Source organism: Bemisia tabaci, chromosome 10 (assembly GCF_918797505.1).
Source record: "Bemisia tabaci chromosome 10, PGI_BMITA_v3".
NCBI classification, from domain to species: Eukaryota; Metazoa; Arthropoda; class Insecta; order Hemiptera; family Aleyrodidae; genus Bemisia; species Bemisia tabaci.
The window spans coordinates 3,373,141-3,515,298 of record NC_092802.1 but is presented as its reverse complement, the minus strand read 5'-3'; the positions used below and the strand labels follow the sequence as shown (position 1 = coordinate 3,515,298).

Here is a 142,158-nt window from a genome sequence, read left to right as displayed (position 1 = left end):
CAGATAGGGGCCTCCCACATTTAGAATAGATTTCTCTGTTATACCTTTATTTAATGCTTCTGGTATCAAAGAGCCAAGGACGATAATCGTCTATAATTTATTTTTTTAACGGTAGTGTACTTTTTTCAAAATTGATAGTTGAAATTTTGGTAAAGCGAGTTCTTTCACTCAATTTTGCTTATCTTCTTCGAGGAACTTACAAATGCTCCTGCATAGAAAACAGCTGAGCGCTTCGCTAATACAAACGTATTAGAGCTTCCCTGCTTGTTTTTTATTCTTCTTTTTCTTCATAATTTACTTGACCTTCTCTGGGGTTTTTCAGCAACAATTCACTTAAAGACGGGCCTCCGAGTAATGGTGACAGTCCACCGCCTCCGTACAGTGAAAGTCCTGTCCTGTCTGATCTCAACAAAAACAACAGCAAGTCTAACTCCCAGCTGCCCAGGTACGATGAAGTTACCACCCAGTCTTGTGGATTTTTCATCTAAGATTTCTTAAAACTTAAGTCTCTCCTCTTCCGCCTTGCTGTGTCCTGTGTTTGACGTACTGAGTAGAATTATTCTGTGTGTTTGTAGTTTTTGCTTTCTGCAAATGATGTTCTAGACCTTTCTCGTGGCTTTGTATCCATTTTGTGTTACTCATTTTTCATTTTTAACCGTCCATATGGAAAGGAACCTCAATTCAAGGAAGTGAAATTTGCAGTAGAGTGACGTTTGTCTGAGTTGGATCAGAAATCTTGATTTTGAGATTTCCACAAAGAGATCTAGCTAGTGTCCTAACACAGAAAGTTGCAAGTGACTTTGTGTGTTTTTGTCCTTAAAAAAAAGGTGAAGTTGCATTATGAGTGTAGTCCAGTGATTTTCTGCCTTGCACATCGGAACATTGCAAATTAGAATTTTAAATGTGTAGTTTTTTTCTGAAACGGTTTTTTTTTAATTGCAAATTTCAAAGTATTACTATTTATTTTAGTATGGTTCTGCATTTTCCTCACTAAAATGTCTGTAGAACATTCTTCTATACTGAAGTATCAATATCTTTATTTTTAGTCTCTTTGGACTCAGGTTCCTTTTCCCATCGGCGGTCAACTTTTTGTGGCTAAACTTTGTAAAACCAAATGACACTTAGAATTGGCTTTTCCAATACTACTGTTCATTTTTGTCAAGAATTGATTACAATGAAGAGCATGCCGAGTTAGTAAGCCTAGCGTGATTCACACTTTAAAGTTACGCTCATGCAGTTAATTTCTAGTTTCATTTTTCTTCTATTCGTTCAATAGATAGAGATCACGCCAATAAATATCATGTGTGTAACTGTCTAACGTGCTTTTTTGCAACTATTTTTTTTTCTTGCATGTTTGAGTGTTGAACATAATAGAAAAAGATTTACTTTTGCATTCATAAAAAAGAAAATAAATAAATAAATAAATAAATAAAAATAAAAGAGAAGAAAGAGACAAGGAAGAAGAAGGAAGATTTTGTGCAATAATTTTAATGTAATACCTATAAGATAGGTATGAATGTATTCCAATATTTCAGAAGAGATGTTATGATTCTCTCATGTTTGGCACTCTATTTCTTAGGTCAATAGCACTTCCAGGGTTCAGTTTTGTTTTTTTTGTATGTACACACAGTGGAAATCTTTGCTGTGCGTTTTAAAAATGATACAAAGAAGAATTCCGTTGAATCCCTGACTTCCTTCTTTGTCTCAAAAGACACAAAAAGTTGGGTGTTTTTCAGAAGAAGTATTATTACATCACTCATACTCAAGATAATATTTATTATTGTTAAAATGTTTTTCTTCAGAGTGGATTTGACTAAAGCACACCAACTGTTTCATGCTTCTATTTTTAATGAATTATTTTAGCTTTAAGATTCCAATTTTTGGCATGCAGTGTAAAGAGTATACAAAATAAATTTTTCGTGCCAAAAACTCTTTTCAAATCTCGGCTTTCTATGTTTTAGTGACTTACCCAATTAAACTGTCATATGATGAATAGTGGTTTTTTTTATATTGCCTCAGAATAAGATACAAGTCTCTCTGTGTCTTCGCGTACGTAAGATTTTCAAAGATAATGTTAAAAAAGAAAAAAGAGAAGAAAAAAGAACTATGTTTCAAAAACAGTAATCAGGCTGTTAGATAGAAAATAAAGTGAAAAAAATAATTTTCAGCTTATCTTGTCTCCAGAAAAACTTAATTGCTCTCTGATAATCAAATTTTGAAGTTTTACACATCTTGGAGTCCAATCATTTATGCGACACCATTCTTTAATGAATAGGTTTATGAAGGTAAAAATAATGGATGAATCTGGATAGTAATTAATGAGTCTTGCACACCAATTCAGTAACACTAGCATATTATGAAAACGATCTGAATCAAAGGGCGGTAACAAGAGTTCCATTCAGCGGTTCCAATCCTTCTTTGCTCTTGACCACGAAACATGAAGAAGTTGACTGAAGCCTTATTTCTGGGATTTTTGTCATCATTAGGTCAAAAAAGGCTGAAAAAACTCTCATCATTGTCTGTCATTTGAGACGTTTTTTTAGTAGATTAGTCAGAAAGGTGCTTTAGTTCTCATTATTTCTTTGAACCATGTCTTCTAAAATTCCAACCAATTTATTTTAATTATAATTGAAATATCTCATGAAGAAATGAGAGGCCACTGTTGCAGTTAGTTTTTTCTAATTAGTCTGCCTAAAGTCTGCAGGTTTAGGGAATGTTTATTTTAATCACTAAAAAGGAAATGGCTATTCTCATTTTTCTTTGAAGTTTCTCCTGGAATACAAGAAACTGGTCCTAGATTCTCCAGGGCTCTTGTGCATTTTATTTAAAAATTATGTTGAAAATATGTGACTAATTTCCAAAGGGCAATTTCCAGTCTATTTAAAATTGATGTTACTGAAATGCATCAGTGCTGGTTGATTATCTTCTTAAGCATGAACTAAAACTTTAAAATGCATGAATTTACTCGCTGTTTTCTTAAGGATTGGAGATAATTTCCATAGTTTCCTAAAAGAATGGCTGTGAACTTTTTTTCATCGTTCTTATTTTTTGCATTTTATTCCTTCGTCTTTTCTTATAAAATTCTTTATCTCAATATGTATTACTTTTCACCAACTCTTCATTAAGTTTCCATTATTCTGTGCACTTGTATCACTCAGACTCGCATGGCAATCACAAATTTTTCCTTTGAAATTGCATTGTCTCCTTACAACATGCATATTATGTCTTAGAGGGCATGAAGCATGAATTATTTAAGATATCATTGCTAGTCATAAAAAAAATTGTCGAGTCAGCCAAATTGAAGTTTTTTTCCTGAAATGTGAGGTCCACCTTATCTGATCTGAAAAGTTGGTCCACTTATCTGAGAGTGATGCACTTTTAAGTCTAGTATTTGCCTCATTGGCTGGCTCATCAAGTATTACTGATCCAAAATTGTTTAAAAAAAACATTGAAAGGGTGGTTTGGAATGATCTCAGAAAAACACCTTATTTCACAGCTACAGCATTGCTATCTGCACATTATTCGAAAAGAATTTTCTGCTTGAAACTGACACGACCAGCTCATCACTAACTTCACCGACATACAACTAACTGCATAGGATAGTTTTTCTCCTGCAGGAAAGAGCACCTAAAATCAGAATACACAGATTCTTTTGAAAGACTTTGACTTGATACATATTTGAACTTTATGTACCGTTTTAAATTATACTTGAACCAGTAACTGCTAGGCACTTCAACACTGTAAAAATGTACATACTTTAAAAGAAGGCAAAGACTTTTGACTTTCAAACAACATCTGGTGGCGCAGGAATATTTTAAACTTCACTACTGATACCTAAAGATTTCCACTCAGTTAGGTGGTTATGTCAATGCACTTGGCGGTTTTCCTGCTTACGCACTGCAGCACAGCTATTCGTATTTGGATGGGTCAGTGAATGAGTCGATGTAACAATCGTTATGTAAATGTCAGGCATTAAAAATTGAAAATTTACAGGTGTTCCCAACCTTTCCCCATAATTTAGTAAATTTAGTACGCACCGGCAGTACACCTACAATATTTAGACTTTTTTCGTTTATTGTAAAGTGGAATTCAAATAACCAATCAATTGAAAATTTTTCACTCCATAGATATGTACCTCATTACTCTGAATAACCATATTTCTGTTTGTTTCTTTGAGCATCAGTTTTAAGATGAAAAGTGTTGGTTGTAAATCTTGAAATTCTGTAGATTTTACTCAACTAAAACTGCGGTAAATTTTCACGCAGCAGAATAATGTCCCAGGCTCATCAAATTTACATGATGTCTAATGCGTGACTGAATGAAATATCTTACACGAGGGAAACTGTACAAAATTACTCTACTTTTTGTAGTTTTGTGTTACTGTAGAGTATTTTTGAAGAGATATTCTTTACTTTTCATCCTAAACACAACCCTCAAATCATCTTCTAATTCTACAAACTCATTTTTTATCATCGAAATACATGCCTCTTGCTCACTGATCTAATCCTCAGCACCACTGGTATTGACAAAATTCTTCGGAGGATAAAATCATCACCAAAATTCTCTCTGTAAATCTAGTTAACACCCATTTAAGGAACCTACAGCACTGTGTAAATCCCTTACTCACTCTCTAATCTTGAAATTCATCAAAAATTCTTGAAAATTTTCCCAGGATATTCACTTTTTCCCATTTTGGTGATAGTTTCAGGATTGGGTTCTTTTGTTATTTTTAGGGAAATTCTAAACACTATCATATCTTTTTGTGATGTCCTCAGGAATTTAATTCTTAATCGACGGGTGTTTTCGGTTTTAGCAGGAGCTTTTTAAGTTTTCCAATTATGCCCACATCCCATGTTCGTATATCAACAGGTTGATTGCTATCCTTATACTTAGACACATGTAAATCGTCTGTAGCCAAATTGAAAATTGCAAATATGCATAGGTGTGACATTCTCGTAATCGTCAAGAGAGGAGTGGATGTTTGATATTCTGGAAATATTTTTCAGCTCCTTTGATAGAATTAAATTTCTTCCTCGAAGTGTTAGGTGTTATTTTCTTCATCAAACAGAGTTATATTCCACAAAACGTCAGTATCTTTCACATCAGATTTTTGGATGAATACATTTTTTATGTAGCAAAAATTACCTATCTTTCGTGAGTCACCTTTTCTAATCATCCATCAAGATTCATGCGCTGACTTTTTAATTTCAAACAAATCTCAATGAAACCATTTGATTAGGCATCGCTTTATCAAGTCCTCCAGTTTTTTTCAAAATAATTCTAGACAGTCTGAAAATAAATTATTGTATCAAAGTCCATTGCCAACCACCCAGAAACGACCATCCATACTTATATGTGTTTTGACTGTGAATTGACCCGGTACAGCTGACTAAACCCAACATTATCGCTCCAGTGAGATATGAGCTCAATCCATCGATCGTGTAAGTAAAATTTTTTCCATACGCTCTTTAAAGACTTCACCAACTCTGCAGTTTACGACCACGTCAGTTTCTTTTGCCATTATCGTGAAATAATTATTGATTTTTTATTTTGTGATCAAGACTATCAGATTAAAATATGCCATATGCGTCCATTTTGATAGCGAATAATTTCTGAGAGCCTTGCAAACCTCCAAGAATGATGAGAAGTCCCTATTAGATTAGATTAATCTTCATTTATAAATGATCTTTTTTTCGGGGAAAAAATCCTCATTGTGAATGTAGTGCTTAAAAAAGTGCATGCTCTCTCGTATCCTTTGGAATTTCCTCGCTGAAAAGACTGTTCATGTCAGAAAAAATTCCTCACCTTGTTTCGAATTTTACTTTTCATGTTGGCTCATGTTTCAAGTAAAAATCCTCTGTAGTTGTGTTTGGTTTTTATATATTTTTATTAGACATCAGTATAGAAGCATGGCTTGTGAAAGCATGAATTGTGTGTCTTTTTCTGTGGTAAGAATAGAATCTAAGTTTTTTTATGTGTTAAAAAAAATTTATCAGCGGTAAGAAAAAAAATCTCTAACAGGCTCATTAGTTTTCAAGGCAGTCCAGTACCAAATCCCAACAAGCTGCAAAATCCACGGCAGATCTACAGATGCTTAAACAATTTGTCTGTTCAGAATAATTGAATCAGTGAGAACGAAAACACACAAACTAGAAAAAATGAAAAGAATCAAGACATACACAAAACTGCACAGTGGGTGAAGAAGTTAGTCTAAGAAAAAGATTTTTGGTTTCGAAGGACAAGTACTGAAGGACTCTCTAAAGGTCCAAGCTAGAACAGATGTGCTAGCTTTGATGACCTTTGTGAAAATTGACTGTCTTCAATGAAAATTAAGCATTTCCGAGTTACAGAGTTGGGGTGTCTTCGTTCTCACTGATTCAATTCTAATAAGCGCAGCACAATTTTGATTTAAGTACATACATCCCTTCGAAAGTTGCCCTCTGCAAATACTACGGAGTAACAATTTATTTACAACATGATCTTTAGCGTTCTGAGCCAGGAGATTTTATTCGATTAAATTAAAACTTTTTAAGTATGGGAACCAAAAACACATGAGCAGTGCACTAATTTTCGGAATTTTTTTCAAATGTGTTGTTTCCAAAACTGTGGTGTCATATCTACGTTTAATCGTTTTCAAGAAAAGTTTGAATAGAAATCGCATTGTTTATTTTAGAAAAAAAACTCAGATTTGAACACAAGTATTATTGAAGAGCCTATAATAACAAATTTTTAATCTCTTGATTTAAAAACTGCGATGAACCGGTATTGTATTTGCAGCTCAGGTAATAAATGAATAGCATACTTTACCAAACATATGTTTTCATTTCTGTGATTTTAACTGAACTAATAGAACCTTTTTATTTTCAACAGGATACCAGCAAGGAGCCAGCCATCGCGGCCACCGTGCTCTGCATTGTATGGAAACCCAGGGACTCTCTTGGGCCGAACCCCATTTTTGCATGGCAGTCAAAACAGTGTTGATCTCCTTGACCATTCAGCGTGGTAAGCTCCTCTTATGCTATGACCTTGAAATTTTATTTTCAAGTCCAGAGTGACAGATGCTCTTGTTAAATTTTGTTCTGATGATCCATCAAATGAGAAACAAGGGGAAATTACGGAAACAAGGCTAATAACTGAAGTGGATTACATATATATTAAATTAATAGATTCAATTAGTTCAAAATATCATAAAAAAGGATTTAGAAGTAAACTAGAATGAAATTATTCGATTAAATACAAAATGAACTATGTAAAAATTGCCTGTCATTTAATTTTATAAGAATATCAGTGTTAATAATATTAAGTTGTATAGTATTTAATGCAATAACTATTATAATAATAAGGTGATCTTCCCATTCGAACTACGCATTTATTGATAGTCGTCAAAATTACTAAAAGAAGAGCTAATCTTACTACGATTCATCAAATGGAACTTTACCATTTTAAGCAAATTAAGTAAATTTGGTGTCAATTTGTAGATGATGAATTGTTCTTTCCAATGCAACTAAAATCAGCTCTCTAGCTGTCTTAGTTCAAAAGTTACAGCGCCTGTCTCAGTTTTCTTTGGATAGCCTACGTACTATCACCACTTTTACTGTATTCCCAAGGAGTAAGAGAACCTTAGCTTTTTCAGGAACCTACAAATGCTCAATCTATTCTAAAAATTAAATTTTGTTTTCTTAATACGATGGTAGGAGGAGGAAAGGAGTAAAAAAATTCAGGCTCAAATTCGTCTGAGAAAAACAGGAAATAAAAGCTTTTTAGTTCATTTAGTAAGAGCAGAAGTATATGTTACCAGTCGATTTATATTGGTAATTATAAAGATAATAGCTTGCAGTGAAAGTTCTTTGTTTTAAATACAGGCTGTGCTATTTGCTTTATTGAGAACATAAATTAATATTTGACTCCCAGGATAACGCCCCAAATTCAATCTGAACACTCTCCCGTAATTTTTTTATTATTTTCAGTGTTATTTAAAATACCTTACCTTTTTTTTGTATCAGGAACTCGACCCCAAAACGATCGGACCATTCACCTCAAAGTTCTCCTTACAATTCAATTGGCTTGCCTCTGCCGTAAGTTCCCCAAGTTATCTGATATTTATGAAAAAGTCGAAAGTGCTAATACATGCAGCAAAGTGTTTCATTAAAATAGGGGAGAAAATTTCTATCTTTATTTATTTAAAATCATTCCAAAATTTTATCTAAATCACTTTATAAAGTAGCACATTCTCTATGTTTGAAGAGGTGTACTTCAGCTTAATGCTCTATAGATGTTGATAAAATTTGCACTGTTACAATGGGCTGCTAGGCAAAGTATGAATGAAAGTAGGGGTGTCCCATAATTTTGCGGTAAGCTATCAAAAAACTTCCATCAATGAGTAGTAATTATGAAAAAACTTGTGAATAGGTATCTATTGAGAGTTTTTGGAGCCAGCAAAAATGAGCTGTTTTCCTGCGCATTAGTTTTACAGATCAATCAACAGACAGTCTTAAATTTATTAGGCACCAATGCTTCAACTCAGAACTCGTCTGTTCCCGATAAAGCCGCCTGTTTCGAGCAAGAGCGGCCTCATTAAACAAGCAGTACTGATACTTTAGTGACAAAGGATTTATTTGAACACCCCTAAATTAAAGCATCATGTTACATGATCAATCTTCAAAATTTTACGCAGGAAACAATTCTTGCAGCGGAAAGTTCAAGAATCAACTCTTTAGTGTGATATTAAATAACGTAATTTGTATTTTTCCCCTTTGTTATTACTAATGTCTTTTTTTAAGATTTGATTTCCAAACTTTTGATTGTGTAGATCACTTTCTATGAACTTATCAAAGAGAAAACATGGAATGGAGTGCTGTATTTCATACTTTGTTTGGTGCCCTATTTTTATTTATGCTTGTCTAAAATATTTGTCGCTCATCAACTTATCGAGATGTAGAGGAACTTAAGACATTCTCCAGAGATTTTTTTAATAGTGTTTTTAGTACTACTCAAAATTTTTCAAATTTCTAATTTGTTCTTTCATCCATCCAAAATTGTTTAGTTCATTTAAGTTTTAACTTCTCTAATGTAACATTGTTCACTTATAAAACTTTGCCCTCTTTTCCAGGAACCAACAGAAGATTTGGTCAAGTCCTGAAGTACGAGGCACCGTTGGACTGCCCTGGCCATCCATCATGGAAGGCTTTTACCAACCTGGTGCCAAGTCTATGTCGAACGGCTATTACCCAAGCAACTTGTACAATAACCAACAGCTCGGTGAACCTATGAGCGCAAATCAAAACATTCTGGAACATGGCCTTCGCAATGTCCAACGACCCAGCGATACCTCCATGCAGCGGTCCTCCTCCATAAACTCAGGCCTCAACAAACAAAAAGAAGGCCTCCCCAGTTCGCTTTCGAACCATTCGGGCCGATTCACACGCGGCTGTGCTGTGGAAACGGGTGTGTTGGGCAGTCATACAATCACACCCAATGGCAGTATCGCGTGGCCCAACTCTAACAATAGCATGCGGGGCAAACTTCGAGAAAAGCCAGAGCTGCGCGAAAGGCAGGAGCCAAGAAATGTTAATCGAAGTCCTGCGTTAGCTCAGAGACTCAATAGCTCAGGGAACGTAAACCACCCTCCTCCTGTGCCAAGTCCTGAAAGTAAACAGTATGTTACCAACTCTTTCTCCGCTGATCTGCTCAATTGGAACTATCCAAGCCCAAACCAACCCACTGCCAAGATGTTCGGAGCGGAAAGTGATTCGACAAATGCTAACAGTTGGAACTATCCAAACCTCTCAAACCACACAAACTCAGGTTCAAATTGGAATTTGATTTTCACCTTGCTATTTTTTTTTCATTATTTTGCCGAGAAAATTTTGTTTCTCGGAGATTCATGAAGAATTTTTATTTTCTGCGTTCTCAATAGTTATCTTGAACTCCAGAATCTGAAATAATCTCGTCGTGCCTAATTTGAAGCCTGTGGTTTTTATGCAAAAAATCCCCTATTTCATCGGGAACTGCAATGCCATAATTTTTGTTTAGTTAGAGATCAAAATCTTATTTCAGTATTGGATCCAAATAAGTGAAATTAGTGCCAATGCCATATCATACTGTCAACAGTATTATTTTCGACTATCCAGAAAAATATCGCCTCTAAAAAAACTCCTTGGATAGTATCATCCAACAGCATTTTTGAGTGACATTATTTTGTAAAAATGTATTTATAGTAGAAATTTGGCTTTCACACAGACCCCATTGTCTTTTGTTCATCACTTAATCAGCGGACTAATTATTGAAATTGATAGACAAAGAAGACATAGGGAGTATGGGGCGATCCCATTTGTCAAAACGGGTATTTCTCATAGACTAAGGGAGAAAATGATGGACTAACTATAGGTGCTCTTTTGAGTTGCTGTTAGTTAGTCTATTACCTACCTCCTTTGTCCATTCCAACCACCTGCTTCCACCAGTAGGATCGGTTCATTTGCCCTATGTCTTCTCTGTCCATAGCTTTGATAATCAATTTCAACATTCAGCCCGCAGAAAGATTTATTCCAAGAGTTCCTCTTCATGTCATATGTTTTACAACATAATTTACGGCTAAGTTTTCTGGAAATGGAACCAAAAATGAAGTCAAATTAGAACTAATCATTATAAAATTAATCCAAGTATCTGATGTCGTATATTTATTTCACTTTAATCTGTATTTTCCAGGTCCTGAAAGAAAGGAATTTTCAAAACCAGACTTCGTGAACGCCAATGGTTGGGCACCAAAACCGGATGCTGTGAATGGCTGGAGCTACGCTTTAGATAACCAGTGGAGCGAAGCAGATTCAAACCTAAATACAAAGCTCACCAATGGATCACTTGAAGATCTCCTCTCTCGATCCAGTCCGAATGGATCGTTGAAGAGGTGGGATCAGCGCAGTCCAAGCATGAGCATGAAAGGCAAAAACATCTCGCCGAACAGCTCACTACCGATGCATCCTAACGGGTGGCAACGCAATAGTAACAAGGCTGGTGATCGTGGACCGCTGTACCTGTCAGCGCAAGCTTATGAAAACGAGAATGAAAATGTGAGTGGGATATTTTCAGATTAATTCTATTTTATTTCAGGTTCTTGTTAGTGCAAATTTAAACATTTCTCATGTATTAAGTGACAAAAATAGTATGTTAAAAGAGTAGCCTACTAAAACACATTTCAGCACAAGTAGATGTTTTAAATGCTTTACCAGCCAATTGCACCGAAATTTATTTCCTCTCATTTGCTTCATGCATGAGCTTTAGAGTGCCCGTAACATCTGCAATTAACTAGAACAATATGCCAGATTTCTGTGTAGAAATGAAGAGACAGGTCAAAGTTTTGCTACCATTCTCATGAGTTAAATGGTTTTAAGATTTTTAAGTAAATTCTAAAATTTGGATAGAGACAGTTGCAGAAGTTAGCCAGTCACCATTGAACAATTTCATGGGAACAGATTCAAAAATTCCTATGTTCTTTTGAGTTAAAACACGTAATAGTCAACTTATATTCGGAAAAAAATTGTAGTTCAGGATGCTGAATAGCTTCTGCAGTTCTTAAATTTAAAAGAGGCATAGCCAAAGAAAAATCTATTTTCCAGTGGCGAGACGTGAATGATCGATTATCTATATTTCCTCATTTGAAGCTAAGGTAAAGAATCAATTAGTAAGGTGTTCGCTGCGACACTCTGTCTATCGATCCTTGTCCATAGGTTTAAATGGCAGATCAATCGATATATTGCAAAGCACGCCATGCCACTGCTATTTTCATGACCACTCCGTGTGGAGACACACAGATTCTTGAAGAGGAACAATGCCTCATGAGAAAAGTCTTTACACACATTTTTACACTGATACTGTGATCCAGTATGTAGACGGGTAGGTACTTTCGACATATAACCAATTTAAGTTGACTTTTAAGCCTGTGACCAAATTTTCCAAAATTTTCATCCTAAATGTCTCATTCTTAGTTTTGGCTTTTTGTCAATTTCATTTTTTCCCTGCCGATAATTATTTTTAAAGGACCTTTTTCTTTGCCTTATTTACAATTGTTTTACAATATTTTAGTTCATATTTCACTTCACTCCAGTTTTTCTTTTAGCTTTTCATACACGCTGCATTCTTTTCACTGTTTTTTTTATTTTTTTACCCTCTAATAATTTTGCTTTTTTATTATTTTTTAACACAGAATAACGAAGAATCTTGGTGCTAACATACGCTTAACACTCCTGTACAAAGACAGATTGTTTTTAGCATACGTTTAGCTAACAGATTTAGAGGAGGTTGAGTTTTTAACCGTAACATTTTTAATCTGTTATGCTTTTTAAGCACGCATACACACACAGTGAGTTCTCATCTTAGTATTTTGCCATTACAACGTCATCTTTCATGCATGGTCAAAATTGCTGGAAAAATCACTAGGTATTCTATAACACAATTCTCTTAGGAATTCTAATGAACCAATTTTATAATGCACCTAATCAGAAGGGTCGGCACTATCAGCGAATTCATATTATATTTTCCATAAAAAAATTGGAAATTCTATTCTTAAATTTTTTATGAAATTACTGTCCAATTGACTGAGTTGATGTCACAAAGGACCCTGCATAAAAAGTCAAGGATTTTGGTGTCGGCTAAGTTTACAATTTATCATCAACAGAGAGAGGTTCATTGGTGAGGATATTCCAGTTGTCGATTCATGACAAACGAAATCTTAATCTAGCTTCTACTTTTTTTATTTTTCATTATTACTTCCCCTTGTCTATTTAATTTTCATTTCCAGTTTTTTCTTTTTTTCTTTCAGTTTTTTGCCTCATAATTTTTATGCAAGTTGCTTTAACCCATCTCTTCCTGTTTTTCCAGGGGAACAATGAATCTAAGACGTCGTTGCAGAATTCTGAGGTCAACAATAATGGCCGGATCATAGATGAAATGAGCACTGAATTATAAATTGTTTCAAGGAATACTGGACCTCTTTTGTTTTAATCTCCATGAAATAACTCTAATTAGTTAAAAGAATTGTAATCATGTACATAGACTGTGCCGAGAAAACTGGTAGTTGGCCTAGTTTCAGAATTATGATTTTATATTTTTTCAGTTTAGAAGATATGAAATGAGGAAATTTAATTTTTACATTTCTGTCGAATTGCTGCCTCTCTGTAAATTTTTGACTAAACAGACGGAAAAAGGTCATTTTTTATAGTTAATTGTACGGACTACAACCCTCTTCAAACCATATCTCTAAAGCTAGCTTAGTTTCTTAAATCAAGCCAAATGCCAGTTGTTTTGGGACAGAATGTGTATGATTCCTGGACCATTTTGTAAATTACATGTGAAGGAAGGAAATGCAGTTAATTTTTGTAAGAAATTAGCAGCAAACTTTTCCAATTTTTTCATTTCCTTAACAAGATCTGTATATCTAGTCTAGTGTGATTACTTATCTGTAGAATTCCTCTTTTACCTCTACTGGTGGACAGTATAAGGAAAAATGCAAAATTAAGAGACAAAAACTAGATCTATTTCAATGGGCAAAGTGCGAAACCATGTACCTTTATTGCGGTGTCTCAAAATGTCCACTCCTACTTTTTTTTCTTTTCTTTCTTGAAGAGAAACGAGCCTATTTTATAGCTTAAAATTTCTAAAGTATCTTCTGCTAACACCCAAAAAACATCAGGGAAGTTTTCAAGAAATTACGTTGTCAAGTTTTCCAAAGAGAAATAAACTATGACAGGAAGTCTCCAACGTCGTAAACAGAGATACGCTGTTTCGCCTTTTTGTCATTGATATAGAAAATATCAGAAGCTTTCTCTTCAAGTCCCCTAAGTGGAAGTTTAAATAATTATTTAATTCACCAGAAATCAGGAAAATATCAGGATTTTTAATTGCTGAAATTCAGGGAAGTTTTATACTTAGTGTCTTAATAAAAAGTCGGATCTAATCAACTTTTTTAATGCTGCTGTGTTTTCCCTTCTTTGTATATTTATGAAGTAATGGGAAGAATGAGGAAATTCTCTTGCTATCTTCTTCTTTGAGCTTTGATCGCACTATTTATAAAATTTTCAACTCAGGACCTTATGAAGGATTTTTATTTATGAGTGGACACGCACCAACTCTCGAAAAAAGGTTTTCAAGTTTTACTACAATGGCTTTGTCTCAGACTGAAATTTCTGGTTGATGTATAAGTTCAAAAATATTGATGAATATTCTTCTGGTTGATACGGAATTTTGTTAAAATATATTTTCCTTCTTTTTTCCAAATACTCGTATCTGCCTGAAGATCCAAAATCAAATCACCCTCCAAAATCTTTCACTTGTACTGTGGAAGTCCTTGATTAAAAAAATATGTAATTCGTCGTAATTGTGCAAAAAATTAGCATTTTTCAGGTGCTTCCTCTATAAAAGGAGTCATCCTACGCCAATATGTAAAACCACACAAAAAAAGGAGTAAGAGCAGTTTTGGTGCAAAATTTTCAGGTTTTTGTAACTTGGATATGTTTCTAACTTCTATGTGATTTTTTTTTCATCAAATTTTTTCTGCTATTTTTGTACGATATTTGTATTCTCATTAAAGTCCCAATCACCTGACATAGCCTGAGAAAATGTTTCATGTCAAGATAATCCTCGTATTTTGTACTACTAAGTGTCTGATCTGTGTTCTTTGTAGTCGCATAGTGTTAGCCCCTACATTTTTGTACTTTTATATGTTCCCTTGTCTAAATTTAACCAAAAATGTTTGATTCCTGAGGATGGCAATTTCGAATTCTTCATCTCCAGAAGTACAACAGAGCAGCAGTTTCATCCAATAACTTTTCGTCCCTTTAATTTTTGCTTTCTTTAAATTGCTTATTTTTACCTGTAATAATTCTGTTGCAGCAGAGCGAATGAAGGGTTCTCTCTCACAAATACATGGTTATGCTAATGATAACCAAATTCTTTTTTAAATAGGTGTCGATTCATTTATTAATAAGGGACAGAAATTCTTCTTCAGAGTCAAATAAAAATTTGCTGTTAGTTGAGAAACAAGGAGATCACTGCCAAATGTTCCCGATAAACTTAATGCCATCTCGCAAAACGGTCACTTTGTACTTTTTCTCTGTGTCGGATATTGACGAGCCTTTGGTCCAGAAAAATCTTCCTCCACACCTGCTCAAAATTTTTACTGCCAAAACTTGATTACTCACAAAATATGTATTCATTTACAGAACATTTTTGTGTGAAGTTCTCTCTTATTATAGCTTTACTTTTACATCGACTGGTGAGCTTTGAGGACCAAAAACTATGAATACTGCTAGAAGATATCACTTCTCAGAATTAGTATTACAACTAATGTAAGTCACTTTTTTTGTTTTGGTTCAAATGTCTGTAACTCTTTCCTATGAGTCTCCATTTTGGATTTCACATCCAGCCTCCTCCTAAATGGTTTTTTCCCTTGCGTGTAAATATATGTGCTAAAAAATATAACTCATATTGAATCTGCACTTTTTACGTACCTAAGTATTTATTTTTCAATCTTTTCTACATTTCTTAATTTGTACTATAAGCGCTGCTTTCATCTTTAGTTTGTTACCATTCTACCGTTTGTCCAATGACTAATAATGACATTTGTACAAACTACTCATAATATTTTTCTCATTTTGTAAAGGAAGCAGAATTCGGTAGGAATTATCTTTTGTTATTTATATCATTTCACTTTGTTTATTCCTAAATTCATAGTATCTATCTTCTCACCTCAGTATGTAACTTAATATTTTACAAAATTTTCACTATAAAATAAACATTTTGTGTTCTTGACCTCATAAGTTTTTCTCATTCTACATCATAAAAATCCTTCATCACCGCATATAAGAAGCACACATTTTTCCTTTTATACATTTTTAAGGTGTTATTCTGAGGTAGAAATTTTAAATTAAGGAGCCATGGGCGAAAATTTTGTCCATTTTGCCATATCGTGCATTTTAAAGGCATAAGTAGCCTATGAAACATATTTCAAAGGTGAAAGTGCAGAAGTGCCTAGCTCGGAAAACATGATTTTCCAGGAGAGTAAAAAAACTGTCTGAATTCCTCTTTATTGTCAGTAGCAGGGTAATAATTCTTGAGGATAGCAAGATAAGATGCTTTTTCAGACTCCATCAGAATTTTGGATAATTTCTTGAACTGTCAGAAAATACAGCAGAAATGCCGAGATTCGCGTTTTCTACGAGCACTAAGTTGCCAGGTGGGCGACCCCTGACTTTGGCTCCTTAGTTGCAAGATGGGCGGCCCCCGGCTTTGGTTTCTTAGGTAGCAGGGGGGCGGTAGGGTGGAGCGTTTTGGGGAAATGTTGTCCGATCGAGTTCGGACATATGACATTCGATGCTCCTTCTGAATACGAATCGAAATGGTTATGTTGAATTTTGCCGAAAAATTCCATCTTCTGCAAGTAAATTGGACCTAAAGGGCGTAAGTTAAAAATGTGATTTTTTGAAAGATTTAAAAAAACATTCCTGCTTGGAATTGACGAGTTGTGTTTCTATGGGCAAAAATTTCGTCCGTTTTGGCGTATCTTCAACTTTAGAGGCAGTAACAGCATATTTGTGGCGCGCGCTGTTGCGCTACGCCCGTTACGGAACGGCGTGGTGTCGCTGAAAGCCGCTGTGGGTATCTTCAGCGGTCACTTATGAACCAGTTTCATGCGTATTTTACATTTTATGCATCTCAACTGTTTTTTCTTAGGTATTTTAAAATCTCGGCAGCATACTGAAGTATTAGATTAAAACTTAATCCAAACGTAAATCCAAATAATACTAAAATAAACAATGATATTTACAGATCTTTGCTAGAATTAAAATATTCTACCCAGAACCCACTACGAGGAGGTGCCTGTATCGGGTTCCACCCTCCGCCCTTTTCTTCAATGCTATTAAACAAAGTTAATTAAAAGTTTCCTAAATGTTTTTCTCTGATTTTTATAGTTAAAAACTAATATTATTCTTCTGTGGCCCTTTGCATATCTTCAATTACGGTCGAAAACCCTCAAAAATTTTTGAATTTATCTGTATTTAGTGTTATGAACGTTTCATTCAAAACCCTATGCCGCCGTTTACAAGATCGCAACTCACTCAAAAGCGGTCGTGAATTTAAATAGTTTCGCACGGATAAAATGAGTTTTCTTTGATTAACTGTGAATAATCATAATTGAAGTAAAAGTACTTTGTCCACTGGTCCATTAGGAAAGCGTAAAGCATGGATTAATGGAGCATCGATGACCAACTAAATCTTATCTGATAAGGAAATTTAAGTGTGAAACCCTTTTTTTCATCTTTGAATGATCCAAATCCACCTACAAGTTTAAAACACTAAGTGCAAAAATGCGAATCTACTGATGAAGGGTCGATTCTTAGTACCAAAAACGCGAATCTCGGCATTTCTGCCGTATCTTCTAACAGTTCGAGAAATTATTGAAACTGCTGATGGAGTTTGAAAAAACATCTTATTATTGCCATCCTCAAGAATTATTAATGAGAAGGGTAGAAGATTAATCCCTTCTGCCGACAATAATATAAAGAGGAATGCAGACAGTTTTTTTCTCTATGGGTGCCAGCTACCACACTCGCGAGTTCGTGAATTGCCATCAATAATCTGTGTTAGGTTCGGTTAAGCAATACTAAACTAACTCCTTGGCAAAGCGGAGAGTATTGCTAGATTTGAAGGCGTAAAGAAATCTTTACTATATCGATGTTATCGTAATTACAATTTGACGAATTGCACGTACGGAGCTTGCAAATTCCCGGCGATTGCTGACTCCCTGCGACTTATACACTGATAAATATTTCAGAGATAACAAGGCGCATATACAGGCAGTTTTTAAAAAAATTGAGATAGTTTTAATTTCAAGTAAAACTAGTTTTGATGCAAATTCTGTGAAAAATTCGCTCCCAAATTCCAATTTTTAAGCATCAAAATGTCAGTTTGAACTTTTATTCCGCCATAAGGATCCATGTATAATTTCGAAACTTCAAACACGTATTTCTCGAAATAGCAGAAACTGCACTTGTGCGCCATGTGCGCCTTCTCCTCCAAGCCTATCAATTATCTCGTGACGTTGACTCCTTTGGTTCTGAGCTCGCTTGGAATTGACCCGCTGAGTTCGATTTTCGAGTCGGAAAAGCTCCGCGAGTCCCTCGCTTCGAGCTATCCGCTGAAAACGCTCCAGAGAAACAGGCAAAAAGTGGTCAGAAAAGCTCCTTTTTGACCAGCTTTTGACTGTTTCTCGACTTAGGAAGCCTCGCCGAGTGTCGGGACCGTGCGGAATCGATTCTTCGCCTTCAACTACGTAGGATGCGTGAAATCTCGAAATTTTTTTCTCAGTCCCAAATCGAGGAAAATCGACTAGGATTACTTGGACTAAATTTTTAGCGTCAAAATAGATAGTTCGCCGATCGGGTCGAAACAAAGTAAGCTCGCTTGGAATTGACCCGCTGTGTGGGATTTTCCAGTCGGAAAAGCTCCGCGAGTCCCTCGCTTCGAGCTATCTGCGGAAGACGATCCAGAGAAAAACTCAAAAAGTAGCCAGAAACACTCGTTTTTGACTAGTTTGCCTGAAGTCAACGGACGCCTTCAAATGGCCGGGTATGCAAAATGACTGCCGTGACGCACGAATAGTGGTATCAGAATTTTACATTAAGTTTACGGATTAATTTGAAGGCGCTCTTCTGTATCCATTATGAGTGGCCTTGTACAATGATGTTGACCAAGAAGTTCATAATTTTGGGTGTTTAAATCGAGTTGCATATTGGGAAAATGCCGAGGAATATTATTTTGAAATAATATTAAGATTGTTTTTGGTATCTACGTCCTTTTTAAATGAAGAGAGCGCAGGCGGCTGACCGGCGCTAGCCGCTGAAAACGCTCCAGAGAAAGAGTCAAAAAGTGGTCAGAAAAGCTCGTTTTTGACCAGTTTTTTTACTGTTTCTCGGCTCAGGAAGCCTTACCGAGAGTCGGGACCGTGCGGAATCGATTCTACGCTTCCAGCAACGTAGGATGCGACTGAAATCTCGAATATTTTTCTCCGTCCCAAATCGAGAAAAATCGACACGGATAACATGGACTAAATTTTTCGGGTCAAAATGGAAATTTCGCCGATAGGGTCGGAACCAAGTAAGCTCGCTTGGAATTGACCCTTGACCGATTTCTGTATCGAATGTGAGGTTTTTTTCCAAACACTATCCGGCTTTCATTTCTCTTAATTTTGCCGATTTTTGGGTTTAGAATGATTCTTTAGACACATACGCAGGGGCTATCGTCCTTTTTTTACCGAAAATTCAATTAAATCTGCTGAGATTTTTTATCTAAAAGATAAAAAAAAAACGACAAAAATGTATCCAAAAATGGTTTGCAGGTGGCGAGTCTATGGTACGTGTACACGTAAAATTGCGAAAAATCAAAATCTTGACTGATCCTTTTTTCGAATAGGTACGCGATTTGAGATTTTCATAGTAAACGCAACTTTTCCACTGATTTTGATCCGATTTTTTTATTTATTTGTACATTGAATCGGTGTTGATCGGTTAACGTTCTCATTTTTCGTTCGATTCAAGTCGATCATACATACCCTCTCGTTACACGCACACTTCCTTTCATACCCTTTTTTTTTAACCGAAAAATTCGTCTTCAGCTGCGTCTGCGGCAATTGTTGTTACGAATATGTTGTGCGTGCTGGTTTCAGATCATTACTCGACTCTCTGAAGGTGTTTTATGTGCGAGAGCAATTCGCTTTCAGCTGCGTCTGCAGCAATTGTTGTTACGAATATGTTGTGCGTGCTGGTTTCAGGTCATTACATACTCGACTCTCTGAAGGCGTTTTATGTGGGCAAGTGGCGTACCCTGTTGGAGAACTGGCGAATTGCGTTCCCACACAAAACGCCTTCAAAGAGTCGAGTATGTAATTACCTGAAACCAGTACGCACCGCATAGTCGTAACAACAATTGCCGTAGACGCAGCAGAAGGCGACTTTTTCGGTTAAAAAAAAGAGTATGAAAGGAAGTGTGCGTGTAACGAGAGGGCATGTATTCGATCGACTTGATTCGAACAAAAAATAAAAACGTTAACCGATCAACACCGATTCAATGTACAAATAAATAAAAAATCGGATCAAAATCAGTGGAAAAGTTGCGTTTACTATGAAAATCTCAAATCGCGTACCTATTCGAAAAAAGGATCAGTCAAGATTTTGATTTTTCGCAATTTTACGTGTACACGTACCGTAGACTCGCCCCCTGCAAACCGTTTTTGGATAAATTTTGGTCGGTTTTTTTTTTTTTTTTTATCTTTCAGATGAAAAATCTCGGCAGATTTTGAATTTTCAGCAAAAAAAAGGACGATAGCCCCTGCGCATGAGTCTAAAGAATCATTCTAAACCCAAAAATCGGCAAAATTCAGAGGAATGATAGCAGAATAGTGTTTGGAAAAAAACCTCACATTCGATACAGAAATCGAAGAATGCGAGGGTTTTTTTTCCAAAACTATCCTGCTTTCATTTCTCTGAGTTTTGCCGATTTTTGGGTTTCGAATGATTCTTTAGGCTCATGCGCAGGGGCTATCGTCCATTTTCTTGCTGAAAATTCAAAATCAGCCGAGATTTTTTACCTAAAAGATGCGATATATCGCATGCCAGTTCGACCGCACTTCTTTTGAGCTTGACGAATCACCTTAAAAATTACTATACTCCAACTCTCAGGAAATGAGAGATTTTGTCGCCTTTTCTCGTTTTTCTTTTTTTTTCTGAATCCGTTTTTCTTTTTTCTTTTTTTTTGGATACCTTTATTTGAAAAATTTCAACATTTGCCGCCTCCTAAAGTTGCCGCCATGGGCCGCGGTCCATGTGGCCACCCCCTAATAAATCCGGCCTTGTGCCTCCGTGTTTTTGAAAACAAGTATATTTCGCGGGCGGATGCAGACTAGTTCGTTTTATCTCCACACAACGCTTTCGACGCTACTATCGCTGTATGACTATGAAGCCCTAATGCCAAGAGTACGCATGAAATCTTCGAGTATTATTATTTTTAGCTATCAATTACTTTAACTTTGTCATCATCAAATAATTTGTAATATGTCTCTCTCTCGATCTTCCATCATCAAGTAAAGTTTAAAACATTTTCTGAATCTAATCGAGCCATTTATAAATTTCATTTAATAAGTTATACAAAATTACGATTTATTGCTAAACCATGCAACAATGCATCAGAAGGGAGTGGATGTATCTGACAGTTGTGTTGTGTCGCTGTGTTTATATTTTAAAAAGTTTATAATTTGATTCTTTTACCCTCTCAATACTTGATTTCTGCCTCGATTTTCTCTTTCACAGTAAGTTTTTTCAATAATCTACTAGTTTCACCAAATTTGGTAAGCAATCAGGCTGAAAACTAGTCGTCTAAGAGAGCGACAATCGTTCCTCTCCTTCTGTCTCCACTACATGGAAAATATTTATTAGCCCAATTTATCCCCCAGAGCGGCATGATGCTCCTACTTTAAAGCATACATAGACATCTTTAAAGTTTAAATGTTACGCCTGTGCCTAGTTGTATGTAGGATGTATACCCTCCACTATCAGCATTCTCGCAACAACATTCTGGGTGTAGTCCCAGTAGGTTATCACTTAGTTGCATTCTCAAATATATTAAAATCCTTAGCTGATCAGTATAAGTTCATCGCTCTGCATTATCCTCATCTTCTCTATTACTCTTATAATTTTTCCAAGAACCAAGCAAAAACTCCGTCTTGGAATAAATTATGTACGCCACATTTGTTCCTAACCTCAAACAGCGTTGTCGTTTGTTGTCGATCATTGGTTATGCCTGGAGATTTTCCCTAGCTCTGTTTTGCTGCTAGAGAACCACTTTCGAAGGATGGATCTTATAGTATCATGAATCTTCAGCTGTAGTTCCGAAAAATCCACCACATCGCGCTGCTAAAATCAGACTCCTAAATCAGTGATTATTGAAATATCACAATAGATATTTTAAATTCGAAGACTCCTAAGTTCTAGTAGCATACGTCTGAAATCCGTAGAAACAAATGCGAGCTTTGAAAGTTTTACAATCGAAGCTATTATTTGATCCCAGTTTCTCTTATGGGATATCTGTAAGTATGAGAGAGACAGCTGGGAAGTTCACAGGTGGGAAAGAGATATCTGCAACTGCTGAGAGCGATCAATCGCGATTGGTTGCATCAAGGTCATCATGCTTAACCCTACTTTTTTCTGGGATCAAGTTTCAGAGCCTCTGAAATTATTTTTCACGTCGTTTTTAGTGTCAATAGGGAGAAGAATGTTATGGCTAGAACTTATGACTCTTCGATTTAAACAGAAATTCCTGTAACTTTCATAAGAGCTCAAGGACTCACGTGGAGCTGCACGGACTCTAATAGCGTGGACCTAAAAATCAAGACACAGCGGCGGCCCTCCCTGCTCGGAAAAATTTCTTACCACGCACTGCTGTAGATTTACCTTAATGAACTGGATAACAGGGATCTAACAAAGTTTTGTATATCCTTTTAGTCTTGCCATACTTACCAATTGTACTCTTGAATTCCACAGGGCTTTGCAGTGTAAATAACGTTTCCTTTGTAAAATTGTTCAATGCTATCCAATGTACTTGGTGTTGATGAATTTGCTCTGCTCATTTTCTCAGGCGATAAGTGCAGTATAACCAATTAGACGTCAGAATGTATACTCCAAGGAAAACGCCCAGTATGGGGACACCCTCCATATACTCGCATGTTACCTCCCGATCGTCCGCTAATTTAAGAGCCTCTCGTTCTATCAAATCTTTGAAAGTTCCCTGGTATCGCCAACCTATTTTGAAGGACGCTTATTTTCTGGACATTCAGCGGGGATCCATGCTCATGGCAGGATTTTCAGTTGTAAGTTGTCTCCTCATTTCAAATATTCAATGTCTTATGAATACGCAGATCATTCCATTGCAACTTCACTCAGCTTCTCCTTTTTGAATGCTGAATTTTTCACAGGAATACTTAGCTTTTCGGTGGACTGTACATTTAGTCAAGAAAGAACAATTTAGACTTGACTAATGTTATTGCCCCAAAATTCAGTATCATTCATTGCCATCAGACGTATTTATGTTAAGAGGACCAATGTAAAAATGTGTTTTATTGAAAGGAACTGTGTGCATTGTTGTTCCTCTTGATTTGATTCATTTTCATATGGTCCCTCTCAGTAAAAGTTTGTTTAATTGAGATTAGGATTTTTATCACCAAATGGCGGAAGGAAGGTGTGAATTAAAACACTACAACTTTTATTCTCTTCCAAACTTCATGAAGAAAACACACAATACACCAAGAAGTGTGGAAATCAATTTACAACAAGATATAAGTGTTCACAAGTAGCATTAACTGAATAGCAAATATACAAATATGTCATTTGTTTAGTCTAATTTTATCTAGTTAAGAAGCTGCTTTTAATTACCTTGTTATACTTTCACTTAATGTGATTTGATCTTTCAAATATTTTTATTCTCTCTTCCCAGTTCTGCTCTTTTTTCACTCTGGCCACAGCAATTTTTGATATCTACAGTTTATACCTAGCAACTCCTGGTTCAACACACTATGGCTACTACCTTCTGAGTTATGAATTCGTCTACGTTGGTAGTGCATGGGGTAAGTGCATTTTTAATGTTTTTTCCTAATTTCTAATATCTGTAACTGCAGAGAGGTTCTTTAGAACAAAATTATATTAATAGCCGAAGTCAAAAAATGCATACCTGGGATGCAATGCTTCAAAATCTCTGACTCCGTTTTATTTTTTTTCGAGAGAGAAAAAACCAAAATATTCTCTTTTAATTTCCTGTGAATTAGTTTGAATGAGTGAAGAAAATTTTAAGAAAAACTGTTGGTTATATTTTTTAAAAAAACTAAACTTGAGTGGAAATTTGCAATGTTGCAACTGTAGGTACGCACTTTTTCCTTCAACAATCTATACGAACAAAAAAGTAGGTTTGAGGATATTGCCCTTGAAAGTTTGAAAGTATGAAACTGTGGTACCTACCAATCAATATATCTATATTTTAACACTTAAATTTGGGTGAAAAAACTAGAATTCATTAGTGCAAAAATTTCAAAAATGCTGACTGTATTTCGCAACCTAGTGCATTTGCTTCATGGCACATTGTTTTATAGTGAGCATTCTTTTTTATGTCATAATGTCCGATTTTTCAGTAAAATGTGCAATCTGTTCTACTTCTTTAAAGTTCTGAGGGGAAAGTCTTTATATTTTTTTAGTATTAAGTTTCATATCTTTGTTTCTGCGGACCTAAATTATATTTAATTTTTGTTTACAGTTCGTAAGCTTCTCATTCTCTTCGCATTGTTCTCCTTCCTCTTTGGATGTGTTGCCTTCGTAACCAGTATTGTACTCATCATAGCGTTAAGGAAGGTAACAAATCTTCTTGATTTTGGTTTTTTTCCAACTCTATGAATCTTACATTGCTGAATGTCAAAAATTGTCAAACAACGGTCGCCTTGGGCTGGTACATGGTAGGGATGGAGAGGGGAGGGGCTTTAACTGTAAGCGCAAGGATTACCGCTTGTGTGGTATTTGAAGCAGTAAAAAAATAAAAAAAAATTGAAGTTCACTAAACTTGCATTTAAATTTAAAATTTAATCTGTTTACCAGATACTTTATTTTCTAAAATTTTAAATTAATTTAAAAGTTGCAATTTGATGCTATTGTTAAACTACTAATAAACGACTAGACGCATGAAAGTCTGTCAAACTGTCATTTGCCAATGCAAATGAAAAGTCATTTAAGCATGTTATTTGTTCCATGTTGAATATTTATCTGTTTTGAAATCTCAAATTACCTCGCGCCCAGATTTATTTCTGAAGAAGAATTTTCATTAATCTTGTCTATAAATCATAAATTTACTGCTCTTTCTTCCCTATTAGAAATAGTAAATTGAAGATGATTCTTTAAATCTAACCAAGCTTGGGCTTATTATTTTTCATTCTAGATAAATACAAACTCCTAATGTAAACTGGTTTTGAGTATTTTGCTGAATATATATCTGCATAGTAAAAATGACAACATTTCATTAAGCATGGACAATGGAATTTTCCACCTACAGACTTTGATTTCACATTCCATTGCTCTGCTGATGTATGTGTTTAATGAAACTTCGAGATGTGCCCCAGTGTCCGTACAATTCCTTGTTTCAGGATGTATGCAAAAATTTATCGGTGAAACTATGTGTGAAAATAAATATTTTGATTGTAATGTTCTGGAATTTCTGATATTTCAAGACATTTTTATTCAAAATTTTTGGAAAATATTCTTGAAGGGGCAAATTACTTGACTTTTTATCGATAACACAGAACTTCGTGTATACAATGATAAATTATCCTTCGGAAAAGTCAAGCATCGTAGAAAATCCCTTTACGTCTAAAGACCAAGGTTCCTTTTGCTGTGGATGGTTACCATTGAAGATCAAATGGATAGGTAGCTCAAAACTATCGAAAAAATTGAATTAATACAAATTTATTTGATTTTACTCGGTTTCTTAATGATGATTTTATTGTTTACAGGAATATGAGAAGAAAATGATCCCATGGCTCTATGTTTACGCTGCTTTCACTGTGTTTCGACTCGTGGCTTGGCTGTTCTTTTCAATCGTGAATGACCTGATCTTCACCTACAATATTATGATTTCCTTGATCTGGTTTTTGTTTACGGTCATCAACTGCTACGGCTGGCTTCTTGTGTATTCGCTCTTCCTGGAGCTATCAGATCTCACCAAGCTGGAGGATCTGGCGCATCTTAGGGTAAGTTGGATTGCTATCACTCTCTCATCATTCTTGAGCGTGTCAATTCGGAGAATATTTCAATGGCGTCTTTTGTAGAACTTCTGATTCATAACCAAGCTTGGTACACTTACTCTTCAGGATATAGTGATTCAACTAAGCTGTACCCTGTAAAAGGGCTTTTGTAGTATCATATTAACATACCATTCAGCGAGAATTAGGTAAGGTTTAAATCTCTCGGTCAGGAACTTTGAATTTTCTAGTATGACAAATTTTGAAATTGACGTGTATCTCATTTAGTGGAGGAATCAATAAATGCACTTTGAAACTTACACTATGATTAAGCACTGTTGCTAAACGCAAAACAGATTTACCACAAATTTCATAAAAAATGTCACAGCTCCTCTCGGCTGTAGGGCATAACTGGTGTCCATGTCTAAAATCAAGACAGACACAATTTGCACAATCATTTTATTCGGAACACACCCGATACTATTAGAATATTATTCAAATCATAATGTAACCTCGACTCTTCAAAATACCAAGGAAATTTACCTTGAGTCGAACAAAAATATCTTTTTTATTGACTAAAAAATTCCAACTGTCAAGTACGTTTTTCTCATTGGTGAATGGTATGTCAAAAGAGTTTTGGCTCTTGGCAAGAAGAGCCTTTTCATGAAGCCTCATTAAGTTTGAGGATGATAGAAGTATCCGAAAATGTGACTTGAAGAATTTTGTAAACTTTCTAATGAAGGACCACACTTTCATAAATTATTTATTTGTTTTAGATGGGCACAATGCAGTCACTCACAGCATCTACCGCACACTCGCTGGCTGGTTCTCGACCGACCACTCCTCATTCAACCGTCTCTACGCAGCCTGTTCAATAAGCTGTTTTGCTCTGAACATGATTAATGCGCAACAGATCAGGACCAGTTTTGAGTCATTTTGTTTAAAAGTCCTTTGGAGTATTCTTAATTATTGTCAAACCCCATAAGTGTTCCCTGCCTGGGTATTTTATAATCATTTATCCAATATTTTATTTTAATACGCTGATAAGGCAGAGCCTTGCCGCACTTACATTTTTTCTATCAGATCAAGACTGCGAGAGGCTTTCTTAGAAACAAAGTTGGTATTGAAAAGATACAAAGTAAATTTTAAGAGTTATGTATTTGGGATTAAGACCCTTTTTCTGATGAATCTGAAACTCATTGAGATGGGATACAGAAAATTAAGAAATAATTAGTAGTTGACATCAGTGAGTCAATTACGATAAATTTACCGCTTTTTGATCAAGTGGTCTTCAGTATTAATTCCCTATTTTCGAGTTTTACTATCAATAAGTCGTCAGTCCAAGTCCAGGAAACGACCTGCTTATGAGTCAAAGCTCGCGAAACAAATGGAATGTCCATGATCTGATTTAAGTTTTTTTGTTAAACACTGAATTTTTATTTTTAAACACTAAGACATGGTTCAATCTTCTAAATCTCATTTATTGTTTATTTTTGATATGATTATAATCTATACAATGCTTTTCACCTTCTCTCTTACATTTTTACTCAGAGAGTGCAAACAGGAACAAGGAAGCTTTAATCTTTTAAAGTGTTTAGCAAAAAAAATGTTTAATTGTCCATGTCCTCATCATTTAATGTCTCAGCCAACTCCAGACTTATTTCCGTGAATCAAACTTACAGCCATACCTTACTGCTCTGACAAGTAAATACAAGGTGACCTAAAAGTTCCACATAGGCACCACTTCTCTAACTTTTGTTCTAAATTAAAATGGAGACTTGAAATTTTGTGAGTGATCCTAGGTAAAAAAAACTACGTTTAGAACTCCCCAAAATTTTAGGGGGACCTTCATGTAAAAGGGCGAAAATTCAAAGATTTACAAGGATTTTGCAGGACTTTTGGATCACCTTTAGTTAGGACGTCATGTCTCATGAGTAAAAGTTTTGCTATTTCTTTTGCTGATCACTTAATTTTTTTGCAAAGGTGTGAACTCCTTTTGTCACAGTTATCAGTAGGGAAAGCCAGTTATCGATTCATGATTTCAAAATTGCAATTCAATTTGTTCTTTGAAAAACATTCTTGTCTAATTAATCTTCTCAGAATTTTGCAGTTGTGTCTCAACTATTGGTTGCTAACTGGTATTCAAGGTACACTCTACTACAGATATGGACAAATGGGGTGCTGAAGTGGCAGCGCTGAAAATGTAGGCTATCAAGTGACGTCGCTAGTCGTACCGTCTTTGCTGCGCAGCTCAAAATGAGGTTCTGGCAGATCTGGTAGCTTCAATAAGCTATCAGATGAATTTAAAAATTGATGAAACTCAAAATAACAAAAAACTTAACTAAGAACACAAAAAATAACATGAAGTTGACGAGACCCACTCTCAGAACAGAAAGTAAATAAGTTTTCAATATGGCATCGCAGTTGTATCATTGTATGCTGTCAAATCTACGCGTTTCAACGGCTTTCTAAAATTTCATTTGTCTATATCTGTTGTAGAGTGTGCCTTGACTGGCATTGGTTATATAAATAAAGTTAATAAAGTAATATTTGAATTACATTTTGCGTGTGCTTAAAACATATAAGAAAAGAGTAAAAATAATTACACCATAACATGTATTCGCACACCATAGCACCCTGTTGTGTAATACTTTTTACCCTTTTCTTTTACACAAAAGTAACTTCAAGAATGAAATCCAAATGAGTAAATTTAGTGTGACTATATTTTTTTAAGGCTTACCCTCTGATAGCTTCAGTTTGGGTCTTCTGAAGCATTCTTATTTATTTGTAACTATATCACCATTTGTTGATCTTATAATTGACTTTTGTATATTTTATCTCGATGTTATACATTTAATTAGTTTTAAGGAACCTTGGTTCTCTCCGTCCATTTGAAACAACATGACTGTGTTAACAGACATTACCATGTGTCAGCTTTCAATTCTCTCCTTTTCTGTATATCTATGGTGAAACTGTAGAAATACACATTTCGGTTTGCAGAGTAGCAGACTACCTGTCATTTTTTATCTTTCACATGAAAAACTACTAGACGTCTTTTCTTGAGAATTTTAGTGATTTTTATTATCTGTGTGAAGAATATTTGTTGATAATTTCAGGCTTTGATGGTGGTTCTGTTTTCTTTTAAGAAATGAAATACGAGCGAAGATTTTGAAAAGCTACAACTAAGATATGCATTTTCGCAGTTTCGCTGTTGATGTTTGAGAATCTTTTTAACCACTCTTTTTTTCAGTTCAACTATTTAACTTTTCACTGCTGTTGGCAGAATTCTAAATCCTTCACTTTTCAGTTTTGCTGACGCTAAGGAACCATAATTGGACCACGTTAGACAGAAAGGAACCAAGCCACAAAAGCTATTGCCAAATTTAATTGGGCAATTTAATTTTCTATGTGAAAACGGTTGTACAGGTTTTCGTGCAAATTTCAGTGAATTTTCTCTATGTTACGAAGCAAATTTTTTAAAATTTTCAAAGGTATCCGCACAAACGCTCTCTCATAAAAAATTAAATTGACCTGTTAAATTTGACAATAGCAGATATGGCTTGGTTCCTTTCTGTTAAACGAGGTCCAATTTAGAGTACTGCAGATGTGTACTTGATTTTGTTTTGAGATTGAGGGGTTTCAAAGTTTTTTGCTTCGCCATCGGGTAAATATTTACCCACTGACTTGTCAGAATTATACAAGAACTTTCATTACATATATGAATGGATTCCAGTCCTTTCAACATCTCAGTTTTAGAAATTCTCAATTATTTTTGGTACTTTCAGAACTTTCCAATCAAGAATTCTGCCTTGAAATTGTCTGGAAGTTTTCAACAGTGTTTAGATTAACTCTGGGAACCAGATCTAAAAATTCTCAAACATCAAGAAAAATTTTGACTTTTAACTAACTTATTGTGTAGCCAAAAAGGATTTTCAAGAAAAGTGTGCAATTTTGTGGTTGATGCTGGAAAGCAGCTTTGATATTTCAAGAATAATCTTTCTTTTTGTGATAATTGGGCCTTTGTAGCTCCTCCTGAAAATGGTTCCGTCCTCGTATTTTTGTATTATTAGGAGACTCTTTTTGACGGCTTATATATGTTGACATATCCATGCTTTTTAATATTATAGAGATACGTATTGCAAAAGATTCCGTATAAAAAGGTACCCCTACTCAAATGCCGTTGTACAATTGAATCGGTTCTGGTAGAGGGGCGCAAGTCCAAAATTTTCAATTTTTCAAAAATTATTTCAATACTTCCAAAAACTTTAGTCCTCCTACTTTCTGAGAAAGTTTGTTTTTGGCTTCTCCTGGAAAGGGTTTTGTGGACTTACGCCCCTCTGCCAGAATTCGATTTAATCATGTTTCACCCATCTGTTTACTTTACTGGAAACCAATTTATGTTAGAATTTAGTTGACTCAAGTTATTTATTTCTTTGTAAAATTATTTAACTTTGTATATATTAGAAGTATCCACCTTGTTTAGAGCACGCAGAAACGTACATGGTTACAGAATTTCTAGTTGCCCTTTAATTCGAGAGGAATTTGCCTTTACTGTATTCACAGAATTGTGCCTCAAAGATTTATTTGTAGCCTATCTTTTTTATTTTTTTACTTGTTCTCATTGTTCGATTTACTCTTTTAATTTGTTAATTTGTCACATTTTGAGATTAGACCAATGAAAGTGCACAAAGATAAAATGAATTTTCAATCGTGCACTCCAGATCACAAGCCTCTTCGTTAAATTATGAGCTTTATTTTCAAAAGCTAACACTAATTGTTCGATTTCTTGTACCTTCTTTCTTCAGCCATTCCAATTTCTGTCTCTTTTACTATTGCAAGAAGAAAAATAAATGGGATTTAAAATCACTGGTTTGTTTGCAAATATTCATTCGAATTGCATAATGCCCCATTCTTTGGTACCTACAACAAGACGTTCGGAGATCAACTTTTGAACGAGATATTAACAATCGATGATCAAAGTGTAAAGCCTTGTATCTCCTTTTGCGATGTTGCAGACTTCCTGCCATATTTTTTCGTATGGAAACTACTCAACGTAATTTATTTTAAACTATCTTAATTTTTCTTCTCCTTCAGCAGAACACTCTATATATAGGTCATGCTATAAACTTGGCCTCATCCTCATTTAAGAAAATTGAAAAAAAATAAGTTAATAGGAAGCAGGAAGGTCTTAATTACATATGGATCAGCGAGACCACAGTGTTTTCAAAGTTGTGCAACTTCTTCTTTTCTTTTAAAAATACTCAACATATCGTCACCTTCCAGGCAAAGTATCACAAGCGCCATGCGGCGTTTAAAAATTTTGCGCCGCCATTTTATTTTTTTACATAGAAATTATTGGTTGAATCTGTTCGAAAATTTCACTGAATTTAATGGGCAGCACAAAAAAAATTCAGTGCAATTTTCGAACAGATTCAACCAATAATTTCTATGTAAAAAAATAAAATGGCGGCGAAAATTTTTAAACGTCGCATGGCGCTTGTGATACTTTGCCTGGAAGGTGACGATATATACAGTATTAAATCTTACACAGTTATTTTCCTGTAGAATGCCAATTTTTTGGTGGGAAACAGAAAAAATTGCAGTTCTGGGAAATTTCGTCGATGCTTATGGAGAAGCAACATTTTTACAACACTTTTATCATGCTGGTTCATTTTTGTTAAATCTAGGGTAACTTCAATACCACCTACTCACCGCCGTGCTAAGGAAGAACGCCGTATGAAAATTCGAGAGTTGCCAAATTTCCCTAGATAAAACATGTATTTTTGACAACATTCATGCATATTTTTCTTTGAAATTTTCAGATAATATAGATTAAATTACGTACAAAATTATCCAAAAATTTTGGAAATAAATATTCACAATTTTCCCAGTGTATTCGGTTTTTATCGAAGGAAACTTGGCAACGTCTGAAGGCTTATACGGCGTTTTTCCTTAGCAAGCCAGCGTAGCTGAGAAACAGAGCGGGTACTCGCATTCCCGTCTTACGCGGAGAAGCGATCGACCAATCAAAAAATGGATTATCCCTCCTGCCTTTTCTTCTTTTATGAATCTGAGAAAGAGAACACCCTCTGTCTCTGCAACTCACGTGCTTTTTCATACCGTTATGGCAAGAGAATCACGAGTTGAAAAGTTAAACTTCAAGGAGGCACGGACGACTAAGTTTCGACGGCTATGAATGATTTTTCAATTTTAATCCTACATGCTGCATGGTGGTACCTGTTGCAATGCGGGTTGCTAATCGTCGCACCGAAATTTCCTAGGGCGCGAACTAGGTCGCGCCTCTGTATATGTTGGTCGATGCTACATCACAACAAACTGATAAGACTGTCAACAAACAAACATGCGTCAGTTATGTTTTGTACATGCGGTTCTCTTAATTTTTCTCACAATCCTGTACTTTTCACGTGCTAAGAATGTTCTAATGATAGTTGTGGACGACCTCCGTCCTGCGTTGGGTAGCTACCTTGATGAAGATGCCTACACCCCTAACATTGATAGTTTTAGTCACGATAGCTTGATTTTTCAGCATGCGTATGCCCAGGTATATTATAGCCATTCCTCTCCACATATATGATCAATAAGTAAGTCTTAACTCTCATTACATCTTGAAATAGATATAGCTGTTTTGATTTGGTGAGTTCACCTCTTTTCCAAAATTTATTCACTGCATAAAATGTTCCACAACAAGCTTGGTCATAACTTGTCGGAAACTAGCAATATATCCCCCAACCATTTGATAACGATTCATGAGGTGGCTTACATACCTACCTATGGACGTATTTATATCAAACGGAACTAAGCGCCATAGGGAGAGCAAGGAAGAGGGGGGCTTGGATTGGTGGTTATTGTGGAACGTGATGCTAGTCTTTCCTACACTCGCAATGCTTTTCCATGGCCCTTAGTTCCGCTTGACAGAACGCGCTTTTGGGATTCTGAAATCCTTAAAAAGAACTCAATTTGGCACTTGGTTCTGTTTAACGGATGTAGTCAACATTTACCTACAATTAGTTAAAGCAGTTACAATTGGACAGCGTCAAACCCAAAGGAACCAAGCCATATCAGTTATTACCAATTTTAACTGGGCAATTTAAGTTTTTACATGAAAACGATTTTTTGGATTTTCAAGCAAGTTCCAGTGTATTTACTCCATAGTGCAAAGCAATAATCTCAAAATTTCCAAAGAAATCTGCACAAACGTTCTCTCGTCAACAGTCAAATTGCCCAGTTAAATTTAGCGATCCGCTGATGTGGCTTGGTTCCTCTGTGTTAAACGCTGCCCAATTGTGATCTCATCCAGAGTGTCTTTCAGTGAATCCCAACGTATTTATTCTCAGGGATTTTGAAGGCGCCAGGCCTTACTGCCTCCCATCAGGACTCTGAAATAGTGGCCACAGTCCGGGTTCTGCCTTATTATTTCCTTACAAACTGAATCAAGAACTTTTACCGAAAACAAACATGATATATGCTTGACATGGTCACTCTTCTGTTAATTTTATTGTTCCACCTCCCACCGTATTTGTTCCACTGAAGTTGACTTCAAGCTGCAATTTGTGGTCTTTGTAATGTTGGTAGGATGTGTCCTGTAGCTTTCTGCAACGTAAAGCTACACCAAATTTCACTGAAGGTGAATTGTTTTTTTAAAAAAGTCCAAGTTTTCTTGATGGCTTTATCTAGTAATGTTTTGTTTGATTCCCTTTGTATTGCAAGATCAGACTTCTGCCCTATATATGTGCCACCGAGTACTTAACCGCCACCCTAAGGAAGAGCGCTGTTTGGACAGTCGCACATTGCCAAATTTTTCCCCTTAAAATATATATTTTTAAGAAAAATTATGTACTTATATTTCTTCCTGAAATTTTCAGTTATCTTAGATCTCACTGAGAGGAAGAATCCCTGAAGAATTGGACGGAAAATATTTGCAAGGTTTCCTAAGTATTTGTGTTTTATAAACGGAACTTTGGCTAAGTACAAAGATTTATGCGGCATCCTTCCTTATCATGACAGTCAACATCTCCTTGAGCGCCCTCTTATGACTTACAATTTGCTTTCTATGTTTCAGCAAGCTCTATGTGCGCCAAGTCGAAATTCTTTTTTAACAAGCAGGCGACCGGATACTTTACATTTGTACGATTTTTACAATTATTGGAGATCCTCTGTTTTCAATTTTACAACACTCCCTCAGTATTTCAAGGAAAATAACTATTGCACTGCCTCTATCGGAAAAATATTTCACCCAGGTGTGACGCCAAGGATCCAAGTACATTGCTAAGTCGGTATGCATGATTTGAAAAGGTTTTTTGTCTTCAGCTAGTCTTCAATCTTTCACTTCCTCGCAAAGCAATTATTCTTATTGTCAGAATCATAATGTAATTTTGTCATATTGAATGATCAGCATCTGGTTGAACATAAAAGACTATTATTTTCTACTTTTTTAACCTTACTTTTTGCTTTATAACTGCTCAATAACTATTTCAGAAACTTTTGTAATCAAGAGATAATCCTAACAACCAGTAATAAATGAGCATTTTTTTTTTTTTTTTTTCGGTCACTGACGCAACATTTTGACTCTTGAAAGTGCCATGAAGGGTTGATTATTCGGAGCAAAAAGTGTAAAAAAATCCTTTAGTAAACCCATGCAAGAAGGATCCCCTTTTTCTCCTCAGAGTTTCACACAAAAAGGTGAACCACAGAAAGAGCTGAACTGAATAATAGAGCGTCACAGACATTACAAATTTTCGATGTGCATTTTTGAGAAACTATTTTGAAATCCAATTTTCTCATTAAATCGTGAGCCTAATGAAATTGTACGTGGGTTATCCAATGGGTACATGGGTTTAACCCTCATTCATGTTAAGTGAACTATCTTTATTACAATTTTGAAAGTTATTTCTGTTTTTCTGTTGGCTCAGGCATTACATCATCCGTCTCTTCAATAATATTGTCTCCACGAAAGTAATGTTCTTACTCAAAAATAATAATTTTCAAATATCCTCCTTGGTATTGTCTGTCATTCCTGATACGCACTAAGAAAAGGAATAACTTATTTTACCGTGAAAATAGATTTTTGACAAAGATATGTCTTTTTCATCCTAAATTCCATCTCTGAAAAAATTCTCCAAATATGCGTTGCATGTTGGTGAATAGGATACACATTGTGTCAGTAGTTATGTTTTAATCAGAACAATGCGATTTCTGTTCCGTGCTTTTTTCGTAATCTGGTTATGATTTTTCATAGTCCGGTGACTTTTCATGACAAAACAGAATTTACTGAAATCAGAGCTTTTCAGTAGAAGCTAGTACAAAATTTACAATGAAAGGTCGTGATGAATATTGACAAGAGTGTCAATCTATTCCTCTGGAATTTACAAACTTCATTTGTACTGGTAAAAGCCCTCTATGGCACAGTAGCATATTGATGACGAAATTACCAAATCACATATTTCGGTTTAAGATGTTGTGAATCTCCTGTCTTTCACATATTTTAAGAAGGCCTGATCATTGTTTTTTTCACAAAAGTTCATTTGATTTCTTGTTATTCTTCTCAGAATATTCTCTGAAAATTTGGTACAAAAATGTTGACCAATATTCATCAGAAGAAGTGAATGTGAGCTGAAATTCTTGAACAGCAAAATCAAGATCCGTAGTTTGGTAGTTTCAATATTCCGTTATACTTTCTGTAACCAGAGTAATTGCCTCTTTTATCCTGTAGTTTTTTTCTTTTTTTTTCGTTTTTGCAGAATTTAGTAGGTATCAGCTGCAATCAGAGACAAGAGACCCTCCACTAGTATCTTGGCCATTGTGGAAGCTTTTACTTTCGGGACTTCAGCATTCTACTGTTGACTTACCTACATGGTTGATGTTCAACAACGTGTTGGCAGTTTTGTTTTATAAACAAGCCGAAAATGGCCGACGTTTGGGAAACTTGTTTGGCTCATGACGTCGTCCGAAACTCATCATCGACCATGTAGGTGAGTCAAAAGCCGAAACTAGGGTGATGACTGTTGCTCCCTAGTAATAATTGTCCATAAGGAATTGTCGAAACCCCGAAAGTAAAAGCTTCCACCTATCGCCAAGAGGCCAGTGGAGGGTCTCTTGTCTCTGGCTGCAATCAATCCTCTGGCCTTTTCAAAATGGAATAATTTACGAGGGTTTATCTTTGGTTTTAGGTGTTTCCAGCAACTTTAGTGACGACCAGCCATACAGTTGGACTGACTCTCCCTATCATGCACCAACTGAAAAATACAAAAATGCCAAAGTGTGTCATTCACAGTCTGGTAAAAAACTCGGGAAGAATTTGGTATGTCCCGTGAGAGTTTCGAAGCAACCTGGTGGTACTTTGCCAGATTTGGAATTATTGAATGAGGCCAAGAACTTCTTGCATAGTCATGACAAATCCAAGAAGTTTTTCTTGGCTGTCGGATTCCATAAACCACATATTCCATTGAAATATCCACATGAATATTTGCGTAAGAAAATATTTGCTTGTAATTTTAAACTTCAACCTCCAACCAAATTTGGTTTGGAATTTCAAATTCTTTTATTTCTGCACAATTCAATTCAGTTTTTTGTGAATGCTTAAATTAATGATGCCACTTTTTGGCTTTTGACTTGACTGAGTTTCTTTATCCTACAGTCAACTTAGCAGAAAACTTTAGCATGTGACCTGCTCAGCAAAAAATGGTCGCAAAAAAGTTGTCTCAACGTTACTGCCAAAATTTAAGTTGCAGCGACGCTTTTGCAAACATATTTCAGTGTTATTTTTGGCAGTTCCGAAGTGGGAACACCTTTTTTGAGTATGGCTAAGAGCATAATGTGATCTACCGTGAAAAATTTTATTGGTAAGTAAGTATTGAAAACCTCCATAACTCAGAAATTGGATATTTCTTTGAATCATGTCATTTTCTCCATTTATTTTTTAGGTTTTCATCCCTTTGACAATGTGTCAGTCCCCGCCCTGAGACAGAAGCCAATCGATTTACCATCAGTAGCATGGAACCCATGGACAGATGTTCGAGACAGAGATGATATCAAAGCCTTAAATGTTTCATTCCCTTACGGACGAATGAAAGGTACATTAAGTGAAATTAGTATTTCTCAAGTATAAGTGTAACTTGCATAGTAATGAATTGAGTCTCCTGGTTAACTTGCGGTGCGAAGGAAGAATGCTGAATGAGCCTTCAAATGCCGTCACATTTTCTTTGATAAAGTATTAATATTCAGGGAATGTATTGAATATTTTCTTCCAATTTTTTAGAGAATCTTATTCACAATTAAATCTAAAATATCTAAAAATCTGAAGGAAAAATTTTCGTAACTTTCCTCTTGAATGAGTTGGTATTGTAATTTGACAATACTTGAATGTTGATGTGGAAGTTTGTCTATTTTTGGTGGCTCACTAACGAAGCAGAAACACTCGTAAGTATAAAAAGACCCTTATTTGAGAGAATTCTTGACATGCATAGAAAATGTTCCTTGTCTAGGTGCAAAACATGTTCAGTTCTTACAATAATTGTACTTATCGTAAAGCCAGAAAATTAAAAGCAACTGAAATCTTATTACTTTTGATAGTTTCTACAGTTAAGTGGAAAATTCATTGCATAAGTATAATATCAATGCCCAAATGTTAAAAAATACGTAACCTGATTTCAATGCTGTAAAATCTCTGATTATGTGTTATTTTCTTCAAGAACTAATCAAAATGTTTTTCATGTAATTAGTTTTAGAATGAGTGAAGGGAATTCATAGAAAATTTAAATGGAAATTATTGGTTGGTTTTCTTTTAAAAATTTGAAAAGGGGAGGAGAGATTTACAAAGTAGAAATCAGGGACACACATTTTCTCACTTCAGCCATTGATATTCTGGACTTTATCAAAACTGGATTAGATTTTAAATCGTCAAACAAAAACATTTCAATGTTTTTTTTTCTAAAAGCATCAATTCATTCTCATACTTTTCAGCCAACGTCTTGAACGCTACCTAACAATAACTCATTGAAATGAAAAACAGAGCGTAATTAAAACAAAACCAAGTCAACAAAGTGTGCCTTTTACACTATATTTTTCTATTTCAAGATTTTTTATTATAATAGTTAGTTCAACAGTTTTTGGCAGGCTTAGGGGTTTTAACAATTGTGTTATTTGGGAAATAATAGGTTATTCTTCTATAATTAATATCTGCTGAATTCTTTATAGATTAAGAATTAAGAAAAAAGAAACCGATAAAAAAAAATTAAGAGCGCCATGAAATTTAAAAACTAACCTGCTTCAAGGCGTCTCCGGCCCTTCCTTAAATCCAAACTCTAATCGATGGTTCTCACATCTTAAGTAGAGCAACTGAATTCACGGTGCCTATTATTCAAGTTTATCTTGTTAGTTTTAATTTATCATCATTCAATTTGTTCTTTAGTTCCAACCATAGCTCGTCTCAAATAACTTGTTCTGTTTCGCTATATGCGTCAAATAGGGAATTCCGTATCCCAGGCAGTGTAAAAAAGGACAAATTATCTGAAATGCGCCCTAAAAATCGAATGTTGTTTCAACCTCATTATGAGAAGTTGCCTAGCCACAAATGAACAGGCTATTAAGTTTGAATCATGTTTTATGATTCTTTCATTCATTTTTTTTATTTCTCATTTCTCTCTAATTTGTTATATAATTTCTCTATTTCTATTTCTTCTTTATAATATTCTATTTCTCTCCAGATAAATGGGTACGCCTTATACGGCAGAGTTATTTCGCCGCTGTATCATACATAGATGACCTGATTGGACACTTACTGAGCTCTTTGTCTGCAAGTGGTCTTGAGAAAGACACAATTGTTCTTCTAACTAGTGATCATGGTGAGTAACCTTAACATGAGTACTCGGGGGAAAAGAGAATTGATTCAAAATTAGCCTTAGCATTTGATCGTATTCAACATAAACATTTTTTCTTATGGAACATTGCACAAACTCCTGTAAGAGGAAAAATTTCAATTAAATTCTGTCTTGAAAGAAAGAGATCTGAAACTATGACTACATAATTTACTGACTTTTAACCAAGGATAGGTATCTTTGAATTTTTGAAAACACTTTGTAAGGAACTTTTCAGACTTGTAATTATTTCATAACCCGCTCTACCTACACCCATATTTACCCTTTTCCATGTTAGAAATTTCCTTTAAAATTGTAGGAATGTAATTACTTCTAGTGTCAATTTTACAATGCGTTATAAATTGGGAAATTTGTTTTAGGTGTATCAATTGTGCAAAATTTTCTCTTTTTAGTTGCAAGAAAATTAGGTATAAAGAGTCATAATTAATTTATTGAAAAAAAAAATGTGCAGTCATTTTCGCGGACCCAACAACAAATGAATAATGCACAGAAACCGGGGGGGGGGGGGGGGGGTGATTGTTAAAATTGGTAGACAAAGCTATATACAAAGAAGACAAAAGTGATATGGAGGGATCCTATTGGTGGAAGTAGGTGGTTGCAATGGACAAAGGAGGTATGTAATAGACTAACTAAAGGCAACCCACAAAAGAACCTACAGTCGTTTCATCATTTTCTTCCTTAGTCTATAAGAACCCCCCATTTCAACCAGTGGGATCCCTCCATACTCCATATGTCTTCATTGTCTACAGCTTTGTCTAACATTTAGCCAAACAGCCCCAATAACAATCAGCCTGCAGATTGGAACAGCAAAGAGGAATTCAGCTATTTTTGGACTGTTTTATTGAAGTTATTTTTGCATTATTTTTTAACCAAGTCGAAATCAGCTGCATTACTCCTGCTTTGTTACATTTCTATGCTCATCAAAACGAGTTTTGTTCGAAAAAAAAAAAATCTGCGCTTTCTGTGATTTCAATAATTTTTCTTGGCTCAAATCTTAATCACTTTTTTTCTGCCTGTATTCCTTAGTTGTAGTTAAAAGAGTAAGATTTTTAGATTAACTTGGAAGTATCTTTCACAGGTTGGTCATTGGGCGAGCATGGAGAATGGTCAAAGTACAGCAACTTTGAGAGGGCTGTCCGTGTACCGTTCATCCTAAAGATCCCCGGGAAGACAGATGGAAGCGATCCCTACACGAATTCCTTCTCATATGTAGATGAACTCATTGAACTGGTCGATATTTTCCCAACCCTTGTTGATTTAGTTGGCCTGAAACCTCTGCCCCTGTGCCCAGTAGATTCTAGGACGGTTGAACTTTGCTCAGAGGGAATTAGCTTGGTGCCCCTGATAAACCAGTACACTTCACATCAAAGGACAAAGATCCCATGGAAAACAGGTGTGTTCAGTCAATACCCGCGTCCAGGCCTGTACCCCTCAATGAAACCTAACAGCGACAAACCTCACAACAACCAGATCAAAATAATGGGATACTCTTTAAGGACAGAAGTCTTCCGATACACAGAGTGGCTTCAGTTCAATCCAATAACTTTCAAGGCCAACTGGAGTGCAGTCGAAGCAGTGGAACTTTACCATCATGGTATTGATCCAGAGGAAAATATGAATTTATCAGTTCGACCAGGATTTGAAAAAATCTGTGCTGAGCTGAGGAAACAGCTTAGAGCAGGGTGGACAGGTAATTTACCGTCTCATATCTCCCTTTGAAAGTTGGTTAAATTTTTCCCCGTTTTGTTTTGTGTGTGCATTGTGCACCATCACTAACTTTTTAATCATCCAACTGTGAAAACTTGAAATACAATTATATTGTTGATGTTCAGCATGCGAATTAATTTAACATCAGATGTTAGTCATACCTGTGTCAAAAATTGTTGATCAAAAAATAAAAAAAATTAGAAAATGACCTCAAGACACTCTAGCACGTGGTTTGAATGGTTATGTAAAGTGCCTGCTTGATTTTGACACTTTTTCAAAGGCCTTGAAAGGCCAAGTTTAACCATCAACATCTTTCACTTCAATCATTTAAAATTGTTCAGTCGCTGTATTCTTGGAGGCTCAATCAGTAAATTGTTTTTGATTCTATATTAAAAAACCCAGAGTGTTAAAGTTGCAACGTCAAGTTTATAAATATATTTTTGACCAAGCATGGGGAAAGTGAAAGTCACTGCTTTGAGGAGTTAATTTTTTGTCTTTTGCCAAAGGAGCTCCCAAAAATCGACTTTTTTGACACAATATTTTTGAGTTTATTAGACATTGATTTTTACTAGGAACGGACAATTGATAAATTGACCTGAGTGATGTTGGCCTTTCATTCCAAGTCATCTTTTCGCATACCTGGTCACATGTTTATTTTATACTCATTGTCAGTAAGGATATTTTTCAAAGCTCTCAAAACTGAAACATGTGGACACAAGAGGGAAATTTAATGGTAAACATTTGATCTTTCTTTTTTATAAAAAAAAAAGAAGGAAAAAACTGAAATAAAGTCTCGTTCACATTCAACTTGTTCTTGATTATTTATTGTCTGTGGCTGAAAGATTATTCATCGATAATGTTCCTTGTAAATTTGTGTTTAACATTTTCCATTTTTGTTTTATGCATCATCATCACTAAAAAAGTTATAATTCTTTTCACACATGAAACAAACAGAACTATTTTATGTTTTTAACGACCAATATCCCTGAAACTACTTTCGTATTCTTCATGTGAAAGTGCAGACAAACACCCTCAAAGCAAAACCTGCTACTTCCTCATGTGAAAGGAGGATAGTATCCATCTAAAAAAGGGCTAAAATGGTAGAGGAGGGGCTTCTGGAAATTTACTTGTTTTGAGGCAGATACCTGAATGGAAGAGTGCAAACTCAGAAAAATGATCACTGAAAGCACGGAAAAAAGTCGTTCCGCTTCATTAAGTGTGATGGTAAAGAGAGAAAAGAACGTATCAATCCAAGTTCTTTCCATGGCGCCTTGGACCGGCAAAACTGGCACTAGCTGGAACCCTTTTTCTCCTAAAGGTTCAGTGAGGGTCGATCTGAGTCTAGTTTCAATGTGAAGCTACCTAAGTATCTGGAGGGTTCTAAATGACTCCTGATAAAAATAGAAGTAGAGGGTTTTGTTCAAAAGAAAAGGGCTTTCATTACTTGAACATAAGTCGGAATGGGTCAGTTGTACTAGTCGCAGAATCGTGTTTTGATGCTTGATTTTTGTAGATTAGCCGAAAATAATAAGATCTGTCCAAACAGCAGCTTCCTTTGTTCAATATTAACCGAGATGTCGCACTTTGAAAAAATCAGTTTATGACGTCATCCACCGCGGTGGTGCATACCATGGTTTCTTCCACCTTGGTTTTGTCCGTGTTTCACATCAAGGAGCCAGGGCCAATCCGTGTACTTACCACTGTTTAATGAAACTAAGGTGGAGGAAACCATGGCACCAGTACCGCGGTGGATGACATCATAAACCAAACTCCTCAAAGTGCGATGTCTCGTTTAATATTAAGTGTAGAGAAAGTTGATGTTCGGAAGGATCTTTATTTCTGGTCCAATCTACAAGAATCAATCATCAAAACACGATTCTCAGATCAGCGCAACTGACCCATTCAAAGTTCTTTTGAACAAAATAAATGAAGGATCAAGTAGAAAAAATCAAAATATTCCATGCTAAACAATATTTATTACAAAATCGGTTGACTATAAAACTAATGGCATAAAAAACATAAAATGTTACAGTATACAACAATTTGGATGAAACAACTATTCTGAGAAAATTTGAAATTACAAATAAATGCGTGCAAGAATTCGTGCAAAAATGTTTTTCACTTTTATAAGGTTCCAGCTACTAAATTCGAAAATGCCTTTTCACAACCTTAAAGGTAAATTTTAAATTTTTGGGAGTCGACAGCCAAGCTCCAAGTTTTAGTTCAACAGCATGAGAGTGGGAAATCTCCGTTTTAAATGAATGGCCGATCGGTTTAATGGCAGGGTAACTTGCACTTATATCTACAACAAATTACAATTAACAACATTCAATTTTGAAAAAAATTGATCGCAATAAATTTAATTTGTACTAAAACTAAGTTTAACTTATATACATCAGTTCAACGAATAAACAACTACATATTCAAAAAGGAGTACTTCATGCTGATAATGAAGTTTATGATAAAATTCGGACAAACTTTGAGTATTGTTTTAAAGTAAAATGTATTATAAGGACTAATGTAAGCGTAAGATTTTTAACACAGCATATATTCCAATTGGAACCATCAGCCTTAAAAAAAAGTGTGTTGTATCAGATATTCAATTGGGTAGTACTTTTTACGTACTTGAAATTTTGATTACCAAAAAATGTAATGCTTCACGCTCTGACAAGTCTAATGAACAACTCAGAAATATAAAATTTTAAGAGATTAAGTTGGTTTGAAAGACATTGGTACAACTAGTTACAGCTAAGGAGGGAGTACAGCGACACACCTCTTTGAAAGACTCACTAAAATTTACATCACATTAATAATTAATAATTAACGAGGAAAATTTGTTTACAGCTGCCTACTGTTTTCTTCCTTTTTTTTTACTCTTTTTCATTGGTAAATTCAAAGATGCTGTGAGTAACATCCATTATCCTTAACTAAAATTTTAAGTTCTTGGAATATTATATCGATTTTAAAACAAAAGGCATATTTCGTTGCTTCCTCAATTTCTGTTGAGAAAGCGATGGAAAAGGATGTGAGAAGAAGTGAGAACAAGGGTAAATATTGAAGACAACCTTAACAGAGAGCTTATAATTTTGATATATGCTTTTTCATTCTCTCATGCAACTCTCTTCGTAATACTCTTTCCCAAAATCAGAAGGCCTCATACAGTTCCTTTTCCATGATGACAATGATTTGCACTCAGTCTTGAATTACAAAGGAATTAAATACAAAAATACAGTGAAAGCTTGTACACCGTAGAAAGTTTTGACTTAAACCTTGATCGACATTCCCACGATTTCGTCTGAAACGTATTTTTTCACTTGGTTTTTGAAGAAGCATCAACAAAAACTCCATCTTCTGAGAGATTTAGTCGTAACAAACTTTCATTGTACATCTATTTATGGCTTTGTTCTACTGTTGTTTACTTTAAATTTTACAGCAAGTATCCGAAAGACTAGCATTTCATAAAAAACTTTCTTTTAATATTATTTGCCCAATACTATTGAATGACAGTCAAAGCTCATAAAATGCAACAAGAATTGTTGTTCTTCATTAATTTATTATTTTTCAAAGTTGCTTCTCCGCTGTTCTTATCTTTGAATGCAAATATTGCGACCATCGATCTGCTTTTGGCCAAATTACACAGAAGAATAGATAATCTAGATGGAACACTTTTTGCAACAACATAAATGACACATGGATTGCAAAGAAAAATGGTAAATAATATCATGAACACAATTAATTAATTGTAAAATTTAGTAAGAGATCATTTTTATGAAAGCTTTTTCAGAATGAATGTTCTCCCAAAATTAAATTATGATTTAAGTTTAGTGATTAAAAACACTTTGATCAGGTAGAAAATGAGTAAAAAGAAAATATGAAAGCTTCCTCAGGGCCCAGGCTTTCAAGCTTCCGAAGAGGCAGAATCGAATGAGGTTGTAAAATTTTCACTAAAATTTTCATCCATCGCATTGGTGTTGAACGACAGCTGTTTCTTGCCAACATTTTTTTCTAATACTAATACTTTTGACATGCATCATACAGCAAACTTTTCCAATTCCATGCTTTGGAAAATTTAATAATTTGAGAAAAATCATAACACTTGCACAAAAAGTTTACAAAAATGTCCGGAGTCAAAGGTTCTAAAATTGACACATACTACTTGGTCCTGTAAAAAGTAGTCTGGGAACAGAATAGATCAATTATTAAATCAGAACACAAATTTCTGGGTCCAAAAATATACACTGAATAATGTAGTGTATTAAAAATACATTCAGAAAATAATAAATAAAGAGCTTGCAAAATATTATATAAACGAGGAAAGAGAAAATAATTTGCATTTTGAGAACCCTAAGGCGTGTACAATAAAAAGGAATGAACTGTAAGTGCCCTCTTTTGATAGTGAGTAATCGAAATTGCCGCAACTGGCAGTTAACTGATGTTGGGACTTGGCGAAAAATTAAAGGCAGGACAGAAAAAGCAGAGTGAAAAAACTTCTGCACACATAGTAAACTATTAAATATGTTAGCTCTCTATATTATCCACATTCAAAATTCGTGCCGAGTTCTAACATCAGAGTTCCGCTTCTTTCAGAGGAGGTTCACTTCTTCCCATATGTAACCCTGTTCAAAACCTCTGCTTGAAGTAACAAATGAAAGCAAAGAATTTTGTGAGAGGATACATTTTTCAGACACAGCACTTGAAGCACACAAGTCTGTGAGGGGGATGCAATTGTATGGATATCTTTTGACAAATTGATAGACATAAGCCGCTTCCCGTCATTAACCTGCGCAACCTTAAGGGCCATACCTTTCTCGTTGTCATAGTAAAGTAAAAATATGATTCAAAAGGAGTACTATACATTCCATAAAATCCTTAAAATTATATCGATTCTACTCAGTATGCATACAACAGTGTATTCCACAAACTTTGATAAATTTCATAGCCATTACTGGAGCCATTTACCAAAAAAAATATAGTGTTTTCAGAGCAGTTTGATAATTACTAAGTCTGCAGAGTACTATCATTAATTTTAAAGCCTACAAATATTTTTTCCATTATGATAACGGATGGCGTTACATAGAAGTTGACTTGAAAGGTATTGATTCTATAATAAAAAATTTAACAAAACATGCAGGGAAAAAAAAGGATTTTGCTGCAACAGTTTTTGACAGATGCCACACTTTCCATGCATATGACTATCTATATCTCAAAGGAACTTGAATATCAGCAAATAAAATGTTGTTGTTATCAAAGAACTCCAAGATTTCTGGGCCAATGACAAGAACACACTCTAACATACTTAGGACATCAGCCTCAGCTCTGTGGCCTACAGGTGTCGAGCCTCTTAACTTCTTGTACACGTCTTCAAGCCTATACGAAGCGGGTTCTGTAAATGGGAACAGGTCCTTTCGCACTTTGACAGGTGTAAGGATTGCAGGCTCGCCACTAGCGTTTCCTTGACTCTCTGAGTCGGTTTCATCCAGGTCCAGGAAAATAATCTCAGGAGACTTCTTTTCTTCTTCCCGAGGTCTTTTTGGTGTTTCTCGCACGGGTTTACTCCACGAGAGTTGGGAACAATTCTCCCGCAAATCTGATGGTGCTGCAATTTGCGAGAGAAATTCCTGTGCTTCTGCTTCTGCAACAATAGCATCAAGGTCCATCTGTGCAAGAGCTTCATCCTCACTGTCATGTCCCCAATCAAGAAGAGTTGTTTCTGGAACTTTAGAAGTTCCTGCAGCATTGGACTCTACTGCTGCATTTGTCACTGTTACACCATTTGGTACTCTGGCTTCTTGTCTTTCTTTGATGGCAGCTCCATTTTGATCAGATAAATTGTCACATCCAACCGTTGATTTTTGAGTACTAGTTTTGAGGGGACTTGCGTCTGTCAAAGGGACTCCGTTTTGGCTGAGAGTCTCGACGACTGAGAGTTCAGCTTTCATCTTCCAATCTTTAAACACTTTCCTAAATCCAGGGAGAGTGTCGGAGCACCTAAGATGCTCGGGCATATCCTGCAAAAATAAAATTGAAATTACTACAGAGAAAGTGAAATTAGTGAAAGTGAACCTTGATATTATTAAGTTACAATAGGTATAATAAAAAGGCTAGAAGTAATGATTCCAATCTCCTTTCAGAAAATGCCTTTGGAGGGTCAGGAATAGCTGTGCTACGATTACACTCTTATGCTGTTCTGGGCAAAATACAGGTGATTAGAAATTCTACACCTCCGACCCCCTTGTGAAGTTGAAAACAGTTGCACTTGGCGATTTAAGATTTTGGGTAAATTCTTCAATCAATAAGGGATACTTTTTACCATATTCAAAATTTTTGAAGCCCCTAAGGGGCAGGCCTGAAACTAGTTTTATTGCAAGGCAACCCTCCTTCAGTGATAAAGTGTTTGAAAGGTGATCAAATTTGGTGAAGTTTTGTAAAAACGTTCAAATCGATAGCTTAATTTTTGAGTGAGTTATGACTGTTAAAGATTTTAAATATGTAAATTTAGCAAATTTAATAATTCGTTGATGCCATTTTAACACTTGCATTGAGAGAAATGGTGGGTTCAAGATAACCAGTAGGATGATTGATTCCGTAAAAAATTACAACTTCCATGTGAAACAAATTTTTAGGGGGAACAATCGCTAGATTTCTATGATTATCATTTCGATTGAAAATGCTTTCAACTCTTGATGCTTGGCAAAAATTTCATCCAAAAAAACCATTGACTCCTGTTAGATGATTTCTCATCCTTGGTACTCTGACTGCTGCTGACTGACTTCTGACAGACTTTATACCTACATCTCTGAAGTAGAGATGACATGAGTTTAATGGGGACAAATAAAGTCTGAATCGAGGAAAAGAGGTTGGAAATTATTTTATTCCTTAATAAGACTCAATGTTATGTGCAAAGCTCATTAATTACTTCCATGTTCCAAATATTTTTTCTCAACTTTGAATTTAAATTAGGAGAAAATTTTTCGACTAGTTGCATTCAAAACTACTCCTAACCAATTTTTTTTCAATTGCGGCTTGGTGCATTTCCGTTAAACTCAATCCAAATGGATCGCATTATGTAGAAAGGAACCAAGCCACACCAGCTATTGCCAAATTTAACTGGGCAATTTAATTTTTTACATGGAAACGGTTGTGCGGATTTTTGTGCAAAGTTCAGTGAATTTTCTATATATTGCAAAGCAAATTCCTTAAAATTTTCAAAGGAATCTGCACAAACGTTCTTTTATAAAAAATTAAAATGCCCCGTTAATTTTGGCAATAGGTGTTGTGGCTTGGTTCCTTTCGGCTAAATGCTGTCCAAATAACAGTGGGCCGATAATTGAAATTTGGTGCTTGTCGATTGGAGAAGATGAGAATAGGGTGAAATAAAGCAATGAGATTGGTCCGTTGCAAAGGAAGATGATACCTTCCTCTTTGTTGTGCATTAATTGGTCCTAAAAACCGAACAGGTGTCGGCCACTTATCTAGCCCAATAAAGGAAGGGGAAACATCACTGTCTGATGTAACCAACCAAAGGCTTTAGGTAACTTCCCTTAGTTTTTTTTGTGTCCAAACTACATAATCAGGATTTCAACAGACAGTTTTCTTGAGTGCAAAAAAAGCTCTGAAGAGAAACTATAGAGTTCCAAACGTTTACAGTTTTCTTTTATTTCCACTGATACAACCGTCAGTATAAAAAAATTGAACCAACGAGCATCGCATTTTATCCCTTCAAATTATGTATCTAGATATGAGTCCAGCCAATATCAAGTTTTAACTGGAAAAATTCATCTACAAACCTGTTACATTATATTTATTTACTCTAGAATGTGGTGCTTTAAATGAATCAGGAAATACTTTGACCTACAGAACAAAAAATAAAGATCTCTTCATGAAGAGGTTCCAAGAGGTTAATCTCAAAATCACTGTACCTTGTTGACTTTCAGCAGGGCATTCTTTAAGACAGGGAAGTCAAATTTATGCCCATTATGAGCAACCAAGCAAACAGGCTTCGGCAACAAATCAATGAATGTCTGAATCATCGTTCCAGTTTGCTCATTGAAGACAGGGTATTCTTGTAACAGCTCATTTGAAAGTCCTGAAAATAAACCCAACATTTAGATTTGATTTTAATAGAATTCCTGACAAAATGAGGAATTAGAAAAACACTTACAAAGCGGAAATTTACAAGAACTAGAAGGACAGTTCAATTAGAAGTGATAGGAAGTGAGTTGTTCAAACCTCAAACTGCCTGTGCTAATCCCTCAATTTGTGCGTGACTTGGAAATACCCATGTGCGTCTGAGTACTGATAAAAGCCCAAAATAGCTTTGCCACTCAAAACATATAATTCCCAGATTTCATCTCTCTTATTTTGAGGGTTACAAGGGTGAACTAAAACATCCAGATGACAGACTTACAAATGTTCTTTTATTATCATTTTCAACCACCATGAATTTTAGCCGGTAAATCTTTTGAGCGCTGGGTAAAAAATCGTGAGTTGCCGAAAAATTTTAAGTTTACAAAGTGCATTGCATTCTGCAAAGAACGGTCAGAAGTTGAAGTTCATTTCTTAACCTCCATAGAGCGCCTCTTCCATGACTGAATGCATACCTTAGCGACCAAGCTACAGCATGGATTTTAAATTGCAACCTCATCTATCTCATCAGGACTACCTTATGGTCAACTCCCAAAAGGTTAACTTAACGAATCATTTGCAGCCTTGGCGATAAACAATTTATCAATGGCTGAACTTTAACACTGTACATCTCCTTTTCCACAGGGGTGCAGAGTGTTCCCGAACTGGCGATCTGCATTTCCAGGTGAACGGTGTACACTCCGGCAGTAGCAGCACTGATTTTCAGTCAGATTTACTTCAATTGTGCTTATTTTCCGTCAAATTTACTTCGAATGCGCTAAGTAATAGTGCGTAGGGAAAATTTGCATTTTGCTGGTGAAAGCGTAAAGTAATGAACTTTCTGCACTCCTGCTTTTCCAACATTCCATAGAGGAGTCATCAGATAAGTTGACATTTGTTTAAATTCGATTTGCAGACACAAACGAATTTACGCCTCCGCACAAAGGATCGTTTACTACGATCCACCTTAAAAACATTTGTCTCATGATCGTAACGTAAAAAACTACTTATCAGTTATTAATTGCAACATTTATGTGGTTGTGATTTCTGTGTGGCTAAAAATTAAAATGTCACAAGGTTTGAAAGTATTAAAGCACCTATCCAAGCTTGTGTTCTCCCTTATACGAGAGTTTGATGTTTTCATGTGGATAGCAGTAACGTGAAAACACCTGAAAATCGAAAGTAAACAAATGTCAACTTATTTGATGACACCTCTAACCTCTAGTCGTACTTTCCTTGTAATTCAGAAATTAATTAGCGTTGTTTCATAACAATTTCTGTGACTTTTTCCTCTACTTGCGGGACAAATTAAGTAAGAGAATTTAACGCAATCAGATAGCGACTTTCCAAACATTGAATTAAAAAGAGGTGGAAGTTTTGAGACACTCCAATTAAACTTTACACTGAGTTTCCAAGTTTAGCCGTATGCATCTGAAGATGACCATCCTGACTAACAGTTGATAACGCTACCATGGTACCATAGCCCGTTTTGGATGACTTGTCCTTTTCCGCTGTATGCACTGCAGCGCGTACAATGAGAAAGGACAAGTTATCTGAAACAAACTCTATCAACCCTACACAGATAATAAGCAAGCGATACATAGGATTCCTTAGGTGGAACTGGGGAATGAAAAGATTGGACAAATATCGCAGCAGAAGATGGCACAATTCAACAAATATATAGGTTTGTGCAATTGATGGGTCGACTGATGATTGCTGCATTCAGGTTGATGCGACTTTTGTTGGATCTTTTCTTTCCCCAGTTCTAAACAGGAGAATGAGCTAAATGAGAGTCAGTGTGAAATCACCCTACATAGAAGTAGTATAGATAAAGGAACAGGCAAACTGCCTATTTACTTGACTCCGGAGTCAACCAGCAGCCTGATTATTAAAGCTACATCCTCAGGACAAGACTAGACATTAATCAATTGACAAATCGTCGCTCCCCTGACATAAGGGCGTATCTCTATGTCTGAGTGAGTCCTTGAAAGCATTGAGTTGTATGGAGAGCAGGGCTCATGTAGAAATTGAGATACGCCCTCACGTTAGAGGGACAACGAAATAAGCAAACTCAAACGAAAGCTTGAATATACTTGTCTTTTAGTTACCTGTTATATCTGCAGCTGTTGGATGAATTGACGCTTCTGGAGCCATACAGATTGAGAGCTTGTTTAACACTCGTGGAGCAGAAAATTCTTGCTTTAGGTGGGCATCAGCGATGTGCTCTCGTAGAACAGCAATCATGCAGATTTCCGTAATTCTGGGTCTGTAGAGATCATGCGTCTCAAGATCGATGAAGACAAAGCATTTGGACTCCTTGCCATTCATCATGATGGTTAGGAAACGACGAGCTACACAAATAAGACAACTTTAGAAGTAGGTAAGGTAAAACGCTTGGGAGTAAAAGAGACTCGACAGTGAGCTAGAGATGTTTGAGGTTTGAGCTTGGGGTGTACAGAAACTTACGTCGCTGGGGGATTCCGATGGTGACACTTTTGAGAATTTGTCGACTCGGGATTGCACAGCGGAATATCATGAAGACCAAAGTGATTACTGATTAATGACCCGATCACCCGAAATGGCCCGAAGTACGGAAATTTCGAGTCTTTTCGAAGAACTGATTCAACTTATTGACAATGTTTACAAACGCAACGCTGTCACGCTCTTTTGTTTGGATTGTGAGGTTGCCAGTTTAAATATTTAGCAACTCAAAATAACTACAAAAAAAAGAAAAGAAAATGTACATCTGACAACCTCATATATAGGCAATAGGCAAGAGAAGTTCTTACATCAAAGGGCACTGTTGCCAAATAAAATTATATTGTTTTACAAGTTTGTTTTTAATAAAAATTTGATACACTTATAGCAATGAGACAACATCGCATTAATGATGCTAGATGCACTTTTAGGTTAGAAAGTTGAGAGTGGTTTTGAGGTTATCGAAAAAACATATTTAGAAACGTTAGGAAAGTTTCTGTCCTGTATCAAATAACTTACAATGAGTACCGCTATCTAACTGTGTTTTAATCAAATTCCTCCATCTAACTTTTAAAAGCGCCATCCAAAAGTTCGCTCCTCACCGTTTAGCTGAATTGAATTACTATAACAGTTCACATTTAGGATTTAGGGTATGTACGAGAAACTATTTATTTACCTTTAGTTTTAAGCAATTTTGAAAGCGTGTCCTTCATGAACTCAGCTAAATGTGCTCTCTGACGTCTCATTAGCATCATTCTTATAAGTATACCGTTCTCATGCAATAACTTTTCATCTTCCAGACCCTAGACATGGCTGGCGATGAAGTCGCATTGTCAGCTGAAATAGGCATTGGCCCAGCCACCTATCAGATTTGAACTTTCCACAATAATAATACTGGTTTTTCAAGAACTAACTCATTTCTTACCCCTCTAGTACCCAGAAGTAAATTTTTTGTATTGCTTCCATTTTTCAGAGAAATTTTCATCAGTTCTCTCTATTTTGCATATCGGCGGCGGAAGCCCGCAATCACATATCTTGTTTGCAGTGTCTGAAAATCTCTGCCTCTGTGTTATTTTTTAAAGGGGAACAAATTGAAATCATTCCTTGATGTTTTTGCAGGATTTTCTTTGCACAGCGAAGTTTTAAGGCAGTTTTACGGAATTGCCGTTAAGTAGTTTTCCGTTTAAAAAATAAGGTATGACAGTAAGTCTGCGACATCGCAAACCGAGTTATGTGATTGCGGTCTTACGCCGTCGATATGTATCATCTAATGGCCCTGCACACAAAACCTAGAGTTTTGGCACTTTCAAAATTTCATCAAGTAAGTATTTCTGTTATAAACAACCTGTCAGCATGAAGAGCCTCAAAACCGAAGTTATATGTGCAGATTGTAGGAGAAAAAGAGGCTGACAAGTGAATTTATTTGTCAGTATTTTTTAACACACTTTCCGAAAGAAATGTTGGTTCCTGGGGGCTGATCATTGAAATTGATAGACAAAGCGATAGATAAAGAAGACATGAGGAGCAGGAGGGATCCTATTGGTGGAAGCAGGTGGTTCCAATGAACAAGGGAGGTTGGTAATAGCCCAACTAACGGCAACCCATGAGAGATCCTGTAGTTAGTCCATCATTTTCCCCCTTGGTCTGTAACAACTACCCATATCAGCCAATTGGGTCGCTCCATGTTCCCTATGTCTTCTATGTCTATCAATTTGTCTATCAATTTCAAAAATCAGCCTGCTGAGTGGCTCTTCTTTCCTCACTTGCTGTTCTCCAACTGGGATGTCCAGATGGATGTGCCAACTGCTGAAGAACTAAAAGCCTCGCACATCTCACTCAATGGCAATGCCGTGTCTCTATAAGATGGTTGGTGCAATAGTGCCATTAAATTCATCTGTAAACTCTGCTTTTCTTGGAATTGGCCTGTCGGATGTTTGATCGAAAAGCTCATTCTGCTCGGGAAGTAAAGAAGAGCATTTTATTAATTAATTATTTAATTTACTCGACATCGAGCCCTTCACCTTAAAGTGCATGGACTTACAGTCTGACGACTTACCTTCCTAAAAATTGCAAGAAAAGTGCACTTTAAAAACTAAACGAAAAAGAGAGCAAATCTGATTAGGAAACTGTTGCACAATTGAGACGATTTCATTGCTGGAAACTTAAATTGAATATTTAAAATCATGAATGTCTCTAAAAAAATTGTTTTGATTAGTTCTCTAATTAAATAATAAAATAATATAGGAAGTCTTCATTGTTGCAAACTAGACAGGTGGTGTCCGAGTCAAGCCATCGTTATCCACCTCGTTTTGTAAAGGTTCACATTTGGTTTCACCTCCTGTTCTTCTTTCGTCTCACCATAGATTTAGCCCAATGTATCCTAGGATGAATATTAAAATTCGGCTTTATTTTCCTGTTTCAGTAATCGTACTCCTTTGCCTGAGAATCAAATAGGTGTTTCACTTTCTTTTGTATCTAAAAAGATTTTCCTCTCCTCCAACATGGCTGAATGCTCAACGATTCAAATTAAGAAAGAGATCAAAACAGAACCGATCGATGAAGATGACGACGCATTTGTTGTCTGCGACAGCAATGACTCGGATCAAAAGCCCAACGGTGACCTACAGCCCACTGTGCGTGTGGATGTGAAATGTGAGATGAACAATGATCTCGACACAATCATTAAAATGAGTGAAAGTCTGCGGGGAAAACTTCAAGGAAAACTTCAAGGAATCACCTCAGCAAAGATTAAACCAGTAGAGCCAGAACCTGCTCCAATTGCAGAAGTGAAAACTGAAGTCACTGATAATTGCATTGTTGTCATTAACAAGAACCCAGAAATAGATGATCTTCTGGAAAATGAAGAGGGAATTTATTTTGAGTGTGACATTTGTCTCATGAGATTCCAGTCACAATTCACTTTGAACACCCATAAACAGGTACCTATTATTTTTGCAGTTAATCAACTTGCCAAACAATGGCACATAGGTATTGCGTCAGATGAGTTTTTAGTCGTTTAATTTTGCCAAACTGATTGTGATAGACGCACAAGTTGTATAGACAGTAGGTTGGAAATGTAGCCAACGTGCGTTAAAATCCAGAAAACTGGCAGTCTCAATACAGAGGGAAAAAGGTCATTCTAGCACAATTTTCCCTCAAAGAGATACGCTATTCGGTGCAACACAACCATTTGCCTTCCTGTATGGTCTTAACTAGTGTTGCACCAAACAGCATATCTTATTGGGGTAAAATTGTGCTCGAATGAGCTTTTCCCCTCTACATTGAGGTTTCCAGTTTTCTGGATTTTAACGCGCGGTGGTTCCATTTGGTGCTTTTTATTGTTGGTTTACTTTTGACTGTTATGCACAGTAGACCAATTTTCGCGTCTGCTCTCGTGGGCATCGTTGCCTGCGGTCAATCCTTGATAGCCAGTGGAAGACTGCAACGCAGTCGCTCGCAAACCGAAAGTGAACAACTGCCAATTTATCTGATGCGAGTTCTACCAAAGGTGCAGAAAGTTCTTGGCCTTCCATTTTTCTGCTGGCCCTACCATTTTAAAATTCCCTCAGTTATCTGTTCAATTTTTTTCTATTTGCTTTTTCATATTTTATAAAATTAAAACAATGCTGGAAACAAGGGTTTTAGGTGCAAACTTACTTTGATGATTCTCAAAATTGTAGAACTTTTTCTTTTGTAACTGTACCTCATTCGGTGGCAAACCGTTTCAATTCCTTGTAATGATCCGTCTCCAAAGTTATACTTTCGCATTTTAATCAAGGTTGGCAAAAATGGTTTCCTTATTCAGGGCTGGCCATGACTACAACCCTGAATAAATGGGATGTTCTAGAAGACTAATCAAATTGTAGTAATCCCTCAGCTTCAAATAAATTTGGCACAATCAAATAATAATTGAAAATTGATCAAAATACTTAGATTTTCCACTTGTTAAAATTTCATATTTCTCTCACTGATGCCTCTTCACATGATGCAGTAACTGATAGCCAGGGGTGCACATTTTACTATGCTTCCACAATTTCGCGCGATAAGCTTTTCCTCTTCCACAAAAAATTTCCACAATTTCGTGACTCCTTCCACAAAAAGTGATTACCTTTTTTTTGTTTCGGTGAAAAATATGAGATTCAAAGTGAAGAGCGAGAAAAGAAATGAAAAGAAAGAAAGAAAGAAAAAAAATTTCCACAAAATTTGGGACGCTTCCACATTTTCACGCGATACTTTATCGCGTGATCGCGCTTCCGAAAATCGGGAAGGCCTTCCACAATTTCACGCGATAATTTATCGCGTGATCTAGTATATTGTGCACCCCTGCTGATAGCTATGATGAGTAATTCGCTTTAATTTCTTCTATTTCATGACTTTTCCCTTTCTCTTCTTTTTTTAGGTGCGTCACAATTCCGGAGAATTCAGATGCGATCTGTGCGGTGTTGTCTGTGAAACGAGTCGCAAGTATATTGACCATCGGCTCTTACACTTCGCTCCATCAAACAAAATGAAAGGAACTTGTCAAGAGCTACATCCAAACGGATCCATGATGAGGTGGCTCATCTCGTATAATCAGGAGCTTGATCAGTTCGAATGTGATACTTGCTTTCTGAAATTTGAGGGCATCGATAGTCTTGCCTCGCACAAACTCACGCACTTGCCTGACTTGAGCTTTTCGTGCAGACAGTGCAAGCAGAAATTCAGAACAAGACAATTCCGGGATCACCATGTTGATAACAAGCACAGGCACGCGAGGTTCACGTGTAAAGTTTGCCATCAAGTTTTGTCAAACAAGCATAATCTTGCTCGGCATATGATTTACCACTCATCAAAGCGGTACTACCAGTGTGCAACATGCTGCGAGTTGTTTAAGAGAAAATGCGAAATTGAAGACCATGTTCAGGCAACCGGTCATTAGTAACTGTTTCAAGATAGTCTCTGCACAAATATCTATAGTTCGGTAAGAATTCTGACAGTAATGATTTAATAATAGTGAAAGGGGAACCAGTGTTGTCACAGTCGGAGAAAACTGGGAAATGTCAGGGGAAACCTGAAAACGCCGAGAAAATTGACGAAAGTGTTCGGGTTAAATTCTTAAGTCATCTTTATTTACTTTCTATAATAGGATTGACATTTCTAACAACAAATTTTGCCTGAAAATTATTTCAAATTTTGTCTTTTAAATCATCCGGCATTTTTTCGGTTGTCTGGGAATTTCATTTTCGAAATTCTGTGGCAGCCCTGGGGAAGTTTCTTCCTACTATCATTAGTTTTAATCATTGATAAAAGAACGTCCCTGAGTATCTTCAATGACTTTTGTAGAAATTTCTGTATAAAATTTGTATTTTTAAATAGATGCCTCCTAGTGCATATTACAAGACTGAATCTTGTAGTCCCCTCTCAGCTCTACATCAATTGAAGAATTTAATGCATAGAGGATTGGCAGTATGTGGTGGTGAATGTGAATTTTGCTATTTTATGTGCGTTTGCCGCGGTATGCCGTGCGGGTTATGTGCTGCAGGGTGTCCAGCATGCAGGAAAACAGAGAAAATCAGAGAGACCGAAAAAAATCAAAGAATGAAAATATTTTGCTAAACATCTGAGACAATATCATAAAGTATGTATTTTCCAGTTGAACGGCTCACAATACTGAAAAATAAACACTTAAGTTTTAGCCTGTGAAACAAATTTGTGCCCAAACATAGAAAATCTACCTAAAACTTGCTGAGTACTAAGTGTCTAAGTATTTTCCAGGAAAATCTGACCAGCCTAACTGAGCCCCTGTATCGCTGGTGACATATTTTGAAGCAGCCACCACATTTCTATGTTCATAGGAGCGAAGTTTCAGATTTTAAATGATAAAGGTATCAGTTTTTTAATTAGTGGACTCGAGAGTTTTTTTTTTTTTTTTTTTTGAAAAGAGTATCTTTAAAGAGTAATTTTTTTTAATTTTATCCGAGAAGTTGATGAATCATTTATGCATTGTTACGCGAAAGGCTCTTTTCAATTTTCAATGTTTGCACTGCATTTGATTTATGATGATTTCCTTGTTACAAATCCTTCAACAACATGGATTTTTCTTTCACGCTGCCCTACGCTAGGCTTTGCAAGCAGCCTATCCTGTGGATTGTTCATGATGCTTGCGTTCTGTGGTAGTCATTGTAGGACGTTTGGCAGAGCATCAAATATAATGCAATACTTCCATCCTATTCCATCAAAATTCTATTGTTGAGAAAATGTCAATTAAGGAAAGTGATTTTTGAAAATCACGAAATTTACAACAGACCAGCAAAAGGCTCTGTTTCTAATGAGAAAACTTGCTGGGATGACATTCTAGGGTGTAAATCATTTGAAAAAATCAAACTGATGAATCATGAATGTAAAATCGTTCCTTAACGTTTGTAGTCACACAGATTAGGACATTTTGAAAGTCATCAGTATCATTAATTGAAAAAAGCTGCACCCTAATGAAGTCTTCATAAGGCTCAAGTCTGTGTTTGAAATTGCCCCATAGCCGTACGATGTTTTTCTCATGGCATAATGTCCCTTTGTTTTGCGATAAAAGCATGTGTATTGAGGCCTTTTCAGCTCATCATAATTCTTGACCGTGCAATAAGCCCTACATTTTCCCCTCTACAGTAAGTTAAATATTACCAAATATATAAGCGTTTTCTATACTAGGACTATTTTTCTATTCAAAATACTATGATTGATTTCCAAATCATGTAGACCAAATCATCCCTCCAAATTACTTTGAGAAATCATTATTTTTAGTTAGTGTATCTGTTTGCATAAGTATCATGTATTGTTTGTCTAAGTTTGTTATTCATTTTATATCCCTTTAATTGCATTTTCAAAACTTTATTTGACGTTGTAAGTTGTTGTTTTATTGACCATGAAAGTTTGTTTATCATGTTGTCAACCCAAAAGATTTGATGAAATCTCTTTGGTTTTAAAAGTTTATACAGGCCGTCAAGTCATTCAATAGTTTTCATTCTAAATTTTTTATCGTATGATTTAATCTGACCCTGCTGCATCTAGAACTTGTATTATGATAAAATATGCGAAAATGAATAATTTTGAACACCTCCTATTATTCCTAAACTCATTTTCTAAAGTTGAAAATCGAAGTACAAAACATTCATCACATGTTCTTTGAATAACAGGAAGGAAAATTAGTTAAAATCATTTCATATTGTTTTATTGCTGTCAAAATTAGGAAAATTTTCTGTTATATGTTCAACCGTACCAACACGAAAATACCTTAACTAAGCAATAAATTAAGTACAAAATAAGTTATAAGTTGGTCACACTCCTCACATGACTCTTGACAAGAAAGCGGTCTATCATAGAATCATCAGTATATCGTAAACATTGATGCTAAGTTTGTTCAGGGTTTGGCTCAAACCTGGCCCAGCGCAGAGCTGTGGCTTCAAGTTAATAGTTGGTTGGGACCCCAAAAAGTCTAATTCTGTTCATTAATGCAAGGCTCATATTTTTTTTTTTTTTTTTTAAATAAATTATTGCTCAGGAAAATACGGAGAATTCGCTCTGCAGAGTTCATTAATTCATATCTGTAAATTACCTCTGACTTGCAATAATTTCTTGTGACAAGAAAATAAAATTTGTGGTGCTTTTAATGCCTTAAAATATATTTTATTTAAAGTTACATCCGCAATTTAAGAATCAATTTATCATCGGTTATTCTGTTTTTATAATCAAAGTGAAGATAATTTTTCAACTTGAGATTTTTATGGAAAAAGAAGGTGCAGTATGAGTTGCGTATTGTTGTACATGGCAAAGGGATCAGTCTCATTTAGTGGGGATGAGTTGTATCCCCAAACTTTCAAGAGAAACTGTCAATTTTGTTTGCTTTCTGCTTTTTCAAGTGCACTTACCTGAATAATATGAAAAACTGATACATGTTTTTTATTGTTAATATTGTAAATGTAGATTTATTTTCAGAATAAAATGACTATCATTTTCAAAATAGTTTAAGAAGTTTTTTTTGTTTTTGATGTGCTTGATGACACCACTTTCAGATTTTTAAAGGGAATTTAAAATCAATGAAAGAAATTTTGGGGATGTCAGCCCTTGACAAACTCTGGCAAGACCTAGAAATTTCAAATCCTGACAACTCATTTTTTAATTCCTTTGAAGAAACATTTGGCATGAAAGAACACCATTGCATTCGTTTTAATTTAAATACTCTTAGTTTTCCTATGGAAATAACATACGTTAACTGCTCAAAAGACAAATTTTAAATTAACAAGAATCTGAGCCCAAGAGAAATTTTCAATGCAGTTGCATTTTCAACAGTAAAGCTTTTAGAAGTCTAGCTTCGTAGGTCACAGTGTTTTTGCCGTTGTGGAAGTTTGAATTCCCGACAATGATTGGGGTTGACGTCAGCACCTCACGACCGTACACTGTAAAAAAATAACCACATCTTTGAGTGTTCTGCAATCCAAATTAGCAACAAATACATGAAAAAATAATACCTGGATATAAAATGTAAATGTATCATCTCATTGAGAGATCAATTCTTCAATAAGCTTGTTTTGAGAAAAAATTTGATCCTTCATCAATATATATATATTTATGCAAAAAAAAAAAAGAAAAAACAAATTAATGATATTGAATTTAATCATTATGTTTATAATGATTGAATAAATTGAGTCTCATAGCATTCCATTTATATCAATATCAAGAAGCTGCAGAATTGCATATCTCGGTGTGCAACATTGCAGACTGCCTGTGATATTTCATTTTCTGAGAAGAAAAATACTAAACATCATTTTTTGGAAACCTCAGTGATATTTTCTTCTATGTAAAGAATATTCTATGAAAATTTCAAGCCATGACGTTGGTTCAGTCTCCTCTTAAAAGTAGGAGTGAGAATTTCAAAACACCGCAATCGAAATAAGTATTTTTGCAATTTTACCATCAACTTGTTCCGTTTTTTGGGGCATTACTCTTTTCATTGAATAAAAGAGGTCAACATTTTGCAGGCAAGAAAAATGTTAAGCGCCCGTATTTTTGTACCAATTTGAGACATCATTCCTCTTTTAAAAAATTGCCGACCATAATTTTTCATCTGTGTATTTTTGTGAAGGTCATGAGTTTACAACACATTTTAACCGACAAAACATTGGAAACAAAAGCAAGAAGAGTCATTCTCTAAGAACTGCATGTCTCATTCTTTAGTCTTTATCTAATTTTACACAAATCAATTGCCAAAGTGCAAAACCACATATCTCCATAGCAATGTTTCAAAATTCCCACTCGAGTTTTATTTTTTTGAAGAAATACAAGTCAACCCCATGGCTTGAAATTAATAAAGAATATTCTATTGACAGAGAAGAAAAATCAAGGGAGTTTTCAAAAATTATTGTGACTCAAAGAAAAAATAAAGTATGGTAGAAGGTCTGCAGCGTAACAAGCAAACATACGTGGTTTCACACTTGCACCATCAAAATAATTATATTGTGCCAATTTTGGGCGATTTCACGAATATATAATATTAGATTGTGTCTTAAAGTCGTCCATTTCGGAGCCTCTTAAACTGTTATGACCAATTGGACTGCATTTTGCAATTTGGAACTATAAATTCTGGCCCAGTTTAAAGAAAACGTATGTGCCCCTATGTATGTATGTGTAGTTTCCCTATGTAAATAAGTGTTTTTTCACATGAGCCAGAATTTATAGTTCCAAATTGCAAAATGCAGTCCAATTTAATGTCATGAGATGTTAAATGCTTATGTCATCTGTTAAGCGAACCTCCTGATAAATTATTGAAAATTATTTGCAGAATTTTCCTGAAAGAGAAAAAACACTGAGGAATAAAGAGTACACTTACATTCGCATTGCTCTAGAAACATGAGGCATTCTTGATAGAAAGCATCACGCGTTACGATCATATTTTTTGCTAGATTTTCGATCAATGAGAGCATGCACCTTTTTGCGTAAAACCTGAAAGCGTGGAATGAATTTATTTAGCAAATAGTGAAAACATGAATCCTGAGATTTACATTACCCTCTCAGATCCATGATGATTATTTGTCATTAGGTACTTCGATTACAAAAGGAAATTAATTTTCTGAAATTAATGACATTGCTTCCCAGAAGAAGTGACGTAACTCCATTCCAAGGTTACAAAATTAATTGAAACAAATCAATGTTTTTTCAAGAAAGTAACTTTGCAATTTCTGACTAAAATTGTGCTGATATTTTTCATGTGGGGAAAATTAGTGAAGGTTTCAGCTAGAGCCGTACAACGGTGTCTCAGAAAAATACAATACTTGATTCAGAATGTTACAACGTTGAAATACAGTTAGATGCTTTTGTCTGGGAATCAATACTATGACAAATGAAGGCATTATGAAAAACTTCAAGTTTGATATGAATAAAATTTTGCAAGTTCTTCGATCATTGAAAGGAAAGGTTCTATTTCCATTAAATATCTCTCTGCCACTCACTTCAGGAAGCTAAGAAATTAGTCCTAAAAAATCATGTAAGAGGCAATAAATCACGTATTTTACTTCAAAAAGTAATTTACTTCTTCACATACGGTATTTAAGCAAGACAAGGGAAAATTTGGATCAGAGACTCAATATTTTTTCAGAAATAAAAGTTCTGCTTCGAAACATCAAGGCTCCATCTTGACTGCGTTCGAATGATTTTCCTCTCAAAAGAAATATTTTCAAAACATTACAGAATCAATACTTACCAAGTATCTGTTCCAAGTTTTTTATTATACGGCTCTAAACTTTTGATGAGTCTTGAGATTCCAAATTCATAGTTTCCCTTTGCACAATACAATGTCCTAAAAAACAAAAAAATTGAGGATTCATTATAAAAGACCTGAATTCTGAATTGTTCGATAGTTTCTCATATTGTTGATCCTTCTAAATCACATGATTTAGTTGGTGCTTAAAAAGCTAAAAATCCATTCATCATAATAATTTAAGCATCTTCATTGAAAATGCGGGTTTTTTGTACAAATCTAGGGTGTCCACAGACTTAATAGAAAAAAGTTTCCTTATATCGTTAGGTTTTCCCTAGGCAAAATTATCAAAATTCTCTAATTTAACACATCGACAATTAGTACATGTGGGAATGAAAATGGAGATTTTACATTGTTTTGTTCTCTGCCTCGAAAAATTTGCTGCCTGCTGTCAAAGCACCAGTAATACTCACCTAAATTTGGCTCTGGACTTCATATTCTATGTTATGTTATACATGAAGCTTATCGACTAGCCAACCTAATTGATTACATGTTGAAAACTGTACTCACATTTTTTAAAAGAAAGAGTTAAGGATGTCACAATGAAAATTCAGAAACACACAGGCAAGCGCTTTCAACACAGCATGTCGATACTTTTCACCTGCTTCTTTGTTTTTACACAAAAACTAACCGAAATGTCTCTGAAATTTTCTGTAAATATTTTTACATTGTGAAAAAATTCACAGAAAACACCACAAAAACTGTTACTTATTTGTATGTCGTAAAAATTAAGAGAGAAGATTCCCAATGCCATGATTGAAAATGACACATTTTTCAACCTTAGCCATCGAGACATAGTTACCATGCGCCGATAGACAATACTATGATAAAAACTGAAAACTCAGAGAATCATTGAACTTATAATAAAGCGTCTCTTACCCAATCACTAAATTAACGATGCAGAGGTGATAAACTTTTTTCTTGGGTTCTTCATACGCTAATCTTTCCTCTTCTTTCTCTATTTTCCTCATCAGTTCCTCCGCCTCTTCATTTTGTGCTGTCATAATGTACGACACACACAGATTTGCGAGAACAACAGCACTTACTTTCAAAATCTGAAAAAGCAACCATAATCCGTTGAAAAGATACACTAACACAATTTGTTGGACAGAGCCTGTTTCCACTCCTTCAGTTAGGAATCAAACAGATGAGAATGCATGTCCTTTTCATTTTTCTTTCTTATGAAGCAAAACAGAATAATTTTATTTGCAGTGTAGTAACTACCGAGATCATAAAATCCATCATTGCATCAGATATCAGAAAGGAATGCTTACATTGGAGTAATACTTCTTGACCAGTGGCTCATAGAATCCAGTTGCCTCTTTGAATTTGTTGTCCTGCATGAAAAGAACATGCCCTACGTGTAACCGCCATGTGTCATTTTCTTTGCAAAATTCCACTGATTTGTGAAAAATTTTCTCCACCTGGTTGTAGTTCTCTTTGTCCCAAAAGATTTTTGCTTGAGCCATCATTACCGGAATGTACCTGCAATGAAGTTTAAAGTAATAACAGTAATTTTAACTTCGTATGAACCATAGCCGTACAGATTTTAAATTAACAACTTGTCTCCCTCACAAACAAGAGCATATTACTTTACCCTTCGATTCTTGGGAGACTTGAATTCCTCATCACAACCCTGGGCATAATGGGTCTGTCACACACAAGAGATACAGCCAACTGAATTCACTTTCAGAAGGTAAATTTGCTTGAAAATTACGATGAGCGCATCAAAAAAGTCTAATATCTACGGAAAAACGACCCAAGTCCTGTCGGGCAATTTTCTGTCTCTCTGGCACACTTAAGCGTGCCGCCTGGCTGTTTTCTGTCTCTCTCGCACATGCAAGCAACCCGCCAGGCGATTTTCTGTCTCTCTCGCACACTTAAGCGTGCCGCCTGGCTGTTTTCTGTCTCTCTCGCACACTTAAGGGTGCTGCCTGGCTACTTTCTGTCTCTCTCGCATACATAAGCGAGCCGTCTGGCTATTTTCTGTCTCTCTCACACACTTAAGCGTGCCACCTGGCTATTTTCTGTCTCTCTCGCACACTTAAGCGTGCCGCCTGGCTGTTTTCTGTCTCTCTCGCACATGCAAGCAACCCGCCAGGCAATTTTCTGTCTCTCTCCCACACTTAAGCGTGCCGCCTGGCTGTTTTCTGTCTCTCTCGCACACTTAAGGGTGCCGCCTGGCTACTTTCTGTCTCTCTCGCATACATAAGCAAGCCGCCTGGCTATCTTCTGTCTCTTTCGCGCACTTAAGCGTGTTGCATGGCTATTTTCTGTCTCTCTCGCACACTAATGTTGTTTTTTTTCATAAACTCCAGTGTGAGCAGGTCCATGTGCAGGCGCGCATTATCCTGATGCAACATTTAGGAGTCTTAAATATATATGGCCTTTTTTTGGCAATGTGCTGCTGTACCATTGTCGAAACGGAGCAGTAGTACTCTTTGTTCACTGTTTGACTTTCAGATACAAAATGTTTGATTCCTCATATAACTAAAAATCCTGGAGGGGGTCTCTTGGCAAGTCATTTTCAAAACCCCATTTCTCAGTCACTATTTAACCTAAAGAGCTAATATTGGTCTCGTTGTTCAAGTAATTAAGCTGACTTTAAGCACACATAAACTGTAGATCAATAGTTACTTGTGTTTGCTTAAAAACTGAATGTGCAAAACTTTTTCAACGCTCTATGTAAGTTATAAGAACCACTTTTTTACTTGTTCAAATTTGTCCCATTCAAAGCAGTGGATAATTAGGCAGTATTTATTAAAATACAATAATTTTAAAATGAAAAATCATTTAAACCAATGCAATTTTGTCAATTTAAAAATAATTGAAAGCAGTAAAACTTACTGCTTAAGGACTTACTTGAGCAGTGTAACTTACTTGTCCAGTAAATCATCATATTCTACTAAAAGTTTTTTCAATGTCCCATTATCCTGACCCATCTTCGCTTCTTGAACCTGCTTTGATAGCTTCCGCATTTGTTCTGCTAGTTTCGACGCCATTTCATCAAACCTCCTGTAGGCCTCCTCAGGCGCAGTTTGCTGAGTGATCAAGGCATCAATGAACTTATACAGATACTGTAACAATTTTAAAACGTTGCAACAATAAAACGGTGAGGAAATATATGAAGAAGAACATATGCGTAAACATAAGATGAAGATATTTTAATTTATTCTTTAATCATTATATTGAAGCAAGTTCCTTTGAGTGTAGAATTACTTAATTTTCTTCTGAATTATGAAAGTTTTTTCAAACATCATGCGACATAAAATTCTGTAGAAAGCAAAGACGCAAAAAAATTCAAAACTACACAAGTAATACGGTAAATAGTGACATCTTTTGTTAGTTTGTAAAGCCTAGTTTTAGGCTTATTTCGTCCGCTTTTATGCTGAGAAGTGATGGCATATGTTAGCATTGCGATTTTGCAAAATCTTTTGAAACTACTCACGTTTTAAACAAAACATTATCTCTTGGCTTGCTTTTCGTTTAGTATTGCTCATTAACAAAGCGAAAAAGTATCAGAAATTTTCAAGGAAATTGATGATCACAGTTCACTCGAGATGGAATAAAATAGTTGAGGAATTTTTGCAGAGGTGCAAACAACACTTGACTGGCCAACCGGCCGGTCGCAAGAGAAATTTGAAGACAACTAGAGAGAGGGACAAAATATGAAGGCAGAGGGCATTCAGGTTTTCAGGATTTTTATTTTTTAAATTTTAGTGTTCTTCCTTCATATCGACGGTGTAAGTCGGCAATCACATAACTCTTTTGCGGTGTCTGAAAATCTCCGCCGCCGCTATGTTATTTTTTTAAAGGAGAACAAATTGACATCATTCCTTGAAGTTTATGCAGAATTTCCTTCGAACAGAGAAGTAAATCACGGCAGTTTTAAAGAATTGCCATTGAGTAGTTTTCCGTTTAAAAAACAAAGTATGACAGGAAATCTGCGATGTTGCAATCCGAGTTATGTGATTGCCGACTTACATCGTCGATATGGATGCACCACTTTTTGAAAGAAACCATTCAATGTATTGGTTTTGAAGAGGACATTGCTAAACCCGTTACTTTTTGCAATGTAAATTTTATGACGCGCTGAATCATAAATAGTCCTAAGAGAATAGTGAAGGACGCAATCTTGCGCGGACAGCAATGTGACAGATACCTCAAAAAGTGTAGAGGCAAAGAACTTTTTGAACCCCTGGCTTTTTGAGACACTGTAGTTCTGATATACCACCCTCTGTGGCAGTGAATGAAATCTAAGATTCCTTAAGGAGTTAGTGCTGTTGCGGATGGTTAAATACACAAATTTTGAAATGCTCACCGGGGAAAGATGCGTGGCAGTTAAATGACTATTCTCAGCAAGAACGTCTGCAGCTAAATTATGGCAGTCAAATTTGCAATAAAGCAGGAGGATGTTTGGAAGAGTTTCTGGGGGAAGAGGATTTTGGTGAAGGAGGAACTGGAGTTTCTCATAACCCTCGTTTGGTCGTTCGTCGATGTTCACCAGGGCTTGGTTGTGCAAAGTTACTGCGTCTAGTTCTTCCTCAAAGCGAGGCGGCATGTCAGTAATTGCCTCTTTTGCGCTGTCAACTAAAACCATGCAAGAACACTATATTAACTGATAAAATATAACTAGCCTAAGATAGAAGATTTTCACTCCGTAGATGGGTTCCAAAAACGTTGATACAACATTAAGTTTGTCATACAGACAAATTAACACTTCGACAATGTTCTCGTAACTACTTGCATACAGGTAATGATTACTAGCTTACAGCAGTGCATTTTTAGAGAATGAGAGAAGGAACTGAAGTTCTCCTCTTACAGTCCTGAAAAATACCTGGCTGAATACTTCTAAGTCCCAGCTTCAGTTTTGTGAATATTAGTAAAGACAAAAGAACGGAACTACAATCTTCTGAATTAAGATTCAAATGAAATTAGATCAACTACCTTTTATCCTGGATGAAATGGACCATTTATGGAGGACAGTGACTTGTCACCAACTTGACAAAAATTGCTGATGGGGATGTTTTGCATACATGTACAAAGATCCTTTTTTCCCAGAAATCAAAAATCAAAATAGAGGAATCGGAAAGGAGAATAAAAACCTACTTGAAAATAAGTGAGAAAAAAAATGAAAAATTATATGGTTTCTTTCTATCAGTGAAAATCATATGGCTGCCACCTTTTTCGTTTGGAGGCTTTCCAGTGTTGTCGAGTTTAGACTTTGTCCGGAGGTGGCTACCGCCACCCATGATCTCTGATAAAACACAATATGGAATTTAGAGTTTACTCAAAATAATATTCAAATGTAAAATTAAGATTTCTTTGAAGAGTAAAAAGACTTAATGGTAACTTACAATTTTTCAGATGATATTCAATGGCTGCTTTGAGATTGAATGCTTCTATCAGAGCAGTTTCATGAAGAGTGGTGGTGTTTCCAACGCTGCGCATTTGAATTCCCTCTGTGATCATTCCAACACTGAGTTCTGGATGTTCTCGAATTCCGCGTTCTATGATATCCGCTAGTAGAGAGAAGTAAAAACACACTTCCTCATTACTTGGGTCATATTAGCAGCAAATGTCAAAGACATTTACTGTAGGCACAGGTGCTTCATTGCAAAAAAAAAAAAAAAACAAAATTCAGTCAATTTAGTGCTATAATTCCATTTAGGCACGGAGGTCATTGAAATAAAAACTTAAGAATCTACAATTGTGCCTAGAATAATACCATGCATAGAATAAAAGGATGTCTGTTTGTGTCTTTTACTTTCCTGTCAAAATTTGGTACAACAGCGATAAATAAATCACAAAAATACATGCAACTTAGATTAAGTACAGATGAATTTTACTGCTGATAAAATAATTTATAAATAAGGGCCTTATATTAAATATGGTGAATTTAACTTTGAAAGTGGAACAGGTCTGGAATAAAAATAGTCGATTTGGGAGGTTTTTTCTTGAGGTTTTACTATTATCACCTTAGACCTTGTCCCTTCAAAAAGAAACCTCAGAATTCTTTTTCAGAAGAGAAACTAAACAAAGAAAGCGAGTTTGCCATCAAAATTCTTTGCTTTGATGCTTCAATTTTAAACTTTAAGGTCTCATACTGCAGCCAAACAAAAGAAATAGATTAAAAAATGAATCTGCAACTTCTCCTGAAAAAAAAATTCTCCAAAAGAGAATTGTGCATGAGTTTTAGTGAATGTGTCTTACTTTCATCGATTTTTATGGTTTAAACGTTAGTGAAACTTCAATCAAAACGAATTCAATTCACTGGAGGGTGCATCTGAAGTTCACAAATTTGAACTTCTTGAATTGTAACATCATTAAGAACATAAACGGTGCACATGATAATTATGTATAAAGTACCGATATGCTTCAAGGCTAGGGTAAATTCCTTTAGCCTGTAATAACAGAGAGCTAAATTGTATGAGAGATGATGACTATAGCCAGCAACCGCCATTCCAGCGGAAAATTTTTGTAATGCTTCTTCATAGAGTCCTTCCTGCAATCAACAGAAGTTGTTCACGTTACTCGCAGCATTCAGAGCACCAAACAAACATTATCAACATGTTATATCGGGCATCTGTTGGTTGTCAGAAACTAATAAAAACTGCCAGGAAGCTGACATCGACAAACTAATGCCGAACTGGAGGCGAGCAAGTGACTGGGTGCAAAATTTGGAGGAAGAATTAATGGTCCCTGCTTTGAGACATTCTCAATCACTCACTAAAGTTCACGCAAGGTCATCCAGCAGAATAGGAAATAATTAGTGCTCATGCGCTAATAAACAAACTGTATGTCTACGTATCGATGACAAAAGTGCGAAACCACAAATCGATGACAAAAAAGCGAAACCACAAATCGCTGTTTGTGACGTTGCAGGCTTCCTATCATACTTTACTGTTTCTTGGGAAAATGAATCAACATAATTTTTTAAGCACTTCCTGGATTTTTCTTCTCTAATAGCAGAATATTCTGTATAACTTTTAAGCTATAAAGATGGCTTGTTTCTCTTCAAAAAAAAAGAAGAAGAAGAAGAAGAAGAAGTAGGAGCGGAGATTTGGAAACACCACAATGGTGATACATTTTTTTGCATATTTTTTTTGCAGATGTGCATTTACTGTTACCTTTCAGAATGGAAATGTAAACAATTATAGCTATGAATAACAGAATAATAATGTCTCAACAGGATAAAGACATATAATTTTGAGGAGAGAAACAAATGTTGCGCGCACAAAGGATTTTAGGAGTAGAAAAAGAAGAAGATATAGGTGCAGAGCACCATGTTCATTTTTACAAAGTTAATTAAAATTAAAATCAAAGATGGAGATACATGGTATTGCACTTTTGCCATCAATATATCAAAATCTACTTTGAAGGTGGAGAGTTAGCTTAGGAAAGCTCAGTTTTTACATCTTCAATAATTATCTACATTCGTCCTTAGGTTGCAAGTTTTTAAAACTCCAGGCTCCTATTATCCCCTTCCAAAATTGCATTGATGCTACAATTTGAAATATTGACTTGTGACACTTCCTGATTAAAGTCGTCATTTCTGTTTTTTTACCTTGTAAAGCAAACAGCCGTAATTGATGACAGTATCTGGATCTTCAGGGTCGCAACTTTCCAAAAGGGCTCTGGCCGCTGGAAGGTCCTCCTCGCTATATTTGATAGCAGCTCTTAGTTTGTTTACCTATGAAAAAGTCAACATAAAAGTATAAGATTCGACCATTTTTTTCCTGATAGCATTAAGAAATAAACACCTGGATTCACTTGAGGTGAGCTAGAAGAATCATCTACCTACTCTGGAATTTCACCAAATTGTGGTTGTAAATTTGATTGGCAGATTGTTGTTCAAGTTCCTACAGATATGGTGGTAACATAACAGCAAAGAGCTACTAGAATCAAAATTACTACTCTGACAATTTCTGAGGAAAAAAATAATAATTAATTATTATATCCTTGATGTATTCTTATCCCTCCTCTTCTCTGCATGATAACCTCCAGGAAAATATTCCTCCACGCGCAAGGGTCCCTTTCCTAATAGCACACCTTGTAAATAACTCAGAGATTTTTTATGAGAATGAAAACAGTAAATAAAAAAGCTTGTAAAGATGAGTCGTACATATGGTCAGAGTTCAAGAATTGTACATAGACAATTTGTGATCAAAGAAGTAAAGAGAAGTAATTTGTATTTCTTATGTATTTTTCTTGTAAAAAAAATACTTCTGTTTATGGTCTGTTTAACAAATTTGTGTTCAATATTTTGTATTGTAAATTTGATGTCTTTGATGCGTCTGTCTTTAAGCTATAAAAACCTATTTTATCATGATGAAGAGAGAGTTGAAATGAAGAACAAAAGTGACCTTATTGGAATAAGAGCTATCATCTATTGCGTGTGTCATCTTCAGGGCTTCATGAAAGAGGTTAGCTTGGTACAAGGACTGTGCATAGTATAGCTTGTAGTCCACTTCTTCCGGGTGCAAAAGCATCAGTTGTTCGTAGCAATTGGCAGCACTTACGAAGTCTTGTGAGTAGAAATATGAGTGTCCAAGTAACGAAAGAGCGGCACGAGACTGTTGAATAATCATTCCAGCAAATTGAGCGACAAGGCGAAAATGAGTGAACAAATTTTCAAATTTCAGACGGAGATTAGGGTTAAAACTAAGAATGTGGAACAAAGCTGAACATTTGAACAGTCAAGTGATTGGGTTGTAATATTTCTGAGCCACTCCATGAAGAGTCCTTTCAGAATAGTTTATCCACTATTTGAAGGGGAAAGAAAATTCAATATCACGATTCCTATATCGACAGTGGAACTTCCAGGACTCTAAAGACTCCAAGGACCTTAATGGTCCCAAATGGGAGTTAGCTTAGACAATTTAGAAAAAGGTAATTGTAGAAATCTCTGAACTTCCTTTACGCAAGATTGTTATGCTGATACTTACATTTTGGTTTGATTCTAAGATCATGGTCAAAAATGGAATAACTTCACTGTACTGCTGATTTTTGACCTGGGAAAAAGGAAGACATCAATTACTATCACCATTTTGAGAGGGTGAGCACTAGAAATTTTCTGTTCAGAAAATGGTAAATAAAAAAATTTAGTAACTGATAGACCCAAAATGAACCCGAGATTCAGCACCAACAATGAGAACAATATTGAATGAATGAATGAATAATTTTCATTTTCATATAGAAGTACAACAAACAAATTTTTACAAAGGAAAACACTACCAGGAGCAAAAAGAACTTATGGAGCAGGTTTAACAGCCACAACTTACAAACAGAACATTAGAAATAGAACGATTGAACAAACAAACATCAAAACTTTCCCTAAACTGGGGTAGGTGATTCCACCTGGAACTGAGAAAAAGATAATTTAACATACATATGTAAAAATCTCGGCAGATTTTGAATTTGTAGCGAAAAAAGGATGATAGCCCCTGCGTATAAGCCTAAAGAATCATTCTAAACCAAAATATGGGCAGAAGTTAGAGAAATGAAAGGAGATAGCGTTAGGAAAAATACTTCGCGCTTAATACAGCTATCGGTTTCTTTATTGGATGCGAGGTGTAATTCCTAGCACTATTCTGATTTCACTTCTCTAAATTTTGCCAATTTTTAGGTCTAAAATGATTTTTTAGGCTCATACACAGGGGTTATCATCCATCATTTGGCTACAAATTCCAAATCTGCCAAGATTTTTGACCTAACCGGTGCGATATATCGCATGCCAGTTCAACGACGTCACTTGAGCTTGACGAAAAACAAGGGACAAGCAGTAGAGCTCATCGAAATTAGGCGCATTAAAGATTGAAGATTTCAACGGACGGATAAGTTTTAGGTAATTTAAGCAACATTTTGATAGCTAGCTTTTGCATTTATATAAAACGATTTAGCGAATTTACAGTTGCTCCACATTAAATGGCAATGCAGTGGGATAGTTTAGACTGGAAAAGGGACAAGCAAATTATTCGGAGTGCATCCACAGGCAAAAATCTTCAAATAAATATGAAAGGAATCCATCTGAATCTGCCCATGCGCTGTGAATTGAAATGCCTCAATAGAATAGCCACGAATGTGCATCACCTTCATCCCCTCTCCGTATCTTCGCAATAGACCACTAGACAAGGTACGAATTTCAGCATTCTGATACATGTTTCCTGACTAAAATTTCACGGAGAACACGATACGCACAACGAAAATTACCGAAATTAACTCCTTACGAAGATATTTGATGATTCTTGATGCGTGAATTGAAACCACCCGCTCATGAAAACTCAATGCTATACGTGATTCACATCACGTGCTAAACGTTATCATCAACGTCTCAGCAATATATATATCTGGCAACCTCAGTCCTGACGCTTTGGCTCAGCTATAGCGAATTGCTTATAGTTTGAACAACACATGGTGGGAAATGAACATTGCTCGATTGAGAAGCTTGCTGAAACCGTTGTAGTGCGCGATTTGACTCACGTAGAGCTTTGAGTTTCTTGTGAGCGGGCAGTTCAAATTCCTTCTAACTAATGTGAAATAAAAACGTTAATATCTTCGCTAAGAGTTGGTTTCAATAACTTTTGTTGCGCGAATCGTACTCTACGTGAAATTTTGGTTCAGAAACATGTATTAGAATGCAAAAATTCGTACCCTGTCTAGTGGTCCATTAATATGATTTCATAAGTAATGTTCAGATTGCTGGATCATTTGTATTCCACCTCCATCCAAACCATTTTTTTATGTTAAAAGGGTTGTAAAGTGTGAGTTACTTACCAGAGTGTATATTGTCTTTGTGAAGTCTCCCTCTTTCGTATGATTTGCTCCGAAAGACATAATTAACTTTGATACATTGAGTGTAAGCCTTGACTAAAAGAAGGAGCACTTCGTACAGCATTTGCTAGATGAGGAACACATTATTTACTGACAAAGATTGGTGATAAGAAAAAGCTAACGAGAGAGATCAAAGTGAAATTGAGCTGAAATAAATTGAGCTTTACATCCAAGATACTTGATTTTTTCAACTTTACATCATCATGATCACCCTTCTAAATTTTTTGTGATAGCAAACCAACAAAAAAACACGATGACAGTCAGTAAACGAACAAAACATAATAAACACGCGGTTGTCATGCAGCTCCAGTGATGTGTAAATTTCAAATCATTTTATACTAATTTTTTTCCCCCTCTTCTCACTTCGGAACTTTTTCCATGCGTTTTTCTCGTGTAGGAGGTATGAAAAAATTTAAATTAAGATATAAAATGAGAAGTATATAATACTGAATATATTAGAGACGAATGATTATGTCAGAAAATCAAGTTTCCTGGACTTGGTTAGGGATCCTTTTTGTGCTGGCTGATCTCTTATCAGTGGACAGCCTGAGAACGAGAAAACGAAAAGAAAAACACAACCTAACCTAAATTTTCCATTATTCTCAAACTCAATCTTAGAGAAAAAAATCTATTTCTCATTCTCATCTCATATCTGTCTCTTACCAATCAGCCATCAGCCAATCAGTCGAGATCAGAATTCAGAAGCGGTCCATTATCAGTCTGCGGTTCAGTTTTAATAACAAATTTTTACAGTGATAAATCTGGTGAAGCAATGATAACGCTCAAAGTCAAGACCGTGGTGCCATCAGGTGAAAACTGTGTCTCATACCTTGTTCATCCAGGTAATCGAAGGAACTTGGCAATTTTCCCCCTCCACAGTCGAGCCACTGCTTAATTTCTTTTGATACAGTACCACGACTCCGTCGATTGATATGGCATCCAGACTTTTACTTCAGATCCAGCATTCACTCGCCCCAAGATATTGTTTCCATGGCCTGCCTAGCAAAACCGCAAATTCCATTAGCGGATACTTTTCACCAATCCTAACTTCTTGTCCTCTGCAGAAATTCTTGCCACGGATGTGTTTCTCAACTAATTTCGAAGCTCAGCCTGAAACCCCTATCAAAACGTCCCTTGAGTCTGTTGAACTCGAGAATACTTTTGCTGTCAAAGTATTACAAAATGGTTGTTTCGGCATCAAGCATGCAATGGATGCTTTTCCTAAGCTGCGGGACAATACCACTATGTTGAACCCTTCTGAAGTACAAAAAATGGATTGGTCAGACAGTATACCAAAACTTCTGGAGCAGTTCCAGTATATTAGTGAGCAACGGAAACCACAAGAGTACTGCCTACTTTCTCATGAGCTTTTTACGCCTATGACAGAAGCTCTAATAAAACGGTTCCCAAACATGGCAGATGAAGAAATTCTCCAAATATTGAGGAATTTAACTATGTGGCCCCGTGATCATACAAGCAGTGGAAATTATTCTCATCTGACCAAAGCCCTCGATCAGGAATGCGTGATGCGAGTCCGTTCATGGAAGACTTCGCAAATCTTATTAGCAGCTCTTCACTGGTATTTGATTGGCAGAGCAAAATCAAGCGACTGTGTTTATCTAGGCCTGAAAAAAGTTGGCAGAAAAACTCATAGGTTAGTTTCATTTTTTTAAATTCTAACAAGCTTTCACATTTCACAAAACGTTACCTCTGTAGAGAATTTTCGACATATGTCTACTTTACATTATCCACGGCCGCATTTCGAAACCTTGTCTCTCTGTTCGCAATGTTGTAAACTTGCTATCATACCTTAATTTTTGGAGGGAAACCAGCACTTGTAATTTCTCTGAAGAACTCTCTTGTTTTATCTTCTCTGTCAGCAGAATGGTTTGTTTAAATTTCTAGCCATAAAGTTTGCTTGTTTTTCTTGGAAAAAGTAAAATAAGAGCGGAAATTTTGGAACATTGGAATGGAGATACGTGGGTTTGTACTTCAGCCATAGAATTTTAATTGACTCTGAGAATAGAGCCCTCAGTCCATGGGAGCATAATTTTCAGCAAAGCAATTTTCGTCCTCTTTGATCAAAAAATTAGATCCAATTTTTCAATGAATAATTTTCTCTCTTTCTTGAAGAATAACATACAGATAATATAGTTCATTTTTTGGCCAAGGTAGGGTCTTACCTAATCACATTTCAATACGACAATTTCATCCCCTGAACATGACAGATTAAAATTTTCAATAGCTTTTTGCAGAAATTACATATTTTGAACCGGAAGCTTCAAATTAGCTTTTCCATGAAACCTGTATTGAAGGAAATTGGGGGGGGGGGGGGGATTGTGGAGTCAGTTGGCCTATTGGAGGTCTGGTTTTCTTGCATTACCGCTCTTTAAAAAAAAAAAATAATAATAATACCAGCGTAAGAGTCTGCATGGCCAGAGGCCAAGGCGGTTCCTCCAGCACCCTAGCCGCTCCTTCTATCTGGCCCTAGTAGTCCCGAGAGTGAACAGTTCTGAAGAAAAGTTCATTCAGCAAAAAAGTCTAATTTTGTCCCAAAAAATCGATTCTTGAAATTCTTATACTTAATCATGAAACAATCTAGTACTGAAAATATCTGCACCTTTTCTTTCATCTTAAAATTTTTTACCATTCATTCACACTCTCCTCTAGTTGACAAGTTGAATCCTTTCTTTTCTCCAGGTTAACGAAATCGCAGTTTGTTCAATTAATGTTTTTCTTGAATGCCTCTCGCTGCCATCATCCAAGTGTGAACATGATGGAAGCAGAATGGAAGATGTACAAAGAAATTGATCAATTTACCATTCATGAACTCGGCATCATTTGCCTGGGATTCTTCAAAAGCCAAACAACTATCAAAGAGCCCAAGCTGGTGGAGGCCATAATCGATCGACTTGCTGAGAATATAGATATTGTTCATGATTTTACTGTGACTGCTATCCTGAAAGTGAGTATATTATACAAATCATGTGATTGACCATCGGCTCAGTTGTGTCACATCAGTGTAAGGAATGTCACTCTTGAACAAATGCAACTTTTAGACTCAAGCTCACTAGCTGACCTCCGAATCAGCTTTCACATGTACTAGAGACAAGGTGTCAATGCAAATTTAAGCACTCTAAAACATGGCTCCTAATCAAAATTTCTTGTGCTTAGAATGACTCAATCCGCGCAACGGAATTACCATAAGTAACTCCTAATTAACATCATTAACAATATATAAAGTTTTTACCATTAAAAGTCTCTCATCCTTGTCTATTGTTTCATTCTCTTAGCTTTCAGTATACTATGATGTCATGCTAAACAACATTCTACCTTCACTGGGGCTACATCTGTCAAATGCGCTCAGCGAGGAAGCTGTGATCAGTAGCACCACTGGTTGAAAATATTGTTGAAATAAGTAGCTACAGCCTTGATTTTTGCAATGTCCCTGCTCCTTTCAAACTATTCTATCAAAAACCATCTTGCCTCATAAAAACTTGTAGTTGTCCTGTAAAAATTCAGCTTGCAGGCCAAATGGACCCCAAAATTTTGGACATGAAGTTTCAATATGAAACGCTGATCCCACTCACTACAATCAGGGTAACTGCAGGAAGAAAAATCAAGCAATGTCAGGAAAAACGACAATAGAGTCACAGAAAATTGATGAAACAACCAGTCTTTGTTTTTCAAAATGTTTTTTTGACATCTCGAGCAACAAGTAATGGATGATTGGGTTATGAAGGGGCAAGTTTTGTGTCTTTTTATCCATCACCTGTAGACCCTCAAATGTCAAGGAATTTAACAATTTGTCAGGGAAATTCATTTTCTGAATTCTGTGGCAACCAATGGTCAAATCTTGCCGTCTTTTGTGTATTTTTCTGGTCGGACTAGTAAAATTTTTGGAAAATAAATTGGTTGTGAATGTGTGATCTGTTCCTTTTCATAAACAATTATTTTAATGATGAAGGAAAAAAGTAACATAGCTAAACGTTCTTAATATTAATTTTTTTCAGTGCATACGCCACTCATTACCATTTACACACCATGATTATTTGGTTGAAAATCTTATCCCTGTCTTGGCCGAACGATTCGACAAATACCCATTTGTTGTATGTGTACATATTGCCAGCCTCTTGAACAAAAATCATATTCAGAATGATAAAATTCTGAAAACTCTGGCTCAGAAACTTAAAGAGAATATGAAAACAGCTAGAATCAAGGTAAGAAGACACACTCATTAAAGTAATTTGAGGTACATGACTATCGTAGTTTGGAATCATGCATAGTCTCCGGACTGAAAATTCAGAATTAGCTCACAGTAAAAACTCTTGTCTCTCAAATTTTCCTCCCTTCAATGCTTTTTAAAAAAGTTTGCAACCCTTTTTTTGAACTTACCATCAAAGGCCAAAGAGGGAACTCTCCTATCCCCATTCGCGACGTTGTAGCATGAGCCTTCCCCTCATACTCCATTATTTTATTGAAAAACTAGTAAACGTAATTTCTTGAAAACTTCCCTGATTTTTCTCTTCCTTTTACAGAATATTTTTTTTTCAAGCTATGAAGTTGGCTTTTTTCTCTTCTAAAAAATAAAATAGGAGCAGAAATTTTAAAACATTGCAATGGAGGTATTTGATTTTGCATTTTGGCTGTCAATATGCAATTATCATGGGGAAGAGGCCTTACCGAAAGGTGTTGAACTTTTCAGTAGAGCTACATTAATTCTATCTGGTTGGGTAGGTGGAAAAATCGGATTTTAAAATGGACTGCATTTTGTAATTTGAAACTATAAATTCTGTCCCGGTTTAAAAACAACGTATGTGCCATTAGTTTCCCTATGCAGATAAGTGTTTTTCCAGATGAGCCAGAATTTATAGTTCCAAATTGCAAAATGCAGTCCAAATTTAGATAAGTCTGTCTAGTGTCCTGGAGAATTAGTTGAGAGCACTGGAGTTGATTTTTGTACAAATTCAGCGTGTGAAGCTGCATTACAATTAGGAACTACAATTCCTAGCCCATCCGTAAAAACACCCATATGCATAGGGAAGCTAATGATACATACATCATTTTTAATCTGAGTTAGATATAGCAGTCCCAAATTGCAAAACACAATCCAATTCAGCAAGCTTTTGAACTGAATGTGTGACAGATTAAAATTTAAAACAGCGTTTTCCTAAAAGTATATTTTTCGAATTGCGAACTTCAAACTGCCATGCTTCTAGTTTGGTTTAACAGTATTGAGCGATTTTGTCCTAAAATTTTCTTAAAACTTTCTTCTACACTCTGGCATCAATAGCTCCATTTCGAGTTCCTGCGGAATGAGGTCTATTCTCAGGCAGACCGTCACAAATCTCCTCGCCACAAGTAATACGAATGCTACTTTCCAAAAGCCAACTTCTTTTTGAAAAACATATATCATTCAAAGGTCGGTTGGTCTTAATCAGCGTAGGTGTTCTATCATTCATGGGAACCCACGACAAGTTCCAACGGTTTAGAAACTCCATGATCACATGGCTGCCCCGTCGATAGATGGGAAGGCAATGAAAATTGGGCAGGCCAGCTCTCAAAGAAGTTCAAATGGCGGTGAAATTTTTGTGTCCCTTGTAGAATTGCGGTGAAATTGACATGTTTTTAATTTTTTTAGACAAAAAAGGTTACAACTTTGAACATTTGGAAAAGGATTTTTTAAAATGAGCTGGTCAGTTAGAGAAATGGGAAGGTGAAGTTTCTGCACCTGTGAAACGTTCCCCAGATGTATTCAAATTGTAAGAAATCAATTATCCTATTAACAAGCTTTCCACAATTTTAAATATTATTTTTAGGTATTATTTTATTTTTTTTAGCCTCTGGCAGCTTCAATTACATTTGATCTCGTCCATCTTATAAGAATTTGATCCCATATTAAGCTCAAAAAATAGAAAAATAAAAGTCCTAGTTGTTTGATTCGATATTTAATCTATTTTGTTTCCATCTAGGAGTTGACAGCTGTTGCTGGATGTCTTTCTGGACTGAACTACAAATGTGAAGAAATTCCAAACATATATGAGTTAACTGTCAATGAATTCCAGAGCCCTGATCGGCAGGATGAAATCATGGAGCACCCAAGGCAACTTAGTATTTTTCTCAACAAAATGCAGGCTGAAGAACTGTATCCAGAAGACCTTCTGTCCAAAGCTTTTTCCCACGAATTCCTTGTCCATTGTTTTGGTAAGCCTCAGAAAATTTCTTTAAGTATTTGGCAATATGCGCCTAAGAGTCAAAATGAGACCGGCTCAAAAATTGAAATCCTCATTATTATAATTATTTTAGTATTAAAATGATCGTTTTTGTGAATTATATTTCCTTCATACTTGCCTCTTTATGTTTTTTTCTTAATACATTTTTGGGTCCATCAGTCGTTCCAAAATTAACTTCAATTTTGTTCTTAAAAATATAGCCATACATCTATCCAGCCAAAATAAAAACCTTGAAACGTTTTTAGAGAGCTAAAAGATGACGAAAGCTGGTCCTTGAAACTGTAAATATGTTAAGCTTTCCACAGCGAAGCTTTCAAAATCTAACCCACTGCACCATTCAAAGTTTGGAAAAAAAAACCATGGATATCAGACAATATTTTCAACAAATTTTGCAGTGAAAAATGTTTGATTTATACTTTGGCCAAAAAAATGGGAACAGAACACATTCATAAGCTAATAAAAGACCAGGGACAAGCCTCTCCCGTATTTCAAATGTTTGCCCATCTATCCCTTATATTCAGCGAACACTGCCTGGCCATCAAGTACGAGTATATCTAACTCACATATCGATTATATTGATATATCTTTGATATATCGATCAATTTTGATAGATCGGGGACTAATGAAGTTTTCATATTTTATCAATACTTGACTGAAAAATAGTTTGTCTTGTAACCAATGATCTGCATTTAAGATAGTTTGTGAAACGGTCATAATTGTCCCTTTCATTTCTTGAATACCTTGTTTTTGTTTTTGTTTTGTTTTACAGGTAAGAGATTCAATAGGTTTAGTGTGCCCGTTCATTACTTACAGTTAAGCGAAGGGGTGAAACTAGAGGCTCCCTCTTATCAAGGGCCGCTACTATCCCCTGAGTTGGAGGAAAGCATGAAAGATGTAAGTTGTCCCTGCTTTAATTTTCTACGTGGACTGCACTTCGTAATGTAGATTTCCATAAAAGCACCTATCTCCACTTGAAAACCAATTGTACATAGATTGTCTCTGAAATAAGTCAGAAATATCAGTTCCACATTGCACAATGTATTCCTCCTAATCTACCTAGACATCTGTCCATAGAACGCTTCTATCCTATCATTAGAGATTGTTACTCTCTCACTCATTGACTGTCAAATTGCAGAATGGATCAATAGACAAGGTACAAAGTGCACTCTGATGTATGTTTCCCAACCAAAAGCTCACATAGAAAATGATTTGCGTAATGAAAAGTACTGAAATTAAAGCCTAAGATATTTTGTATTTCTTGGTTCATGAATCTAAACCTTTTTGCTCATGGAAAATCAACAGTCCACGAGAGTCAAACCACGCACTAAACGTTACTATAATAGTCTCTGCAGTAGGAAAGTATGACAATCTCAGTCTGAGCGTTTCGGCTCAGCTGTCACACACTGTTAACACTCAGGACAAAACAAGGCAGGGAAAGGACATTGGCCCATTGAGAAGCCTTCCAAAACGGTGGCAGTTTGCAATTTGATTTTAGTTGACTACTTATTGTTTTTTTTTGTGTGTGGGAAATTCAAACCTGTTATCAATGTAAACTAGCGAGGTTGATACCTTGATTAAGACTGGAATTGCTGAAATTAGGAAACTCAAACTTTCCCTACTTGATTTATTTTGTTAGAACAACGTTTTAGAGGGGTTGTTTAGCCTTGTTTTATTATTTTTTTTAGTTTGTATCTTAGTCAGAAGTTGATTATAGTGATTTCCGTTCCGGGTTTTGTGCTCTACGTACAATTTTGGTCGGATCAATCCACGTCAACTCAACACTCAAATATTGATTTTGACACCCACCATCTCAGATCATCATCAATTTTTTTTTTACATGATCTATGCACCAAAATAAGAAACTGATTTGAATAGTTTGCCTCTAAGGTCATTCTTCAATTTTTAACAAAATATCCTAGTTTTCACCGATTCTCAACCTGCGATTTTAGCACCAATTTGGTAAATTAAGCTGTAAAACCCACATCGTTGCATATATGATGTTAAAAACCAATTTTTAAGTGTAGATTTTAAAATAAAATGTTTCAGAACCATTAAATCTAGATTGTAAAGATGGTTAGCCGAAATATACGGTTAACCGAAAATACCACTTTCGTCTAGCAAAAGGACAGGTGGTACTGCATCAATTTTCAATATCTTCATCTCAAATAGACCGTTAGAACCTGTACTGAAAGCTTGTAAAATAAAATTTGCGGGCTCTTAGTTTTCTTGGGGTGAAGCCCCTGAATTAGAAAATATTTAATCAAAATTGAGATTTTTAATGATCGTTAAAAATCTCTTCATCGTCAGATACATAATCATAAACTTTTGAACACCAACTTTCGATCCATGTGTTTATTAAAACTCATTTTAAATCCCCTCTATAAAAAAGTTTGCTCCCTGTTTGCTGTGAAGGTTCAATGAGTTATAAACAAAAATCCTATTCTGAACCTTGCAACTATAGTAAAATAAAACTACCTCTTTCCAGTTAAGAAAGCCTTCACTTCTTCCTTGAAAATTGTATTCACCATTCTAAGGGTGGATCCTCCCCAATATCTGTGATTTTAATAATTATTTGTCTCGTGTGAAATATGCTCAGTCTAATTGTAAGTCACCACATATTGTATTGTTTCTTCTCTTCTTCTTGCAGAAAGCAGCTTGGTACGTTCCAAATGAAAATAGTAGAATCAAAGCAGATAAGTTAATCTATAGTATGTACTGTCAACTGAGTGACCTTCTCGGAGGGCAAGAGTATGCAAAAATAATGTCGATCCTGCCTTCGTTCATGAAACCTGGTATGCAGTATTCTAATCTCTTCTCTGAATGCCTGGATTTTTTTAGTCACTGTCCTCCCTGCACGTGTCAATGAGTCAAAATTTTGGCTGCTTCATATCAACGGTGAAACTCCCAAACGACGTATCTCCGTTTGCGATATTGCAGACTTCCTGTCATACTTTGTATTTTAAATGGAGAGTTACTCAATTGATCTGTTCTCCCGCAGAAAAATCAAACAGGACTAGAGATTTTTAAACACCGCAAACAAGAAACGTGATTTGGGAGTTTCACAGTCAATTTAGGAATGTATATTTACATTTTAATTTAATGAACTTAATGAACATGCCATTTTTAAAGCGAACTATGATTGCTACATCAAGTTCAGAAACTTCACGGGGCACGGTTCGTTTCAGAGGGAGGTAAGTAAAATAGTGTTGCCCACTCAAAATTCCTTCGGGATCTTGAAGTAGGATGCATACACAGTCATTTAAGCCTAAAATGAAAATATTCTGTCGAGCTCTTCGAAAATAAAATCGATTTTTGTGTTTTTGGCGCTAAAATGGCCTTCAAAAACGATCAATGATTCAATTCCGATGGGTTGTGCATATGCAAAATGGTACATGTATGATGAAATCTACGTATTTTTGGACCAGGAATCGATTGAGCAGGGTCCCGAATCGGTCCGAAGCCTCATTGACCGAAAAATGGGCCTTTTTTTGGATTTTAGGGATGTTTTGGGCCCATTTTTTCCCAATTTTGTCGTGAGAAAACCTGTGCCGTCATGGGTATTGATTATTAGGTAATTTCGGGCGAGAAATCGAATGCGCTTCGTCCCGAGTCACTCGGGGGCTTCCTAATCAAAGAAAACGCAGTAGGCCCAGGTGGAGCTCCGGAAGAGCTTTGAAAATATTTTTTGTCTTTTATGTTCAAACTGGATGCTGAAATTGGCCTTTCTTTGACTTTAAAATGAGACTCCTGAATAAGTAACAAGAAACTTTTCTATAATTTGATGACCTTTGGCCTCCTTCAGCCAGTCCACTGTGTAAGCTCCTGCATGAAAGCACGATGCATATCTCAGATCTGATCATGCGCTGTGAAGAATGATATCAGTGCGCACGCATGCTGATCTGCACTGATCGACGGGTTCATGCGTGTACTCGGAATCAGTTTCAGTCACAACAAGTCCAGTGTCCTACACATTTCGGGAATTATAATTTTATAGTTCAGCTGGATTCTTGTTGATTTTTTTTACACTGAAGTGTTTTAAATCAGTGAAATATGGGACTGAATAGACCTAGAATCCACGAGGAAAACAGACGCATCTTGTGCCTCTTATGTTTAGGGATAGGAAAAGTGCAGAACATTGTGGAGAACTTGGAGAGAAAAATCAAGAACTTAGTGCCACAGTCTGACCCAAACAATGAATTTTTACCACGTGTTCTGTGTGACAAGTGCAGAAGAAGCATTTACAGAGGAGCTGCGCTGAAGGAACAACCGGACTTTTCAGCATTTGTGCCGCAAAAACAAACCCGGTCCCAGGAAAGTGGCTTTTCTTGTAACTGTCATCTATGTAAACTGGCGAGGAGTGCAGTGAACGCTAATCCATCCAAAAGTGGTCAAGTTCTACCCCCTAGACTTAGAATTTTTGGAAGTTCGAAAGTAGTGGTGATGAATCGTGAATCGAAAAAACCGAGGTTCCAAAAACGCTGCAGTAAGTGTTTCAATAAGATACAACCAGGTATTCAACATAAGTGTAATAAAAACTCTCTTATCAGCAATATTTCCTCACTCGTTGAAGGTTCTTGTTCTTCCAAAAACATTGAACAACTTTCATCAGTCCTTATTAAGAAAGTAATTGATTCAAAATCTGCAAATAATGGTGAAAATGTTGATTCAATTTTATCGCTTTCCCAAATTAAAGGAAAGCCACTTAAAGTTTCCGTCAATAATAAGACCCCCAAAACGTCAAATAACTGTTTATTTTCTGCGAAATATTTCCATAACGTGCAAACATCGTTCAATCTTAGTGCAAGAACCACTCTCGGTATTGCCAACACTATGAGAGTGGCCTCAAAAAACAAACTTATAGTTGAGCCTAATTTAAAGAAAAAGATTGAGCAACTCTCTCACAATGTAGACGAATTTTTTACAGTTGAGCAAATTGAGGTTTCGAATGTGAAATCCAACGTCGAAAGTAAATATGATGAAACATTTGTATTTTGCAATGATGTTGGAGCTTTCATTGAATTTGTAAAGAAATCACGTAATATGCCTGATGTCCATTTAAAAATAGGTGTCGATGGCGGACAGGAATTTTTGAAAATTTGTCTCTCAGTTCAGTCTTCTGTGCCTGAATTAACAGAAACAGATGCATTAGGTAGAAAAAGTCGACAAAAATTTAAAGAAGGCGTCCTATCGAGAAAATTTGTAAATTCTGGCGTGAAAAAACTTTTTATAATAGGGTTAGTACAACGCACCCAAGAAAATTATGCTAATGTGTCAATATTTTGGTCAAAACTGTGTCTTAATAATTTTGATTCGACCATTGCATGTGATCTTAAGTTGACCAATATTATCGTCGGATTAATGTCACATTCAAGTTGCCACCCCTGTACATGGTGTGATGTACCAAAAAATGCACTGCAGGAAGTAGGTTCATACAGATCAATTGGTAGCTGTATGCAAAATTATTCTGAATGGATTAAGTCAGGAGCTCAAAAAAAGAGAGCTCAAAATTTTAAAAATTGTATAAATCCCCCTGTATTTCACAACGATGACGAAAAACTTATCATCGATATAATCCCGCCACCTGAACTCCACCTTTTATTGGGCGTCGTGAACACTTTGTTCGAGCACATGACTCGAGAAAATGAAGAGGATGCACTAAAATGGGCATCTCTTTGTCATGTGAAGCGGCAAAAGACGCATGGATCCGAAGAATTTAATGGGAATGCATGTCGAATTTTACTTGAGCATACTGATTTTTTACGGAGTTCACTCACCTGCTTAAAATATGTAGAGGTGCTCAAAAATTTTAGAGATGTTGTGAAAGGGTGTTTCACAAATGATTTACAGGAGAATTATCTCGCAAAAATCGAAAAATTTAAAAGGAGCTATTTAGATTTGGAGATTCCTGTCACTCCGAAAGTACATGCCGTATTTCATCATGTTCCTTATTTTTGCAAAAAATATGGACACGGTTTAGGTTCATACAGCGAGCAAGCTGTCGAGGCCGTCCACCATGACTTCCAGCCAACCTGGCTCAGCTTTAAGGTTTTAAAGGAAAGTCCTATGCATGATACCCAATTATTGCGTGCAGTTTGTAAATATAATGCTTCGCATGTCTAAATTTTTAAGCACAGTCATGATTCTTATTCAACCAATGTTTGGATGTCCATTATTTTGTTGTCCATATATATGTCTTGTGTGTGGACAGCGACTTTTTGCGAACGCTTCAAATCTGCTTCAACTTTTTTCGCCGCAATTTTCCATTCCGCCTTTTGATTTTCATTTTCTGACTTGAATTAAATGTAGATTTGAGTTCTTACTTTCATTTTCATTTACTTTTTACTATCACTACAAACTTGACCGATTGATATTGCTTCACTTTTAATCATTTTCATTAAATTTGAATTTCTGATTGATTACTCTTTGGATCTTCATTGTGTGTTGATCTTTTTGCTACTCCTATTTTCCCAGAATTTTGGCATGGATCCTTTGTACTACTTCTCTAACAACTTGTCTGTACGAGCTTGTTAACCGAACTGTAAATAAAAGCATGAGCAAAGCTGCTGATTGTACCATAACCAATGATCTTATTCTTATTTTTTTGTTTTGTGTATGAGGAATATTTCTTTTTCATGATACTTGGACAAATTTTCCAAATACATATTTCTCTGATCATGAGATCTAGTTCAATTTCTAGTGCTGCAACGTAACAAATCAATATCAATCACGAAATATCCAAAGGAATACATCCACCAGCGGTATCAGCGGTATTCCTATCAATAATTTTTATTTCGACCGAGAAAATATGCCGTACACATCAATTTCTCTTTTTCAAAGACCTTCTGACGAGAAATCGTATGCGCTTTATGAAGAGACGGTATAGATTTGGACTCGAAAAATGAACTCCTCTTGTGGATTTATGATATTTATATATGCAGAATAACTATTTTCCCTCCTTTTTCGGTCAAACAAATAATCTTAACCCAACCAAGCCGAGAAAAAATTTTCGGCCTAAGAAGCCCCGGAGTGACTCGGGACCAAGCGCATTCGATTTCTCGCCCGAAATTACCTAATTATCAATACCCATGACAGCACAGGTTTTCTCACGACAAAATTGGGAAAAAATGGGCCCAAAACATCCCTAAAATCCAAAAAAAGGCCCATTTTTCGGTCAATGAAGCTTCGGACCGATTCGGGACCCTGCTCAATCGATTCCTGGTCCAAAAATACGTAGATTTCATCATACATGTACCATTTTGCATATGCACATCCCATCGGAATTGAATCATTGATCGTTTTTGAAGGCCATTTTAGCGCCAAAAACACAAAAATCGATTTTATTTTCGAAGAGCTCGACAGAATATTTTCATTTTAGGCTTAAATGACTGTGTATGCATCCTACTTCAAGATCCCGAAGAAATTTTGAGTGGGCAACACTATTTTATTTACCTCCCTCTGAAACGAACCGTGGGGGGTTATCTCATTTATGTAAACAAAAACCGCAGAAAATTTCAGAAGCATTGTTTTTACATGTTAAAATGAAATAGTTGCAACCCTTATGTCTCGCTTGTCATGAGGTTTGAATCTTACAGATTAGTGAAAATTGAAAAGATGTGGGTTTTAGCTACGGGGAAAACTAAAGGAATTCAACTCAATAACCCAAGGAATTCAACTTAGAGTGAAGACCCAGGGAATTGGATGCTAACTCTGTAATTTCTGTTTTTTCAAAATCCTTGAATTTCGTCCATTTGCACATAATCACTTCAATGTAGAACAGTATTCTACAGTAGTGAAGTTGGACAAGATTTGTAAAAGCTAAAATTAACGTTTTTAAGTTTACCAGAGTCTCGGCAGAGTGGCTAGGTTACACCTCTGCGACAGATGCATTTTAGCAGAGTTATTTTCTGCCAACACTGCAGGAAAAACACAGGGAATTTCAAAATTGAGAACAAGTGGAAACCCTGAAAGATACATCTAATTTGATTCTAAATTTTGTGAGAACTGCTTCGAAACTCTTGTCGATTTAAGCTTTTGGTATAGGATTTTACTGACGACAAATCACTGTTTCACAGACATAATCTACTGTCTGGAGGAAGAGACAGGAAGGCCTTTACCAATACCCGAAGAACTTAGGCCTGATGCATATTTGAAAACCACTTTACCATCAGCTGGAGGAAAGTGGCATTGTATCTACGGCACTGGAGAGTTCGGGCATTGTTATAAAACTGGAGAACCTGTTGGTTACATGAGGTTGCGCGAAAGGCTCCTCACCAAATTGGGCATCGAACCTCACTTTGTAAGTCTCTGTTTCTACTAGATTTTCAAATTTTTGAGGGTCTCTGAGAGGTCATCACTTCTGTGAATGCTTGAAATAAATGTGCCTAATTATCTTATCGATCATATTTCCAATTTGAAAATACATATGTAACACCCTCTGCAAAAAAGTCGAAGTTCGGAGGTAGACATTTTTTAGGGGAGTAATTTCTGTCCAGTCGAGTCAAAATATGTATTTGAACTTAAGTTATCAACAAAAGTATTTCTGATTGGTCAGGCGTTTTTCTGCGAAAGGAAATTATTTTCCCACCTTGGTGTACCCTTTTAAAACTCAAATATCCTGATCTTTAACTCAATTATTTCATTTTTTTACAGTGCTTTCTTCCATTTATCAAAATGCTTCCTCTCTCTGAAGAAGAACGGTTGGATGTTATCAAGCAAATCATAAATTATAGCAAATATGAGCAGATTTGGAGGACAAATAGATAGTTTTTACAAATTCTACCACCTGTTCCTTGTCTTTTCACCACCAAAAGTATTTGTGGTAAACATATTTAATTTTCCTTGTTTTTGTACAGTTTTTAATTAAATGATTACCCAACAAATCGTTCTTGCTTCACTAAGCACAGAAAAAACTCTTCTCTTTCCAGTTTCCTGATACTGAAAATGTCAAGAAAAACTAACTCGGGACATTAGGAACTAACAGTTTTTTTTATTGATAAAAATAAATAATTAATTAAATAGAGACTTAAATTTAGGAGACAGGGAAATATTTTAAAAGCTACATGATTCAGTTCAATTTTTCTTTTAAAAACTAATTTCGTCAAAAAATAAATTTTCATGCCATCGCAATCCAACAATTTCACAGCGCAACTGGCTTATATTCTGGAGAGTTGTTGCAAGATGTTAGACGGCAGGAGAGCCTCTAATTTGTCGAGTATAAAGTGGAAGGGGAGGGAAGCCCAACCGAGCATCTGAAAACAAAAATACGAGTTTGTAGCGCATATGATACACTTAGAATCAGAACCATAAGGTTAGTTTTTCAATCATTTCACAGAGTCACACAGTTGAATTGGTTATTCTAAAAAGCTCAAGCACCAGAAACGAAAACAAGAGAAACGCAGTAAAACTGTTGTAATCCACTAGTTCCGAAACTTGGACTTTAATTCAAGGGAAAGCATTTTAAAATCTGATTGTACCTATTTCAGAAACCGACCTATAATCTGAGCTAAGAAAGAAGAAAATAAAAAATAAATTACCCCTCGAGCCTCTCCTAAAATGGACGAATTTCTATCAAACAGGTTTATGTGCAGGTGAGAAATATGGGGTGTGCTCTAGAAAGCTGCATAAAAAACAATGTAAAAACTGGTCATGATTCCCCTCGAAGAATTGGAAAAGCTGGATTTTAAATTCAGCAAAGAGAACTATGTGGCAACTGAATGCAGGATTCATGAGCCGCAGGCATGGGGCGAGATTGTTGTGGACAGGGCTCATGAGTTAAAGCGCCCCGACAACAAACTCCCCCTCGCGCCACAGCTCGATCATTGCCGCTAACGTCACTGGCGCTTTATTATTCTCATTCACTCTTACGGACAGAGAACTAACGAGCACACCCCATATTTCTCACCTGCACTTAAATCTGTTTGATAGAAATACATCCAAAGAAACCAAAAACATTTCAACATTTTCTTCCAATTTGAAGGCAAGTTTCTAGTATGAAAGCACTTTTCCTGCTCATCACCTCGCTACAAGATGCGAAAACAACTTGCTTTCCAATTCTCTTGGTGCTAAATAATTTTGAAAATGAATACATACGTATCGAGCCTGACTGTATTTCACTTTGCAAGATTTTCCTCACAATTTTTTTTTATTTAAGGAATACTAATGAGCGTGCCTTACAATTTTCAATGTTTACTTTTCATGATCAAAGAGATACTCTTAGGAAATTCAGAAGCAAAATAGTGCTTGGTTTTCTTTTACAAACATAAGAACCACTTGTGGAAATTTTGCTGTGTGGAACACAACAAAGCCCGTTTCTTTTTTATTACATTACAGCTGTCCAAAAGGTAGGTACTTACAGTTTTGGCAACGATTCCCATGTACATAGGGTACTGGTGCGTGAGTAAGGCAAGAAGTGCAGTAAAGGAGCAGAGACCTGCTGTGAATAGAATGAAGAATGGCAGCTCTTTTTTCGGGTAGACACTTACATCATGAAACGCTGTAAAATAGAGAAAATAAAAATTTACTATGGTTGAATTGCCTGATCGAATAGGATAAGAAATTTTGCCATGAAAGGAGTATGATTGAATCCATTTACCTGCATTTGTTCATTTACTTCCTGGTCACAATTATTATGACAAGAGGTTATGAATCCCAATTATGCTTATAAGGTCACAAAAGATTGTGGATACACTTGCACCTTTTGAAATCATGAAAATAGCTCGTTTTTTATCAAATGTTTACATTTGTTTGAACATTTAATTTAAATTAGTAGAAAAGTTCCAATGGTTTGATAACAGTATAACACAGGTGCAGATCGTGCGGCGGCGTTGGTATGCACTGGATTCACAATGTTCAATACCAAGAGTCGTCACTTCATACGATATTATGAGCTTCAGGTCAATGAGAAACGGTCTCTGAGTAACTAAAATTTTGAGCCTTTGTTAATGTTGACGCCAAATAAGTTTACACACCTTTAGAGTGCGGCAGAAGATTTCGTGCCGTCAGTTTAGCATTGAAGGAAAACGCAAGAATCAAGATGGTGGATCTTCAGTTGTAGTCTTAAAGTGCATACAATTTTTTGAAGAGGGCTCTATCCAGTTGCGCTTTTTTGAGATCGGAAATGAACTTCTTGCTCAAATTTACAATGCGAGTTGTGTCTTACAAACTTTCTAAGCAATTTCAGCACTATGCAACAGCCTAGAGGTGTGGATTTTTGTCTAAAAATCAATAAAAGCTGAATCGATATACGGGTAACAGTCGATTTTTTTGGCCTCCATTAGAGATGTCAAATTTCATTTTGATGATCCATGTACTTCCATTTTCCATGAAATTTCAACAACTTTTCAAGGGTAAAAATTCAGCACAAAACTGAAAAGATACTTCTGTGGGATAGACTTTAGCCTATGAGAGAAGCTTTGTCAATAAAAAAAAAAATCGGAAATATCGCAAAATTTCATCGACTTACGGAAACAAAATCGCAGATAGATCAAACCGATTCAATTGAATCGATTTTTCTGGTCAAAAAATCGATTTTGTGACCGATTTTTCTGCTCAAAAGATCAATTAAAACTCAGCATCCCTGCAGCAGCCTCATTATTGATTGAGTAATTTATAGTTTGCTTCAAATAAAGTTTACAGATCATACCTAAAAGGAAGATCAGTCATTGAAGGAGTTAGCACAAATAGGTATTACATACCTGGCAATAGTTCTTTGTCTGCACACTCAGTGCAAGTTGGATAAGGGTAGAAAAGGTGCCCTCTCTCAAGCGGATAAGGGAGCATTCTGAAAGTGCCTTCCCACGTGCAATGAAGAAGGTTCAAAGCGCCTTCCACTTGTTTCCAATGAGAAAGGTGAAAGAAAGAGTATGCGATGGCTTCCGAGTCACCACGTTTTAAAATATGCTCCGGTGGTAGAATCAAAGGCTTCATTTCTAATAAGTACTGCCACAAAAGAGAACCAATGAGTCCAAAAAGGCTAAGAAGAACTTCTAAGAATCAACATTAAATCTTTTTAAATGGGTCTCAGAGATAGTTTCATTTTGTCTTTATCGAAATTTATTCTGAGCATTCTTTGAATAAAGAGTCTGGAGGTCCTCTCATGTGGACAAACACTGTCCTCTTCTTATACTGTCATGCTACAGAACGCCACACAAGCCTTCAAGCATTGCAAAATTTCCTTCCATTGCGTAAAAATTTTCGAGGAAACTTTTGGATATTTTTCTCTCAACTTTTCAGAGAATTTCATTCACAATTCGATTGAAAGTAGGTATCAGAAAATTTAAAGGAAAATATCTGTACTCACAACTTTTCTCAAAAATTTGTGTTTTATTGGGAGAAATCTGGCAACTCCTAGGGCTCGTACAATGATATTCCATAGCGCTGCAGAATAAGTCAGTTGCTCGAGTCACAAAATTGTGTTTTGACAATTTCAGATTATAAGATATGCCAAAACACCAAGTTTCAACGTCGAATATTAACAGAGATATAGCCTTCTGTAAACCAGTTTAAGTTTTTTTGGGCTAAGTACAGAAAATTTAATTGCAACCCCCCCCACCATTGGCTGAAAAATCCCCCCCCCCCCAAAAAAAAAAAAACCGAATAATGTAATAGGTAAATAAAAGTCTCAAAGGTGACCTAATCATACAATACATGTAAAAGCCATGTTGTTGTCTTCTCGGTGAAGCTATCATACGCTAATTCTAATAAGTTATATATGAATATATAAAAATTAAAAAATCAATAATTTGCCGCCTCCCAAAATTTGCTGCCCAGTGCAGATGCACTTGATTTAAAGCCAGCTCTGCTCAGAGGCGATATCTCCATTAATATTAAATGTAGAAACTATGCACTTGGACGGATCTTATTATTGTTTGCTCATCTGGAGGCTCAAACCATCAAAACAATTGTGACTAGCACAACTGAACGATTCTTTTGTAAGAGTTAGCAATTTTTATCTTTCTGAAGTCCACAGGGTATTCTAAGCACCGGAAGATTCCATTTGCGTTTTTCATTATTTGCCAGTCATTATACGTCTCTACCTTATAGATCAACCTGTAAAATCAGAGCTGTCAAAAAATGAAAAAACTCACTTTGGGTATATGAGGATTAAATTCCACAGCTCTATGAATTGCTTCTACTGCGACAACTTCTGCTGGAGTGAGACCTCTTTTACACGCTATGTCAGGAGAAAATCTGGAAATAAATTAATAATATCAATGATGAGGGTGCTCAAGCAAATTTTTGTCCGTAAGCTATCAATATAACTAGTTCCAAAATACTGATACACTCTGATAAGGCACTCTTGTTGGAAACGATTGGCATTATAAAAACTGCTAGAGCCCCAAGTCAAAGCATTGTTACCCTGTGTATCTGTGCGCTGGGTTACTTGACCTGAAAATTGACATATTTGGTAGAGACTCATTTCTGCCAATTCGGAAAACTTCCAACAGCTATTAGTAAAGGTTTCTTGTCTTACAAATATGCTGGGTTTTTTCTTTGCATTTCAGAGGCAATCAATCTTGCAGGAAAATGGAGTGGATCTTTCAATAAGAACACTTTTTTATATCAGGAACACTACCTATAAATTCTCAATGGACCACTAGGCAAAGTATAAAGTTAAGCATTCTGATACATGTTTCTAAATCAAAATTTAACCTAGGACACGATTCGTGCAACGAAAATGACATAGCATGCACTATAGCATATTGTTCACACTTTGAACAATAAAGAGTGGGAAATGAACGATGTTTGATTGAGAAGCCTGCCAAAACCGCTGTAGTGCAAAATTTGATTCACGGGCAGTGTTGTGTTTCTTGTGACTGGGCAATCCAAATTTCCCATTGCCGATGTAAAATTAAAACGTTAATATTTTAGTTAGGAGTTTAAATCAGTGATTTTTGATGCAAGAATCGTGTGCTACGTGAAATTCTAGTGAAGAAACATGTATCAAAATGCTTTAATTTGTACCTTGTCTAGTGGTCCATTCATGAGACTTCCAATTCATGGGATATTAACTTAATTTTCTGCAGCAAGGGAAGTCTACCTGGTCAAATCTACCTGGAAATCGTATTTTCTCTTGAGACCTGCAACTATCTCAAAAACAACGTGACGATTTCTTGGGGATGAGAGCCTAATTGTCCTAATGTTAGGTCATGTGAGAGAATTTTTTCGTGGAAACTTGATTGACTGAGAGGAAAACTTACTTGTCAGCAACAGCCCTAGATTTAAGTAGCGCAGCTGTATAACATATTGCAGCAGATTTTGGAAGACTAATGTCATCATATTTGGCTAGAACAGCTTGGACATCTGCATAGGCTTGCATTTCCAGCTGCGTTTCTATGAGATTCTCATGAATGTTCAGAACACTCATTATCGGAGGAATTTCTTTAGTTAACTGGAAAAATAGAAAATTGAGGATTTCATTAATTAAAATTGCACAGAAATCATTTCAAACAGTTGCTCAGGGTTGGGGAGAATAGATTTGATTTGATACATGAAATGCAAAAAAAAAAAAGCTGAAATCATGATGTCTAAAATTCTTGACTTTGCTCATTCCCTGATTTTTTTCCTGATTTTCAAAAGCACATTCCTTGATGAGAAATTTTGATTTTTTTCCACTTCCCCAGGATATTCTTGGGGAAAACTATATATAATCCCCCAGAATTCTAGATACGAATATAAATTTTCTTCATCTTTCAGCCAATTCCTTGGCGAACATTAGAATATTTAATTCCAAACGCGTTTTTGATGTTTATATTATGTGGCCAATGGAAGCGCCTCTATCACTCTGAACGTTTGAAGATTGACGAGGTCAACAATGGCAGATCAGGTGCAATAACATAAACCTTAAAATGGTGTCAAAGCGGTAGAAGAACGAGATCCCCAGATTCTGGAACAGATTCCCTTATTTTTCTGTCATTTTCCCTTAAATTTTTCAATCCCTGCTGAATCCCAGTCAGACACAATGCTATAAGTCAGGAGAAACCCAGGGGTGCAGAATTTTTCAAGCTTCCACATTTTCACGCGCCCGCCAGCCGGCTTTCCACATCTTTCTTATCAGTTTTCCACACCAATCTAAAAAGAGATGACGTTTTTCTTCAATTTTAGACTTTTGGCCCCTCAAAATGTTCCCTCCTTCCACATTTTTTGGGGCTTTTCCACATTTTCACTCGCCCAGCCAGGCGCTTGATCAGGCAGTTTCTGCACCCCTGCAGAAACCATTTGTAAGGAAAATTTGTAATAGTTTGCAAAATTGTTTGCTTATTTTAATTGGATTTTCTTGCGTCTCTATCTCTATCTCCCCCAATCCCCCTCTCTAAGGAAACCTACTTAATTGCCTGCAACTAAGAAAAACTACCCCTACATGCAGGCAATTTCAAAGAAACATGATACAAACTGTACAGATTGGATTGGGAGATTTGTTAAGGAAATAGTTTCAGACTTTTTAAAAGTGCCTATTGTGAGTTTTGGGCAATGAGTCACTAAACCTTGTTTACTTTATTTAATATTTTAAAAGTACGAGGTGAGTAGAAAATGTGGTGATTTTTCCACTTTTTTATGGAGCCGAAAACGCAGAGAAAACCACTCTTGAAAAATCCAAAAAGTGCAAGACATTTCAAACGCACCCGATAGGCGGGACACTAACGGTGGTGATGTACTATGGTAGTCAAATCGCAATCTTCTCTCATTTTTCACTGATGTGTGTTAAAATAAAACGTATTTCAATGTGGAATTATTGCTTGTTTACAACAGGTAACATAAATGAGATTTGATTCTTGAATTCTAAAGACATACTAAAGACTCTAGTATTGTTCTTCCGTACGAGGAGTATATAGACATTTGATGGAAGTTGTAGAAACCCATGCTAGCTTCTGATTAGTGCGAGATGACATCATTCCGTTCGGTGCAAAACCGGTGCGTTTTAAATTTGCAGATAAGTTGAGTGATTTGAACTATGTATTTCTCAGTTATTGAGTTACTTTTTTGCGTTTTCAATGTGTGCATCGGGTTCTACGCGTCATTTACCTTCAGAAAAATGTATTCGCAAGTCGAAATTTGTTCACAGTTAAGTGACCCATTGTACCTGTAGAAAGTCTACCTACTTAGTTGCATCTCTTGCGTACAGGAGATCCATATGGTCACAGGGTAGAAAGAATTTTTCAAGGATCTCAATCTTCATTGAGATCAACATGATTCTAAAAGAAATCAATCAAATCGTACATCAAGGTTGGAGATGAAGAGGAAATTACTTACATCTCTAAACATCTTGGCAGCGTCTTTTAGCCGGCCAAGTTTCCTTGCACACATAGCTAATCTTCGTTTAATGTAAATAAGGACATTTGTATCCCTTCCTGCATTAAAACAAAATGAAACAAGCCTTTAATGAATGGTGCAAAACAAGTGATTTGAAAACAGTAAGATAGAAATGTGGTAATAATTTAATCTATCATAGTGGGAGCTTTACATTGCACTTTCCAAGAGAGAAAATCCAAATTTATGAAGAGAGAATATTTATATATTCTTCATTTGAGCACTTCTTAGGATTATTTTTTAGAGGAGAGCTGCCATCTTGAACCTTTCAACATGTTCACTATTAATGCGTTTTGGCAGAATCGTTACTGTTAGGCTAAAAAAACGTGCAAAGGGCTCAGGAATTAAAATGTTTCAAATGTTAGTTTGCGCCAATGGCTGAGAGACTAATGCTCTTCATCGGTTTTGTACACAACCAGTAGTGTGTGTTAGTACTCTAAAATTTAGGGCCCATAGAAAAAGTCTCTGTCATACAGCAGCAAGATTAAAGACGCTATTCACTATGACCGGCTTGGCAGTGAATGTTACAAATTTTTCAACGGAAAAACAATTTCCTTTTCGCTGATATGTAAAACTGCTGATTCCGGACTTACTTTTTCAATACTGATATTCAGAAATTTTAAATGCTAGACGTCGGTAATAACAAAAAAATCACATTTCATCTTCAAAAAATGAAAATTATCTGGATGCTCTTTATGAAACTTACGGTAAGTAGACTCAGACCCACTGCCTTGATGTTGGGCTAACTGAGATTTCTTGTAATTGATCTCAGCACACTTGAGAGCTTTCTTCAAAATGCTTTCAACCTCTAGTATAGTTGTTGCCTCTTCTTCTGCTAGCAAGATGTAAGCTGGTGCGCAATCAGGGTTTTTCTCCAGAGCCTCATGAGCAGCTTTGACCCGCGCTGCAGGATTCCTTTCTCTCCAAGCAGTTTGCATGACTGAGAAATTAAGATGAAATAATCGATCATTTTATACATGATATAAGCGAGACATGAGAAGACCTACATCCTATTCTTCTTGACTTTGGAATCTTTGAATTTATGAAAATGTGAGAAATAAAACCTACCTAGATTGTAGTTTAAAAGGTACCTTTCTCTGAGACTCACCAATACTTAATGGGCTGTTGCATGCAAGAGATACAGCCAACTAAATACACTCTCGATCGGGAAATTCCCTTGAAAATCACGTTGGACATATCAATAAAGTCTGTAATCCACTCCTTAGCTCGCAATCTGCATAGTATGTAACACGTTTTTTCAAATTCACCGCAGGCAGTTTTTCTTGGTGGCTGGTCGTTTGGTTTGCCCAAAGAGAGATCTAACCTGAATGAACAAACAATCTCGCAAACTGTTATAAACTCACCTTGCGTAAGATTTCAATCGATTCTAAGCTTTTGTTTTTGCAAAATAAAAAAAAGAAAAGGGAAATAAACGCTTGAAAACTTACGGAAGAAAAAGTTAGTGAGATCGTTTGTTTAATCAGGTTAGTTTTACCTATTCCTCTCAAACCTGAGCCGCAGTGACTGAGAATAACTGCCCGCAGACACAGGCAACTTGAAAGAGTGTGTTACAAACTGTGCAGATTGCGCACCAGGGAGTAGATACCAGACTTTTTTGGCGTGCTCAACGTGATTTTTATGCAATTTCAAAAGTTAAGAGAAAATTAATTCCGCTGTATTTCTCGCGCGCAACAAACTTATTTAGTCCAAATTTTTTTTCAAGACTTTATAATGGCGACGCTGGCATTATTATTCTTTTAGTACCGGCCGATGGGAACAATTCTTGAAATGGCTATTGTACAGTTTTAGGAAAAAATATGGACTAAATTGAATACTGGCAAGTCACAGAGAAAGATACCTTTCAATCTACTTAAAAGTTGGCGACTAGAGTTAGATAATAGTATCATCACAATCTAGATTACTTGTGAACGTTATTTCACTAATTTAATTCGGAAAGTTTACGGATGTATGTACAACACAGTAAAAAAAGATGCAAAAATGAAGAGAGAACAATAATAACTCAGGCACCTTAATGGCAGCTGTAGCCCTGAGTTTTGGACTCGGGTTGGGGAGAACTGCTCAGCATGGCACCAAGAAAGGTAAATAAGGCATGGAAATTGACGGATGGAGTTTCAAAAAACAACTTTTCTAAAATTACGTTGTTTAATTTGATTATTTAGTCTGATAACACGACCACCCCTACCTGCTGTGTTGTTTCACTGAATTGTAATGAAATGAAAAAACCTTATCATTTTATGCCTGACTCTGCAAAAATCTTGAACAGCACCCTGGTTCCAACACATTGGCTGTCAAGCCTGTCAGTTAAGTAATTTGTGTGCTGTACAGATATGATATGCCTTACATAATATTTTACTGGTGCTCTTATTTTCAGAACTATTGAAACTTTTTTGGTTAAAAACAATAGAAGCACCCGCCCCAACTAAGGAAATAAAAACTGTTTTGGAAAAAAATTATGATGGAGATAATTTACTTACTTTCATACTCAGCTTTGCCGGCATCGGCCTCACAGGTGAAAAAAGTTTGATGATCCTGGGCAGATAGATTCATATCGTAATATGTGAGTGGTTCTTTGTTTGTTGCCCACAGAAACCTCTGATATTCCGCTCCTCGGAACAGATTCAATGGATTCCGCCATACTTTACACTCTAAGAAGAAAAATGATATTCACATTTCGTTCATGCTCACTGACTTTTTGGGGAGAAAAATTTCATGGAAGCAAGTGTTTGAATGAAAAATTCCCTTTAAAGCCATTCATTTGCAAATGAAAATTATGCAACGATAAGCACTTGATTGTCAAAAGTAGGGGACGCACAAATAATTCACTTATTAATAATCAGTCGTAAGTGATCATAAAAAATTCGATTTTTATAAATAGAATCAACTATCAAAACCACGGTATGCACCATGCAGTTCAAAACTCAAAATTCGATTTTTCGACCCTACTGAAAACTAGAAATGATGAAATTTTAACTCCTCCCCCCCCCCCTTGCAGGATGACAATACTTCCTCTACCCTAGGGGAGCAAGAAAGTAAAAAATCTACCTCAATGCATTAATGTCCCTACATCTATGGACAGTTACTAATCCTTTATTTATTTATTTATTTGTACATGGAGCCCCTTCTTTGAAGGGTAAAAATACACCTCAATATAAATACATTTCACCTATTTACACATAACAATTTGCACATCCATAATCTGCTTTCATTGGTTCAAATTCGGCCCAGCTTCATTATTTTGACAATTATTTCGACTTGTAAACATTAGAATCAATTCATTGATAGAACCATAAACAGACTGAGGACCTAAGTAAGACTTTGAAATGTATAACGGACCTGGCACTGGTTGTGGTTGCGGAGGAGAGTTAGATGTCCCCGAGTTCCCAATAGCTTCCCCGCCGCCGATCCATGGACTAATGTGATTCAGGGAAACTTGCTCAATGAACGATGCCCCATATTTCCGGAAGTACCACCATTCAAAAATCTAAAAGAAAATTTCGTTGACAACAACAATGAGAATGACCAAGACTAAAAGAGTACAATTGAAACTTCAGTGCACAGAAAGAATGAAATTGCTGATTGAACAATTTTGTAGTTAAAAAAAGTGTCTGACATGTTTCAACGTAGATTTTACAATAAAAAAATGCTAATGTAACCACCCTCGAGGTTAAATTAGCTTTCCACATTGTAAAATGTACATTTGAAACATGTCGGACATATTTTTAAACAATTGAATTGTTAAATCAGCAATCCTTTTTTTTCCATGTGAAATAAAATTGAACAACACTTCATGGTTAGGTACTTAAAGTCTAATAGTGAGGATAGAGCATTCACATAACTAGGTACTTCAATATTTCTCCTGTTTTTGTTCTTTGTTTATCTATTCTAGTCTTTTTTTAAGTGCAAATTCCACATATTCCTAAGAAGCTGTCACACAAACTTTTAAGAAAAAAACTTGGGACACTAGTCTTTCCTACTGATCATTTTTTTCTATGAAACAATTTTGAACAATTCTGACCTTTATTCTTTTCTTTGGCATTTATTACAATTTCCATAACACCCAATCATTCTTCCTCTGTAGTTTCAAAATGAAAATTTCTTAAACAAGTAGCTTGACTTACCAAAATCAATCCTGAGATTAAGGAGGAAGTTCCAGTTAGAGCGACATAAAATTTTGGTGTCAGCGTGCTCAAGAAAATAGTTGCTGGAAAATAAAGAAAACTTAAATCAGCAACAGACAATTTTTTCTGCAAGAAAGTTTGATTACAAAAGATTAAACACACCTGTTGGGGAATCAAATTTTGGTAAATATGAAGTAGAAATCGATACATAGCTTTGATCCAACTGTCAAGAATTTTGACAGTGACAAAAAAAAAATATTAAATTTTGAAAAAGATGATTAATGAAACCATTCATACAAAAAGAAGAAACAAAGAATTTTTTTGTACTGGTGGTTTCAACAAAATAATTGGAAGAACACAGAAAAAAACTCACTTCCATTTTGGCCACAAACTCATTTTTCAGAGAAATCTACAGCGAATCCCCTGCTGATATTTTCACAGGTGCTCACACAATCCTCCTTCACAGAAAACAAACGTATGTCAAATCAAACCATCATAATCCCTCTCCCTAAAAAAAAAAAAAAAAAAAAAAAAAAACTAGATGAACAAAATATAAAAATACTGAACATTTCAGCTTTGCCAAAGTCCCGATTTTGCGAAAAATCTTGGAAAAATCTACGAATTCTTATCGCAAAGATCCTCAAAAAACCTCACCACAACCCTCTCCCTTTTCCTTTCTGGAGGGGGTTGAGGCAGAAAGGAGAGGGGGGGATGAAAACACAATCTTAAATTGCTACAAAATTCCCCTCATTGAAGCCTGAACTTTCCAGAAGATCCTCCAGCAGATCCGCTCCTTCACCCCCAAACTGGAAGACCCCTCGAGATAACATCCCCGAGGGTGGTTACCCGCGGTCACACTATAAAATACCTACTGAAATACATCCTCTCCTCCGGCGAGGGCCCGGGAACAGCGAACGCTGATAACAGAAACGACTCGGCCGACGAAAAGCCCGATGAAAGTTGCGTGGCTACTTACCATCCCACATACTGCCGTGCCTGCCGCCGTTTCGCGGGGATCCTGGGGACCGCGCGCCCTCTACCGGCGCGTGCCGCAACCCGCCGCACTTCCGCGTCCGCGGATATTGATCCGACGCCTCTCAACAGCGACCCTCCATGCTTCGTCGCACTTCGCAAGACCCTCGCTCCCGGCTGAATGGAGAAAAAAAAACACGGGAATTACTATCGAGGAGTGACAGATCTTGAAACCCGGATGGAGGACATATGATAACAATGAAAAAATAATTTATAAAAATGTGTGCGTGGATGAGATGGGGAGGGGGCGATTTGAGGGGAAGAGGATTACGGACGGAGGACGAAGGGGGAGGGGGTGATCGTGGCGCTGATGCTGCCGTGCTGAGGAAGAACGCCGTATGAACATTCGAGAGTTGCCAAATTACCTTCGATAAAATGTTTATTTTTGAAGAAAGCTATGTATATTTTTCCTTGGAATTTCCAGGAAATTTAGGTGAAATTGCGAACAAAATGATCTGAAAAATTGCAGGAAAAACGTTGACAAATTTCCCTGAAAATTCGTGATTTATTGAAGGAAATTTGGCAACGCCTAAAGGCTCATACGGCGTTTTTCCTTAGCACGGCAGGATGATGAAGAGGGGGCGGATTCAGCATAGAGAAAAAAAAAGGAGGTGTTTGCGTCTTGAGGGTTGATTACCCCGTGACGTGGGTCGGTACGAATACCCCGGCAATATCTGGAAGTCGAAGTATGAAAAATGGACCATAACGTCAGTTTTTTTTGCTGAAATCAACTAATGATATAATTTCAAACACTGGATACAGAATGACATGTATCCATAAACTACACAATTTCCAAGAAAATCGATGAGAAAAATCGTACGTGCCGACGAGCGTCATCAAAAAAAAAAATCCAAGATGCCCGAAATGCAAACACCTCCTTTTTACCTCTATGCGTCATGCGAAGTTTCAAAATTTCCGCCGCCATCTTATTTTTTCACAGAAAGGTTGAAGAAAATTTCGTGAAATTTTCGGACAGCTTCGTCGAACAATATCTCTGTAAAAAAAAAAAAGCGGGGGAAATTTTGAAACGTCGCATGACACTTGTGATACTTTGGCCGATAGGTGACGAATTGGGACTTTTCAAGGTCTCCCCACCCTAGCGGCTGGGAAAAAAACTTTTTGGAAATTTTTTTGTGATTTCGTCAATGAGTCTTTCAAAACATAATTTTGAAACTATTTTAAAGCGTTTTTGAAAACAGTGTTTCAAACATTTTAAAGTAAGACAAATAGTGACTGTAGAAAAACACTTTTTAGTAATTCTTGAAATTAAAGCCAACGAGTTTTTAAAAAATATAAAAAACAATCAATTAAAAAGTTATTTTAGAGTTTTTGAACAATTTTTTTTTAGCATTTCAAGTTTAAAAAAATGACTGTCGAAAAACAGTTTTTAGAAATTCTTAAAATTTAAGTATGTCAATTATTTTTAAAAATAAAGATAGAAAAAAAGTTATAACTATTTTTAAGAGTTTTGGAACAATTTTTTTAAACATCATAATAGTCAAAAAAACTGCAGTGGATCTTAGTGGAAGTTTTTTTTTCTACTCGTCTTGGAACTAGTTAAAAGTTAAAAAACTACTCACAATCAATTGAACTTTCAGGGTTTTTAAACATTTTTTTCACTGTTGATTCATCTTTCCAAAATTTGACTTTGAAAGATACCAACGGAGCCTTTCCTATTTGTAAATTATGAGTTTTTGTTAAAAACACTTTTCTTTCTGAAAATTACAAGCATTTTGAAAGTTTAATTTAACAGTCACAGTCGTTGCCTCTAGGGACACCACTGTCCCAACACTACATTTAATATGAGGTCATGCAACGTTGTCAAAGTTTTCCCCTTACATTTTGCAAGTCTCCAAAAAATTCCCTGGATGACTTTCTCTGGAAATTTTACTGCTCTCTCCTCGGACTGGCAGTAAAAGTTTAATTTTCAAACACATATCGCAAAACAGGGTTCTTAAACAGATACAACATTTTTTTAAGTGTTTTTAAAAAATGCAGTGGGTAAGTAACAAAGCCCCCCCCCCCCCGTTTGATGAGGTGAATTATATTTATCATGAAAAGAAAACCAAAAAAGAGAGACGAGATAAAGTAAAAAAGGGAAAAATTAGAGGAAGAAAAAAATCCGATAACTTTTTTTATAATCTTAAAACTGCTGAACTGTTTTGGAACTTTTCCTTATTTTCTCATAATTCAAAGCTGACACAAAGGCTTTCGCTTTTGCCCTGATTTATAATAATGCCTGAATTTTTACTTTCCTCTTGGAAATGGAATTTCCAGGCTGATTAATTTTGGATAGTACGAGCATCGATTAGGTGTAAGGAAAAATCAGCCTTAAAAATCAGTGCAATTTGATTTAGATTTTTCTATACTAAGTTGATTAGACCGAATCAAATTGAAAGCTATGAGATCAAATTATTTAACACTCTTACGCGTTATGAGGAGAAAAAAATAATAGCAGCCGTCAGTTGACTTTAATAACCGGGTAAGGTGGAAAGGGAGTCATTGATAACGACAAAGAGGGTCTGAGAAAAAAAGCAATTATCACGTTCTCTTTTGGCTTTGATTCTAATTCAAATAAGTGCTCTTGATTAAATTCATTATTCATGTTCATGATAGAGTAATCAATAATAAGAAACTTCGTTACACGCTCCTCCTTGAAACTAGGACAGCCTATCAAAAAGATGATGGACAAAAATGATTTTGGTCTTCCGGCAGGAATAACTCCTGCCAATTAAAGAGATTGATTCATAAATTACACTGCAATACTGTAAAGCCCAGCTCATCCTATACGATGACCAACTGCTCTTCCTTCACAAGTATTGTTTACAGAATTGAGATATACCTGATCCATTAAAATGTCTTGAGCATTTTTTAAAAATACTGTAAAATGGACGTAGGTATGCATGGATGGCTGGATGCACTCGTTCACGATGAGAGTTAATTTAGTTCCCGGTTAGGGAATGCGACTTCGGAAGAAACCCAGTCACCAAGCGGCAATAAGTCCTGAACTCTGCAACTCTGCTATTTGAACTATAAAGTGCCTATGTACCCAGGTTTCTGCAGATTACTCTACAGAGCACAAAATCGCTTAAATTAGGATGTGACTAATGAAGTTACTCTGTAACATAACTTGGCAGACAAATTTTTTTGTACTTACTGTCGATAAGAATAGGGCAGACAACCTGATTGGTGGATAGGTACAAATTTTGCGGTGTATAACTTGCGCGTCTTACTAAGTTAAGATGATATAACTGAAAAATCTGGTGAGTGTGAATGCTTCCGACTGCTTCGCTGACAAGGGGAGCTTCCCAAGTGTAACCGGAATTTCGAGTTGAAATTTCGCATGAAGATACTAGAGATGATTTTAGGGATGTCGTATTTTTTCGTTTTTTCGAATGGGGTCGGAAAGCCCTCAAAAAAAGGGCTAAAGATGCGAAAAAAACGCGTCCGCTAGCGGCAAAAGGTACCTAAACGTAGGTGACAGAGGCTCTGCATCGTTATCAGTGCCGCATGGCCAAACGGTAGCGCGCTCGCCTCGCAGGCGGGAGGCCCTCGGATCGGATCCTGATAACTATACGTAATTTTATTTTACTTAATGCTTGTTTATCTTTCACTTACTTTATTTTGCACCATTCGCTCCGCAAACCGACTTACGAGGTAGAACACGTAGTGACTGAAGATTTTTTACATATGCTGATATAAACTCGAAGTTTCTCTTGGATTGAAACGTTATATCGACGGTGAAATTACCAAACCACGTATCTCGGTTTGCGACGTCGCAGACTTCCTGTGATACTTTATTTTTTAAATGAAAAACTATACTTAACGTCTAGTCTTGAAAATTTCTGTGATTTTTCCTCTTTGTGCGGAGAAAATTCTGTGAGAATTTCAAGGAATGATATTGATTTGGTCGACTTCAAAAAAATAAAATGCGAGCGTAGATTTTTAAACACCGCAAACGAGATACGTGGTTTGGTAGTTTCACCGTCGATATGTAATTGAATTAACAAAACACTCTAAAACTCACCAAATTTCGTTGCCAAGCTGAATTTCCGGAGTATCAGTCAGATACAGATACAGATTCGACTGATACTCCGGAAATTCAGCTTGGCAACGAAATTTGGTGAGTTTTAGAGTGTTTTGTTAATTCAATTACATATAACGTTTCAATCCAAGAGAAACTTCGAGTTTATATCAGCATATCGACGGTGAAACTACCAAACCACGTATCTCGTTTGCGGTGATTAAAAATCTACGCTCACATTTTATTTTTTTGAAGTAGACCAAATCAATATCATTCCTTGAAATTTTCACGGAATTTTCTCCGCACAAAGAGGAAAAATCACAGAAATTTTCAAGACTGGATGTTAAGTAGTTTTTCATTTAAAAAATAAAGTATGACAGGAAGTCTGCGACGTCGCAAACCGAGATACGTGGTTTGGTAGTTTCACCGTCGATATGTAAAAAATCTTCAGCCACTACGTGTTCTACCTCGTAAGTCGGTTTGCGGAGCGAATGGTGCAAAATAAAGTAAGTGAAAGATAAACAAGCATTAAGTAAAATAAAATTACGAGCTGATATCAGGATCCGATCCTAGGATCTCCCGCCTGCGAGGCGAGCGCGCTACCGTTTGGCCATGCGGTACTGATAAGGATTGGAAGCCTCTATCACCTACATTTACTTGTGCCGCTAGCGGACGCGTTTTTTCCGCATCTTTAGCCCTTTTATTGAGGGCTTTCCCGACCCCATTCGAAAAAACGAAAAAATATGGCATCCCTAAAATCATCTCTAGTATCTTTATGCGAAATTTCAACTCGAAATTCCGGTTACACTTGGGAAGCTCCCCTTGTGAGATGAAAAAGTGACTTACGACTTGCTGTAGGAACCTTGGGTGAAATGATGCAAAATGTTTGAGAGATGAAAAAGCACTTACTGAAATGAAAGTCTACACAATTAGTTGATTGCAACAGTATCACGCGGTAATTTTAGCCGAAATTAGGACTGGATCAGGACTTAAGTTATGATTGAGCGAACGTTTAAAACTTTAAAAAGACTGATTGGTAAACTTTTGGTCAAATTGTAAACAAAAGAAGTCGGCAGACCAGCGGCAGACCACAGACGGATCGCTAGCGCAGCGTAGTTGCAAGATTGAGAACTTTCCAAGTCATCGATGCCATCGGTTACAAAATTTTGGTGAGCGTCATTTTTGACGAGCTGTTTGTTTTTAAGGCCTTTGACTGTGAAAACGATTTTAGTTTTATTTCCGTTTTTTCTTTATTTTATCAATTTCCAAAGCCCTACCAGTGTTCTTTGTCAGAATATACTTTTCTGTCCATCTTTTTGGTGTATTTATGCAAACGCAGCTTTGCCTTTTAAGTCTCTCAATATTCCTAGAAGCTACCTCCCCTGCAATGCAATGATTTCACCCCACAGCATATCCCTCTCAAATCTTAGGTACATAATGTCTTAGTCTTCATATCCTACGACTTTCGAAACTTCTCGCCAATGTCAGCTAAACCTCGGGCTTGTTCTTACTGCCAGGAGGAAGTCCAAGGACTGAGAGTGCGATGCACTGTCTGCCCGGATTTCAAGCTGTGTCTGCAGGTAATTTTCCATAACTACTTCTTTTTACGATAGTCCTCGCATCTTTAATTTTCATTGCTCCGAAATTTATGGTTTTTCACTAACTTTGCACTCCAAAACTGATCTGCCAGTCCTAACCTCAATACCAACTGTTCGGAGGGCTTTTTTTTTTTATCGCGGAACAGCAGCCTGATTGTTGAAATTTTGTTTGTCGGGTAAACATAGATGACATAGGTCAAAAGGCGGAGCATGATTGTTCGGCTATGTCTTATCGCTGCTTTGTCGGGTGGAACTTAAGACAAGCTAAAGGCGCCTCTTAAGTTTCCGACAATATGTCGTCCATTCCTTTTACAAAGGCACGATAAAGCAGCGATAAGACATTGCCGAACATTCACTCTCTGCCAAGGGTGTTCAAACGAATTCTTGCTGGAATGCAATTGGTATCTTCTTAAACCGTTATCGGTGGCGGTACTGACAGTGGCAATGATATTGTTAACAGCCGGCTTTATCTGAGTTCTTAGAGCTCACACTGGATGCATTGTTGCCCCGTGTGTCGGATTGTCAGATTGCCTGGCGCAGCGGCGTGTAAAATAGATGTACATATAGCAACAGCTTATTTTTGTCAGCACCGAAAACTCAGATCGCTATCGGTATGAGCGCTCATATCGTAACTTATCTGCAACGGAATTGTTTTGGTAGCTTACCGACAACTGATAGAACAGCCCTACGCTCCACCTTTTAATCTATGTCCACCCAACAAGCACAAAATCCCAACAATCAGGCTGCAGGGTAGATCACAGTGGAATGCACTGGAACTGAATCTCGAGCGATCTGGACCGACCCATGATGTTCCAAGTGATGAAATATTCACTTTTGGTGGTTGTTTTGATTTGTTATTATTATTTGTTAGTGACATGCTCGTAGGACGGAAAGTTCATGAATTTTGTTAGGATCACAGTGAAGTGTGATCCATCCACTGGAATGCTTGGAAAGCAGCTGAAGAACAGAATAACAAAATTCAGATGTTCATCATGATCCTTTGCATTCAGGATAGAAAAAAGAGCCCTGTGATATCATCAGTGTTCGAAACTCATCTTTGAGTTTCAGGAGCCATGTGGCTCATTAAACTTGATTTTTAGGGGCCAAATTGACTTTTTGCCTCAATATCACGGCGCATTCAGTGAAAATTTAGACGCATGATGTTCTAGTTACAGAACGAGTAGCTGTAATTTGGGAGAAATGTCAAAAAATTACCAAACAGAAAAATTTGGATTTTTTTCTTGTGGGAGGGGGGGCCGATTTTTACGGGCCACGTTGGCGCAGAGCCTTCATTTTTTAGACGCCATGACCGATTTCTTAGGCGCATTTGGCGCATGTGAGTTTCAAAAACTGGGTATCGCTGATCTGCCCACAACCACTGGTAGTGGCTCTATCAGTCACGGTGCTAGCATCTGGTCAATCCTTTTAAAAGTAGTTAAGTGCTGGGTTTCACTACGGAAAATTATTTTGTTTTGTTTTTTGGAGAGCTTGTGCACTCTAGATAGCCTCTCCACTTGGCTTTAGTCATATTAGACAAACAGCCACCGCTTAGTAAAGGGGTAGGTACTTTAGCATGAGATTTGATTATTGATGAAGTTGGATTCTAGTCCTTGGTTGAGTTCTAACTCTGTTCTTGATAGGATAGTTTTGGAATCAACGATCATTGAGGATCCAGGTTTCTCATGAGGTTCTAGATATTTTTTGGTTGTTTTATATTTGGGCAATGAAGAAAGATGTGGTTGATTGTTCCTATCTGCCCGCAAGGGCATTTATCGTTGTCTTTGAATCTTATGGGGTGAAGATCCCAAGATCAATTCTCAGCCTTGATATTATATTTGGACAAAATCCTTAAACAAATGAACTTCAAATTAAAAGGCACAGTAATAAACGGCTATTAAACTCATGCTGGAAATGTTTGTCGAATTTTGTCGGGTAATAATGTATTGAAATATCCCAATGTTGGATGGAGTGGTCTTTGCTCTCCATGTGACTGCTGAAATCTTGTAGTTTTACCCAATCTACCATTATGTCCTCAAAAAAAAAAAAAAAAAAAAAAATGACTTCTAGATCTGTTTCAATAAAATAAATTTACTTATTTTTAGGTAGTTGAAGTAAATGGATTTTGTCAAAGAAGATAATGAAATTGTGACATGCTTTCTTTTACAACCCGAAAGTAATTTTATAAACAGGTTAGAGCTCTGTTTGCGGTTTTTTTACAGAAACTATGGAATTTGTGATAGCCAATCAGAGACAGTTGGTTCCCACCAATAAATCCACCAGAGCTATCAACCAAATTCTTGGTCATCCAGGTGGCTTTTTGTTCAATCATTTGTCCTAAATTAGGTGTCGTCATTTATGGAATCTCTGAAAAAATTCATCAATGAAGCTCTTGTCAAGTGACGGTTAAAGCAATTTAATTAAATGTTCATGTCTTTTTTAACATCTGCTTTCTTTGTCACTATGTTCTAGTGTTTCTCTGCAGGAGCTGAAATTGGACAGCACAAGAATGATGAGCCGTATCAATTTGTCGTAAGTTACACCTCAGATTTCCCTGTGAAATGCATGTTCCTCTCTAGATTTATCTTTCTTTTTAAAATCCTAAAAAGTAATTATAGGTTCTAACCATTGTAAGTCTCAGGTAAAGAAATTCATCACTTCATAAAATGTTGCAGAAAGTTTAGAAACTCGTAATTTTTCACCACTACAATGAACGCATCAGAAGAAGTGAAAAAGCTCCAAAAACAAGTCATTAACAATAGGAACTACATTTCAAAAAAAGCCTATAACCTCAAAGGATAAAATGTCAGAGAACGCAATGAATGATGTCAGAAACAACTGCCAATAAATCATGTAATGTCACCAAATCTGTTTCTGCGGTATTATTCTGTTTGAAAGATAGTGTAATTTTCAAACTTTGTAAAATTTTTCCTCAGCTAAAGTTTGATTCAAAGAAAACCAGTAAAATACTTGTGCCCTAATTTTTTAGGTACATTCCCAAAATAAATGAGGACTAAATCGTACAACTGCATTGAGTCTAACCATCAATTTCTCATGTGTTCTATTCAGGATGCTGGAATGCCATGTTTGTTCGGTAGAAATAAATGGACCCCGCAAGAAGAAATCCATTTACTGGATGCAACCGAATACTATGGTTTCGGAAACTGGGAGGACATAGCTAATCACATTGAGACAAGGACACCAGAGGGTAAGAGTGAAAAGCTCCGAATAATGTTTTACTTTTATAACCCTGAATGGCAAAGAAACCTTGTTCTAAATATTCTGAAAAGAGGACTCTCAGATATTTTTGGTGGGCTCTGATGACTTAGTCAGGTAGAGGAAACAGCGTTCCCTTACAATGTGTGAAGATGAGAGATTCTGAATCATTCATCTTCACCTTAAGACTGTTTTCAAATTGTGAACTTTAAAAACAGTGGTCTCATCCTGGTAATTACCGGGCAGTAGTGTGCAAATCATAGAAATCAGTCTTTTAAATCCCTAAGTACAAAGGCTGTCCCACAATGACCTGGACTGGTGCTGTAACTCAAAAACTAATCAACAAGTTGAGCTGATCTTGGGCTCATTCGATGAACCGTGGGTTTATCGGTTACAAAGTTCTGACAAACCATGCCCTTAGAATAAAAAAAAGCAATTAGTATTTGTTCCCAAGTTGTTTTCGTTGGGGGAAGGTCACCGGAAAAGTTTGACGAGTAAAATGAAAAGAAACAAGTTTAAAAAAACGGTAGGGTATCCTCTTACAACCTGTTTTTAAAGTGTCATAACTTGGTCAATTTTCATCTAAATATAGTGATCTTTAGCGCCATCGGTTTTTTTTACTTTATATTTTGAATGAGCTCAAGATCAGCTCTATCCGTTGATTAGTTTTTGAGTTACAGCATCATGTCCAGGTCACTGTGGGACAGCCTTTGTACAAAACAGACAATAATGAAAATTTGGAGAGTCTAAGAGTTTTTAGTGATGGTACCTAGTTTCCGAGGTTGTTTTAATTTTTTTAATGAAATAAAATTGTTGAACATTTTGAATAAAATTGCTGATCATTTTGAATAAAATTGTTGAAAATTTGAAGTAAAATTGTTGAAAACTAGGAATAAAATTGTTGAACATTTTTAATAAAATTGACGAATTTTTACAAAATTTAGAAGCCAAAGAGGAGTATGTGCATAGATATCTTGATGCAACTCTGGGTAAAATGTGCTGGGCTCCGGCATTGCGCAGGCGACCACGTTACCGCGATCCCATCAAGGAAGAAAAGGGTGCTCTGTCTCATGCCTCCATTTCTAAAATGCCCCTCCTAGATGTTTCGTCTCAAGAGGCTGCACAACTAGGTTATATGGTGCTTCGTGATGACTTTGAAAAGGTTTGTTTTCCAACTATCATGTGCATTTCCTTAGGAGTATTTTTCAGAGCAAAAGTTACAATAAGTTGCAGCTTTTGGTCAGCCTAAGGTTAATTTTTCCTGATACGAAGCTATTTTATTTAAGAACCGTTCTTCATTTCAAGTAGATAAACAGGCAGTATGAATTTTCAACAGATAAATGCAAATTACTCTTTTGAAAAGTCTTGCAGAAATTTTAGTCCCTCGAAATACGAAGTAACGCATTTGCATGTGCATAATGCTGTCATTTGCTACAACCAAATGAGCTTTATTCAGCTCAAACTGCTTGGATCATCAGATTAAATGATATCAACTCAACATGATTTTTCCATTACCTTAATTGTTTCTCATGTACCTAAAATTGAAGGAAACAAAATCAGAAGACATTCCATTCTGATTGATTCATCAGTAATATTTTTCAACATTGCAATATCGTAATAAAATCACGAGGAGACAACTGTGTAGCATGAATCCTAAAATTTGTTTTAATATTTTAAACTGCTGTTCTCCAATACTAAGTACTTTTGTACCCTCAAAAGAGCCCAAATAAGGTTTTTTCTTGAGTTTCAGCCTCTTTTAAAAGATATGCAGTCCTAATTTTTACAATTCGCTGAAGGCGTTCCTGTGTAAAACGCAATTATGTCTGCCTGAACAGCCACGACTTCTTATCCAAGAGTTTTAACGGCTGCATCAAATGAATATTTTTCCTTCTTTGTATTATGTAGGCTAAAACATTTTCCCCTTAAATTTTCAGGAGTTCGACAATGAAGCAGAGTACTTGATCTCAAACCTCTCCATCAACCACGACAAAGATGACTGCCTTGATATAGGTAAGAACTCTCTTCCGCCTCCCAGCTCTTAAACTTGTTTATTTTTCATCCAATTTAATGGAGAATTGCTTTCTCAATTCAGTCTACAGTGTCTGAAAATTTCAGTGAAAAATATTCAAAATTTTCTAAAAAATGAACGTCTCATAAAAGAAAATTTTGCCACATCTGAATGTTTGTATATCGTTTTACCACAGCAGGCCATGTACAGATGGCATAGTTCATACAAGAAGAGTGGCGATATATGGCCAGATCGAAGTTTAAAGGTTGGTGCCCATAAACCACATTCAAACAAGATCAACACCGCACACCTGTAGAATTACCAATGAAGAATGTAAATCCACGAACAAATTTTATCTTGAAAATTTTTCACTAACCTTTCTCCCCTCGAAATTCAAAGAGAAAAGGAAAAATTCCACCATCATAAATAACTTTTTCCAGACTGCATGTATCCAAAAAGTTGTCATCGAAAGTTTTGTATACAAATTTTCCTGCGTCCAAGCTTCCTGTTTTTAAATTAATTTCGTTCTTTACTCTTGTTTTCTTGCAGCTTTAAAATTGACACAGGTCGACATGTACACTCAAAGACTCCGAGAACGAGCCAGGCGGAAAAGAATAGCCAAGGATTATATGCTAGTTTCTCAGTTTTTCAGTTTGATGAAAGATAGACCGAATGTCAAGAAAAAACCAAGAGAGACTCGGTAAGAATAATTGTCTGTCCCTTTCGAACGTCTTTATTGAACCATAACCATCCAACAGTAGAAAGCCATCCTTTCCAAGTTAAAAGCATCAGCCCCTGAAATTAAATAGGTTTTATGAGCAAAAATAAAAAAGTCATCCTCATTCTGTGTGGTGAATTTAAGAAATTTGAAGGTTTTTAAATGTAGTGGTTTAACTGTGCAATTTAAATTTTTATTTGTCAACAGGAAAAATCCCTCGTTGATTGTTTTGCCAAAATCTGGACACCCAAATGGGTCAGTTGCGCTGGTCACAGAATCGTGTTTTGATGCTTGATTCTTGTAGATTGGCGAAAAATAATAAGATCTGTCCAAACCGCAACTTTCTTCTTTCAATATTAACCGAGATATCACCCTTTGAAAAGTCAGGTTTTTGACGTTATCCTCTGCAGCAGTGACCCCTTGGTTTCTTCCTCTTTTGTTCAATCAGTGATGCAGTGGGTGCAACTGGAAACTTCAACGACGTTGAACGTAAACAAACTCATGAAACAGACGGATTCGCACTATATGCATCTTCTTTTCAGGAGATAATGCACTCGCTGCAAAGAGATTAGGCGGTTAGTCAGTTCACCTCATTTTGTTTGGGTTTAAGGTCGTTGAAGTTTTACGTTGCACCTTCTGCATCACTGATCGAACAAAAGAGGAAGAAACCAAGGGTGTCACTGCCGCGGTGGATGATGTCAAAAACCTGACATTTTAAAGGGCGATATCTCGGTTAATATTGAACGTAGAAAGTTGCAGTTTGGACTGATCTTATTATTTTCAGCTAATCTACAAGAATCAAGTATCAAAACATAATTCTGTGACCAGTGCAACTGACCCATTGCTTAAAGTTGAAATTTCAATGCTCCTGACGTAAATAATTCTGAATGTATTTCTTGCAGTGTCCTCGAAGAACGTACCAAAGTGTTATGCCAGTTTCAAACAGCTGAAGAACACGATCAATTATTAGTTAACCTGCAACGGGAGAAGAACCTCCGAAGAAGATTAGCCGAACTTCTAATTTGTCGGCGAAATGGCATCACCAAATTTGAAGACTGTGAAAGCTTCTACAATTATCGTCAACAGCATATTGGGAGCACTAGTCCTGTAAGTTTCACTTTCTTTTATTCATCATTGCTCAAAAACAGCGCATCAGGTTTATTCTTGCTGAAGGAACGGTACACCAAAGTGACATCTTGAGCAAATACAACTTAACAGCAGTTGAACCATGTTTTTGAGAAGGATGGAAGTTTGGAAACTAAGCCTCAGCTGCCATCGTTAATTTCCAGCTTTCCTCATGAGTATCAAGGCTTTTGCCTGTTTTGTACGTCAAAATACTCAATTAGTTTCAGCATTCATCATGTGAAAAAGGGGCAAGTCCAAACACCTATGAGCCATGCTAGACATTATCAATGATGGAAGACAAGGCTAATAGATAATGCTCATGAATTTAATACTTCTCATGATTCTTAGCTAATTTCATGAAATATTGAAAATGTACAACTTGCCACCTGAATTTCAACCTCCAGTCATCAGGGACCCAGAAACAACAGAGACAGCTCAAACAAGAACCTGTGCTGGCTATGATTTTCCAGGAAAATCTTCAAATATTTTCCCTTCAATTTTTCAGATTTTTTTTTATTGGCGATCAGATCTAAATTATCTGAAAATTTCAAGATAGTTGCAACTGACCTCAAAAATAAACACATGGAAGGAAGTTGCTTTTGGGGTCATACTTGACTTACATTTGCGTGGTTTTTGCCTAAGTGGTTGAAGTCAAGAAAAACAGTCAGAGCTGAAGTCGCTCTGTGATTTTTTTACTTAGCTCCCATTCATGGAAGTTTGTCTTCACCAGTCCAACAGGCTGATCGTTGAAATTGATAGACTAAGCTGTAGACAAAGAAGACAAAAGGGATATGGAGGGATACTATTGGTCGAAGCGAGTAGTTGCAATGGACAAATGAGGTAGTAATGGACTAACTAATAGCCACCCCAAGAGACCTTAAAGTTAGTCCATAATTTTCTCCCTTAGTCTATAATAACCAACCATTTCAACCAATAGGATCGCTCCACACTTCTTATGTCTTCTTTGTCTATCACTTTATTTATCAATTTCAACAATCAGCAAGCAGCAGGCTGATTATTTAAATTGATGACCAAAGCAATAGGCGAGGAACATAAAGTGAAAATGCAGCGATCCTTAATTGAAATGGGTGATTGTTACAGCTTAAGAGGGAAAATGATGTACTAATTGAAGGGTCTCTCATTTTTTACCGTTGATTGCTCTGTTACCCACCCCCTTTGTTCATTGCAACCACCAATAGGATTCCTTTATTTTCTCTTTGTCTACTTTTTCTATTGCTTCGACTGTCAGTTTCGATAGTAAGCCTGCTGAGTTCTTGCCACTAGCGCATTGACCTCATAATTCTTTACTATTTCTAATGACGAAAAAAGAAAATAAAAAAATCTACCACTTTTCTTTTTGTAGTGTATCACTTGTTTATTTGTCCTAGGGCAGCAGCTCATCAGTACCTCATCCCTCTCTTTCATCTCAAAAAAGAAAGTAAGTATTGTTTAATAATTAATGATGCACTTTAATTCTGTTTAACAGCTAATCGAAATCTTGAACTTCATTTTGTTGAGGTATTTTCAGTCTTTATTTCTATGTCCTTGAAGTATTTTCTATTCTACTGTAGTATTTTCTACTCCACGTCTAAGAAACATCCCTCCGGAGGAATGATTCCTTTAAAAAAATGTCGTTTGTAGGTTACAGGGATTGACAGTCAAGGTTTTGTATTCATTTTTTTTTCTTGATTCTGAGACTTTCATAGAGGCGCTTAAATTTCTCGACCATGTTAACATCTTTGGAGCAACAATTTGAATAGTCGTCACGGTTATGAAAAAATGATGGCAAATTGTTTTGCGAATTGGAGATTGTTTTTGGAGATTACCTTTATGTCACAAGCTAATTTAGGATCCGTTTCCTCAAAGCTTCATGTGAAAGACAAAGAAAGCAAAATCTCTGGAATTTTACATAATTAATCGCTAATTTTGAAAGAAGTAACCAAATAATGTTTGCCTTAGTAAGTTTTTGTCAAGCAAAATGTAAGATATGTCTGAAATAATACTTTTCCGAGTGTACACAGGTCTGGAAAACAGGGAATTTTAAGGGAGATTAATGGGGAAAAAGAATGCTCTGTCCTTGCAATCAGACTGGTCCTCAGTCTGGTTCGGAAGGCAAAGCTCTGAGTTACACTCTGAAAAATGAACAGTAAAGCAATTTTTCAAGGAATTGCAATTTAAATTACTTTAATGATCAACATCTGAAGAAAAAAGGCTCTTGTGTTTCTGTCGTTTGCATTGAAAGTAATGGTAACACCTTTTCATTTTTAGTTCCACGCGTACAAATTGTAAATGTGAAAAGTAAGGGAATCTCTATCACCTGAGTCATAGAATTCCTGAAAAAATCAGGGACCTTTCTCCTGCTGAGGTTGCAGACACCCTGATTTTGATCTATGAGAGACGCATCAAGAATTTTGAAAGCACTATTCAGTTATGAACGCTCTCCACCCTAATCAGAAATTTTTGTGCACGTGACCTGTCCTTTAAGCCTTTTTCCTCGCATTTCAAATGTGATTATGTAAGGAATTCCTCGTAAAATTCATGCACTTTTTTTTAGGTTTCGATCTATATTTTAGTGCCAACTACTTGAATCTCCTTTTCAATGGTGAAAGTACAAAAATGTGTATCTTGGTTGCAGTGTTTCAAAATCTCTGCCCCCTATTTTATTTTTTGAAAGGAGACTGAACTAACATCATGGTTTGAAATTTTCATACGGAGAAGAAAAATCACGGAATATTTCAAGAAATGACGCTTGGTAGTTGTCCACATAGAAAATGAATTATGACAGGAAGTCTTCTGTGCCGAAGGCCGAGATACGCATTTCTGCAGTTTCACCATTGTTTTGTCATTCAACATCAATATTTCATGACTGACCGGTGAGAGATGGAGACAAGATGATTATTAGTTGGATTACATTTTGCAATAGGGAACAACTTTCTCTGGCTCTCCTACTAAAGCACATATCTGCATAGGGAAACCAATGGCATGTATGTTGTTTCTAAAATGGGCCAGAAGTAGGGGTTCCTTATTGCAAAATGTAATCCAGCTAGTCTCTAAGTCTTGTACGTATTTGAGTAGGGGGAGCCAGTAAGGCATGCAAAATTAAAACTATGTAGCTCATTTTTGCTTTTTTTCAGTAACGGAAAAAGTCTCTCCTTTCATAAATTTGTGTTAATTTTTCAGAGAAAGAAGCGAAAGCTTCTCTTCAACAAACAAAAGCTTCATGCCCCCCACCGGCAGCCCCACCTCTTGGCGCTTGCCCGCCGCAGACTCAAATCTTTGTGCCCTGCTTAGCGCTGCTGAGGAGCAGGTATTTATGCCTTTTACTTCAGCATCAGATTTTTGTTTTAGCTCCAGTGTCTCTGGATTTTACATTATGATTGCACAAGGTGGGCATCGTGGTTTTGCAGCCCATACTGCTGTGCTAAAGAAGAATGCTGTATAAAAATTCGAAATTGCCGAATTTCCTCGGATAAATTGTGCATTTTTGAGGAAAGTTTTGCTCATGTTTCTTTTAAATTTACAGATATTTTAGATTCAATTGCGAACAAAATTGTCTGAAAAATTATAAGAAAACTATTGGGGATTTTCTCAGGAAACTTGCTTATTATCGAAGGAAAATGGCAACGTCTGAAAGCCCATACAGCGTTCTTTCTAAGCATATCAGCATAGAGCTGATCATTTCGTACTGACCTGTCATTCATAGCAAGAGGATGCCTAAAATTGAATGTATCACTTTGCCCCTTAACTGCAGTTTTGATTCTTAGTAGCTTTATCTGTTGTGGTGTGACTTATAAAATAAGTTGGTAAATATTGTGAATCAAAATACACTGATATCTTTAAAATTTTACAGGTGGCCTCACACTGTTAAATTTTCAACAAAACTCACTCTTTGAGAGTTTCTTCATTTTTCCACTCATTTCTGTCAAGCTCTCACTTGAGTGCCTATTTGCTTTTTCTCAACTCAAAAGACGAATGATTTTTTTTTTTTTTTTCGAATTAGCAAGATTTTGAAGCGTAGAAAGTAGTTTCAAAGAAAATTTGAAATCCTGTTCCATATTTCATGAATGTGTTGTAGCTTCTTCAATAAATTGAGTCAAAAGAAAGTCACTGAAACATCCTGAATTATCAAGTGTCCAGTTCTACTAGTTTGGAACACAGAATGTGTGATGGTGATTTTGAATTATAGAACTCTAAGGTGGCAATTTCGAATAATAGAGCTGATCAACTTTCTAATTGAGGTTCAAAAGTTGCAAATTAACGAAAGGAGACAAACTTATGTTTTCTTTTTAAATATTGAGTTTTTCTCATGAGGACAAACTCCCCTGCCGCGCCAAGGAAAAATGATGTGTGAACCTTCAGGCGTTGTCATATTTTCTTCCTTAGAAAACGAGTGTAATGGAATTCTTTTAAATAATTTTCCTTCAATCTAATATATCTGACAATTTTATGGCAAAAATGTTTAATTTTTTTCAAAAATAAATATTTTATCCGAGAAGTTTTTTTTTTTTTTTTAAAATTGTCACACAAATTTTAACTCTGAGTATCTTTGTTTCAGCTGTGTTCAATGTTGAAAATACCATTATCTCAATATATCTCAACAAAAACTTTGCTAGTTGCTGTAAGTACATCAGGAATGCTGTTTTCCGTATTTTCATTTTTGATTTTTTTTTATGCCAATTTCGTTGACCTTGATTCCTACATATCCGTGACCAAAGTGCGGAACCGTGTATCTCCGTTTGTGACATTGAGGATCTCCTGTCATACTTCATTTTTTCCTCGGCAAACTAGACAAAGTTATTTCCTGAAAGCTTCCTTGATTTTTCTACTCTGTTAGCAGAATATATGCAGTATAAATTTCAAACTTTAAAGTGGACTTGTTTCCCTCAAAAGAAATAAAACAGGAGAGAAAATTTTGAAACATCTCAACGGAGAAACGTTGTCTCGCACTTTCGCCATTAACATATAGGTAAAGACACACATGCAAGATTTTCTACTGAGAGTTGGAACTATTGAATTTTATGGAGGAAATCTATCAAAAAAATGGTTTCAAGAAGCCTGAAAATAGTGAAAATCCATGAATGGTCCTTAATTTTTTCAAAAATATAGCGCTCATCTTTAGAGTGACAATGCTGTAGATAGGTTTACAAACGCCTAAAATATGCTTGTATCATGCTAAAATTTGTGAAGAAAGTAAAAAAAGGTTTTTTGATTTTATATTTGTGAGCCAAGGCGGGTAAAGAATGGTGGTCGCATTTCCTACTCTCTTGACGCCACACGGCATCGGGTACGTGTTGGGTACATCCTGATTGCATGGCAAAGCATGTACCCGTGCATGTCACAGTCTTTAAAATGGCAGCTCAACTCGAAATGCAACCACCTTTCTGTATCCGCCTTGTTTGTGAGCAACTTTTTCACTGGTTCATAAAAAAAAACTCTGCTTAATACATCCGTATTTCTGAGCAATTTGACTGAAGGAAGATGTTTCTTTTTGCAGGACAACCTTGGACTGTCATTCAACCCTTCCTGTCAGCACGACCGTGCTATAGTTGATTACGTAAACCACAGTGGCTGGATCACCTCTGCTCTTGGATAGTTTCCTAGGTTGAGCTTCAAATTTTTCAACGTACTTTACAAACAATACAGATACATTTTCACCATTTTTTATTTATTTATTTTTTCATTTTAATGTTAATACTGAGCAGAAGCTATAGGCTGCAGTGCTAGCCCTCGAAATGAATTCTATCAATGTTTCTGGGCACAAACCAAACGTTATAGTAGAAATTTGTCGGTGCTAAGATAGTGAAGTCTGACCGCACTCAGTCCAACTTAATAATCATTGGGAATTCTTTTTCAAGCTTTTCATGCCATTAACCATTGAGTTTTTTTAAGAAAAACAGGGTTGCCACAGTCAGAGAATAACAGGAAAAATCAGGGGAAACCCGGAACTGTCAGGTAAAATGACAAAAGTGTCAAGAGGAAATTGTTTAGGCACCCTTATTTGCCTCTAGAAAGGGTTTAACGTTTTGAACAACAAATTTTGCGCAGAAACTATTATGTCTTTTAACCGTCTGGCATATCTTTAATTGTCAGGCACTTTTACCTAAAGGTGTCAGAGAAATCAGAGACATATCAGGGAATTTCTCCATCCAAACTCTGTGGCAATCCTTACAAAAAAGTTGACATGTAAGAAGATGTTGTAGAATTTAGGTAACTTAGAAAATTTTCAGTTGACAACTTCAATGGGAAGTATTTATGCTGAGGGTATTTATGTTTAATTGAATAAAATCAAAAGGAACTTTGAGACTTGCAAATCCTATGCACACAGTCCCTTTTGATTTTTTTAATTCAGTGGCTCATATTTTCTCTCAGCTTAATACGTTCAATTATTATATCATTTTTTTTTAAAAATACTTTTTAATCCCCTTTTTTCGTTTTTTTAGAGGAATTCTCTAAGTGGGCTTTTCCTCCAAATTAGGACTCAAACAGAAGATTCTGAGCTTCATTTGTAATACTTTCCTCTTTTGAATTTAGACGTGAAATTAATTTAATTGTAGGTAGAAAGAAATCTTTTTATTTGTTTATTTTTCTTTGGATTTGAACAAAAGTTTTTATTGTATTTATTGTAAATACTGCACGTTTTTTTTTAAATTTTTACATTTAAGGAAAATGTCTTTTTTTGTACTGTATATAATAGAAATTTTAATAAATTCAACTCAAAATGCCTTTTTGATTTTTTAAAGAACAATCAAAAAGAAAAAGATCATTAACCCAAGTAGCAGTGATTGCGATAAATAGCGATTTTATCAGTTGGTTATCACGATTATATCGGTGACAATTTATCGAGATATTATCGCATTAAAAATTGCGATATATAGCGGTTAAATCGCTACACATCACAATTTTTGGTTCGAGAAAATCATGATCAATTTTCGATAAAGTCGAGGTTAAATCGCCATTTATCGCGATTCTTGTTTCGAGAATATCGCGATAAATTGTCGGGCGATAAAAGCGCGATTTCATCGCGATAAGATCGAGGATAATTGCTTAGATGTTGATGATTCTGATGGTTTCATCGCTGATAAAATCGCAATATATCGTGATTTTTCCGTTGAGAGATGCTACTTGGGAAGGGGTCATTCATAAAAAACACAACGCTCTAGGGAGGAGGAGAGGTCCAGCAGAGCCTCACACCATTCTGTTTTCACCGGTGACGTAGAGGGCTTTGTCACAGAAGCAATAAAAAATGAAATGGCGTTTCTCAAATTTAGTTTCCGAAATTTTGGTTTTGGTTGAGTTTTCTTAATGATGAAATGTGGATGCTTTTTTCAACCAGAAAAATGCGGATATCTCGTGAACAGTCATACCTAGCGTAAAAGGGACGAAATTTTTTCAGCTCCCTCGTACTACCGTGCTTCCATTTACACCCTCTTTTTGCCCCCATGAGGTCAAGACTGTCCTGGGGTCAATTGCAATTTTCAAAATTTTTTTTTTAGTCAATTTTTCTTCATGTTCATGTTCATGTTCGTAAGAAAAAATTGAAATTTAGCAAAAGGCATTTTTGACGTCTTACAATTTTATCAATAACCAAGAAAAGTATCTGATTTTCGAGCGTGGAATAGATTTAGTGATATCCTTACAATTATTACCATTTTCAAAACATTATTAGTGAATTTATTTTCAGCCCCTATAAAGGGTCTTTAACCGTTACTCATTTAGTCATACATTTTGAACGGTTTCACATATTTCATATTAACAAATTTGTTTGTATCATGAAATAATCAAAGATAATAATTGGTTCCACTATAATTTTTAAACATTTGAAGGACCCGCCGATACTGATATTTTTCTTGAATATGTATGAATCGACTCATGCAAATACGTCCATTGTCGAATACTGTGTTTCATAAATGCAGTGGTTTCTTTTGCCCGACGACTCTGATGAATAAGATCTATCTCTTTTGTAAATGTTTCATTTTACTTCTTTTTTAAACGTTTAATTATACACTTAGGGATTACTTATAAAATTGTTCTACATTCCTAACATCTCAAACCATCTTGTGTCTGTAAGTTACAACAAAATCGTCCTCTCAAATTCTGAAACACTGTATTGGACATCAGACGTTTTCACATGAGCCGATTCATATGTAGACCCTCTATGGAAAAAAACACATTGACCCTCTATAAAGTTACAAACATATACATATAAAAAAATATAAATCATCTGGGGAAACAATATCACATAAGTTGGTATTAAATCAGTCTATGGCTAGATTGAGGAAGCAAGTATCTCCGTTTTTGACTTTGCGGATTTCCTGGCTGCTTTATTTTTTTCTTCTTAGGAAAACTAGGCAACATAATTTCTTGAAACTCCCTTAATTTTTCTTCCCTATCGGCAGAATATTCTGCACAAATTTCAAGCTATGAAATTGGCTTTTTCTCTTCGAAAAAATAATATAGAAGTGGAAAATATGAAGCATTGCAATGGAGATACCTGCGTGGTTTCACACTTTCGCTATCAATACTTGAAACCACGTTCTATCGAATTAAAGTTAATCTGTAACCTGAATTATGTTGCCCATACCTGCAGCAAGAGAATACTTCGAAAGACTAGCTTTGAAAACTTGAATAGTAATTGGTAAGAAGATAAGTTCATACCAGCCAATTTCTTGAAGCTTACCTAAAACTGACACGAAGAGTTCGGAGATGTCAGAATGTAAATAACAAAGTAATTGAACCGTATTTAACAGAAAGGAACAAAGCCACATCAGCTATTGCCAAATATAATCGGGCAATTTAATTTTTTACGAGAGAACATTTGTGCGGATTTCTTTGAAAATTTTAAGGAATTTGCTTTGTACTGTGGAGAAAATTCACTGAAATTTGCACAAAAATCCGCACAACCGTTTTCATGTATAAATTTCAATTGCCCTATTAAATTCGGCAATAGCTGATGTGGCTTGGTTCCTTTCTGCTTAACGCGGTCCAATTAACCTTTGCAGTTGGCAGAACTTAAAATGCACCCAGTACTAATATAAATCTACCAACGATCTCGAGTCAAACGAGGACAGTAATGTGATTAATCACTCATTCTTTCTGTTTTATTTTCAAGAATTGTTCCTCCACTTCTAATCCTTTTTCAAGAGCCTCCGTGAAATAGTCAGTATCGTAAGAAAAATATTCAATCTGCACATTTCTTAGGGCAATACAACACTGTCGAAAGAGTAAACTGAAAGAGATATTCATTTCATGAGCTCGCTCTTCCAACATTTTCTTGAAAAACGTTAAAAAACTGTCAGTTTCTCCTCGGATAAAATGGGTCAAAGCAAAGGGAAAACTGTGAAAAGGTAAACTAGAATATTCCTCAGTGGGACAACTACTTAAGCCAGAATATACAATTAAAACCCTAAAAAGTATCGCACAAAGATATTCTAGATCCTCATCTTGGCAACTCTCCAAGAGCCCCATCAAACCTTTGACAAAAAACAAAACAGTAATATGAGGAATCGGCAATGCAAAAATTGGTAGTAGTTCACTTTGCAAATAGGACCGATGGTCAACTCCAAGCCGGTTTGCACAAACCAGTTTTAATAATTTGATCAAACGATCGATAGACTCTGATGATAACTTGATAGCTGCCAGGCCACACATTAGTTTGATAAAATTAGGGTGTAAGTTTGATGAACCACTCTCCGGTGGCGGGAAGATCATGTTGATATTCTGGTCTGACAAAACAGAAATGCAGCGCATCAAACTCTCCGAACAGGCAGGAATATCACACACATCGGTCCAAAGATCATGAAGAATTGGGAATAGGAACTTGTCGTTTTCTGGGTGATTTTCTGCCAGGAGAGACCTAATTGAATCAACTATAGAGCAGAAAAAACCCGTTTCATTGCTCCTTATTTTTGCTTTGGTATACTGCAGACTCATCGATAAGAATCCTTGACAAGTTGTAGGGTGGACACTCTTCATTACACCTTTCAGAGACTGAAAAATGTTGAGTATTTCTGTTTCCTGAAACCAAGAAATGTGAACTCTATTAAAACTTAGTCTGCCAATGTACTTTTAAGTATCTGTCATCGATAAAAATTTAGTACAACACTGACCTAACTGAAATAAAGGGTTCGTTTGGTTTTAAATTCATAGTTAGAGGCAAAATCACATGAAAAATGTAAAAGAGAATTTTAACTAAATTTAGAGGAGCCGCAAGGGAATGAACTGACCTGAATGGAGATGTTGCATTTGGGAGGAATTTGCGATTTGACTATTGATTCTTCTGTAAAAGTTCACGAGAAACTTGATGGTCCCACTAATTTCCTCTGAAATCAACTTCCAAGCTCAAAAAAGATCTCAATGTTGAGGGCGTAATGGAGGGGATATCCCTCGCTATCCTGAGAGTCCACCTCTACATTAAATCAAACTCTCCATGCAAAGATAGGGAGCAAATACATTGACAGGGCTGCCACCTTATTTGGGGACTCTAAAACTGAAATCACGGCAACCCTGCTAATGTATTTTCTCCCTATCTTTGCATGGAGAGTTTGTCTTGATGTAGAGGTGGACTCTCAGGATAGCCGGGATATCCCCTCCATTACGCCATCAACTTTGAGAGCTTTTATTGAGCTTGGGAGTTGATTTCAGGAAAAACCAGTGGCACTATCATGTTTCTAGCAAATTTTTACATAAGAATCAATAGTCAAATCGCAAATTCCTCCTACACACAACATCTCAATTCTATAGTCAGCCATTTTGTAAATGATAGTTTTAAAACTTGGCACGTATTAAAACGTGTAGCCTATTCTGACTACTTTTTGAAATCAGGCCTGGCGGTGACACACACAACAAAAGTGTATTTTCAGCTTCTAAAATCTAAAAAAAATTATGACAAAAAAGCCTTTAAGATCTATTACCTCTCAAAGGAAGGATTTCTTACCGTCTCTTCAGAGAACTCCAAGTTTGACAACTTGGCCTCCAGCACATTATTCGCAGAAGAAGATTTATGCATTGACTGTTTGATAACAAGCTTCGTTGAATACATTTTCAGCTCAACTGATCCCTCATTCATGTAGTTAGATAAAAAGGCCCATTTTAACGGAGGTAACGGTTTTGGAAGATCACTGGACAGAATCCGCAGGCAGAGAGATACGGGGAGTCTGGTAGTTTCTGCCGTTGGCGATGAGGAGTGTTTTCGTATGTAATCCACGAAAGTGCGGCATAAGCTCCTCTCTTGTAGAAATGTATACATGGAGGGCTCATCGAGAACTTTAGAGTATATTCCGCTGTGAAACGTTGCGATTTCATCACTTAACCACTTGGTAAACAGTTCGACAACTGCGTCTGCGCAGTTTGCTGGGAGGGACTCGAGTACGTTTAACCAGCATTTCCCTAAAAAAAAAAAAAAACTTTAGATATCCACCCTACATGAATAATTAGGAGAGTAAAACATTATATTTAACCGGATCTATAAACAAGGGACTTTACCTTCAGGAGAGAATTTGCCTCAACTTTTCACAAATGCGTGAAGGAAACAAATCAGGGAATTTTGGCGCAAGTTTGTCCCTAAAATCTCAAAGATTGGAAGAGATATTAGTCATGAAGTTCCCAAATAAAAATTTTCAGGTAATAGAAAAACGTGGTTTAAGTATTCGCAGGAAGTTAAGGAAAATTTTCTGTCGAAAGATAACGGCCCTTTTCAGAGACACGGTTCCATGTATTTAATTTAGAATAACTTTTTAATGTGAAAAATTGTAAGGACCAAAACATGAGGAAACCAGTTATTTTTTTTTCATTACTGATCACTATCAACCATGAACATTGAAAATTTTGGCAAATGTCTTTGATTTTAATGTAAGCTGGTGGGTAATGAGGTCAGTAATAAGTTTCACTTCAGAACAAATCCTGAAGTCTTCAACTTAGCAATAAAACAATAAAAATATAAAAAAAATATACAATTTATCTCAAGATTTTTTCTGTAAACTTTAAAATTACAGCTGCGATTTCATCGAACTGTAGCTGATAAAAATAAACATGCAGTACCTCCAGTACAGTTATTTTTCAGAGCTCTGCGTCTTACAGAGTGAAACCTGGAAGTCGCTCTAGAATCAATCAGGCCTAAAATTTACAAGCACATTACTTGATTTAATAAATGATGATAGGATGAAATATATGTTTACCTGGAACATGCACAAACTCTGCAACACTTATAGCGAAAGATGTTTCGATTGCTTTCCCTGCGTTTTTTTTGTAGACATCCGGAAGAGTTTCAACACTTAAATGTTCCAATCTGAAGCTGGTAAAAGCTCTGAAATATGAGAGGATACACTAGATTAAATAATTAAATCTAGTAACTCAGTGCGTAACTAATAATTTTATTATCTCTGGTAATCTAGTAACTTTTGGACAGAATTGATCCAGTAAATTGATAATGCAACTAGAGTACAGGAATTATCAATGTGATAATTCTATGCCTGACACAGCAGTTTAAAGGAAATCATTTCAGATTTTGCAATGGTTTATTTCCGCTACTATCAAGGGTGCACAAATATATGATCCCTGAAAAGATGAAGAACTTGTCTTAATTTACTTTGTAAAGCATTTGATCATGATCAAATCCGAAGATTTCTTCAAAGACTGAGCAATTTTTGAAACTGATAAATTATTGAAAGATTTAATTTTGCCTTTCAACTGAGTGCTTCAACGTTGCATTACTTGAGTGAACATAATGTAATCAAAGAATTATTAGAAAAAACAACTGGATAGGAATCAAAACTAAGCAAATACAAAATTTCAACAAGGAAAGCATCGCTTGAAGCACTTAGGTTCTCGCACTTCCTAATGTTCAATTCAACTTACTTCAATGCAGCGCTGACAATTATCTCATCTGAGCTTAGCGTCACGAAATTCCATAAATTTGTCACAACCTCAGTGAAAAATTCCTGTCTGTCTGTGTAGGAGTAAACATTGGGAACTAGACTGAGAATCTCACATAAACTGTGGGGGGTAGAATAAGAAAAGAATGGATTAGGTTTACAGAAATTAATTGATTCCATTACTATGAATTTGAAAGGAAAAGAGTATTCATTGAAGAACAGCTTCCACCATCAACAAACAACAAATAATATTCAAAGTCGCTATGCTTAAACAAGTCAGGAGTGCAGCTTTTATTTTATAATTACAGCAATGCACCAATTACCTGAACACCAAATATCCTGCGCTTCAGTTATCCGGCTTGTGAACACTGAGGTTTTGGTTAAAAATAAGCTAGCTGACAAGAAGAAAACAGTTTTTTTCTTTTGGCAAAAATTAGATATCGATGACTACACCGCCGTGCTAAGGAAGAACGCCGTATGAACATTCGATAGTTGCCAAATTTCCTTCAATAAAATTTTTATCTTTAAGGAAAGATAAGAATATTTTTCCCTGAAATTTTCAGGGACTCGAGGTAAAATTGCGAACAAAATTATCTGACAAATTGGTAGAAAAATATTCAAAAATTTGCCAAAATTTTTTGGAGGAAATTTGGCAACGTTTGATGGCTCATACAGCGTTCTTCCTTAGCACGGCAGTACAGTGCAAGACCGCGTATCAGCATTGCGATGTTTCAAAATTTTCGCTCCCATTTTATTTTTCCCGAGAAAAACAAGCAAACTTCATAGCTTAAAATTTAAGCAGAATATTCTGCTGACAAAGAAGAAAAGTCAAGAAAGATTTAAAAAAATTACGTTGACTAGTTTTTCGAAGAAAAAAAGGAAGTATAACAGGAAGTATCAAAAGGAGATATGCGGACTTTAGTCATCAATATATGCGTTGCTTTTTTTTGGGGGTTTCTTTAAAAACAATGTGATAGATTACTGCTCATTCACAAAGAAATCAGAAAAATTTTGCCTCGCTTTGGTCGGTTACTTCAAAGTTTAAGATTCTTCTATATGTTAAAATTAATTAGAATAATAAAACATACCCCGCGATAATATCTGGTCTTTTATCGTTGATAAATTTAGGTTTGATGGCCTTCCATGTAGAGCGAATATCAATCTCTCCTGCTTTGCAGAGAAGAGCCACCGAGTTGAGAGCAAGCATGCATGGTTTTGTCCACTTAGATTTATTTAGGATATCTGCGATGGGCCTGGCAACACTTTTTCCATATATTTCTGGACTGTAAACAAGACAAGTGCTAAGCATTAATTTTTAATTAGAAACATCCTAAGCTATAGACAGACTTTCCTGAAAAGATGCTAAAAGAATCATATAAAGTACGCTGAGAAATAAACAAGGAGATAAAAAAAATTAGGATTAGAATTTCCAGTTTTTTAGTTCATTGGTAAAAATTTTTGTTTTAATCATCTATTAGCCTCAGTGTAGAAAATAAATTTTTCCCCTTATTTTTTCTAAACTCTTAATTGTTAAGACAAGGACATAACACTAGTTGAGCTTATGTAGCATCGATAACTATTTTTTCTAAACTTTATTCAACTGGTGGTTGCACAAGTTCAATAACAGCGGCAAGGTGTGAATGATCGATTATTGATATTTCCCCATTGAAGCTATGGAAAAGAATCGAATATTAAGGTGCTCGTTGCAAACACCCTGTTTATCGATTCTTTTCTATAAATATAAATGGCAGATCAATCAATATATTGCAAAGCGTGACACGCCACTGTACAATAACTTAGGTTGAATGACTAACATGACTGCAATGAAGTAGACTTAGGAGCCAAAAAATAAAAATAGAAAAAGGCATATGTTAGACGAATGGTATTGAAGACCGATCGATGGCAAATAAAGGATGATGAAAGAATTAAGTATTGAAAGATCATTAATACAAGAGTGGAAGGATTCCACCTTTTTCTATTTTACTCGAGGGGTTGCCAGATTGTGCAATTAACGTGAATATTTTACATGGGTTTGAACTGAGAAAAGTGCTGAAAAAGCAGCTTATCTGGCAACAGTAGAGTCTGGGAGGGACGAGAGGCTGCCTTCCAGGGAGAACCCATAATTCAGCCGGAAATATCATTAAAACAAATTGGTTCTGTTTGAAGTATCAAATGTATATTAGGGAAAGCTATTTTAAAATAATAATTGTAAATGGACACAGATGCTACAAAAAAGGAAAAAAATGAAAGGGAAAGGAAATGAAATGAGGATATAATTATGTATGCAATCAGAGAGAATAAAACAAAAACATCAGAGAAATTTATATGCAATGAAAGTATAGGAAAAAAACACGAGTGGGCTCATAGCTAGTCCAAACTCGGACTATACTATCGTTGATCAGTTTTCAGACCCCTACGCCACCAATAATCTTCTTAGGAAGTAAAGATGAACTTTTGCTACTTCAAGTAGTCAAATCGCGGAAGGAGACCAACGGTTGTCACTTTCCTCCACCTGATGGGACTGACACACCAGTCAAATGCGGTTTTGAAGGAATGATTGTTCCCTATCATTGCTTCATCTCCACATATTTATTAATATGCAAATGATGGCATGCTTCAGTAACAAGGTTCTATGACAAAATCATTTTTGTTTTGAGAGTCTCCAAAAAGTATACATCATAGTGATCAAATGTCCAACTAATCAGAAAAATGGCTCTCTGACCGAGCCGAATGTCACTCGTGTAGCTAGTGACAGACTGGCCAGTACAGTGGACTCTCGATAATTCGAACCTCGATAATTCGAAAACCCCATTAATTCGAAGGAAAGTCCGTTTCCCTTGGAAATCTCTCGATAATTCAAAGAAAATTAATGTATTTTTTTCCCCTCGTTATTTCGAAATTTTTAAGCTGGCGCGGCCCTCTATAATTCGAAATTGCGACAAAAATTCTCTCTGTAATTCGAAGTGTGGGAAGTTAATATGGTCCTCCCTCTATAATTCGAAATAAGACGGTACATTCCCTCTACAATTCGAAGTCAACTGTTTATGTACCTGGGTGTCTGAAAGAGCTGATAGGATTGTCAAAATGTAAACATGTAATTAATAATTTTAAAATTATTTTTACCTCCTTGAAGAAATAAACTGATATTTTTAGTTCCTTTTGACGTAAATCCGTCCATTTGCCTCTCTACATTCGAACCTCTCTAATGCGAAATTTCCTCACATGAATCTCTTTAATTCGAACTCTCTTTATTTCGAAACCTCGCTAATTCGAAGAAAAAGCTGATTCCCTTCAATTTCGAATTATCGAGAGTCCACTGTATAATGAAAAAACTTGAAGACAATACACAATCTCTGCTTGGGAAAAATATTGTTGATACCTTATTTTACAGATTTCATTGATGACTTTGGCTTTTGTGAGCTCGATTTCATAGGAAGAAACATCGTCAGACACGAGAAGAGTGTGTAAAAACGGGAAACAGCGGCGCTCGATTTTCCAAAATAGAAAATGTAAGTAAATGGATTCTTCTCTGAGAAGGGGATCACTACTTGCACTTAAGCCCTTCAGAATTTGAAGGAAAATCATCTTGTTTTCCTGTAAAAAAAGGAAGGAAAATCTTAGAGTATAAAATGTGAGCAGAGGAATGAAAAGAAATGAGACCTAAATAATACAGATGAAAAACGGATGGGTAATAAAACAGGTTCAAGTGTATTCTTGGCCAAGGCTAATAAAATACAAAATTTATAAGATTATTTCAGAGGGTTATCTGATGGGATACCATCTTGATTTACAGAACTAGGGCCTTGACAGCCTGTCCGGACTATTGGATATTGGTTGAATCTTCTCAAACCTGGATTGATGACACAGATTAAACGGTATGCAGACAGTACGTCTACAGAAAAAAGGGCTACAAAAAAAAGGGCTACCTTTTTTAGTCTACAGTCAAAACGTCTACATTTTAATGCCTACTAAAATTATGTCTACAGACAGTTAAATATGTTAAATATGTAAAATTTCTACGGTTTGTTTGCCCACTTAGAAAATGTCAAAATATTTATGTTGGCCACTGAAAATATATAAAATATATTTATAAAATAAAAAAATAAATTAAATATGCTTGTTGATATTTATAGGATCAATTATTCACGAAATGTGACTCACAATTTTTCCTTCCTCAACGCTTGTAAAAATGATTCTGCCGTAACGCCCAATTTTGATTCAATAACTGTTCAAACATTCGATAGTTCAAATGAGATTCTTATATTAGACGACATAAATACAAACTTTGACATTTTTGGAGTAGGCATAGTCAAATCGTAGACATTTTAATACCGCAGACATATTTGACTATGGACATTATTTTAATAGGCATTTTCATGTAGACATTTTGACTGTAGGCCAAAATAGGTAGCCCTTGTTTTTGTAGCCATTTTTCTTGTAGACCTATTCTCCGTAAACCGATTAAACTGAGCTTGAACTATCTGTAGTTATGATGTTTCTCGAAAAAGCATTATTCCGGCAGCAAGATTAATTTTTCAAGTCCATGCCAATCATTTCTTGTTGAAAAGTTGCTTGAAGTAATGTTTTTCTAGAGGCAACTGACTCTCGTCAACTGTTCTCTCCTTTGACCATGTGGTAAACACGTCTACAAATATTGATCTGATCGGTAAAGATATATTTTGAATAGAAATGAAAGATACTTAAACATTGGATCATTAGGTAAAGCATACTTGATTATCTTTGTTGATACAGAGGTGCATTGAAGTTAAAAGTGTCGATTGTACTTTAGGATCCTTCTCTCGCACCAATTGAAAAACCAACAGTGCAAGGTACTGATCCAGTCGAAGCTCCGATAAGTTTCTGATGACCTTTTCTTTCATTGCTCTATCTTCGTAACTTATCAACAAAGCACCAAGGAAAAGGGAAAATTCTGAAAATTTTGTGTTTTTAGAATTAAGCCAAAGTTTCAAATGGTTTTCCTTGGAGGGTAAGTTCTCTCCTAATCTGCAATTTAAAAATAAGACTGCATTAGTTACGGAATGAGACTACAAACAGAGTGCCCCAAATCACCCATACAAGATATCTTTTATTATATTTTAAAATAGACAAAGTTGCAGACTGGTAGGAAATCGACTTTGAGAAATCCAAATTACATGCACACAAATATGACAAGAAATGTGAAAAATCATATTTTTGTTTAGAGACTGAAATTACCTATGAGCCACGCATTGAAGAGACTTTCGAATACAAAACAAGTTCTGCAAAATAAGGCCCTTTCTTGATCTCATTTGCCCAGATTTTTGCGAACATTAAAACAACTATATTTTAACCAGTGCTATGCACACATTATGCTTACGATTGGCTAGATTGAATGACAAAACTGCATCGATAACTTTGTAAATAAACAAATACACAGTACCCATGAATAAGGACGGATTTCTGGACAATTCTGTGCGAAGATGATATTAATTGAAACGTATAATTTTTACAAAAATCTGACGATTGATTGTAAAAGTCTTTTCTTGAAAATGCAATTCCAATAATAGCAGACGCTAATTCTGGGAGCTCAGGACATACTTGAGTTGGTTGGATAAGCCACCTTGCTAGAGACGCAACCAACATGTGTTCTGATATGGTTGAGCAGCGCACAGTCTTCATAATATTCAGACCTGAGAATAGAGAAACGGGAAAAATTAGTTACGAGATAATATTGAAAAAAATGAAGGTATGAAAAAGAATATTCCTGAGAAAACATTGGAAGGGGGGAGGGGGAGTGATAGGTAACGAGCACCTTCTGTGACATGGAGATAAAACAATTTAAAACAAACTTCTATTTGGAGAGAAGCCCAATCTATGAACTTTGAAATTCACTAAAAACTTTATATAAATTACAAGTAAAATGCAAAAAATACAGCACATAACCTTGTCACACTTGTACAAGGTCAGTATGAAACTTTAAAATTTTAGCTTTTATGTTACCAAAATGCCCCAATTTTCTAAGATTTCCATAAACTCTTTGTAGACTCACATGGCGATAAACTCGAAGGGGAAAACCAAAATGATAAATCAATGGCCAAAATGCAAAACCACGTATCTTTATTGAGATGTTCCAAAATATACCCTCCTATTGTAATCTGTGGACAAGAAACAAGTCAACTTTATGGCTTGAAATTTATACTGAATATTCTTTTAAAAGAGAGGAGAAATCAGGGAAGTTTTTAAGAAATTACAGAGTCTAGTTTTCCAAATAACAAATTTCATATGACAGGAGGTCTACGATGGCGGAAACAAAGATACGTGGTTTCGCACTTTGATCATCAAAAATGTAAAGGCTGTGGCGAAAGAGTTGTGCTTGGATAGCGCAACACTAGGATAACATCAAAATTTAACTGGTCAAAGGAGAGCACACTGCAAAATTTGAAATGCGCTAAGTTTTAATCATCCACTCATATATGTGTTAAAAGTTTTTTTCCAGTCCATTTCTAAAAGTTTCAGTATATGATTTACTTTGATAAGTGATTTCATATACCTCATGTCTCATGTTCTTCCTCTTTTTCTAAAAAAAAGAAACTCTAATATCATGGAGAAAAATGGATTGATATAGATGCAAAATGCTCCATAGAATATACCTTAGCAAAGCACCTTTTTATGCAGCTACCTTGAATGAATAGAACAAGAAAACAAGAAAAGAGACCTCCTTCCTGGACGTATAGTATCACTTACAAGTGATTGACACAGACGATAGATGCCGCGTGGAGCTCAGAGAAAGTGCCTCAGCGAGAATTGATAGAACCAAACTTGCAACTTGTGGTGATTTTAGGACAATTATTTCCAGCTTATGTAGAGCTTCTTCAAAGAGGGTTCCGGTTTTGATAAGGTGATGAATAACGCTTGCTATGATTGGAGTCAGAGAAATGAGCAGAGTTTCAACCTCTGGGTCGGACGATTTCTCCAGCAATTTATCAACAATATGCAAGTACTCATAAGCTGCATCTGACTGAGCCAAATGCTGAAACAATTTAAAAAAATACAGGATGAAACGATGTCAAGAGAGAAATTTACTTGAAAAATGTGAAGGCCCCTGCAGGTTCCTCATGGGAAATTCCCCCTTTCCAATAACCTATTTCTTAAGTTAATGATTTCATAAATAAAATGCGGCTGCCATGAAAGGCGATAACTTGCTAACCGATCAGCAAACAGTAAATATTTCCTGTAGAAAAAGGATTGAGATGGCAATACTCTTCCTATATGGGTACTCTAAATCGGTCTCTCCCTGACCGCAAAAGATTAAAAACAATTCATGTTTAAATACACAAAATGCATCAGAATGTGTCAGAAGATAATAAAAATTCAGGGCTGATAATGAGTAGTGCACTCTGTAGACCTCCTATTTCAGATTTTTTAAAAAAAAAGTAGACTTACGACGAATTGTGACAAAAACTCAGTCAACTGCTGGATTTCCCCAGAGTCTACAAGAACATCCCATGCGGCATTGCGAAGAGACACGGCCAATCCATCGCAAGAAAAAATATGCTCAAATACAGGCTTAACAAGCTGAAAGCTTTTGCCACTGAAATAAATATGAAAAGCGAAAAAGTCACATGAAAGGAATAAAAAACATTGCATTTTTGGATTAGATGGCTTGATTCCGTTTATTTTAAAAAAGAGTATGCTAGTTAAACTGATCTCAGTGATTCATGGATTGAAAATTTTGTGACGATTTTTTTGTTTGATTAACTTTTTCGATACATATGAGGAACGATTGTTAAAAGTAAAAGCACAATTCGATGGCTAGACCCTGGAAAAAAAAGACATATAGGTTGCTTCCTTCCAAAATGTCCCTCTTTTCTATTTTTCAAAAAGAAAATGAACAGACTCAGTTGCTTAAATTTCACAAAACATTTTTCGAGGAGAAAAGAAAATCCACAAGAGATTTCAAGAACTGACGTAGGTTACTTATCCCCTAAATAAACAAATTACGGCCAGCGATTTCCAGTCTTGGAAAATTTAGCAACATACTTTCAACGTTTAGACACCAAATGTCATTGTACTTTTCTCGATTACTTCCATTTAAAACATTTCATACTGATGATAACACAAAAAAGACTCACATCTGGATTGCTGTGTTTTGTAATTGAATCGTAAAGTTTGTAGACACGTCATCTCATTTTGTGTGAATGTAATTTTTTAGACCACCTGTATTTGCCATCTATCATTTTTAGTTTAGATGGCTAGAAAAAATTAATTTGTCAAGTTTCACTCATCAAAATAAAAATAAAAAAATTCCAAAAATATCTGAAAGCACTTGCAATGGAAGCACTGGATACGAAAAGGGCACTTCTCGATTGCAGTGTTTCAGAATCTCTGTTGCTAATTAATCCCTTGGAGAAGAATTTGATGGGTAATCTTGCCGGAATTCTTTCTATAGAAAATTGTAGGATCATAAGGAATAATCAGTAAAATTTTTAGTGAAATGGATGCATTCATTTTCCTTACAATGAATGAAATATTAGAGGAGACTCTAAAACAGTACAACCGAGAAGTGCCCTTTTTGCATCCAGTGCCTCAATTCAAAATAAAAACTTTAGAAGCCTGATGCTTTGGCTGGGTGGCAAACATGTCGATTAACTTGTTGGATCTGAGTAAACTTACTGTGGATGCAGATTTTCACAGATATATCGGACTGCTACTAGGACTGTGAATCGGCTTACTTGCTCTGGGTGATCGAAAATGTGCACGAGAGGATGCTCAAGAGAATGCCTTAAAAAGATGGGATTTGAATTCTCTTTGCATTTGGCGAGGTCCAGCCGAAATAAATCTATGGATAACTGAATTAAACCACCTAGGTTCCTAAGACAAAAAAACAAGATAAACTGCAATTAACAAACAAGCAGAAATAGACGAAGGCACCCTAGTAGCAATAGTTGTGAAAAAAAAGTGAAACAACTTGTGAATTTCAAAGAGAAAATTCTTAGAACATGGTTAAAACAAGCGAGGAAGCTCTAATACGTTTGTATTAGAGAAGCGCTCAGCTTTTTTCTATGGAGGCGCGTTTTTAAGTTCCCCAAAGAAGCTGGGCACTGTTGTGATGAACTCGTTGAACTCGCTTACCAAAATTTCAACTGTCAATTTCGGGAAAACCACACTTACCGCTGAAAAAATAAATTAAAGAAAAACGATTATCGCCCTCTACTCTTTGACATTAAAAGCATTAGGTATAGGTATCACAGATAAATCTAGATTCTAAATATGTGAGGCCCCTCTCTGCCTTCTTGTTGTTGAGCTGGTGGCATTTGAACGCCTTTTCATTGGTATGCTAGGTTATAGAGGCAGGTTGAAATCAAAAAGTGCCCCCTATCAGCTGAGCGTTTCATATCCTTGTGGAGAATTTTTTTTTTTTTTTTATCTAGGTATTTTATAAGAAAATGCCACTTTGGACTTTTACAATTTTTTCATCACTTAATTTTTGTAAGTTTTACACAAAATTTCAGATTTATGTGTTGCACATTAATGGCGAAAGTGTGAAACCACGTCCTCCGTTTGCAACGTTGCAGACTTCCTGTCATACTTAATTTTTTCATTGAAAAACTAGTCAATTTAATGTCTTAAAAACTTCCTTATCTTTTCTTCTCCACTAGTAGAATATTCTGTATAGGTACATTTCAAGCTATACAGTTGACTTCTTTTTCTTCAAAAAAATAAAATAGGAGAAGAGAGTTTGAAACACTGCGATGGAGATACATGGTTTTGCACTTTAGCCATCATTATGCAGTATATTTTAAATTTAATGTCAATATGAGAGATTTGAAGAATTTAACCAAATTTTGGTGCCCATTGTTTTTCTAACTTTTTTCTCAAAAATAAAGTTCACATTTTTACATTGTTAAAAAGAGCATGATGGGTTCCTAACTTGTACATTTGAACAGTTTTTCATACATTATTTTAAAGTCCAAATTTGATAGTCAATGCCACAAGGGACAAGTTAGAGCTAGTACAGGATCATAAAATAAGGATCTCAAAATAAGATTTTCTTCGGATTTTAACATGCTATCTGCCACATCAGGCTTAAATTTTAAATACTTTCATAATATGAGATTCTACAGTCTACACTCTTCAACTCCTCCATTTACCAAATCCGTTTTTACTATCGGCATGTATTTTGTAACAAACTATACATGAGTCTACCACACTAAAATTTTCAAAATATGAGTCAGGTTTTGTTGTAAAGCCACTTTCTTGGAGCATACAACAAGGTTGGGTTGTGAAGCGGCCACAGGAGGACCCATAGTTTTCAAAAAGGAAAAGGTCCTGGGGTAAAAGATACTTACTTTGCTCCCAAAATACTGGATGATAACCATGAGTATGCAGTTATCAAATCAATTCGCTTCCATTCCACCAACTGAGAAACTGCATTGCTTGCAGTCAAATTCACCACAGGATTTTTGTGACCACATAATGTTTTCAATTGGTCTATTTCCTGTAATAAAAATAATAACATTTTAACTATGTGCTCTTGATGTCCCGTCAGTGATTATTCCTTCTGAATTATTTATGAGGTAGTCTTTTGAGAAAATTTTCAATTTTCCCAAAAGGAACTACCTATTTCCACTTTTACATTGTTTTTTATCCAGCTTCTACGAGCACACCCCATCTTTCCATCTCCACATAGTTCTTTTTAGCATAAATACATCCAATTGAAGATTTAAGACTGATCAAAATTATTAATTTGCTTACTTTTATAATTGAACTTTCTTATTCTGCAATCAAGGTACTTACTTTTAGGACTAGAAGATCACTCTTTTTCTGGAGGATTGCCTCTTGTAATTTGTTCACTTCCTGTTGACAGAGGAAAAATAGATGTATCAGTCAATCTAGTTGCGGAGGAAAAAGAATACCTCAGAGATGAAAGGGAACTGAAAATTCATTAGTAAAAATAGAGAACACAGAAAATCAACCTCATAAAGCGATAAAAAATCAGGTCACATCAGCTATTGTCATATTCGATCAAACGATTCACTTTTCTACTGATGAAAAGTATTACAGATTTTTCTGAAAATTTCAGGGAATTAGCTTCATGCCACTGAAATCTACTGAAATTTTCAAAAGAATCCACACTATTGTTCTACCATGAAGAGCAAATCGTCCGTTGAAATTTGGTAAAGGCTAATGTGACTTGCTTCCTTTCCACTTAAAGCGATCTAAATATAAGTAATAATAATAGAAGGTGAGCCAATACGCTGGGATACATAAATTATATAAATCATGTATCACAGCGTATTGGCTCAGTTTCTATTATTTTTGATATCTAAAGCTATTCAGCCCAGCATGATTCAATAAATATACGTAAGTAAAACCGCAATCACCGTTCTAAGTATTTATAATTAGTACTGCATAGGTAGAGATCATCATAATTGTTGAGCTGCCTCATGTTTTACTCAGCAGGTGGACTTTAATATTATTGACAGACCATAGGGCAAGAGTTCAATGATTTTATTGTTAAGTAATAATCATAAAATAGATCAACTTTGTTTTTCCCATAAAATATTAACTATCCGATGAAATTTGACAGTAGCTGGTACGTTGATTCTGTTCTAATTTGAGTACACGCCAAATAAGTTTACACACTTTTAGAGTGCGACAGAGGATCTGTCATCTTGATTCCTGCATTCACTTTCAATCCTAGGCTGATATGACTTGATCTTCTTTCGCAGTCTAAAAGTGCTTAGACTTTTGGCGTTGACTCTAACAGAATCTAAATAATGAATGACCTTAGCGACGTTGCGTGTCACTTACACTTTGCCTTTAAGCCTCTTGGTGAAAAACTCTTTGAGGAAAACTAGCGTACTAATCCCAAAAAATTTTCAAAAGAATTCCGAGATGTCATCCGTCTTTAGAAAAACTGTTTAAGTACTTGAAACCTAAACTTAAGGTTCCAGGACAGATTCCAGAGAACCATGATTGCCTCCTGAGATCAAGTTGAAGCTTCGTAAGAATGTCATACTCACATTGGCTATTCGAGGAGGATCTGGTATTGGAGAGTCAAAGATTTTATCCATACTGAGAGATGATACAGTGGACTGTGGATATGATACAGCGGACTGATGACAAAGTAGTTGTTTATTTCCAACGAGAGCACTAGGTCAAAATTGAACACTGCACAACATTCTCATTGAAATTTATTTAGTACTTCTTCTTCTTTAGCAAAAATTTCTCTCATGGTTTGAGCACTAGCTGCACTAGCACCACAACATACACGGTTATATGTTTTGTTTACAAATTATTTGAGGGTTATGTTATTATTATTGTATTTCTTTTTCTTCTCCTTCTTCTTCTTCTGGAACTAACAGCATTCCAGTGTTGCCAAGATTGGACGACTTTTTTTACCTAGCTACTATAAACTGATCATCTGAACAGGTTTTATCTTTACGCCCGATAAACTCTGAATTCAAGACGAAAATCATCTTCATAAGTAAATTTAATTTTTTCAATGATTTCGGTGATTATATGCAAAGAAATGTAAGTTGCACGATCCTGGCAACACTGGAATGCTCTTGGTCCTTAGCACTTTTTCAGCAAAATTTTTGTTTGCTGGATTTTGATTGGTGCAGAATTCTACCGTGCTATGGAGGAACGCCGTATGAACATTCGAGTGTTGCAAAATTTGCTTCAATAAAATGTATATTTTTGAGGAAAGTTATGGATATTTTTTCTTGAAATTTTCCGAATTTCAGGTGAAATTGCGAAAATTACTATGTGTTAAGTCGGAAGAAAAATGTTCATAATTTACCAGGAAATTTGTATTTTATGCGTGTTCCCGAGGCTCCTCGCGCGATTCACCGGGCTCGAGGAGCTTATCTGACCAGAAAATCCCACTTAGTGAGTCATTCAGCGGCTTGCTGCATGCAAGCGCGAAACGCGCGCTGGCGCCTACAAACCTAACAGGAATACTTCACGCATTACGCATTGCGTGAAGTATCCCTGTTAGGTTTGGAGGCGCCAGCGCGCGTGTCACGCTGGTAAGCTGGTTTCCCGCCGAACCGCGGAGTGCCACAAAGTGCTTTCCAACCATGAGCCCTGGAAAGAACGGCCGTAAACGGGGACTAAGGCTCAACTTGGGTTGGTAAATACGCTGTTTTGTCCTTTCTCTCTCTCGCACTCATTGCTCAGATGCGGCACGTCAAAGGAGCACACTCGGCTTTGACAAGCCGCCGTTTTATCGTCTATCTCTCTCCCACCCAATGATCAGATGCGGCAACCCGCGGCTCGTCAAAGGGACACACACACACTCGCAAACATACAGGCTGGGCCTCATAATTTGGTGCGCGGTGGTAGTGGCGAGCCCGAATCCGGGTGCCCCGAAAAAACGCCGGAGTGCTTTCCGACCATGAGCCCTGGAAAGAACGGCCGTAAACGGGGACTAAGGCTCAACTTGGATTGGTCAATACGCTGTTTTGTCCTTTCTCTCTCTCGCACTAATTGCTCAGATGCGGCACGTCAAAGGAGCACACTCGGCTTTGACAAGCCGCCGTTTTACCGTCTATCTCTCTCCCACTCATTGATCAGATGCGGCAACCCGCGCCTCGTCAAAGGGACACACACACACACTCGCAAACATACAGGCTGGGCCTCGTAATTTGGTGCGCGGTGGTAGTGGCGAGCCCGAATCCGGCTGCCCCGAAAAAACACCGGAGTGCTTTCCGACCATGAGCCCTGGAAAGAACGGCCGTAAACGGGGACTAAGGCTCAACTTGGATTGGTCAATACGCTGTTTTGTCCTTTCTCTCTCTCGCACTCATTGCTCAGATGCGGCACGTCAAAGGAGCACACTCGGCTTTGACAAGCCGCCGTTTTATCGTCTATCTTTCTCCCACTCATTAATCAGATGCGGCAACCCGCGCCTCGTCAAAGGGACACACACACACTCGCAAACATACAGGCTGGGCCTCGTAATTTGGTGCGCGGTGGTAGTGGCGAGCCCGAATCCGGGTGCCCCGAAAAAACACCGGAGTGCTTTCCGACCATGAGCCCTGGAAAGAACGGCCGTAAACGGGGACTAAGGCTCAACTTGGATTGGTCAATACGCTGTTTTGTCCTTTCTCTCTCTCGCACTCATTGCTCAGATGCGGCAGGTCAAAGGAGCACACTCGGCTTTGACAAGCCGCCGTTTTACCGTCTATCTCTCTCCCACTCATTAATCAGATGCGGCAACGCGCGGCTCGTCAAAGGGACACACACACTCGCAAACACGAAAACCTTGTTAAATCGCCTTTCACCTTTATCACAGGAGGATGTAAGACGTGCATAACCTCAATCTTGCTTGCCGATAACGGCCATCTTGTTTGTTTATCTACGGCCCTAAGAGCATCTTGTCAGCCTATTCGCTTGCGACCAATGAAAAACCGGAACAGAAATGGCCATACTCTGTCTATAAAGGTACTCTAGGAGGAAAAACCCGATTATCCCTTAATAGTTTCTATTTTACTCGCTAAAAACTGTAAATTTAAGACAAAAATTACCATCTAAATTTCTTAGTTTTTCACAATTTCCGCGATTTTATTGCAAAGGATGAAGTTGCACAATCTTAGCATCATTGCAATGCCAGTGGTTCCTTTTAGAGTCCCTTTATAACCCAGAGTTAAGACAACTCGATTATCAGCTGACTGGCAGCCGGCCTTGGCTGGCCATGGAGGCCGAAACGAGTGCACTCAAACGAACGATATTGAGGGATAAGGATAAGGAATCCTCCGATGTCTGTCATCCAAAAACAACAACATCAACAAAAACTGATCAAAACCTTAAAATTAGATTGATTAGTGGATAATTTCTTAATATATTTTCATTTTGGTGCGATTAAAATAACAATTCACTCTTGATAAACCACAATTTAGTTATATTTTCATTACTTTTGTTCACATTCGAGGTACCGCCATCTTGGTGCACTCGTTTCGGCCTCCATGAGCGAGAACCAATCAGAATTGGATTTTTTTTTAGGCCACTTTCAGCCTAACCAAAAGTGAGTTGTCTTAACTCTGGGTTATAAAGGGACTCTAGTTCCTTTTTGCAAAATGCAATTTAATTATTGTGGACCTTGTGAATCCTTCCATCAACAAATTACACTACGCAGTGACGGATGCGCTATATACCAAGTAAATACAGCAGAGCGGCACTTAAAATGTTCCATTGAAAACTTGTGTTTGCAAGTTTTAAAGACCTTCTACGTTGAGTACCTATCTACTCTCGTATCGGACCTAGAGTCCCTTTATACCCAGAGTTAAGACAACTCACTTTTGGTTCGGCTGAAAGTGGCCTAAAAAAAAATCCAATTCTGATTGGTTCTCGCTCAGGCCGAAACGAGTGCACCCAAACGAACGATATTGAGGGATAAGGATCAGGAATCCTGCGATGTCTGTCACACAAAAACAACAACATCAACAAATTGATCAATTAAAAAGAAAATGAGATTGGTTTGTGAATAATTTCTTAATCTATTTAATTTTGGACCGATGGAAATAACAATTTACTCTTGATAAACCACAATTAGGTAATATTTTCATTATTCTTGTTCACATTCGAGGTACCGCCATCTTGGTGCACTCGTTTCGGCCTCCATGAGCGAGAACCAATCAGAATTGGATTTTTTTTTAGGCCACTTTCAGCCCAACCAAAAGTGAGTTGTCTTAACTCTGGGTATAAAGGGACTCTAAGTGCACCAAGATGGCGGTACCTCGAATGTGAACAAGAATAATGAAAATATCACCTAATTGTGGTTTATCAAGAGTAAATTGTCATTTCCATCGGTCCCAAATGAAAATAGATAAGAAATTATTCACAAACCAATCTCATTTTCTTTTTAATTGATCAATTTGTTGATGTTGTTGTTTTTGTGTGACAGACATCGCAGGATTCCTGATCCTTATCCCTCAATATCGTTCGTTCGGGTGCACTCGTTTCGGCCTCCATGGCCAGTCAAGGTCGGCTGCGAGTCAGCTTATAATCGAGTTGTCTTAACTCTGGGTATAAAGGGACTCTATACTACAGTACTTTCTCTCTGTAACGAGAACTCAAGGGACCGGCCGATTTCCTCGGTAGAGAGATTCTCGTTATAACGATAGTCGATAGGAAGTTCAAGGGACCGGCCGATTTCCTCGATAGAGAGATTCTCGTTATAACGATAGTCGATAGGAAGTTCAAGGACGGCCGATTTCCTCGATAGAGAGATTCTCGTTATAACGATAGTCGATAGGAAGTTCAAGGGACCGACCG

At 36.2% G+C, this 142,158-nt stretch overlaps 10 protein-coding genes across 24 annotated transcripts in view; 6 read left to right on the top strand and 4 right to left on the bottom strand.

Moving 5' to 3' along the window:
- LOC109038050 (uncharacterized) overlaps positions 1 to 15,809 on the top strand; it is a 434,551-nt gene extending 418,742 nt beyond the window's left edge. For 7 of the 8 annotated variants that reach the window (XM_072305518.1, XM_072305517.1, XM_072305516.1 and 4 more), the window contains 6 exons: positions 323 to 445; positions 6,871 to 7,002; positions 8,004 to 8,075; positions 9,110 to 9,804; positions 10,705 to 11,066; positions 12,874 to 15,809. In XM_072305518.1, coding sequence (XP_072161619.1) covers positions 323 to 445; positions 6,871 to 7,002; positions 8,004 to 8,075; positions 9,110 to 9,804; positions 10,705 to 11,066; positions 12,874 to 12,960 — 1,471 coding nt within the window. In that variant the 3' untranslated portion in view covers positions 12,961 to 15,809. Of the gene's footprint in view, positions 1 to 322; positions 446 to 6,870; positions 7,003 to 8,003; positions 8,076 to 9,109; positions 9,805 to 10,704; positions 11,067 to 12,199; positions 12,356 to 12,873 lie in introns of all 8 variants that reach the window. The other variant, XR_011900696.1, reaches the window with a different exon arrangement.
- Positions 15,810 to 21,106: 5,297 nt separating this feature from the next.
- Positions 21,107 to 30,679, top strand: pasi2 (Protein). Its single transcript, XM_019052999.2, has 6 exons — positions 21,107 to 21,352; positions 22,678 to 22,909; positions 23,533 to 23,662; positions 24,343 to 24,437; positions 25,586 to 25,822; positions 26,590 to 30,679. The coding sequence occupies exons 2-6, from the start codon at positions 22,712 to 22,714 to the stop codon at positions 26,689 to 26,691; spliced, it is 762 nt and encodes a 253-aa protein (XP_018908544.1). The 5' UTR covers positions 21,107 to 21,352; positions 22,678 to 22,711; the 3' UTR covers positions 26,692 to 30,679.
- Positions 30,680 to 32,127: 1,448 nt separating this feature from the next.
- On the top strand, positions 32,128 to 45,529 carry Ids (iduronate 2-sulfatase). Its single transcript, XM_019053003.2, has 6 exons — positions 32,128 to 32,375; positions 33,894 to 34,071; positions 36,001 to 36,300; positions 36,754 to 36,903; positions 38,536 to 38,673; positions 39,785 to 45,529. The coding sequence occupies exons 1-6, from the start codon at positions 32,175 to 32,177 to the stop codon at positions 40,423 to 40,425; spliced, it is 1,608 nt and encodes a 535-aa protein (XP_018908548.2). The 5' UTR covers positions 32,128 to 32,174; the 3' UTR covers positions 40,426 to 45,529.
- LOC109038063 (uncharacterized) lies at positions 42,370 to 51,229 on the bottom strand. Its single transcript, XM_019053000.2, has 4 exons — positions 51,004 to 51,229; positions 50,646 to 50,888; positions 48,333 to 48,499; positions 42,370 to 46,421 (listed from the first exon to the last, which is right to left on the bottom strand). The coding sequence occupies exons 1-4, from the start codon at positions 51,071 to 51,073 to the stop codon at positions 45,606 to 45,608; spliced, it is 1,296 nt and encodes a 431-aa protein (XP_018908545.2). The 5' UTR covers positions 51,074 to 51,229; the 3' UTR covers positions 42,370 to 45,605.
- Positions 51,230 to 51,428: 199 nt separating this feature from the next.
- LOC109038059 (uncharacterized) lies at positions 51,429 to 59,007 on the top strand. 2 transcript variants are annotated; one of them, XM_019052995.2, is made up of 4 exons: positions 51,429 to 51,665; positions 53,438 to 53,954; positions 55,415 to 55,975; positions 56,770 to 59,007. In XM_019052995.2, the coding sequence occupies exons 2-3, from the start codon at positions 53,517 to 53,519 to the stop codon at positions 55,931 to 55,933; spliced, it is 957 nt and encodes a 318-aa protein (XP_018908540.2). In that variant the 5' UTR covers positions 51,429 to 51,665; positions 53,438 to 53,516; the 3' UTR covers positions 55,934 to 55,975; positions 56,770 to 59,007. The 2 variants fall into 2 exon arrangements, with proteins under 2 accessions (XP_018908540.2, XP_018908539.2); XM_019052994.2 differs by having other exon boundaries at positions 55,415 to 59,007.
- On the bottom strand, positions 58,670 to 72,872 carry Ttc30 (tetratricopeptide repeat domain 30). Of its 2 annotated transcripts, XM_019052992.2 has the most exons (13): positions 72,575 to 72,870; positions 70,747 to 70,812; positions 70,165 to 70,374; positions 69,366 to 69,491; positions 68,168 to 68,303; positions 67,156 to 67,320; positions 66,120 to 66,388; positions 64,679 to 64,875; positions 63,073 to 63,283; positions 62,678 to 62,853; positions 61,742 to 61,837; positions 60,872 to 60,984; positions 58,670 to 59,441 (listed from the first exon to the last, which is right to left on the bottom strand). In XM_019052992.2, the coding sequence occupies exons 1-13, from the start codon at positions 72,632 to 72,634 to the stop codon at positions 59,311 to 59,313; spliced, it is 1,956 nt and encodes a 651-aa protein (XP_018908537.1). In that variant the 5' UTR covers positions 72,635 to 72,870; the 3' UTR covers positions 58,670 to 59,310. The 2 variants fall into 2 exon arrangements, with proteins under 2 accessions (XP_018908537.1, XP_018908538.1); XM_019052993.2 differs by lacking the exon at positions 70,165 to 70,374 and having other exon boundaries at positions 72,575 to 72,872.
- A 346-nt stretch (positions 72,873 to 73,218) lies between these two features.
- LOC109038055 (FAST kinase domain-containing protein 5, mitochondrial) lies at positions 73,219 to 87,743 on the top strand. Its single transcript, XM_019052985.2, has 8 exons — positions 73,219 to 74,285; positions 75,332 to 75,596; positions 76,645 to 76,851; positions 78,604 to 78,835; positions 79,634 to 79,758; positions 81,512 to 81,656; positions 86,937 to 87,160; positions 87,514 to 87,743. Exons 1-8 carry the CDS (start codon positions 73,564 to 73,566, stop codon positions 87,625 to 87,627), a joined length of 2,034 nt encoding a protein of 677 aa, XP_018908530.2. The 5' UTR covers positions 73,219 to 73,563; the 3' UTR covers positions 87,628 to 87,743.
- An 87-nt stretch (positions 87,744 to 87,830) lies between these two features.
- On the bottom strand, positions 87,831 to 105,422 carry LOC109038056 (protein ST7 homolog). Of its 4 annotated transcripts, none has more exons than XM_019052987.2 (12): positions 105,274 to 105,422; positions 100,285 to 100,457; positions 99,309 to 99,391; positions 98,524 to 98,671; positions 97,665 to 97,835; positions 95,876 to 96,109; positions 95,113 to 95,210; positions 93,063 to 93,253; positions 91,950 to 92,052; positions 90,558 to 90,801; positions 89,217 to 89,356; positions 87,831 to 88,112 (listed from the first exon to the last, which is right to left on the bottom strand). In XM_019052987.2, the coding sequence occupies exons 2-12, from the start codon at positions 100,292 to 100,294 to the stop codon at positions 88,017 to 88,019; spliced, it is 1,518 nt and encodes a 505-aa protein (XP_018908532.1). In that variant the 5' UTR covers positions 100,295 to 100,457; positions 105,274 to 105,422; the 3' UTR covers positions 87,831 to 88,016. The 4 variants fall into 4 exon arrangements, with proteins under 4 accessions (XP_018908532.1, XP_018908533.1, XP_018908534.1 ...); XM_019052988.2 differs by having other exon boundaries at positions 105,211 to 105,413; XM_019052989.2 differs by lacking the exon at positions 105,274 to 105,422 and adding an exon at positions 103,498 to 103,633.
- A 132-nt stretch (positions 105,423 to 105,554) lies between these two features.
- On the top strand, positions 105,555 to 118,686 carry LOC109038057 (transcriptional adapter 2B). Of its 3 annotated transcripts, none has more exons than XR_011900684.1 (11): positions 105,555 to 105,944; positions 108,432 to 108,491; positions 109,029 to 109,167; positions 110,120 to 110,337; positions 111,110 to 111,185; positions 111,733 to 111,883; positions 112,804 to 113,008; positions 114,423 to 114,464; positions 116,207 to 116,333; positions 117,582 to 117,644; positions 118,521 to 118,686. XR_011900684.1 is itself a non-coding variant. In XM_019052991.2 (11 exons), the coding sequence occupies exons 1-11, from the start codon at positions 105,846 to 105,848 to the stop codon at positions 118,617 to 118,619; spliced, it is 1,287 nt and encodes a 428-aa protein (XP_018908536.1). In that variant the 5' UTR covers positions 105,555 to 105,845; the 3' UTR covers positions 118,620 to 118,686. The 3 variants fall into 3 exon arrangements, 1 of the variants encoding a protein (XP_018908536.1); XR_002009536.2 differs by having other exon boundaries at positions 114,420 to 114,464; XM_019052991.2 differs by having other exon boundaries at positions 114,415 to 114,464.
- A 235-nt stretch (positions 118,687 to 118,921) lies between these two features.
- Positions 118,922 to 138,184, bottom strand: LOC109038064 (uncharacterized). The gene is made up of 14 exons (XM_019053001.2): positions 137,901 to 138,184; positions 136,672 to 136,731; positions 136,224 to 136,372; positions 134,548 to 134,745; positions 133,318 to 133,465; positions 132,619 to 132,904; positions 131,315 to 131,564; positions 130,626 to 130,899; positions 129,275 to 129,489; positions 126,984 to 127,178; positions 125,879 to 126,016; positions 125,200 to 125,327; positions 123,960 to 124,411; positions 118,922 to 123,040 (listed from the first exon to the last, which is right to left on the bottom strand). The coding sequence occupies exons 1-14, from the start codon at positions 137,949 to 137,951 to the stop codon at positions 122,111 to 122,113; spliced, it is 3,474 nt and encodes a 1,157-aa protein (XP_018908546.2). The 5' UTR covers positions 137,952 to 138,184; the 3' UTR covers positions 118,922 to 122,110.
- Between the last annotated feature and the right edge of the window lie 3,974 nt (positions 138,185 to 142,158).

Bases quoted from the DNA above. Each gene is read 5' to 3' on its own strand.
- pasi2 (XM_019052999.2), top strand. From the start codon at position 22,712: ATGTATACTCCAAGGAAAACGCCCAGTATGGGGACACCCTCCATATAC. The intron at 23,663-24,342 runs GTAAGTGCATTT...TTTTGTTTACAG, and splicing joins CTACGTTGGTAGTGCATGGG to TTCGTAAGCTTCTCATTCTC. The intron at 24,438-25,585 runs GTAACAAATCTT...TATTGTTTACAG, and splicing joins TCATCATAGCGTTAAGGAAG to GAATATGAGAAGAAAATGAT.
- Ids (XM_019053003.2), top strand. From the start codon at position 32,175: ATGCGTCAGTTATGTTTTGTACATGCGGTTCTCTTAATTTTTCTCACA. The intron at 32,376-33,893 runs GTATATTATAGC...TCTATGTTTCAG, and splicing joins TTCAGCATGCGTATGCCCAG to CAAGCTCTATGTGCGCCAAG. The intron at 34,072-36,000 runs GTGTGACGCCAA...CTTTGGTTTTAG, and splicing joins CGGAAAAATATTTCACCCAG to GTGTTTCCAGCAACTTTAGT.
- LOC109038063 (XM_019053000.2), bottom strand. From the start codon at position 51,073: ATGATATTCCGCTGTGCAATCCCGAGTCGACAAATTCTCAAAAGTGTC. The intron at 48,500-50,645 runs GTAACTAAAAGA...GTTTATTTTCAG, and splicing joins AACAGCTGCAGATATAACAG to GACTTTCAAATGAGCTGTTA. The intron at 46,422-48,332 runs GTACAGTGATTT...TTATTTTTGCAG, and splicing joins CCCTGCTGAAAGTCAACAAG to GATATGCCCGAGCATCTTAG.
- LOC109038059 (XM_019052995.2), top strand. From the start codon at position 53,517: ATGGCTGAATGCTCAACGATTCAAATTAAGAAAGAGATCAAAACAGAA. The intron at 53,955-55,414 runs GTACCTATTATT...TTCTTTTTTTAG, and splicing joins CTTTGAACACCCATAAACAG to GTGCGTCACAATTCCGGAGA.
- Ttc30 (XM_019052992.2), bottom strand. From the start codon at position 72,634: ATGTCTTTCGGAGCAAATCATACGAAAGAGGGAGACTTCACAAAGACA. The intron at 70,813-72,574 runs GTAAGTAACTCA...CCTTTTTCCCAG, and splicing joins CAAAGACAATATACACTCTG to GTCAAAAATCAGCAGTACAG. The intron at 62,854-63,072 runs GTAAGCATTCCT...TTGCTTTTTCAG, and splicing joins TCAAGAAGTATTACTCCAAT to ATTTTGAAAGTAAGTGCTGT.
- LOC109038055 (XM_019052985.2), top strand. From the start codon at position 73,564: ATGGCATCCAGACTTTTACTTCAGATCCAGCATTCACTCGCCCCAAGA. The intron at 78,836-79,633 runs GTAAGCCTCAGA...TTTGTTTTACAG, and splicing joins ATTCCTTGTCCATTGTTTTG to GTAAGAGATTCAATAGGTTT. The intron at 79,759-81,511 runs GTAAGTTGTCCC...TTCTTCTTGCAG, and splicing joins TGGAGGAAAGCATGAAAGAT to AAAGCAGCTTGGTACGTTCC.
- LOC109038056 (XM_019052987.2), bottom strand. The intron at 96,110-97,664 runs GTAAGTAAATTA...TTAATTTCTCAG, and splicing joins CGGCAAAGCTGAGTATGAAA to TCATGCAAACTGCTTGGAGA. The intron at 95,211-95,875 runs GTAAGTTTCATA...GTTTTAATGCAG, and splicing joins TGGGTCTGAGTCTACTTACC to GAAGGGATACAAATGTCCTT.
- LOC109038057 (XM_019052991.2), top strand. From the start codon at position 105,846: ATGTCAGCTAAACCTCGGGCTTGTTCTTACTGCCAGGAGGAAGTCCAA. The intron at 113,009-114,414 runs GTAAGTTTCACT...TATTTGTCCTAG, and splicing joins ATATTGGGAGCACTAGTCCT to GGCAGCAGCTCATCAGTACC. The intron at 114,465-116,206 runs GTAAGTATTGTT...TTAATTTTTCAG, and splicing joins CTTTCATCTCAAAAAAGAAA to AGAAAGAAGCGAAAGCTTCT.
- LOC109038064 (XM_019053001.2), bottom strand. From the start codon at position 137,951: ATGGATAAAATCTTTGACTCTCCAATACCAGATCCTCCTCGAATAGCC. The intron at 136,373-136,671 runs GTAAGTACCTTG...TTTTTATTACAG, and splicing joins GTGATCTTCTAGTCCTAAAA to GAAATAGACCAATTGAAAAC. The intron at 132,905-133,317 runs GTAAGTCTACTT...AAATTGTTTCAG, and splicing joins AGTTTTTGTCACAATTCGTC to CATTTGGCTCAGTCAGATGC.